At 42.2% G+C, this 144,179-nt stretch overlaps 6 protein-coding genes across 6 annotated transcripts in view; 2 read left to right on the forward strand and 4 right to left on the reverse strand.

Moving 5' to 3' along the window:
- Window positions 1–41,116: 41,116 nt before the first annotated feature.
- fmnl1b (formin-like 1b) lies at window positions 41,117–93,029 on the reverse strand. Its single transcript, XM_080456098.1, has 27 exons — window positions 92,982–93,029; window positions 88,963–90,126; window positions 77,028–77,111; window positions 75,749–75,832; window positions 75,396–75,469; window positions 74,374–74,457; window positions 73,784–73,927; window positions 62,301–62,388; window positions 61,643–61,719; window positions 61,120–61,213; window positions 55,824–55,898; window positions 54,852–54,962; window positions 54,145–54,294; window positions 53,433–53,534; window positions 52,832–53,075; window positions 51,521–51,784; window positions 50,894–51,018; window positions 49,929–50,131; window positions 48,128–48,362; window positions 47,709–47,777; window positions 46,732–46,812; window positions 46,002–46,131; window positions 45,384–45,547; window positions 44,705–44,806; window positions 44,389–44,487; window positions 43,830–43,953; window positions 41,117–42,600 (listed from the first exon to the last, which is right to left on the reverse strand). Exons 2-27 carry the CDS (start codon window positions 89,119–89,121, stop codon window positions 42,500–42,502), a joined length of 3,267 nt encoding a protein of 1,088 aa, XP_080312224.1. The 5' UTR covers window positions 89,122–90,126; window positions 92,982–93,029; the 3' UTR covers window positions 41,117–42,499.
- Window positions 93,030–95,777: 2,748 nt separating this feature from the next.
- LOC308104319 (C-X-C chemokine receptor type 6-like) lies at window positions 95,778–98,051 on the reverse strand. Its single transcript, XM_080454728.1, has 2 exons — window positions 97,958–98,051; window positions 95,778–97,260 (listed from the first exon to the last, which is right to left on the reverse strand). The coding sequence occupies exon 2, from the start codon at window positions 97,256–97,258 to the stop codon at window positions 96,134–96,136; it is 1,125 nt and encodes a 374-aa protein (XP_080310854.1). The 5' UTR covers window positions 97,259–97,260; window positions 97,958–98,051; the 3' UTR covers window positions 95,778–96,133.
- A 3,975-nt stretch (window positions 98,052–102,026) lies between these two features.
- Window positions 102,027–106,772, reverse strand: ccr10 (chemokine (C-C motif) receptor 10). Its single transcript, XM_080455062.1, has 2 exons — window positions 106,652–106,772; window positions 102,027–104,235 (listed from the first exon to the last, which is right to left on the reverse strand). Exons 1-2 carry the CDS (start codon window positions 106,674–106,676, stop codon window positions 103,010–103,012), a joined length of 1,251 nt encoding a protein of 416 aa, XP_080311188.1. The 5' UTR covers window positions 106,677–106,772; the 3' UTR covers window positions 102,027–103,009.
- Window positions 106,773–116,229: 9,457 nt separating this feature from the next.
- On the forward strand, window positions 116,230–123,163 carry LOC308104655 (uncharacterized protein). The gene is made up of 8 exons (XM_080455117.1): window positions 116,230–116,358; window positions 116,671–116,790; window positions 116,924–117,025; window positions 117,362–117,478; window positions 117,724–117,849; window positions 118,386–118,539; window positions 120,905–121,139; window positions 121,714–123,163. The coding sequence occupies exons 1-8, from the start codon at window positions 116,322–116,324 to the stop codon at window positions 121,825–121,827; spliced, it is 1,005 nt and encodes a 334-aa protein (XP_080311243.1). The 5' UTR covers window positions 116,230–116,321; the 3' UTR covers window positions 121,828–123,163.
- An 8,049-nt stretch (window positions 123,164–131,212) lies between these two features.
- LOC308104446 (UDP-glucuronosyltransferase 2A3-like) lies at window positions 131,213–135,603 on the reverse strand. Its single transcript, XM_080454856.1, has 2 exons — window positions 135,469–135,603; window positions 131,213–134,059 (listed from the first exon to the last, which is right to left on the reverse strand). Exon 2 carries the CDS (start codon window positions 134,048–134,050, stop codon window positions 132,443–132,445), a length of 1,608 nt encoding a protein of 535 aa, XP_080310982.1. The 5' UTR covers window positions 134,051–134,059; window positions 135,469–135,603; the 3' UTR covers window positions 131,213–132,442.
- A 3,523-nt stretch (window positions 135,604–139,126) lies between these two features.
- LOC308105369 (endonuclease domain-containing 1 protein-like) overlaps window positions 139,127–144,179 on the forward strand; it is an 8,079-nt gene continuing 3,026 nt past the window's right edge. Inside the window, exons 1-2 of the mRNA XM_080456047.1 lie at window positions 139,127–139,535; window positions 143,353–144,179. The exon at window positions 143,353–144,179 is cut by the window's right edge and continues 3,026 nt beyond it. Coding sequence (XP_080312173.1) covers window positions 139,242–139,535; window positions 143,353–143,973 — 915 coding nt within the window. The 5' untranslated portion in view covers window positions 139,127–139,241 and the 3' untranslated portion in view covers window positions 143,974–144,179. The remainder of the gene's footprint in view (window positions 139,536–143,352) is intronic.

Below are 144,179 nucleotides of genomic sequence, written 5' to 3' on the forward strand. Positions count from 1 at the left end.
GAACTTGCATCCAAAACTCGCATCCAAAAATCTCGTGAGAGTGATGCACCCTAAACCAGATGTAAACTTGAACTCTGAGATCATAATTATCTATTCATTGGAAGGGGGGGGGGAGAACAGACTGAGCCCGATCCCACCATGACCTACAGTTCATCACTGCTGCTCTACAATGGACACCCTGTGATGTACAGTATATTACCAGCAAACTACATTTATCACACATCACTTACTTTGAGCACATTTTCTGAATTTAATCCAGCCTTAAACCCTATCCCATAAACACAAGCTACAGTACCTAAACATAGTAGGCAGATAAGACTCCTTTTTACTCTAGCTAAGGAATTGATGAAAGATTATAGCCATTTACGCAACATAAAGTAAAATGTTAGAATATCTTGATATAACGTTTTTTTGTAATAATGTATAATGTTTTTAGTTTTTTTTAAATTATGCTGTTTGCAGAATCTGACAGCCTACACATACATTTGAAGTTCTGCAGCACAGCGGAGCAGGTGGGTACACCAATACTGATATATATACAATATATACATAAACAAAATTGATAAAAAATTCACTGATTCACATGACAATAGAACTTTGTTGGAGGCGTGCAACAGTTAATCGAACGGTATACGTAAGAGTGGGCACCTAAACCTTGTGGGCACCTCAATGTTAAATCGGCTATTTTTTTGTAAATGAAAAAAATACAGAACTTGGAAAATGATCTGAAGTAATGTAAACTATACAGTATTTGAACATGCATGGCACACCATTAAGAGACCTAAATTTACCCTTCAACTACTTTTTATACGTTTATGCCCCTACTGACTGGCTGATCAGAGGTTTTGTAGCAATTTGTTGCAAGTGTAGAAGTATTAGGCCTTAAATGTTCAAGCATGTTCATATCATGTATACTTACTTAATTACTTCAGATTATTTTCCAAATTCTTTATATTTTCACATTTTGCAAAGAATAGCCAATTTAACAATGAGGTGCCCACAATGATTAGGTGCCCACTCTTCAGCACAGTATTGCAACCTTTGTGAGGTCTGATCTTGGGTGGACAGTCACTGGCCAATCTCCACCAGGTGCCAGCGTTGAGTGGCTGTCCACCAGGATACAGGCAACATCTGTCGTAAATGTGTACAAGCCTCCACCATCTACACTGACCGTGTCGGCCCTACCGCTTGTCCAGGCACCTGCCATCTATGCAGGGGACTTTAACTGCCAGCACACTGACTGGGGATACTCCCACACGACACCAGACGGAGAGACGCTGTGTGAGTGGGCCTCCAACGCTAATGCTCAGCTCCTGTTCGACCCCAAAGAGCCACCAAGTTTCCAATTCCGGAGAGACAGGTCATCGATAGGTTCCCCCGGTCACACCACCGACCGTCTATCATCAAAGTCCCCTCACTGGTGCAGCCGGTAGGGGGTAAACCTGTCCGTAGGTGGAACTTCCGGGAGGCCAACTGGCAGGCATTCACCGCAGAGACAGAGAGAACATCGGCCTGCCTCCCGGACCCAGACAATGCTGATGTGGACTCAGCATATGCAGTGCTCCTACGTGCAGCAAAGAAAACAATCCCTCGCGGCTACAACCCGCGCTAGGAGGAAGAGTGCAACCACCTCCTGCGTGCAAATCAGCAGGCTGGCTCAAGGGAGGATGTGGACGCGACTGCAACGGCACTACTCCACAAGCTGGACGCCACCTGAAGGGCCAGAAACCGTTGAGTCAATCAATTTCACCCAGTCTAGCCGTAAGGCGTGGCAGATTATCAACCAGCTCACTGGCAGGAAAACAACACCCCCCAAGTGCTCTGTGACAGCAGATGCCATTGCAGCCCAGCTCCTGAAGAACAGCCAATTCCAAGGTGCAGACAAGAACTTCGCCCGCTTTACACAGCGCAAGGTATCTTCCCTCCTCTCTAGGGCACCCAGTGTCGATGCTGCTGACATCTCTGGAGAATTTATATCAGCTTAGGGCGGCCATCGGCAACCATTAGGCAAGGCAAGTCCCCGGGGCATGATAACATCCACCCGGAGTTCGTGACCCACCAGAGTGAGACATCTGCCTGGCTCTGCTCCTTTTTCTCATCCTGCTTCCAGAGGTCCAAACTCCTGGGCTCCGTCGGGCGTCTCGCGGCTCTCGCCACTCCATGAGGTCCGCAGGGCGCTTACGTCACACTGGGGCGTCAGCAGGTTCTCTTCAGGTGTACTGAAGTACGTTGAGCCTACAGAGATGAGTGGGACAGTAGCGTCAGTCTAGGATCATTTGCAGTATTATGTTGAACCTCCAATTCAGTGGTTCTGAAAGTGGGGTACGGGGACCCACAGGGGGTTCCCCAGCTAAATGTGTTAATATAGAATAGAAAGATGTTCAACCACTATACATTGGCTATTTGAAAATAGCTGATCTACAAGGTCAAAAAGGTACAAAAACTTGTAGATTGGCTATTTTCAAAATAAATCTTGAAAAGATGTGAAACATTTTGAATATTTTTGAAACATTTTAACAACGCAAATCTTGTACGGGAGTCCCAGGTACACAAATATTTTCAGATGGGGTCTGTGGCCAAATACATATTCATGTGAGGATCCTTGACATTAAAAGTTTGAGAACCACTGCTATAATTCCACCAAATTTAGTTCTTTATGGATACTCACTCTTGGACTCGCTTCCCTTCCTCAGGAAAGCCGGGCTGAAGTCTTAGTCTTCGGTGGGGCGGAAACTGGTGGTGCTCTCCTGAGTGGCATAGAAATGACAAATGAAAGATGAAGGATTTTATGAAGTACAATGGATCCAGACATTACACTTTTCTTAGTAGTGTTTGTTGTGTGAAAAGAGCCCTGCAGATGTTAAACAAGTGCAATATCATGTTAATTCTGTAAATTTCGCCGTTCCATGAGGTCTGGAGGGCGCTTATATCACACTGGGGCGTCAGCAGATTCTCTTCAGACGTACTGAAGTACAGTAGGTCAGTCTAGGATCATTTGCAGCATTATGTTGAACCTCTAATTCAGTGGTTCTCAAAAGCGTCCTTAAGGGGCTTCCAGGGGATTCCCAGCAAAACGTGTTAATATAGCATTAAAATCTTTAAATATAATACATTGGCTATTTGAAAATAGCCGATCTGCAATCACAACGTGCCGCGATGTGAAACGTTGTGAGCTTGTAGATTGTCTATCATTTTTTTTATCTTCAAAAGATGTGAAAAATGTGGAATAGCCGTTAGAGTTTTTTATAGATACTCACTCTTGGACTCTTGTTGAAATCTCGTTGGCGCTGAAACTGCTGCTGGCACTGAAACTGCTGCTGCTGCCACTGCTCATCCAGCTCAGACCAAAGGGGAGCAGAATGGGCAATCTCCTGAATGGCATAGAAATGACAAATGAAAGATGAAGGATTCTACTCTAATCTCTGGGTCTACAATAGATCCAGAGATTACACTTGTGTTAGTTGTGTAAAAAAGAGCCCTGCAGATGTTATACAAGTGCAATATGTTCATTCGGTGCATTTTTCAGTTAGTACCTGGTGGCTCACACAGCTGGTGCATGCCCTGTGAAGGACAAGGATCCGAGTTCGAATCCAAGTTGCAAGTCTCTTTCTCCATCCTAGGGGCCTCTCGTCTTTCAACATGGCTGGAACCTTCTCCATAAGGAATTGCGGTAACACACCTATCAGCACAAGGGAAGTCATTGATTAGTTGATCGGCACATATTAATCAAACTAACTGTTAGTAATCAAAAGTGTATCAAAGGGATGTATTATGTAAGCAATTCTAATATGCACTACAACTTTACCAAATGCTTGTCTTTCTATAGAATGAAAATGTGTTTTTGTGGGTAAACATTTAACATTCCAGTACAGAGCCAGCCTCTGCCTAATGACTAAAAGTCTAACATCACCCTCTGGTGGAGACAATTAGTTTATTTTATACAAATAACAGGTGATAATCATTCAATTACAACCATGGCCAATAAGCTGTGGCCTTACTGTCCTTGCCATAATAGCATTATACATTCAATAATATTTGACAAAAATAGCATCTACAGCTTGTAGATCGGATATTTGTAGTGATGAGATTTGGTCACTTAAGTTTTTTTACTTAAGTAAAAGTATCAATACTGCAATGTAGAAGTACTCTGTTACAAGTAAATGTCTGGAATTCAAAGTTTTCAAATAATTGTAAAAGTACAATATTTGCCTCTGAGATGTAGTGGAGTAGAAGTAAAAGTACAGAAAATTGGAAATTCTCCAGTAAAGTAAAAAATCACACCCTGTGTGAAGTGGGCGGTGTCTTGCTAGCTAATCACAATACTGAATGGAGTCAACCAATCATGTACAAAATATAAATACATTTATTGAAACACTCTTTATGATGGACGAAACCATAACTTGAAAAAACCAATTAATGTTTTTTTCAAGTTATGGTTTCTTATATAGGGCTATGCACATGTGTCATGTGACACTGGCCAATCACAGTCCTGAATAGACTGTGATTGGCCAATCACAGCGCAGGATAATTGTACAAATTTCCAAACCTCACTTATAGGGGCGGTTTCACAGCGCAGGATAATTGTACAAATTTCCAAACCTCACTTAGGGGCGGTTTCACCGCCCAAAAAAACCCCCCTCAAAATTGTACTTAAGTACAGTACTTGAGTAAATGTACTTCAGTTACTTTACACCACTGGATTTGGTGTAGAGGGGAAAATATGGGGACCAAGTACAGATCCCTGGGGGACCCCGGTCAATGAAGTATAAAGGGTTTAAGTGGTTACCTGTCATTTTGTTGTCAAAATGTATGGCATAGATTAGAAATGAACTGTGGTGTCTAGAGTCTTACCGAAGTCCTGAGCGTTCTCAATGAAGCATTGAATGACTGCTCTCTGCAGCTTCAGGCGTTTCTCTGTGGCGTCCATGTTCTTAGTTCCCTCTCCAGATGGAAGGAAGTTTGGGGTGAAGACCACAGACAGGTTACTGCTGTCCATCTTGTTCTTTGCACTCCTAGGGTAGAAACAAACAGCAATCATAGAGTACAATTACAATCAGAATCTTTTTATTGGCCAGGGAATTAGACTTGGTGCATTGATCTCACATAGTAGAAAACACATAATAAGCATAAATCTGGAAGAACAGTACAGTATAAAAAGTGTATATATATTTTTTAAATTTACATTTGTCTTTATTTGATCTGCCCTCCTTCTTTAAGAACAGAAAACAGGTCAGACAAATGAAACATTATCAAATAAAGATTATGGAGCTGGAAATAAAATAATTCATTAACCACTTAAATCCCAGCATCAGTATTGTGGGGAAAGCTTTCCCCACAATACCAGAAAACAGAAAAGACACTACAGTAGTAGTGAGCCCTGAGGGAATATGGGGTTTAAGTGGTTAATCTAAAAAGCTGGTGAACACACTTACCTCTTGGACACCTTGTGGAGGAAGTCAAAAACGTAGCGCAGCACGCTGTGGTTTCTGTCAGGCAGAATGCAGGACAGCAGCAGTGTGGCGGCGGTGCGTTCCTCCTCGTTGTTCAGCTGCTGGGCCTTCAGGAAGGCATCATGCAACTCGTCGGGCAGGACCGGTTCCGGCAGCTCCCTGAAAAACTCCTTCACCAGGCAGGCCACATTGTAGGGATCTGCTGTGGACAGACACTCCTCGCCCGCATCCAACTTGACCTGATATAAAAAATGCAAACAAGTTGTGTTTAGACTTCATTTATACTTCAACAGTGTCAGGAGGGCTCTCACGATCATGCATCTTACTTGTCGGTTAATTGTCATTTAAATAATTACAATTAATGATTTAATTGTGTTTTTGGCATTGAACATTGGTACATATAAAAAGTAATTGCATTTCTGTTTGCCTTTTAGGCTTCGTGAGCAAAGATTCCACAGGGCAGATATGAAAAATAACTTAAATATACAAAGAAATGACAAACATATTTAATAACTTTATACTTTCAAAAGTATATAAAAATAATGCAGAAATAGCCGATCTACAAGCTAAAGCGATACATTGTGTGCTTGTAGATCAGCTTTTTAAATTCTTTTTTTATTGTGTAAATGATTATGATGATAATGCAAAAACAATTATCGCAATTAGGCGATTATGTAAATGAAATGAAAGCAAGGTCAACTAGAGCCAAAAACTCACCCTGAGTGCTTTCCGACGAGCAATGGAACCTGTCTTTCTGAACAGGCCCTCTTTGTCTGCGTGCTCCAGCAGCATTGAACATGCATCCACCACAAACCTGAGAAAGCAGAAATGAAATTAGCAAAGAAATAAACACCTTTTGAACGGGAACATGACATTAACTGACATTATTTGCTTATTTGTTTTCTCCACTTAGGCACTTACCTTGGTACACTCCCATGTTCAGTATCATACTGAGGTAGACTCTCCAGCCGTACACCGAAAACCTTCACCTAACAAATAACAAAAACAAAAAATATATTAGAACAGCATTTTAGATTTCACAAAACAAATGGAGAAATTATTATCAATCAAATAGATTGAATGTGCCTTATAAGACTCAAGCACAAACATGTGATCTTTAATCTGGGATGGGATGAGTGAGTGTGCTTGGAGTTCTAAAGATACAAGAGATTTTATTCGTCACATGTATTGCTCATACAAGACTCAGTGAGAAAATGACACATTCAAGTAAATGACAATGCATGTTAGTAAGGTTTGTTTATCCATAGACTCACCGTGTTGGTAGATGGTGACTTTGATGTTTGTTTGGTTTTGTAGAACCCCTTGTTGATCTTTATGCCGTATGCGGCTCTCAGCTGCTGCACAGCCATCAACCGCTGCAGGCTGGTCATGCTGTTGATATTGATGTTTTTATTAACAAAAATGCATATAGATGACCATATATTATTTGTACATATCTGTCAAAAGCAGTGGTTGTCAAACTTTTTTAATTTCAAAGAGCCTCAGTTTGGTGTGCACTGTGCATGAGTCGACCAAGATAACGCTGAGTATGTACAAATGGATTTGTTACAGATCTGTCAACCCCCTCAATGACCCCTGGGGGTCCCCGAACCCCACTTTGAGAACCACTGGTCAAAAGGATAAAACACAAAAAAGCTGGAGAGCTTATTTACCTGGCATCCACGTCCTTCTTCAGGCCGGTGGAGTTCTGAGGTACTGGCAAGTCGTCCAACTCTCCGATCCCACTGTCTTCTGACAGGAAGTCGTCCAACTCCCCGATCCTACGGCCTTCTGACATGGTACCTGAGAGGGGGGGGGGGGAGAGAGAGACAGAGACAGAGAGAGAGAGAGAGAGAGAGAGAGAGAGAGAGAGAGAGAGAGAGAGAGAGAGAGAGAGAGAGAGAGAGAGAGAGCAATAAACATGTAGTTCAAACAAGATGATAAAAGCCAATGGTGGAAAAAGTACTCACATTTTTTACTTAAGTAAAAGTATCATTACTGCAATGTAGAAGTACTGTTACAAGTAAAAGTCCAGAATTCAAAATGTACTTGAGTAAAAGTATAGTAAGTATTGGTATCGAAATGTACTCAAAGTACCAAAAGTAGAAAGTACTCATTATGCAGAATGTCCCATCTCACAAGTTTTCAAATGTATAATTAATAATATCTAAAAAAAAATGAAAATAGCAGATCTACAAGCTCACAATGCATCGCGACGCATTGTGAGCTTGTAGATCGGCTATTTTCAAATGGCCAAAGTGGTTAATGTATGTTTTGTAATAATCAAAATCTACAAAGTAACTAGTAACCAAAGTCTTAAAATAATTGTAAAAGTACAATATTTGCCTGTAGTGGATTAGAAGTAAAAGTATTTACTTTACTGGAAATACCCCAGTAAAGTAAAAAAAAAATACCTCGAAATTGTACTTAAGTATATAGTACTTGAGTAAATGTACTTAGTTACTTTAGTTTACACCAGTGGTTCTCAAACTTTTTCACATCAAGGACCCCCAAATTGATAAATATTTGGCCGCGGACCCCCATCTGAAAATGTGTTGTGCCAGGGACCCCCAGAAGCAAGGATTTGTGTTAAAAATGTTCAAGGTTTTTGAAAAATAGCAGATCTGCAAGCTCATAGTGCGGCACTCGGTGCCGCGCTATGTAAAAAAGTAGCTATGTTAGCTACTTTTGCTGAGGACCCCCTGGAACCCCCCCCAAGGAACCCCTTGGGGTCCCGGCCGGACCCCACTTTGAGAACCAATGCTTTACACCACTGACAAAAACGTGTGCGTGTGTGTGTGTGTGTGTGTGTGTGTGTGTGTGTGTGTGTGTGTGTGTGTGTAACTCCTCTCCTCCACGGCCGTTGAACCTCTTCATACCCCGCAGTACGACGGTGTCGCTTGTCAAAATAGAACAGATCTACAAGCTAACAACAAGCTAACGTTGACAGATCTGTTCTGTTTTGACATGATGTGACGACATATGGTGATTAATGTGAGCGATGACGATGACAACCGGCCTTCCCTCATATTCGCTAATCTGTTGTAACGTTTTTTTTAAACTTTTTTTTTTATCAACAACACAACTACGTCTATGTTTGACAAGCTATGATGACAACGGTAAAAGCATTGGTTCTCAAAGTGGGGTCCGGGGACCCCCAGGGGCCCTGGGGGGGGGGGGGGGGGTCACATCCAGCTAGGGGGTCCCCAGTAAAAGTAGCTAACATAGCATCACAATCATTTGAACCACTTTAACCTTTCATACGTTGGCTATTCAAAAATAGCAGATATACAAGCTCATATATAGGCGCAGCACCGAGTGCTATTTTTCAAAAATCTTGAACATTTTTAACACAAATCTTTGCTTCTGGGGGTCCCTGGCACAACACATTTTCAGATGGGATCCGCGGCCAAATATTTATTAATTTGGGGGTCCTTGACGTGAAAACGTTTGAGAACCACTGTTCTAAAGACGTTACCTCAAGCTATATGAGATAAAACATTTTAAATGCTAACTCATTTCAACCTATTAGGTTCAACCTACTAACGGTCACCGGCATCCACAATAACTTGTTGTAGCTTCTAATTTAGAAGCTCTTTAGAAGTTCTACAGACATATTAACTAATAAACGCTCCAATCAAACACACAATAAGGCATTTAAAAATAAATAAATAGCAAAACAACGACATTTTCCCCTAACCCCAACGGCCCGAGCATCATCAAACTTGACTCACCTAGTTGGATGTTGAAGAAGCTGGTAAAAAAAAAAGCAAGAAAATAGAAGAAAAACCGTCAAAACTGTAGATTCTGTGGCCGTTGATGATGATAAATCCTCTGGTTTAGCAGACTAGCAAGTCCTTTGATGATGCTGATGTGAATCAGTCAGTGTTAACGACAGCTAGTTGAGATACGTCTGGTCCAAATCAATGTTGCAGGGCATCTGACGATGTTCCCGCTGTTGAAGCATTTAAACCTGAAGTCCTGCACGAGTGAGCGATACCTTCTCGTTCATTGGTCAGATTTGGTTTACTCTCTGCGCAGCCGCAGTTTGTTCAACGCCAGGTGGCTGCTGGCAGTGATGATGACGTCACATCATCAACACAACGATTTGCGTTGATAAAACACTTCAAACGTCACGGAAAACATGTTTCCCCACCTCAGGAATAAAAGCCTTATTAATATTACCCTTACCCATCACATTTTGTTCAAGCCCGTCACTGACAGAATGTAATATATATATATAATAATATAATACTATAATAATAACATATTATATTTATTATATTATTTCACTTTTACGTCAACTCCACTACATTTCGGAGGAAAAAATATTATACCACCACATGCGACGCATTGTCAGCTTAATTGTAGATCCGCTATTTTCTGCTATATTTTATACATAAAAAAACTTGTGAAATGGGACATTCTGCACAATGAGTACTTTTAATTTTGGTACTTTAAGTACATTTTAATAACGATTGAATCCCGGACTTTTACTTGTAACAGAGTATTTCTACATTGCAGTATTGATACTTTTACTTAAGTAAAACAAATCCACCACTGTCATTGTGTAATGTAACAAATTGGTTTCATGTGTTTATTTTTTTATTGCAATTATTATTATTTTGTTTTAATTTTCGTAGGTGTGCAAAAGACTTGCTTTGTTTTAATTAAGTGACACATATCAAAATATACTTAAAGTAGGAAAAGTAAAAGTACTTTGCAGAATGTCCGGTTTTACAAGGTATCATAATGTATAACAATTATTACAATCTTTTTGCGATGCCACGCATTGTGAGCTTGTAGATCTGCTATTTTTAAATGGGCTGAAGTGTATGTTTTGTAATAATAATCAAAATCTACAAAGTTACTAGTAAATAAAGTTTTCAAATAATTGTAGTGGAGTAAAAGCACAATATTTGCCTCTGAGATGTAGTGGAGTAAAAGTACTGAAAATGTGAAATACTCCAGTAAAGTAAAAGTACCTTTTTACTTAAGTACAGTACTTTACACCGCATTGCCCTCTGCCACCAACACCACCACAAGGTTAGTTATAAAATGTTCATTTGTTTTGTACAGTGGTGGAAAAAGTACTACATGTCTTTACCTAAGTAAAAGTATCAATACTGCAATGTCACTCTGTTACAAGTAAAACTTCCGCTAATCAAAATTTACCTTTAAGTTAACTATAGGCCTAATAACCCTGCAACACCTCCTCTTCCTCCTACAGTGGTGAACATGAAGGCACCAGAGACAGCACAACAGTCATGGAACGTCCTTCCATCACCAGGACCAACATTTGTTCCACAACCTGTTTACCAGACCAACCAACCTGAGCTTCTTCTGCCACAACGTAAGTTTTCAAATGTTAATTTGTTTTTATTTTTATTTCATTTTGACTTCATGTTTTCCATTTCAGTTTTAATATTTTTTTAAGCTGATTTGCTAGTTTAGTTTTTAGTTTTTCAAAAGGCTTAGTTTGAGTTGCGGTTTTTATTAGTTTGAGTGTTACGTTTATGTTTTGTATTACAATATATGGGGTACTAGTCAGTCACATTCAAAAAGCTCAGAAAAATGTGAAAATAGCAGATCTACAAGCTCACAACGTATCGCATTGTGCCACGTTGTGAGCTTGTAGATTGCCTATTTTCGCAATGTTTTAAGAAGAAGAATATTGGACAAAAACTAAAACTAACTAAGGATATTTTATGTATTTAGTTAGTTTTGTAAACAAGCTTTACAGTGTCAGTTAGCTAATGTTTTTGTGTAAAGCCTCATGTTTTGGGGTTCTAGTTGTTATTTTGACCGTTTTAGTTAACCCTACAACTCCACCTCTTCCTCTTCCTCCTACAGTGATGAAGGCCCCAGAGACAGCACAGTCTCAACAGTCATGGAACGTCCTTCCATCATCAGGACCAACATCTGTTCCACAAACGGTTTACCAGACCATCCAACCTAGGCTTCCACCCACTTACATCGCTCTTGACGTCAACACTATTGGTGGCATGCAACTACTGCGTGTGATACCACCCAACAACCAGATGACGCTGCCAGCAGAACCTGTTGCCACAGCAGACATGTCTGCCTATGGACAGTGCAACCCCGGCGCAAGCGCTCAGAAGTCCACCACGCGCAGGTCCCGACAGCCTGCCATGGACGCCTCATGCAAGAGGGAACTGCGTTTACAAAAGAACAAGGAACATGCCAAAATATCACGGCAAAAGAAAAAGGACTTTATGGATTCCCTCAAGAATCGTGTTGAGCAGCTGGAGGCCGAGAACAAGCAGCTGAGTGCCAGGGTGCAGTACCTGGAGGTCATCTGCTCTCTGTGTGGGTGTGATGACCCGTGAATGTTTATAGACTGGCCATGCTCAGAGACATGGCTTATTTACCCATGCACTCAGTAATTCAATCATTTATTGTAAATATACTCTTTTATGTAATTCTGTAAATAATAATAAATATTGATTATTATGAACATGTTAACTGTGTAAATATAGTTTATTATTAACATGTTAACTGTGATTTTAACACTATACACAAACATGCTTTGGATCTGGTCTATAAAAAACTAAGGAAACAGACACAACTCATTTTATCTTTTTAACTAAAACAACCACAGCAGTAGCTCTTAAAGCCCTTTCTATACTCAAGGGATCAAAAAAGGCCTCATCACACATACATGGTGGTTAAAGGTCCAATTATGAATATCTACTGGGGATGAAAATATGTTTCAGTGATATGAATTTCACTGATCAAGTCTTACAGAAACAGCAACTTTCATACAATACAATTGACAGGAGAAAATACAGATCTGTGTGTATCCATAAATATCACAAGGTACAGTATTATGAGCTAGTGTCCATAATTTGGCCAAACACTATGAGGTACAGAGTAGTAAGGGGAAGATTCTGATCTAATTTACACTATCAAAACAAAAAGTGGATGTTAAATGTATTGGGATGGAATAGAGAAATGTGAATTATATAAATATTGGGGGGGGGGATTTAAATGTATAGTAACAGATGATACACAAACATTTGAGTTAGCAATTAACTGGAACATGATGTCTAATTGGACTGTAAAACTTTGCAATTACCCAGGACAGTATTTCTTTTTTAAGTATAACATTTGAACCAAAGTTTGTCTTTGAGTGTCTGTAGCTCTGGTTAAACTATACTTAAAGTAGTTATCTGGCCATCAACCTTTTATCAACATGCCATGATGTTTCCAAATGACTCCCCATATGATATATACCACTGGCAAAGTTTTTAACACTGATCATATAAGAATCTTTTAAACATCTACTAAAGTGTTAAATTTGATTGTTCCCGGTGTAAACAAATGTAAGAAGAAAAAAATATCTAACAGCAAATAAAACCTCAGAGGTTAACCTCTGTGGTATGAAGAATACAACATTATTTTAACCAATCTGCATGCTATACAGTAGTATGTATATGTTAATACAATATAACTAACACCCTGGTTTTGGGTAGGACACCTACAGTACTTCCATCTTGGCTGTAGTTTGGACATTGTTGATATTACGTCTCTCCGTCAGCACCAGGGAGACAATTACATAAAACGTACGGGTTGTAGCTTTAAGAACACTTTTAAATGGATTGTTTGTTAGTGTCTCATATTAGAGTCCTTTAATAAAATCTGAACATCATTATGTCTACGTCGACATACATTCAAAGCCCACATTTTCTCAATAGTGTACTCAAATATTAGTTGATAACACCACGCTTCTTGATTTGGAGACCATCTCGGGGTTAATGGGGTTACCCTGGGTATTGAGTCCTACTTGACATCATGCCACTGAGCAGGTCACGAATCTGGGTGCTATCATGGTCTACAGATGATTCAGTCTGACTCTGGCCCCTGGCAGAAGGTTGTGGAGAAGCTCCCTGGACAGACACGAAACAACTGATTAGTAACATGTATTCTAAAGTCCCATTCACTTTTCAAGAGATATGGTGGTGTATGTGGTTCGGTTCAGTGTGGTTTAATTGTTATGTCTCTTGGTGCTGGTCATTTATCCTCTCCTCTCTCTCTCTCTCTCTCTCTCTTTCTACCCACACAAGTGTTTTTTTTTTTCTCACTGTCTTGTTACAAAAGTTGTAAAATATAGATAGTGCCCAACTCCAATATGGAGTTTTTGCTCAAACTACTGACGACAGCACCCTCTAGAGATGGTGAGGGAGGTTTGTGTCAAATGACAGGAGCCAGCCTCACACATACAGTATGGAGTGTCTGCAGACTTGGAGCAGGCAGACACGAGACCGGAAATAACCATATCATCTACACATTAATAATCCTGTGTTTATAGACATTGACTGAGTGGTTTTGTATACTTAGTGTTACATATAAATGCTATATTGGGGTGGTTTGCAAATAAAAAAATGTTATATTAATATAGTAATGGAAAAGGCAGGGAGGAGCTAATCACCGTTCATCATCCACATCATATTTTTCTCAAACAACCCCACAGATTTGTTCCCCATCTTACTGTAACAGAGATAACGATGATGCATATGGTCATCATATTATCATATTTCTGTCAGGACAAATCATAAATAGAAAAAGACAATCATGAAGGATAAGATATATTTATTGAATATAAAATTAGCAATATATTTATTATGGTTTGGCGATGAATTGGATCTGCTTTTAGGTACTCTGATAAAGCGCATTTCCCAACCATAGGGACTCAGAATCCCCCGTACATAACAGCAGATCCAAAAACAACAGGTGGTAGCATGGGGTGGTGGAGGGTGAGCAGCAATTTTAGCAACAGCAATGAACAGCAGCGCAGCAGCAGTAACGGTGTGTGTGCAGCAAAAGCAAGCAGAATGAGAAGTGCAACCTTCCAGCTTAAATAGAGCGGTCTGAGAATGAAATGAGTGTGAGTGGATGAGTGGATGTGTACGTGGATTCTGATGTGGTCCAATAGTAGGCCATCCTCACTGCACTGAGTTCCCTGACAGAACTTGCTCTGCGCATGTCTGTGACAGGCGCGACGCTCATTGATTGTTTTTTTGCATAGGTGGTATAATGTTATGAGAAATTATTTTATTGATTTGGGGATTGCACTTATTAGAGTTTCAGGAAATGCATCCAAACAATTGATGATATATATTAACTATTTAGGTTGCTTGTTTACACAGATATAATGAACACATTGTCTATTTTTATCAAACAATCGACAAAGAGGGAGAGAGGGGGGGGGGGGGGCACTGAGGATTTTACAGAGTAGATTAGGGTCCCAGAGATAAAACAACATTGTTTAAAATGGGGGTCTGTGACCTAATGCACATCAAACTGGGGGTCCTTGAAATGAAAAGGTTTGATAAACACTGCACCAAGGTCTAAGATTGGGACTCCATCCACCTGCAGTGGTTGGAGGTGGTCTCTCTGGAGACATGGAGACCCTGGTGTCTGGTTAGGACACCTACTGGTTGACAGGTAGCACTGCCTGAGGGCTGAGGCTCACTGGGATTCTTGAAAGAATGGTAGAAATTTGGAGACCAGGGTTCAAATCCCGGGTAGGACATGAACCCTACGCATTGCAGCTTTAATCATGTACTGGTTTGGAGAAAAAAAACATGTAATTTTCACTGTGAATGGGTGATCATTTGTCATTTGTTCATGCTCTGTCTGGGATGTCTATAAAATGTGCATCATGCAGTGCGACCCATTAACAACACATTCACTGCCAGAGTTCTTTTAGAACAGACTGCCCCACTGCCAGGCATTTTGCCCATTCTGACTCATCTTTGAGGGCCCCCAGATATGTTGTGCTATGACTATGAACACATGGAATATCTCAAAACAAAGACTTTCATCTGGAAAAAAAGTGAGTTGATAGCATGTTCCGTTTTTTAGCTAGAGGTAATTGAATACAGCTTGGTTTTCACCAAAAACAGACCTTTTGCCAATAAATGCTTGTGGATCGGGTGTTTTCACACGGTCTGTGCGCGCGCGCGCGTGTGTGTGTGTGTGTGTGTGTGTGTGTGTGTGTGTGTGTGTGTGTGTGTGTGTGTGTGTGTGTGTGTGTGTGTGCGCGCGCGCTTGTATGTTGCGGCGGGTGGGCGCGCACGCGCTTGTCTATTGCGGCAGGCGGGCGCGCGCACCCACGCACACGCACACACACACACACACACACACACACACACACACACACACACACACACACACACACACAGACAGACAGACAGACAGACGCGAGCGAGCGAGTACCTTCAGTAGTCTTCTCCAATCCGCATGGCACACGACAATAAAACTCCATGCACGGACTCATAACGACGCGCAACTTCACGATCGGTGGACCGCCTATCCTGCCTGTGGTGTGTAACAACCGGTCGTCGCCCGCGCGCGCGTGCACACGCGTGCACGAGCGGGGACACGCTTGTCTTGGCTGCCGATCTGGGTAAACTAACTTTATAGTCCATGGGCCAGACGAGATGTCGGTACCCGAAAGGTGGCAAAGGTTACTTATCATTTTTGAGAAGCTATGTCTGTAGATAACATTTTGGTATAACCCTTCCTGAGTCACAGCTAAATTGGTGTTATCAGCTGCTGCAGTTACCCTCCCCCATTGAAAAAAGCCATTTTAGATGCAGGTGCATATCTTGGTATTGGCTCCTGTTGAGTACATATTTCAATATTTTTCACTATAGTGTTTGGTATCATTTTTAAGGGGACACTTTAAGCTTTCATTCAAGCCCCTTTGTGTATATGTAGGACAAGTACAGTGGTTACTGGAGCTCTTCAAACTTCGAATAAAACATTTTTTACACAATATTTGCCTAAATCATATATTTTCTTTTAGTCCTGTGCCATCAAGAAACATCAGTGGCACAAAACACAAAATCTGGAATGCTGACATGACCCTAAGGATTCAGGAAATGTATAATTTATCCATATTATTTCATTCTGAGGGACAGATTTTCAGCCTTATATTAAACAAGCAGTTTTAATGCGAAACTAATCGGACTATAGTCAGTTACAACACAGACTCGTTTTAAGTATTTGTTCAATAGTAGCATTTTATAATAAAGCAGTTCATGAGTCACAGTAGTAGTCAGATCAACATGAAAGTATGTGCATGAAATTATGTGTCATTTTATCTACATATACTGTATATCAGCAGTAACAACAGTGTAGTAACATCAACAGTATATAGATATAGTCTATAATGTGCAACATTGGGTTGATCGCACTATTCAAGAGACTTCAGTCCCTTGTGCCAACCCACTTTATTTTTTGTTCCGTTTTTTCTTTGTATGGCTTATTCTTTATTAGCTTTTTTCTCTTTTTTCCTTATGTCCTTGTTCATGGTTTAGCTGCCGGGTAGATGTTTTTTACAAGCCTAGGGCCATGTCACACATTAAAACTGGTCATCAATTTCTTCATCTGACTCCCCAAGTTCAAATTCTGGTTGTGGATCATCTGCCTGTTTTTGGTTGCTGCAGGTCTGCAACCTGCACATGTCGGTGCAGGTCAGTCCATTTGACAGGCACGTGCAATCTGGCAGTTTGCACGAACGCACACACTTGCAGGACAACGGCTCCAAGACCACATCTGGTGCAGATGGGGAACGCATCCAGTGAATGGCCAGCTTGCCATCATTGTCAGTCCATCCATGGAGAATAGGGCTTGGCACAACAGGAGATGCTTGTAGACAGCAGTTCTAGATTTCTGCCTGGTAGTTTGCCCGTTCAATAACACGTTTCTTCGCAGGTCATGTACAGGACTTTGCCTTGTGGTGTACTCTGGGAGTTTCCACTCGACTAGAAATTTCACTCGACCGGAAATTTGATTAGGCTTCTCTTAATTTTCGCCACTGCCTTACATAGTGTCCACCAACAAGGTGCTTGTGCTCGAGTGTTGTGTCTGCACCCCGGTTGACTCGTTCTGCATCCTTGATGGAAGTCCTGCGGTAGACATCGAATACAGCATCAATACGTTCACTTTGTGCGCCTTCCTGGAGGACCCGGTTCAAAACTGACTTTGCCCCTTGTTTAAATGTTACGTTTTCACCATTCAGTTTTTGAACTAGGCTCATTCCGTTGATGATGCAAGTAGATGGAGTTGGGACTTGGGATGTGTTTTGCTGTAGACACATTCTTTTCCAGTTCTCTGGCAAGTGCATCCTTGTTGGTTTTCCGTGAAGTCCCATCAGCATTTGCCAGTGCCCATGGCAATGGGCCAAGTGGGTGAGCAAGAACATCCTTCATATTGACCTTCCTACTTTCAGCCACCAGGATCATGTGACTGAACAGGTTCCTATCAGCCTTTAGAACAACATTCTGACCACTCTTTCCATGAGATCTTTTTGTGTAGATATTGGAGAATGTTTTTAGGCTTTGCTTGGTCATCTTGTCATGGAATTTAACAGTTGGTGGGCCTTGTTTGTCTGAATACCTGGTAGGCCTCTTCGCCTATCTCAGGAGCTCTCAAGAGATCCCTGGTCACATCAGGCGGAGCAATGGAGCCAGTGGAGAGGCCAACCAGATCAATGCCATTTGGAGCCACAGGATTGAGCCTGTTATTCTCCATAAGGTCAATGAAAGCCTTGATATCCTCATCATCTCTTTTGATCCTTGGACCCTGTAGATCTGGATGCATGGGACAGCTTGGAACTGCCTTGACCTATCGAGTCTCTCAGATGTCTGAGGAACACGGTTCTGTACTCGGCTGTAAGGTAATATTCAGTCACAGTTCCTGGCTTCAAGCTGAATCTCTTTGTCCCTCCAGCTGTCTGGGTGTCTTTGTTCACCGTTTCTTCTATGGCTTGGTCAACAGGGATTCGGGCAAAGGGATTGGTGGAGCCCATTTGAACTGAGAAACCCCCTTCCATGAATTAACAGGTGCAACTAACCCATGCCTAAAAGTTATTTAATCATATTTACTCTATTACCCCTTTTAAAATGTTTGTGACAGGACTTTAACACTTTTTAATTGTTTGCTGTTCTGTTTTCATGGGACTTAGTTATTTGTAATTTATGAATTACCATATTTATACCTGGATGAGTTAGAAATACATTAATTTATATTATAAATTATATAAATAAATTCAATCAAATTAAATGATATCACTGTGTCACACATTCATGTGTCAAAATGAAATGTGACCTTTGGTCTGTTTAGCTTCTTAAAATTGTTTGATAATATAAGGCTGAAAATCACCCCCGCAGAATGACATATTATAGGCAAATTATACATTTCCTGAATCCTTAGGGTCATGTCAGTATTCCAGGTTTTGTGTTTTGTGCCACTGATGTTTATTGGTGGCACAGGACTAAAAGAAAATATATGATTTAGGCAGATATTGTGTATGTTGTATTCGAAGTTTGAATAGCTCCAGTAACCACTGTACTTGTCCTACATATACACAAAAGGGCTTGAATGAAAGCTTAAAGTTAAAAAAATATCCCCTTAAAAATGATACCAAACACTACAGTGAAAAATATTGAGATATGTACTCAACAGGAGCCAATACCAAGATATGCACCTGCATCTAAAATGGCTTTTTTCAATGGGGGAGGGTAACTACAGCAGCTGATAACACCAATTTAGCTGTGACTCAGGAAGGGTTATCATACCAAAATGTTATCTACAGACATAGAGCTTCTCAAAAATGATAAGTAACCTTTGCCACCTTTCGGGTACCGACGTCTCGTCTGGCCCATGGACTAATAATGTGTTTTTATATCTTATGATGTTGTGTAATGTGTGTTATTTCAGGAGATTAAGGAACAAAAGGAAAGAGCTGATGAGCAGGAGGCACTTCGGTTGGCAGAACAGGAGCAGGCTCTCGAGATACAGAGAGAGTTGGAGGCAGAGAAGAATAAAGCCTGGTATCAAAGCGGTGTGGATGCAATCGTAGGTTTATGGAATGGGAAATGGAAACCAACCAAACTCAAAAGGTTATTCAATTGGTTCAAGTCTGACGAGGATGATGATGACAAGGATGATGATGTCAATACTGATTGATTTTGATTGTGGGTGTTGTATCTTTCTTTCTATGTGTGTGAGAGGATTGAAATGTCACACAGTGATACAGAATTAGGAAGCAGCTGAGCAAGAGATAAGACCAGTCTGAATGCTATGCAATATACAAGAGCTTTCCATTTTGGTCAATTTATCATATTAAACGGTTTATTATGAATTAATCAAGTAGTTGGATAATCATGATGTATTATTACTATGCAGTCATCAATTCAATGTTGGGGGAAAATCAATCATCTGGGACTGGGAGTGATTTAAAATGTAATCTTTTACAAATGTAATCTGTAAAATTGTATTTGTGGAACTTGGAGGAGCCAGAGTTGATGCACATTGATATGATTGGACCAACCTAGAATGTTAGGGCAGACAAATCCTGGAAATAGAGAAGTGAGGGGATTCTTCATCAGGATTCCACAACATCCATCCAAGATATTACTGCAATCTCTCAAGACTTATCGAGACAGTGTCAAGGTCAGCTAATGGAGATTATAGTAAAATGCTGTAAGTCTGCTCTGGTTCCCTCATAGCAATACGTTGTTTTTTATTTTGTTTCGTTTTTTACCATACTGAAGATGGATTTTTTTTTTTTATTCTTTACTTCTTTTATTAATTTGGTTTGATTATTGCTATATATTCAATGCATAAGCACCTGCTATATACCTACAATAAAAGCATATCTAAAAAAAATTGTATTGCCTTTGTCAACATTATTCTCATGTAGGTTCTTCATATCTCTAGTGGATAAATGTTACTCCTGTTGAACAGTAAAATATGTGTTTCTATCAGTGTTAGGGGTAAAGCGTTACCTTGTTAAAGTAGATTACTTTTTCGTGTTACAAGTAACAAAAGGTTTTGGTTTTGCAATTCAAATAATCAGTTACTTATGTTTTCAAATAAGCAATAATTTTTCTTTCAAATATATATTTATGTTCCTTTTGTTGAGGCAAATAAAACATAAAATCCTGACGCATTCGCGCTGTTTCCCTGTACTGTAGGTATATCAGTGCACATTATGAGATTGTAGATCGGCTATTTTTGCCTCTTTGAGTTTATTTTACTCACTAGGGTATAACGGTTCATAAAATTCAATGGTTCAATGCAGTTCAGAGGTGTCATGGTTCAGCTAATTTTTTGATACAACCAAAAAGTAGAAATGCAAGAGATATTTTGTTACTTTTGCTTTATCGGACTTGGGAGAGCCGACAGCAGCTAATGTATATGTTAGCCCATCTACAGTATTTAGGAAGAGCTCATTGTAACAGCCACTGGGATACGCAATAATACGTTTTAAACAGACACAAACAATGTGATGGTGGCTCCCTCTGCTGGGACAGACCTGTGTACTGTAGGTATGAATATCTATTATTATCAATATCTATAATCATTTGCCATTACAGTTGCTTGAGCTTTAACCCAGTCTGCAGATGTTTTTTAATCTTTTGGCTTGATAAGGATAATTCCTTTTAACAGGACGTTCATGAAAGTCCTTGCGGGCTTGTTTCCAATGAGGGCCAGTGAGCAATTAGGGGTTAAGAGTCTTGCTCAGGGACAAATTTCATTTCATCGACACATATGCTGGCGTGGCCTGGAATCGTACCTGGGGCAACCAGGGCCTCTGGCTCCCTAGGCGGGCTCACTAACCACTCAGCTATGGCCGCCACCCTTCATCCTGCGAGTGGTGGAAACTAACTGAGTACATTTACTTAAGTACTGTACTTAAGTAAAATTTGGAGGTATTTGTACTTTATTTGAGTATTTTCAATTTCCAATACTTTTACTTCTACTCCACTACATCTCAGAGGCAATGATATTATGAAACATACATTAACCACTTTAGCCCTATTTTATACATAGGCTACTATCCTCCAGTGCTTTCCCCTAAATCTTCTCACCTAAATGGGCCCCTCAATGCAACAATCACAAGACTCCTAAATATCTGCTATGGCTAAACAACAACATATTTGTATTATATTGTTAGCAAATAATTTAGATGCCAGGAAGCTACCAATCCCTGACCACCAATAGTCAATATAATATGTCAATACTAATGTCAATGCAACAACAGTAAAATAGATGTCAACAGCAACTTCAACATAATATGTAATCTTATGTAACATTAAACAGCTACAAGAGACTAGTACAGCTATTATGTTTGTGCTGGGATATAACGGTACCACAATAAACCACAGAAAGAAACTGCTTGTATAGTAGCCTATAAAGGAATAATAGTGATAATTAGTGAAACATTAAATACATTAGTTTATTTAGTTAAATGTGTTCATTAGTAAATAGTGACTAATGGAATAATGCAACCAAGCTTTGACAGTAAGAAGTAGTTGTTATTATTACAGATATATATATAGAAGAGCCATGTACTGTGGTAGATTATCACCTGGTGTTCATGTTATGTTAACAAGCTAAAGTCTGTAGTACATTTCTCACTTGCCCTTGTATTCATATTGCCTATTTGAATGAGTATCTCCCCTTTATTGCACAATAACCAAATATCCTTCTCAGAAATAGTGAAATGTTTGCATTTTGGTCAGTGATTCCCAACTCACATATAGAGAGTGTACACAACCAAAAGGACCTAACTATTGATCTTATTATTAATATCTATCATTAATATGAATGGTTCCTAATTATTAATCGTTTAGTAGTCCTCAAGGACCCATGAGCCATTGTTCTATGTAACTTAGTTGCTAACAGCAGCAATGTTTTTTTTTTTACCTTATGCCGGGGGCTGTGAATACTGAAACATTTGGCTGCATGGACCTTTCTTTTCTTGTCTCTCTCCCTTTCAGCTCCACCTAAACTGGAAATGTGTTTTTTCTCCATTGATATTGATCACGTAACCTGCTAAGCCTCACATACTCCTCCTCTTCCTCACAGATCACTTCTGTTTACAACATAGCTGGCTCTGGGGGCAGGCAGAGAGTGAAACAAACCATTCTGACATTTTGAGCAATCGCTATTCATGACAACTAACAAGTGCCTGTTCTTTCTCTGACAGCGGGCGCGTTCTCTCATGAAAACAAATCATTTTGAATGATTTCTATTTTATGTTTGAGAGACAGGCCGCCTCCAGGCCACACAGGCAGGCATGCTATTGGGAATTGTCCCGAATCTCCTGACAGCCAGTCCAGGCCTGGTTAAATACACTACTGTAGGTAAGAGGTGAATGTCACTCAATGCACAATGCACTTAAGAAGTGAATGTCACTCAATGACAGAATATTTAGCTCATACTAACTTCATGAGACACCAGTTGGTTCGGTGTCTATAGAGTGAGGGGGCGTGGGGCCCAAACTAAATCACGTTTAGAGCCCCCAAAAGTCCAGGACCGGCCCTGCTGAGGACCACCTTCAGTCCCAGACTCATTGTCCAAGAGAGAGTTAACTTTGTCAGTCCTTTGTGCATATCAAGCTCCACAATCAAGCCCCCATATTGTCTGTTCTTCTCATGGATATCCAGTATGCACATGGATGGACTACTACCATCCCCCTGAATGACACAAACACCAAAGTCCTCAACAAACAACAATGTACAAAAGCTCTCACCAGTACCTGCTCCAGAGATCATGTCACACCAGTCCTCTACGTCAGTGTTTCTGAACCTGGGGGGTGAAAAGACCACAGGGGGGGTGAGGCCTTGTCTTTTTGGAGGTAGTCCAACATTTTCAACATGATGTCATAACTTACTTTTTATAGGGACACTACTTTCAACTTGGCATACCTATTTTAGGCGTGTCATTATGTCGTCAAATATAATGACACGCCTACAGTTTTTCAAAAAAGTTTCAAAAATAGCAAAAATCAACAAACCCACGACACGTTTTCAGCTTGCAGATCGTCTATTTTTTGATAGTCGTCATACGAGAAGTACATGGGGCTAAAGTGGTTAGGATGTCTGAAAAACACAAGTGTATCTGCTGCATGAGTGGGTGTGTGCACCCATGCGGGGGGGTCTCCGATTTTGTCATAGTAAGAAGTCTCCAAGGAAAATAGGCTGCGAACCACTTCTTTACGCTTACATCCTTCAGTGGCTGTCAAACACAGAATAGACTTCAACATTCTACTCAGCACCTACAAGGGCCTCAACAACCCCCCCCCCCCCATCCTCTGCCTATACCTCCCATTCCCTCTGGTCTGGCCAACCTCCTGGTGGTCCAAATGCTGAACCAGGGATGACAAGGCCTTCTCATTTGCCCCCCCCCCCCCCCCTCTGTCTAAACCACATCAAAGCGGCCCCCCTCCCTCTCTCATTTAGAAACCGCTCTCAAAACCCATCTCTTCAGACTCTCCTTCCTCATGCAGCTGATTCTGTTTTTCACCTCTATTTTTACTGTTTTTAGTCCTCTTCTCTCCTATTTCTTTTGATTATTTCGACACATTCTTTATTTAAGTAAGTTACTTGTTTTGCTTTGTAAAGCGTTAGGGTTAGGGTTAGTATCTAGAAATACCTATATATTTTCATTATTTTCACAGTTGATAGACTCTACTATCCATATACTCACCATTGAAGGCGGCTGACACTATATGCACACACACTAATGACCTGATTTATTTCTACATTTTAAGGACCTTTACCAAGTGTCTTAATGCGTAGCTAGCTTGTGAGCTTGTAGATGGGCACCTGTGACCCTTTAAGTAACACCCAGTGCTGTTCAAACTAGAGCCCGCCACCCAGTGTCCAAAAGTAATTATGCCAACTAACAAATAATATACTACCATCAAAATGGCTCCTACAGACACAATCAAAATTCATTACAGATTGATAAGAGTACTAAAACTAATGAACTGAGTTAAGGACCATTGCTCTGAACTGACCAAATGATGGCATGGAGCTGATTTTTAAAGACTTTTGAAGCTCATTCCAAGACGTTGGGCCACTGACAGAGAAAGCTGCCTTTCCCAGCTCTGTCTGAGCATTAGGAACCGAACCTTGAGCATTAAAGAATCACTGGAGCGGGTCTGGTAGTAGGCGCTATTGTTCTGTTCCAGCATGGAACAAATATAAGCAGGGAGCATTCCAGCAATGGCTTCAAATAAAAACAGGTACCAGTGTTTATCCCGCCTCTCAGTCAGAGAGGATAAACCTGGGTTCTCATAAAGTGCACAGTGGTGGGTACCATAATTATCACCAGTAATCCACCGTGTACTGGGGAACACATGATTTATTTCTATAAAGGAAATCAAAACATTTCTCAGTTTAGAGACGAGATGTAGCTCAAAATCAGATGGGGGTCAGCGGCCAAATGAATTTGGGGGTCCTTGACATGAAAAGGTTTGAGAACCACTGGAGTAGCAGACCACCTGCACCTTGTGTCAACCACCTAGACTTGGAATTGTCGTACCGGACTTTCCCCAGTAGATGTCACCCATGCACTGCAGACAAACGTGTGTCTGGGACGGTTGCTTTCTGGGTTAGCAGCAGCAGCTGCCGCCTGTTGGTGATCTGCTGGCGGGGCATGTGCGTGCGTGCGTGCGTGCGTGCGTGCGTGCGTGCGTGCGTGCGTGCGTGCGTGCGTGCGTGCGTGTGCGTGTGCGTGTGTGTGTCAGTGTTGCCAAAGACTTGGCCCAAGTCTGCTTATTATAAGCGACTTAGGGCTAGTTTTTCTGCAAAGTTGCTTGTAAATATTGGTTAGTTGCGGGTTGCGTTTTTTTTTTTTTTTGCTTGTTTCTAGTGTTAGTTTATTTGGGTTTCATGTGAAGGACCCCCAGATGAATATGTATTTGTCCGCGGAACACCATTTGAAAGGGAGGCACACGTATTGTTAGCTTGTAGATCTGTTCTTTTTTTAATAATACACTAGTAATTATAATAATAAAAGTTTAAAAAAAAAAACTTTCCCAAATATATCTATCTATCTATCTATCTAACTGCCTGTCTATTTTATTTTATACATACACAGACACACACAATACACAGACACTCGCACCCACACATTGAACTGCACTCAAGGTATTTGTGTTTGTCATGTCTTATGTTTGATTATTATGTTTAACTTGATTATTTTTGTTTAACTACTTGTTTATTATTTTTTAGGTGAGAACCTTTATAAGCCCTTTATGGGTTTCCTTTTCTCACCTGCACTTATTTCTGTGTTGTTTTAATGATGTTACTTTTGTTCTGTTTTTATTGTGCGAATAAATAAATCAAATAATAATGTACTGAAACAAGCCATGAAATCTCAATCATGTCCCTTTAAATGACAGATTGCTATGTTGATCTACTCTACTCGCCCCAGTCTCCACTAGGTGGCAGCAGAGCCTTTTTCATAGGAGGGCTTTTAGTACACAGTAGAAACGTGTCAATGATAGTGGTTCTCAAAGTGGGGTCCAGGGGTCCCCCCTCCCTCCGGGGGTTGTTAGGGCCGGTGCTAGGCAATTTGGCGCCCTAGGCAATATTTTTTCTGCCCCCCCCCCCCCCCCCCCCCCTGCCACAGCGCCACCTAGAGCCTGCAAGTATGGGTCATGGGTCATGGGTGAATGTAAATGCACATTGTAAAGGACTTTGGATAAAGGCTAAACATGTGCACATGTTATAATGTCTTCTCTTTTTTTTCTCCTTTATTTAACCAGTAAAAAACACATTGAGACTGAAGGTTCTTTTACGAGTGTGAACTGGCCAAGAGAAGAGGCATATAAATGTTGCACAGCTCTGCCAGTAACAATACATACAGGACAATAACAGACATATAAGGCTCCAGACATCCCAAAACAAACTGGTCAGGACTCAGGCCACTGCTTGGCCTCACTCCTACAACTCATCTAACCCCTGCTCATTTTGCTAGGGTGGGATGGCTCAGGGTAGAGGACAGAGTACACAGCAACTTGCAATGGGCCTGGTCTACAACACATTGTTCAATAACATAACATAACATAACATAACATAACATAACATAACATAACATAACATAACATAACATAACATAACAACATCCTTTCCCTACTATATTTGTATTTTCATAACTGTGTATTAAATTAATGAGTAGCTACACACACCTTTACATGTTATGCAGTAGACTGAGTTTATTCAGGCAGGGTTTTTTCATGGTCACAATAAGATACAAGCAAACCCATTTTAAGTTGCAGGATTTTTTGTAATCCTTGAACGACGCACAATGAACATTGTGCTCAATAGACACGAGAACACCGAATATAGAAGTCACTTGATATCAAAAGAAACCCAGCTGGAATGTTACTGAAAAAAATGAAATATTTGCACCCCTAAAATAACCAGCAAAGGGAGTGGAAACCACGAGCATAGTACAAGATTCTGACTAAAATCTTCACTATCACGACTATCATTTACTGTGGCTGCTCATAACAGACTCCATGTTCACTCTTCATTGTGCTTTTTGGGCAAGTTTTTATCTAAAGCTGAGACGTTACATAATGTCTTGGGGGAAAACGTTTCACAGGAAGAACACATTAAATGAACATCAAAGCTGCTTTTGACCTCAAAGGTGGCCCCAATTCCTCTGATATTAATATGACTTTAGCTACATTTGTATTCTTGACGTGTTGACTGCTTGTAGCTGATTCTTTAGCTCCTTTGGAGGCTTACGTTTCTCACCAATGGCCTCGACTGTGTCAGTGTATTCCGTTGTGCCTTTCCACTCTAAAGCTTGATGAAAGAGCACAGCTCCAGCACATATGTGTCAGTATATCTCACCCCACACTCCTCTCGCCAACCGGAAGGCTAGCCCTGTTTTGAAATCATTTTATTTGTATATATACAAAGTATTGTCTACATTTAAGTGGAAGTTAGGTGGAAACCTTGTATGCAGAGAATCTTTACCTTTCAGGAAATAGAGAACCTGTGCTCCAGTTGACCCAATGGACTTATTTAGTCACAAGCTCTTGCACTTTTCATTCATTAAATATTGATACCCACGCAGTTAGCCACTTTAGGGAAGTTCTGTTGGTGCTTTGTGTACGAACTGTCTTCAATACAATATAATAGTTATTTATCTCCCCTGGCCCTGTGCAATTTTCCTTTTAAGCCTGAAAGGCAAACAGATCCTTTTTTATTCATGTGTTCCATTGTTGATTTTTTTTAATGTCATGATCCTTACAGCCTACCTCCAAGGCCCTAAAAATAATTTGGTCATGCATTATTCCATATGGGCTGACTGCTGACCAGTGGTGTAAAGTAACTAAGTACATTTACTCAAGTCCTGTACGTGAGTAAAATTTTTAAGACATTTTACTTTACTGGAGGATTTCCAATTGTCTATACTTTTACTTCTACTCCACTACATCTCAGAGGCAAATATTGTACTTTTACTCCACTACAATTATTTGAAAACTTTAGTTACTAGTTACTTTCTAGATCTAGATTATTACATTATAAGACATACATGAACCACTTTAGCCCTATTTTATACCTTGGCTATTTGAAAATAAACGATCTACAAGCTCAGAACTCGTCGTATCGCGACGCGTTGTGAGCTTGTTGATCGGCTATTTTCAAACATTTTAGTACTTTCACTTTTGGTACTTTAAGTACATTTTGATGCCAATACTTTTGTTCTTTTACTCAAGTAAATTCTGAATTCCAGACTTTTACTTATAACGGAGTATTTCTACATTGCAGTATTGATACTTTTACTTAAGTAAAACATTTGAGTACTTTTTCCACCACTGCTCTTGAACGCCAGGGAGGAGGACCCCACAAATACTTTTTAAAATATCAACAAATGAGACCCAGGCAGGGCTATTCACACATTGTGGCCTTGAACCGGAGCCAGGGTTCCTGAAATGATGTCTGACTGCTCCCACACACTGGCAGAGGGCCTGCAGTATGGACTGCATAAACTCCAGTTGTTCTCAGATAGTTATGGCCACTGCAGAGAGGTCCAAAAAATACTTTGCTATTACATACTTGAACCCTTTCCTCCCTCACTTGACTGGTAACACACAGAACAGAATGTCCTCTCCATTTACCTGTAAACAGAGAGAGAGAGAGAGAGAGAGAGAGAGAGAGAGAGAGAGAGAGAGAGAGAGAGAGAGAGAGAGAGAGAGAGAGAGAGAGAGAGAGAGAGAGACAGACAGACAGACAGACAGACAGACAGACAGACAGACAGACAGACAGACAGACAGACAGACCACACAGACAGACAGACCGACAGAGAGACCACCCACACAGACAGACAGACAGACAGACAGACAGACAGACAGACAGACAGACAGACAGACAGACAGACAGACAGACAGACAGACAGACAGACAGACAGACAGACAACACAGATATTGTGAAACATACATTAACCAGTTTAGCCCTATTTTATACCTAGGCTATTTGAAAGCTATTTGAGCTTTTAGCATGGTTTTAAAAGGAAGGTTGTTCCACGACTTCGGTGCCAACAATTCATCATGATTTGAGTGCGTGGGGATCTCATTTTAAATAAACCATTGTGCTTTTATGGGCGACACAGAGTTCCGGAGATGACGTGAACCCAGAGGATACAAATCAAACGACCATGATACGTGAATACCGCTTATCTGTATGTTTATGTACCTTCGTTCTAGAACACCACATCATATGCCCTTGTACTGAACTCGAGAGAGAGCGAGAGCGAGAGAGAGAGAGAGAATGCTGAACTGAAAATATTTTGTGCCAGGGACCACCAGAAGACTTGAAACACACTTTCAAGATTTTTCAAAAAGGATAAAAAATAGCAGATGTACAAGCTTGCAGCATGGCACAAAGTGACACACTGTGAGCTTGCACATCTGCTATTTTTGAGAACCACCCTCAGCGATAATACCTGCTCAACAGAGATGGACCCAGAAACTCAGAAGAAACTCAGAAGTCTTTGAATCTTGAAGCTATGTCATTTTTGCGATGGCTACACAAAAAATAGCAGATATACAAGCTGTGAGCTTGTACATCTGCTATTTTTCTACATTACTCACTTCACTTTAGAAAAATCTTGAAAGAGAGAGCTACTGATTTAGAGGGCATTTGTAGAATTGGCCTCAGGTCTTAAAGGGGAATACCACTTATTTTGAACATTGAACTACCGTAATTTTCGCACTATAAGCCGCACCTGAATATAAGCCGCAGCAGCTAAATTGAATGATTTGTACATATATAAGCCGCACTGGACTATAAGCCGCGGGTGTAAAATCCATAGAGTTATGGGGTCCCCTAGTGGCCGTTAGCTGTAAAAATCCATAGATAAGCCGCACCGTTATATAAGCCGCAGGGTCGAAAAATGGGGAAAAAGTCGCGGCTTATAGTCCGAAATTTACGGTATGTCTTTAATACACCTTAGAACTGTTGTGTTCTACGCAAGGTGTACTTTTGGCTGAGGGGCCGGAGCCAAAAGTACACCTTGCGTATGTCACTGATCACATGACCTCAATCAATTATCCAGTTCTAGGCAACTGAATGCACTGAGGTTATAGGCTCTATGCACAGCAGCTATATTGGAAAGAAATTGGGCCTCTTCTTAATTCCTTCACAGGTGTTACCAATGATACTAATGAAGGCTCTCTTCCATTCTGGTCAAACAGAGTCAGGGTGCTGATATTGTGCACGTTGGCTCACTGGAAACACTTGAGGGGGTTCCAAATGGTCCCTTGCGGGTGTGTAACTCTGAGAGTATACAAATGGAACCAAATGGACCCGTAATATATATATATATATATATATATATATATATGTATGTATATATTTCTAATTGGTCCACAATATTGTCTATTCATGAAACCACCTGCTGTCAGCATTGGGCAAAAACATGTTTATAGGTGGGAATATGTGACCATTCCTCTCTATTACAAAAATAGACTAATTGGACCCAGAAATGTTGTTTTTCTATTTACTTTTAATATTGAAATGTAATCTATAGGCCTATTGTATGAAAATAAACGTTGTTGCTAAGAGTTGAGTGTTGAACAAACGGCACAATGTCATAAATGAGTGTCCTATAGTCTCACTCTGCAGCGCTCCCACAGCCGTAGCGTCGGATATTACCCGATGTTTGCTTTCTAAGCTTGATCTAGCCTTTGATTGCCTTTCAATGAAACCATATTTGATAGACATAGGTATCACCTACATGTTACTGATTATAGGGAATGTTATATTATTGTAATCCGTTATTTTATTTTTTTGCTTGGACACTTTACCGATGTTGGCTTCATAAGCTGTAGCCTTTGATTTCCTTTGAATAAAACCATATTTGATCAAGGAATTGACACTCTCACTTCTGCTGATCATAGGAAAACTAGAATCACAGATTTTCGTTGAGAATTAGCAGAGAGAGAGAGCCTGATCTGAATGTTGCCATTCTGCGCCGTTGTGCACCCGGCCCGACAGCTACTGTATCCATTGCAACCAGAACCAACTGTACACCAACAAGGACAACACGATAATAATAATTATTAGTATTATAATAATAGCATCAATTCATTCACCATAATAAAGAATAGGATAAACGCACAGGCTATTATATTGCATAATCCAAGTAAATCCACGCTTTATTAACTCATTGAGTGCCATAATTAATGTATTAATTAAGTCAGCCAGTGCCAGTGTTTTTGAGCAATTTTACTAACCTTTCAAGAGGCACAGAATATTTCGTTCCAGGACGAAAATACGGAGGAGTGTCTCTGCTTCCATCGGGGGGGAAAAGCGTGTCACTGCGACCCTCCGTTCTTTAGTTATTGGCTGTTGAATATAGTTTGTTCTTGCCAAAAATGCAGAAAAAAAACAAGAAAGCAGAGAACATTTTATTTTTCTAAATCCTTTAACATTAGATCAGACGGGGCTGGGTTTGTTGTGATCACATTACTTCAGGATCTACTCTTCTCCAGAAGTCATAGGATCACTCACAGGATGGGGAACAGCGCCATCTAGCGTAAAGACTGAAAACACGGTTTGGATGTGTTACACGTCTTTGGCACTCTGGGCTTTGGAAGAATGTTACACGTACACGCGAATGGCACTGAATGAGTTAAGACGTTTGAACGACATAAGGATCTCGAGCGCACGCCTTATTAAGACGTTTGAACGACATAAGGATCTCGAGCGCACACTTTATTAAGACGTTTGAACGACATAAGGATCTCGAGCGCACGCCTTATTAAGACGTTTGAACGACATAAGGATCTCGAGCGCACTCCTTATTAAGACGTTTGAACGACATAAGGATCTCGAGCGTGCGCCTTATTAAGACGTTTGAACGACACAAGGATCTTGAGCGCACGCCTAATAAGACGTGGCCACGCCATATATGACATTCGCACGACATAAAAAAAAATCTGCACTATGTCACTTTAGGGGCTCCGTAGAAAACAGACCGTTTTCCGAATTTCTTTTATCAAATATAATTAAAATTCAAATGGCTGAAAAATACACGGACCCATGTGAGTCCAGTTTGTACTTTTAGTGTGGAAATACTCGTCTCCATTTCACTTTTCAGAGAACCGATTTCGGCTCTCAGCGCTGTTGTAACGTCAGCAATCCTTTCATCGATTTTAGCACAGATATCCGCTTTAACTGAGTGTAACTCGGAGCGTAAAGCTTTCAGAGCGTCCAGCACCGCATTTGTAGACGGGTCAGTGGAGCCCGTGTCCCCGGTCCCTTTCCCAGGCGAAGACGAGGGCCCGCTCTGGCCTTCCTCATCAGTACCGGCTTGTGCGTTGCATTCTTTTTGTTGTTTCTTTCGTGCCGTCATCTTCACTAAGGGTGAGACTTGGCAGCTCTGCTTTTGTCTTCAGCATCCCTATTCTCCTCAGAGCCTTGTCCACACTGGCGATCAGCTCTTCATGAAAATGCCACAGCCTGGTGTCAATGTGCAGCTGCCCTTTGCAGTCCGGGTCGTCACTGGGCAGTTTGGTATAAAGCTTCGAGCAACCCCGGACATGAATAATCCGAGCCATATCTGGAAGGACAACAAAAGTATTCCCGAGGTATTTTACCGGAAAGTGCACTGATATCTCCTCCACCATCCTCGGCTGAACTATCATCTTGGACTTGCCCTTATTTGTTTGGTTTAGTCTATAGATGTGCTCCAGAATATTTATTCCTGGCACGCCTTGCCACTGGGGAGGGTGGAAGGTTTCAACATGGTCAGTTGGAAATAAGTCCATTCGAAACCTGAACACCCCTGCCTTTGGTTCCTGCTTTTTGAGCTGGCTCATCAGAGCCGTCAGGTTGTCGTGATGGTACGGTACGATAATTTCGTCAATGTCATGCAATAAGACATAGCGAGAGCGCTCCATATTTCTGTACATGCAGTCATGGAGTGTGGCCATCTGGCCATAGTAGTGCAGGTCTCCCACTCCGTGCTCTTCATATATCCATCCCCTCGATGGAGTGAGGTGTGTGTCAATAGGCCAGGGAACCATCTCTACGAAACCCTCCTCGCTGTAACTGTGCAACAAGCGGTCGAGATCTGGACCACAGCTGGTGTTGTAAACCATCACTCTGTCCACGCCCAGCAGTCTGTACATCTCAAGGGCCTGTGTGAACTGAAGCACGTTGTTATAGTCTCCATACAGGGTAGAGAGGCAGACTGTGAAGTCAAACTGAGGCATTATTGCCTGCTCTGTCCCACCCGTCTTCTGATTGAGTATAGGCAGGAAGCTCTGCTTCCCTGCTTCCTTCCTGCTGTCTGGCTGAATTGAGAGGGCTATGTGAGTTGGATTTTTGCAAGTTGACGGAACCCGACACAAGACAAACTTGGTCTCAAAGGGAAAACCAAAACCCATGTTTCCGTGAAGGCTAGCCAGAGTGCTCTGGTCAGACAAGTCGCCACCACAGCAGAAAACACAGTGGAGCGGCACCATGGAGTCTGTCCTGACTATAGCAATGATGCGCACATCCCACCCCTTCACCCTGTTGTCCATATAGGCTGAAACCAATAGGTGCTCGCTGTTAATGAGAGGGGTGATGCTCTGGGTAGAGCAGAGGCATGTTTCAGAAACATTGTTAGTAGTACTAACATTAGTACTACTAATGTTAGTACTACTAACATTGTTAGTAGTACTAACATCCCCCCCCCCCACGGTCCTGGGTGTACGTAGTTTGAAGACAGCCATGTTGATAATGATGATGATGCTGATGACGCCAACAATAGCAGAAAGGAGGATGAACGTCCGTCTTATCATGGTGCCAGATGGAGAAATAATCAATACAGCAGTGGTTCTACCGTTCTAGGTATATAGTTCCAGGTGGAAAGTCTTAAAGCTCAGATGTTCTCTTTGGTGTAGCTCAATCCTCCAAATGATTTGTGAATCCACATTCCTTATATACACTGGTATGATGTAATCATGTCGTGTCATCCTTTTATTCTCCTGTCATCATGTCATGATGAGTGATGAGTCATGCATGACATCTGAAAATATGGCAAAGAGAAATAAGCTCTTAATTCATTAAGACCTTTATGGACCCCTGCAGGGCGTTTCCCATCATAGCAATGTCAATGATGTTTGGTGTTATACCTTTTTTTCACAATGAGTTGTATATTATTGTATGTCTACAGCATATGCTCATGCCTCCCTGGATAATATAGAGATTATGTATGGGCCATGGCTTTGGTATGGGCTAGCCACTTCTGATCATATACCAATTACTATGATGATTAATGTTGAGAATGTACCCCAGTTTAAAGGCCCCAGAGAGGCCTTTAAACTCTGATCTGGTCTGAGGCAGGTAGGCCTGGACAGTGGGTTTTGCTTGAGCCTAAAAAACAAACAAATTAATGCTAAACTTTAACATGCTCTTTGTTTTATTAAGACAAAGGGGAACACAATGACACAAAAAAAAAACACTTCCGGTCCTCACACAGCAGCGCTCACGTATCAACGCTCACGCACCAAGTCTCGTCTGCGACCACACAGCTGGGTGCTCCTCCGTTGCGCGGCCGGTGTCTCGCCGCGAGATATCGCGAGATACTAGCGCTAGCGTGTTGACGAATCCCAAGCCAGCTGTCCCCAAAACCACGCCCCCAATCACGGTCATTGGCTGAGATGCACGTTGAGAGTGCATTTTGGGGTTATTATGATTTGAACGTGTTTATGTTTATGCTCGAGCGCTCCCTGCAGGTTAAGATGAACGTTACCTAGTTTGAGACTTCAGTTCTAGTTTGTCTTCATCCAGGAAGGTCGCAGTGTAGAAGAGAGAGATCAACTGGAGCATTTCGATCAGTTATAATAACTTTATAACCGCCTGATCTGACTGATACAGTTTCAAAGCTTTCAGTTGACAACTTTTGGTATCGTAAGCTTTTAATTTGCACTATCAAGCCTCAGTCAAGCTACATTATACTAACGTCCGACTGTAAAATGGTACGTTTACTGAAGCAGCAGCATCATTGGACGCCACCAACATCACAAGGTTAGTATCATTAAAAAAAACGTATTTTATTAAGCAGGTTTGCTAGTTTGGCTAAGCTTTTATTTTTTTCTAAAGGCTTCGTTTTAGCTAGCCCTGTTTGGAACCTCACTGGAGCTGTCACTGCAGTGCAGAGTGAGGTTCCAAACGGGGCTACGTTTTAACTGAGTTTTAAGTGGTAGTTATAAGGGGTACCAACCATAGTCATGATTCAAAAATCTCAAAAACAGCAGATCTACAAGCTATGTGAGCTTGTAGATCTTGACACGTTGTGAGCTTGTAGATTTGTATTTTTGTATAAAAGGAAAATCTAAATCTTGGATACTGACTAACACTGAGGACATTTTCTCTATTATTTGTGTTAGTTTTTGTTAATTTAACACAATACAGTTTCAGTTAGTTATCACTATTTTCTTTTCAGTTAACTATACTGTTTTAGTTATAACCTCTTCCTCTTCCTCCTACAGTGGTAGAAATGAAGGCCCCAGAGACAGCACAGTCTCATGGTGGAACGTTCTTCCATCATCAGGACCATCATCTGGTTACCAGACCAACCAACCTGGGATTCTTCTGCCACCAACACCACCACAAGGTTAGTTATAAAATGTTCATTTGTTTTGTGCAGTGGTGGGAAAAGTACTACATTTCTTTACCTAAGTAAAAGTATCAATACTGCAATGTCACTCTAAAAGTTCCGCTAATCAAAATGTACCTTTACGTTAACTATAGGCCTAATAACCCTGCAACACCACCTCTTCTTCTTCCTCCTACAGTGGTGAACATGAAGGCACCAGAGACAGCACAACAGTCATGGAACGTCCTTCCATCACCAGGACCAACATCTGTTCCACAACCTGTTTACCAGACCAACCAACCTGAGCTTCTTCTGCCACAACGTAAGTTTTAAAATGTTCATTTGTTGTTATTTTTTATTTCATTTTGATTTCATGTTTTCCATTTCAGTTCTAATTCTTTTTTTAAGCTGATTTGCTAGTTTAGTTTTTAGTTTTTCAAAAGGCTTAGTTTGAGTTGCCTTTTTATTAGTTTGAGTGTTAGTTTAGGTTACAATAATGGGGTACTACTACTAGTCAGTCAGATTCAAAAAGCTCAGAAAAATGTGAAAATAGCAGATCTACAAGCTCACAACCCGTCGCATTGTGCCACGTTGCCACGCTTGTAGATTGCCTATTTTCGCAATGTTTTAAAGGGTCTACACCATGAAAATCACTTTTTTCTTGTTTTTTTGGGGTCCCCAGTGTCTCTTATACCCAAAAAAATGTTTTTTTTTTAAATTCAGTCATTCCTTCTCATTTCATGGATTTCCAGAATGGGCGTGTCTGAACAGGCGATCTCAGAATGGAAATGTTTATGATGTACAACAAGCTGCTGAAGGACAAATATGTACGTATGCTGTTCGTGGACTACAGCTCAGCATTCAACACCATTGTCCCAGCAATACTTGACAAAAAGCTCAGAGACCTAGGGCTACACCCAAGCATGTGCGACTGGATACAGGACTTCTTGTCCAACCGACATCAGGTGGTGAGAATGGGCAGCATCACATCCGACCCCCTGACCCTCAACACCGGAGCACCCCAGGGATGCGTGCTGAGCCCTCTCCTCTACTCCCTGTACACGTATGACTGCACAGCCACACATGTCTCCAACACCATCATAAAGTACGCGGACGACACGACAGTGATAGGCCGAATCGTCAACAACGACGAGTCTGACTATAGAGAGGAGATCAACTCACTGGCACGCTGGTGCAGGGAGAACAACCTCTCTCTTAACGTCGACAAGACCAAAGAACTGATCGTGGACTTCAGGAGGCCGCGGAGAGACCATGCGCCCATCCTCATCGACGGTGCTGCAGTGGAAAGGGTCAGCGAGTTCAAGTTCCTCGGAGTACACATCGAGGAGGACCTCAAATGGGAGACGCACACCACACACGTGAGGAAAAAGGCTCAGCAGCGACTGTACTGGCTCCGCCGCCTGAAGAAGCTCGGAGTAGGACGTCGCATCCTCAGGCTGTATTACAACAGTTCGGTTGAAGGCATCCTAACAGGCTGTGTCACGGCCTGGTACGGGAACTGCACTGCCCGAGAAAAGATCAGCCTACAGCGAGTAGTGCGATCGGCAGAGCGGATAATGGGAATCGAGCTCTCAGCGCTCCAGGAACTGTACAAAAAGCGGTGCGTGGTCAAAGCCAAGCGCATCATCAAGGACAAGCACCACCCAAGTCACAGACTGTTCAAACCCCTACAACGACCGCGACCGGGCAAGGGGCTCTACCGCAGTATCAAGAGTTCCACCACCAGGTACTGGTGTAGTTTTAATCCGGCTGCTGTCAGGATGCTGAATGAGGCATAAGCCTTGCTCAGCAGCCTGACAGCAGGCGGTGCAAAACCTTTCTGGCTCTTCCTGAACACACCTGTGGATTATACCAGGGACAATGACTTGGACTTAGCTCCCCCTCGGACACACCTGTGGACTACACCAGGTACAAATGACTTTTTTGCTGCACTCCCTCATGGAGCTACTTGCGGATTATACTAGGGTCAGTCCACCCTAGGTGGACACGCACTGACCTTTTGCACCTTAATCCCATGTATAACGCACTGACTTTTTTGTCTTTTTTATTGTGCTTTTTTTTTCTCTAAGCACCTTAACGTCCATATGTATATCATGCACAGTATAAGTATAACATGCACAGTATACATACATTGCTGCTATGCTCAGGCACCTTAGTTTTTTATTATCTCAGGTACTTTGTAAATATGTAGATAACTTGTCTGGCCTTCTGTTGCTCTCTTGTTTTGATCTCCTTCCCACTTGCCCCCCACCCCTCTTCTTCTCCCCCCCCCCCCCCCTCTTCTTTCTATGGAAATTAACGTTGCGATGGGAACGATGTACAAAAACGAATTTCACCCACTTCTTTACCTTGTAAACCTGTGATGTGACAATAAAACTGATTCTGATTCTGATTCTGATGTCATAAACATTAATGATGGCAAACCCAATGTTAAATGAAAAGTGCCCGAATTGCTCCGAAACTTTTTCTACCCCCCCTAAGTGGGGGTCTACGAACAAATACTTCGGGCTCGGATTTTGGCTCCGCCCCCCGGAAGTGGGTGAAACAGGCACCTCAAACACTTGGTGGAATTGTTCAAAAATGTTCAAAGTGTTTTTTTTTCGATTTTGTATTTTTCTTAGATGCTTCTTTTTATGCAGAATTTTTCCTTTTTTTTTTTTTTTTAAATATATTTTTTAAATATTTCTTTTTATTAACAGACAGAATTGCTCAGTAGCCCCCCCCCCCCCTGCACAAGAGGACGTTTTGGTATTGCAGCTGAAAGTGCTGTATAAGCCAGAGACAATTGACTTGGGATGAGTATATCTGAGTGATGATTTAGGCTCAAACCTTTTGAAAAAGGTTTGAGGGACATACACCATATGATATTAAATATCAAATATTTTTTTTAAATTCATGGTGTAGCTCCTTTAAGAAGAAGAATATTGGACAAAAACTAAAACTAACTAAGGATATTTTATGTATTTAGTTAGTTTTGTAAACACGCTTTACAGTGTCAGTTAGCTAATGTTTTTGTGTAAAGCCTCATGTTTTGGGGTTCTAGTTGTTATTTTGACCGTTTTAGTTAACCCTACAACTCCACCTCTTCCTCTTACAGTGATGAAGGCCCCAGAGACGGCACAGTCTCAACAGTCATGGAACGTCCATCCATCATCAGGACCAACATCTGTTCCACAAACGGTTTACCAGACCATCCAACCTAGGCTTCCACCCACTTACGTCACTCTTGACGTCAACACTATTGGTGGCATGCGACTACTGCGTGTGATACCACCCAACAACGAGATGACGCTGCCAGCAGAACCTGTTGCCACAGCAGAGATGTCTGCCTATGGACAGTGCAACCCCGGCGCAAGCGCTCAGAAGTCCACCACGCGCAGGTCCCGACAGCCTGCCATGGACGCCTCATGCAAGAGGGAACTGCGCTTACAAAAGAACAAGGAACATGCCAAACTATCACGCCAAAAGAAAAAGGACTTTGTAGATTCCCTCAAGAATCGCGTTGAGCAGCTGGAGGCCGAGAACAAGCATCTGAGTGCCAGGGTGCAGTACCTGGAGGTCATCTGCTCTCTGTGTGGGTGTGATGACCCGTGAATGTTTATAGACTGGCCATGCTCAGAGACATGGCTTATTTACCCATGCACTCAGTAATTCAATCATTTATTGTAAATATACTCTATGTAATTCTGTAAATAATAATAAATATTGATTATTATGAACATGTTAACTGTGTAAATATAGTTTATTATTAACATGTTAACTGTGATTTTAACACTATACACAAACATGCTTTGGATCTGGTCTATACAAAACTAAGGAAACAGACACAACTAATTTTATCTTTTTAATTCAGCAGTTCCCCTGCATTTCAAATTAACAAACAACCACAGCAGTAGCTCTTAAAGCCCTTTCTATACTCAAGGGATCAAAAAAGGCCTCATCACACATACATGGTGGTAAAGGTCCAATTATGATTATTAAATGGGTGGAAAAAAACACCTCCAACAACTATCACCGAAGGTACAGAAACAGCTACTTTCATACAATATATTGGCAGGAGAAAATACAGATGTCATCTGTGTGTATCCATAAATATCACAAGGTACAGTATTAGTACAGAGCTAGTGCCCATAATTTGGCCAAACACTATGAGGTACAGAGTTGTAAGGGGAAGATTCTGATCTAATTTACACTATCAAAACAAAAAGTGGATGTTAAATGTATTGGGATGGAATAGAGAGATGTGAATTATATAAATATTGGGGGTGGTGGGGAGTTAAATGTATAGTAACAGATGATACACAAACATTTGAGTTAGTAATTAAGGGGAACATGATGTCTAATTGGACTGTAAAACTTTGCAATTACCCAGGACAGTATTTCAAAAAAGTCTAACATTTGAACCAATGTTTGTCTTTGAGTGTCTGTATCTCTGGTTAAACTATACTTAAAGTAGTTATCTGGCAAATTCCATCAACCTTTTATCAACATGCCATGAGGTCTCCAAATGACTTGTAGATCGGCTATTTTCAAATAGTCTAGGTATAAAATAGGGCAATAGTGGTTAATGTATGTTTTATAATATAATAATTGATAATTGCAAAGTAACAAATAACTAAAGTTTTCAAATAATTGTAATGGAGTTAAAGTACAACATTTGCCTCTGAGATATAGTGGAGTAGAAGTAAAAGTATTGCAAATTGGAAATACTCCAGTAAAAATACCTTAAAATTGTACTTAAGTACAATACTTGAGTACATGTACTTAGTTACTTTACACCACTGTCTATGTTGAATACAAGGCAGGCACTTGGACCCTAATAATCCAGGTAAATTGAGTCTGGAGTTGAATCAGGAAATGTAATGTCATGATTGTGCAACCGGTTGTACCAAATTATATTTGAAGTTTAAAGCAGTGTGATATTATACATATATATAATTCCTGCATTGTAGTTTCCAAACTTGGAAAGGAGCTGCTCTCCTCTTGGAGGGGGGTTTCTCTGGAGTAGTCAGAGGACGTTTCTGACAACTCTTAGCAGGAGTGGAGTAGGAGAAGGAGTCTAGCAGCTTCTCTTCCTCTGCTTGCATTAACTGAACATATACATTATGAGAAAGGCCTCCATTACCAGGTGCAACAGGTAAGCACTAAGCACTGTGTTTAGAATAAATGATACAGTATTAAGTTTTGGATTTTTGGAGAATACTAACCATAATAAAACAATTTTGTAAATGTAGAGTAGTGTAGAATGGACAGCGTGAGAAGAGAGGATAAATAGAGGACAAGGAGAGGATGAGGGGAGGAAGAGGAGAGGGTGAATCATAGTCTCCGTTGCTGCCAACCCCCACTGTTGGCCTGGGGAGGGTGTAGACAACCATATAACTCATTTGATACTAGGCCTGTCCCCGACTAAGGATTTGTTTAGTCGAATCTAATTGGCGACGAATTGCCAATAGTCGATGCAAAAAAAAAATATATATATATCTTTATTTTTTTTCCTCGACTAGATTCGACTAAGAGACACGCAGTCGACTCGGACCCGCCGCGACTAACCAGTCGACTATTCGACTTAGTCGAGGTCAGGCCTATGTGATACACATACAAAGTATTATTTAGTGCCATATTATCAGCTGCACAGCTATATTATATTATGTGGCAGCCCTCTCTTCTCAATTTTACAAAACACAAAAACATGAGGCCATTAATGATTTAAAAAAAGTTTTTATTTGTTCAATCCCCAAAAGCAGAAGCAAAGACTAGGGTTCATACACATCCATATTAAAAATAATTTAAATATAATACATATCTTGTTCTGGCTTCCTCCTGAACATTTCTTATTCTCTGGGACTTACAGCCGGACAGATGGGCGAAGATACATTAATTAAAAGCAGTTGGAACAGATGCAATGTAAAATACAACTAATAAACAAAACACTTGTGGCGTCGTCCCCCCCCCCACCCCCTAATCAATCAGCATGATTCATATGAGTGGCCTACTACATTATTTTTGAGTGTATTTCAAGTTGTATTTTTAGATGACGTAACCATTAAAATATGTTACGACTGTGTGAATAGCACAATTAGAATGAGCTACGAATAAAATACATAATTAATCTCTCTTTATGTTAGACCGTTGCTCAACCTTCCATCCAGTGTCTATGATCAGTTGCATTACAATGATATACATTATTAAAATCAACCAAGGTTGCAGTTCACTGCTCTAGATGCAGTTAAAGCAACAGTCCAAGTAGTGAACAGTAGGGGTTTGACCAACCATATTGTAGATATGGTTACTGTGTCTGAACCACAAATGCATAAGCTTAGGGGTGAATTTAGCGCGTTAGCACTCTCTATAACTGAAGTACAGTAAATTGTTGTGTTTCATTTTGGGGTGTGTGCGTACACAAACAGTACAGGTATGCAGGGTTTGATTTGCTGGGGGAGGGGGGGCCTTTTGGGAAATGTAGACGTTCTGATATTTATGTTTGATAATATCACAATTTAACAATTTAATAAAAAAATAATGTAATCCACATTAACCCTGGAATCCCTATTTTGGGAAAAATCAAAATCTGTAAAATAAATTTGTCAAAAACTGTAAAATATTTCTATTTCCAAAAAATATATAAAAAGTTAAAATAGCAGATCTACAAGCTCACAACACGTGGTGATGCCACACGTTGCAAGCTTGAGCTTACCCCCTCCCCTCCATTTCTTTTACGAATCCCACCCTGCAGGTATGGGTGAGTGTATGCGAGAATGTATTTTTGGGAGAGAGCATGCGTGTGAGGGTATCCACATGCTTGTACACATTTACTCTGCCTTAAGGTTAATCTATATACGACTGTGTTCTATGCCAAAATGATGTATTTTCAATTAAAACGTGTCAACGTGTTTGTTTATGCATAACCCTTTAATGGTGCACATCTGATCATTCCCATATTTGCTAAACGGTAAAGCACAAAGCCATGCCCACCCCAACCCATGCCCTTTGGACAGGCCTGGGAAGATGAAATCTTTTCGACAAATGGCTGACAACCCAGTCTTCAGAGTCCAAGTGGCGTTTGTTCATGGTGGCATTTGTGGAGGGTTTCAGAGGGAAATGTCTGAGGAGACATGAAGCTGTTGTCCTTGTTTCCACTTGGAGCTGCGTCTGCCACCATCTGCCCTCCTGTAAGGCTGGTTTCTTAGATCTACAGAGCAGAAAGACTGTAAGGATGGTTCCATAGATCTACAGAACATAAAGACTGTAAGGATGGTTCCATAGATCTACAGAACATAAAGACTGTAAGGATGGTTCCATAGATCTACAGAACATAAAGACTGTAAGGATGGTTCCATAGATCTACAGAGCAGAAAGACTGTAAGGATGGTTCCATAGATCTACAGAACATAAGGACTGTAAGGCTACTTACCAGGAGGAGCACTGTTTATTGATTGTGTATTTAAAATAAATAAATAATTTGTTTGTTGTGAGTGGGAAAACTAGGTTGCAACAAGGCAATACAAATGTATTGTAAATGTCCATAAATATATACAGAAACCATCAGAACACATTAAATGTGAACAAAGCAGTAAATAGTTGTTCAGCAAGTCTACTCTCTAATGAAAAACAATGACAAAAACATTACAGGCTGTAATGACAAAGTGAAGCCCAATTTACACTTCATCATTGGCTGAAGATTACTGCTTTTTAAATGGATGAAAATCAGTTAGTTTCAGCGAGCAGCATGATCGTAGGGCAAAGTATAAATTAGCCATGATTAAGAGAGAGATGGTGAGCAAAAGGAAATGTACAGTAGACCTACGTGTTAACAAAGGAACTAGGAGAGGCTGTCGTCACTGAAGCCAGCATCACAGAAAAGACGTGAGGAACGCTTGCCAGAGCGTGCCGTGAAGGGCACAGACTTAAGAGCTTGGAGACGCCAGAGATAAACAGATACAGAGAGAGAGAGAGAGATTATGAGGGAAAAGCAGGCAGGAAGAAATTGGGGAAAGATTGACAAAAAAGTTAAGGAGTAAAGATCTAACTACAAATACAAAAGTATACAGGGGAGAGCGTTCATGAAAAATGCATGGGGATTACCAGCAAAAAATGAGAAGGAAAACAGTTGAAGGTAGGGAGAAGCAGGAGATTGGAGGATTTAGTAGCATAAGCACGTGGGACCAGTTGCATAATGATAAGAGTACGAATTTTAGTCAGACTCGCTATAGAGAGATAACGAATTAAAAAACGTTTATACAACCAGGGCTTTGACCAGTGACTGTGGAGCATGTCTTATAAGCATTACTGAATGATTCCAATGGTATGTTACATTCACTTATGAATCCCACAAATTATATTAGAGTGATGGGACCTTTCTAGTGACGAACAGTTTGACCTGTGTGGCCCTGTGCCTCTTTGCATGGTACAGTATGATACCTGTGATGATGTCCTCTATGGCTCCATCCTTGCCCTCCCTGACCAGAGGACTCATCTGTTTCCTTTTCAATTCTGCTATCAGATCCATCTGGGGGAGCCTTGGCATAGTGGAGGCCTGAGAATTCTAAGGTCAGTGACAAGAGATCTTTCAGTGAACTGGACTCAGTGTGTAATACTAACATCATCATGAACTTTTGAAGCTCAGGAAAAAAAACAAAAAAACACACACACACACACACACACACACACAATATCATATACATATATATAGTTATAGTGTGTGTGTGTGTGTGTGTGTGTGTGTGTGTGTGTGTGTGTGTGTGTGTGTGTGTGTGTGTGTGTGCGTGCAGATATATGAATGTTGAAGACACGTAAATGTGCCCAGTTACATAGCATGCTTCACATAGTCTCCTTTCAGACATGTTTTGTTGCCAGAATGCGAGTGCAACCTTTCTATTTCTTAGTTTGTTTACACACTTTGAAGGGGTGAACTAGCTCTATTATCTTACACGTATGTAGCTCACACTGTACTGTATCTGAAGAGAAGCTATGGCAATACCTTATTTCCTGTAGATACTTCAGGCTTGGGCGGAGTGGATGGAGCTTCCCTGTTCACAAAGTCCTGCTTTTTCCTCTGTTCATTCTCCTGTTCAGCTTGCTGTCACAGAGGACAATAATTTATATTGTGACATAAATGAATAAGTGCTGTAATGGCATTACTTGGCATTGTACTTTATAAATGACTAATGGTGACTATGAAACTAGCAGCAGTTTGAAATTGACAGGTTGTTTTGGCAGCGAAATCTTAAATTTTTATTTGACTGTCAACCATCAAATCATTCAATCCATCAAGGAGTACATCAATGTCATCTGACCTTATATGCCTTTATGAAGCGGACAAAGACAGGGAAAAACACGGAGGGAGGCGTGGCTTTGGGGTTCTCTCCAAAATACTCCACAGCGGAGTCGTATGCATCCTGTAGGGCAGACCAAAAGAGCAATCACACTTTCATGTCAACATACACAAATAATGATCTCCGCAGGAAATCTGTGTGCGTGCGTGCGTGTGTGTGCGTCTGTCCACAGTTAATCTTGCATACAACTAAGTCGATTAGCGTCAGATTTATTGTGCCCGTCCAAGCTGAATAAATGGTTGGCAAGTGGTTAATGTCTGAATTTAGTTCATTAATGGCAGTGGCTCAGGCCAGCGGCCGCTTGGGTTCGTTACTGTCGAAGTGTCCTTGAGCAAGACACTGAACACTCAACTGCTCATGATGAGCAGGTTGGTGCCTTGCATGGTTTCTTCCGCCGTCGGTGTCTGAATGCGTGCATGAATGGGTGAATGTAATGCACATTGTTAAGCGCTTTGGATAAAGACACTATAAAAATGCACCATTTACCATTAGTAATAAACAGGTATTGCTGTTAAGACTACAGATGACAAACAGTGTATGTAACACACTAATGCATTGCATTTAGCAATGTGCATGCATGCATACAATATGGTTTTTATTTACTATTATTTTTCCAAACAGCACTGCTTATAGGGCTGACCTGGGCAGTCTTGCCATCGGCTGCTACAGATCCCAGCAGTGCATTGTTGTTGGTGAGGAACCTTTGGAGTACGGGGTTGTCTTGCTCTATGGAGAACTCTTTCTGGGTCACCTCCATGCCTCTCTCCAGGGCATGCACATCCTGCAGAATGCTGTCCAAGGATACTATAGGGGGAAGAAAAGGTTAATGTAAGCATAATTGGCATTCGGAAGTATTCACAGTGCCGAGGCTCAGCTTAAAATGAACATACATATAAATTGTGTTCATATACCATTACGTTTTTCCTTCTACACCAAATCGCTTCGCAGAAAATGGATGTATCAATCTACAAGCTCACACTGTGTCTTTGTTTTAGTCAATAAAGAAAACAATCAATCGATCAATCAGTCAATCCACGCTACAATGCTAGAATACCAAAATTATACAAATCAGATGGTAAAGGTCAGAGATGTCAGGTCGTCCTTGTAAATATGAATTTATTCTTTAAGTAATCTGCCTGGTTAATACAGGTTAAATAAGAAGAATAAAGAGAAAAGGCTTAAATGCCTTGACATAGTAAGTATTAACTGGCAGGTTACAAAACAGTGAAGCCGGCCAGAAGGAGCAGAGGCCTCGCACCCAGAGCAGCCTTGTCCATGAAGTGTAGTTCTGTGTAGAAGGACTGGATCTGGGGGTACTTCTCCTGGATGACGCCGACAATGAAGTGCAGCAGGGTCCGCTTGCGGTCTGTCGATTTGGTGTCCAACAGCTGGGACAGAGAGAGAACAGCAATGGTGTGGTCGTACAACATTAAATAAGGCAAGATACGCCGCTATAAGAAGAATAGGTACAAGAGGGTAGATTATTTTACATTTAACTGATGACAAGTGGCGTTGTAAATTCTGAACGTGAAATTTCATATGGGTAGACAAATGACATCTGTGGTTGTGGTATAGGGCACAGCAGTGGTGGCCATTTTGTGGTGCCACCAATTGAAAACCCATTCATTTCCCCCATAGAGATTTCCGAAAATATTTATATAAATTATTTTAAGCCTGGAACAAAGCCATCCAGGCTCCTGGTGAATCAATCAAAATATTGTTAAACTGCAACAAAAAAAAAGTGTATATATTAATATAGTATATAATAGAATTAAAAAAGTATTCAAATAGTTGTAGACACAGACTCAGGAGCCTGGGTGGCTTGGTTCCAGGCTTAAAATAATTTATATAAATATTTTCGGAAATCTAAATGGGAAAACGTAATGGGTTTTCTATCTGTGGCACCACAAAATGGCCGCCACTGCTATGCCCTACTGTAATTTAGAGGCTACTGGGGGGCTTTAATGTGACATATTTTTTTCACTTACCAAGTCTAGACTTTGCAACCTGAAGCCATAGGCTGCCCCTCGCTTGCTGCTGTTCATGTAGTTTCCAAATGCCAAGATGATCTGTATCAGAAGAAGAAGTCACAATTCTTGTCAAGGACACTACATACAGTACATGCTGGGATTTCATACTTTTGCAGGTGCTACTGTGGCATATTGTATTAAACTGCAGTTAGCTGCATAGTATCGTGCAGCACACCCCTCCTTTTTCAGTAAATATACCTTTTGCTGCGACTGGAGCTTTTACTGACATGTATGACACTCCGTATCGTATTGTATGTATTGTACTGATGAATTGAATACAATGGACCACAATGGAAACATGCCCCTGGGGCTTTTTGTGTCCTTTTAGCATAACTTTTGACTGTACTACATGTACTGTTAGTGATCTTGTTAATTAAGTATTCAATCAATCTAAGGGTATGAACTCGTTCTCATGCTATTCATCAAAAATGTGGAATGCCCTACCAAAAGGAGTAAAGGAGTGTAAAACCCTACTCACTTTCAAAACTGCCCTAAAGATACACCTTCAGGAGGCTGCAATTCGAAAATGGCCCCTGTCTAAGTCTTAACCTACCCCCCCTACCCCCCCCCCCCTCCTTAAATTTTCCTCTTTTGTATATATATATATTTTTTTTTCTCTCTCTCGTCATACCAGTAACCTGAAAGCTGATTGTATGACATTCTGTATAGTAGTGTGTATATCTGCCTGCCTCTTATATTTCATCATGATTTGTGTGCATGGGGTTCTCATCTTAAACAAGCGTAATGCTTAATGAGGGTTTCCAGTTTAGTAGACCTTGTATTGTGAATTTGTACTTCCATGTACTGTTATGTACTGTCATGTACTATTCTCATGTCTTTCTAAATAAACTACATCAATCAATCAATCAATCAAAGCCAATGTTATACCTATACATCTGTGTTACTGTGTATAATGTATTGAAATATGACTTCACCTCTAAGATCTTCCTCAGCTTTCTGGATGATTTAATTGACATTGAGGCAGCAATGATGGCATCAAGTTGCTGTCAGGACAATGAAGAACATAGTTACTCGTTTGTTAAACACGTAGATACAGTATGAATACAAACAGTCCAAAAATGTGCATGGCATAGAATAGTATAGAATATAATGTCTATTGTCCATCCATGTAAATGTGCCTTTGTCTTTCTATGACAGAAGTAAAAATGGAACAGGTACAAGAAGACATACAGACATACATACAGTGTCTTCTACTGTAACGACAATATAACTGAACCTACAGTGCAAACGCAAATTCATATGAACAAAGAACAAGATTCCTGTCAGGAAACTGGCTGATTCAGAAGTAAACAAGGTCTTTGAAGCGGTCTACTGAAGCCCCTAGGGAACTCACAGGCTGTATTAGCTGAATAACGTCAGGGAAGTTGCCCATGAAGGTGAGAGTGCTGATGCGCTGGGACAGCCGTGGGATCTTCCCAAAGCGCACCATGAAGTGGTCCTCCATGCTGAGCTCCTCGGGGGGCCGGCCCTCACTCTCGTAGTTGTGGATGAGCTTCAGCTCATACTCTGATGGGATGAAACGCTCCAACAGCTCCAGGAAGTCCAGGCTCAGAGCTTCCTGGTTGTATCTAGTATACGGAGGGCAAAAGGGCACAGTGTAGGGACCATTATGGATGTATCTACAGTAGAATTATAGAGAGGAACAGGGCACAGTGTAGGGACCATTATGGATGTATCTACAGTAGAATTATAGAGAGGAACAGGGCACAGTGTAGGGACCATTATGGATGTATCTACAGTAGAATTATAGAGAGGAACAGGGCACAGTGTAGGGACCATTATGGATGTATCTACAGTAGCATATGGAGAGGAACAGGGCACAGTGTAGTGTAGGACATTTAAAAACGACCATAGTCGAACAAAGTGCTGCACAGGTTAAAAGCAATCCAACAAAACAATACAATTATCAGCTCAGCTGTGATTAAAAGCCAAGGCGAAAAAGTGAGGCTTAAGCAAGGACTTAAAAGCCTCGATGGATTGGACGGATCTAATGTGAAGGGGAATGTTATTCCAGAGCCTAGGGGCAGCCACCGCAAAAGCACGGTCACCCCTGGTTTTCAGTCGGGATTTTGGCAAAATCAGTAATGGGAGGTCAGCTGACCTTAAAGCTATAACTGGGTTATAGTGTTGGAGAATTTCAGTCAGATAAAGGGGAGCCAGCTCATTGACGGATTTTAAAACAAATAACAAAATTTCAACATTTTAAAATAAATTCTAAATTTGACAATGGAGGGCCAGGACTGGGGAGATGTGATGACACTGTTAGGACCCAGAATGGAGCCTTGGGGTACTCCAGAGGTGAGAGGGGCTGCAGAGGATGATAATTCACCCAGCTGGACGGAGAAACTTCTTTCCGACAAATAGGACCTAAACCAGCTACGGCAGTACCCGTAATGCCAACATGATGCTCAAGACGCATCCTGTGATCTACAAACGTCGAAGGCAGCTGAGAGATCAAGCAGGACCAAACTGGCCGGGCTACCAGAGTCAACAGTTAAAATCAAATTGTTGATTGAGTAAAAACGCATGCAGCTGAACATAAACTACTTTCTCTAAAACTTTTGCGGTAATTGGGAAATGGCCATGAAATTGGAGAGAATGGATGGATCTAATATTTCTTTTTAATTAAAGGATGCACCACGGCATGTTTAAAAGCAGCCAGGATGCATCCTGAGATAAGGCATGAGTTGATCAGTGTTAATACACTTGGGCCAACTGGAGAAAAAAAAAATCTTTGAGAAGACGGGAGGGGATGCAATCTATGGGGCAGTTTGTAGACCAGAGATGAGTGACTACGTCAGAGAGTGAGGGGAGGGATACTGGCTGAAATTGATCAAAGACAGCAGCAGGGCATGGAGAAGATAAGGGATTCTGGAACAGTAAATATATGCACTGACCTAAGATCAGTGAAGGGCAACAGGTCTCAGCGTAGGGGCCATTTTGTGACCTGAAGGTCACAAACGGCTTATGTTGAACTTGAAGTCCGGACTCCGGACCCATTATACAAAATAGAATGTTGTTTATTGTCCACAACCCTAACTCTTGACTATCTGGTTTGTCATTGTTTAAGAACTTTGCTCTTTTACACATTTTCAATCACATGTAGAATGAAAATCAGAGAAAACAGTACATACGTCTCTATGGCAGTGCAAATGTCAGAGGCAGCCATTCCTGCTTTGCGTAGTGTAATGGCCAGGTTTTTGGCCCGGTTGGGATCTAGTAGGGACACCTTACTGGGTGTCTTGTAGGCTGCCTTCATCTTGATAGTACCCAGCTCTGTAGGGGCTGTCTGGGCCTTAGTCTTGAACTGCTCTTCAAAGGAATCCATGTTCAGTTCCTGGCGGGGAAGATATGATAGAAAGAATGAAAGGAAATGTCTTATACATTTCATAATATTAATAATATCTATCATTAAATTGCAAAAACCTGTGTCTGTCTGTCTGTCTGTAACTATTGGGTGATGACCCGGGGTGACCCGGGCGTGTGCAGTGCCAAGTGGGAATCGTCAGACAGATGATTGTCCAGAACCCAAAAACTATGGATGTTTGTATCTGTCTGTCCGCGGGCCTGTGGAGGATGCACTGAATCTCTGTGTCTTTGGGAGGGTGTAGGCATGGGCTTCCCTGATTGGCCAACGCAACCCAAATTTTGATGTAGTTTATTCATAGTCTTTTTAATTACATTTCATTTAGTTTTAGTTATATTTTAGTCATCTGAAAAGTTTAGTTTTAGTCGACTAAATATCATATGATTTTAGTCGACTAAAGCTACAGTTGATTTTGTCGACAGAAATGTATGGCGCTGCGACGCGATGTGAGCTTGTAGATCTGCTATTTTCAGAGCGCAACCAAACATAAAATGACTTGTCTTTTAGTCCTACTGGATCTCTTCTCCACTAGTCCCTCCCTAACATTTTATTCTAGTTTTTATTTGTTGACGAAATTGGCAATATATTTAGTCTTAGCTTTAGTCATCATAGCTTAGCGCGGACGGACGGACTATGCAAAACATAGTCTCGGCCTTCGGCCTGGCGGAGACAAAAAGCTGATCTAGAGGCGGTGACACAGTGAGCAGTACAGTGTTGGTACCATGCTCTCACCTCTAGCACATGCTCATCATCCAGTTCATGGAAAATGGTCCCGGCCACCTGGTGGGGTTTCAGGGCCTGCCAGTTGAACAGTGGCATGCGGTATTTAGTCTGAATGGTCCTCTTCTTCCTGGGGCCTGAGAGAGAACAACTCACCATCACACACTGAAACGACATGGTGCAGTTTCTTGTAGGGCTGCAACTAACCATTATCTTCACAATAGATTAATCAGATTATTCGATTATATTCTATGCCATTAATTTAGATAATACAATGACAGTAAAATTAGGTAATGAAGTACAAAATGATGGGAAAGTTATCTGAACCCAATCAGACATCTTACAATTGCTTAAGCTCACCCATCAGTCAAAAGACATTTTGATTTTTCATTTTATAATATACCATTAAGACAAACATTTACATTTTGGTTAATTTACATATATATTTATATCACATAATTAAAAATGATCAGTAATACAGCATTTCTATGACTAAAATAAAAATGATGCATTTTCTAATGGTTGACTAATTATTGAATAAGATCAATATTTGATAATATTATTTCTCACCCCTAGTTTCTTGATCAAATAAAGTATAAAGGAAATAACAAAACAGTCTCAGCTCCATAAACTCCTCACCCAAGTGCCCGCTGGGTGCACCTCCTACCGGTAAGGGTACACCACCTCCTGGGGCCAGCAGTGATGGTGGAGGGGGTGGAGGAGGTGGTGGAGGGGGAGGAGGAGGAGGAGGAGGAGGTGGTGGTGGTGGTGGTCCCGTCGAGCCTGGGGGAAGAGGCGGAGGAGGTGGTGGGGGAGGAGGTGGAGGACCTTCTACAGAATCTTCTGGTGAGAGGGGATCAGGTTCTGTGGAGGTGGCATTCTCACGGCTATCAACTGCATCACCTAATAGATGGGGAAGGAAAAGAAAGGTAAAAGAAAATGTTATATACATATGGATGTGACAATAAACCTTTATTTGGTCTATGATACCGGTCCGAGTCATTTAATACAGAGTAGAGAGTTGATTCTGTGACCCGATCTGATCCAGAAATTAAAACATACGAGTGCATAGTCTAAGCTGCTTCAGTCTCCATTGGAGCCTTTTCAAAGTGTTTTCATGACATTATTATACTGTAGCAGAACCAAGACATGCAATTCTGATCATTTCTAATGGTTTGGCACATTATGCAATATATACAGGCCTTATAGTGCTTAGTCAAACGCAAGTAAAGTTTTACTTTGTCTGATACGTTTGTCTGTTGTACTACTGTAGCCACTTTAGCAGGTACGTAAACCACATTCAATCAGTTCAAAAAGTTACTTTAGCTCCTAAGAAAATAAAACTGGCATTCTAAATGAATTAGCCAAAGAGGCTTGTGGATTGGAAGTACCTTGTCTTTCAGATTCTATTAGTTATTCTTGAATTATTCGATTATATTCTATGCCATTAATTTAGATAATACAATGACAGTAAAATTAGGTAATGAAGTACAAAATGATGGGAAAGTTATCTGAACCCAATCAGACATCTTACAATGCTGTTAAAGGGATACTTCACTTTCGGGCCGGGGACACATTTAAAAAAAATATTAAAAATAAATGAAAAAAGTTATGGAAAATTCATGGCCCCCTCACGACACGCAGTGTCCTACTAATGTGTGAGGGGGCCATGAATTTTCCATAACTTTTTTCATTTATTTTTAATATTTCTTTTAAATGTGTCCCCGGCCCGAAAGTGAAGTATCCCTTTAAGCTCTCTCACACAATTTGGTAATCATGTGACAGTGGATGACTTTCACAACTGGAAAAAAACTGTTATTTCAGGCAAAGACAGGAAGCTGAGGACAGAGAGGGGAACAATATGCAGCATACTGTACGTAGGTCTCTGGCCAGAATCGTGCTTCCCAAAAACATGAAGACTCCACATCAGACTTCAGTAGGATGGCTTACCTGTCTGTGGGATGAGTTGGATAACTGGGACCACTTGGATGTCCAGGCTTCCAGAGGGTCTGCGTTCCATTCGGACCAGACCCTGCTCCACCAAGCCTTGAACTTTGGCCTCCAGCTCTCTCAGTGCTTGGGCTGAACGATCCCTGTCCATCTCTCTCTCTCTCTCCCTCTCGCGCTCTATCTCTCTCTCCCGTTCCCGCTGCTGCAACACAGCTACTTGGGAGCAGGACTCTCGTAGACTCTCCTGCAACAGAAATAACACGGCAATATACCGTGTATGATACGATGGTTATAATTTGGCTTAATACACTTTATCATCAATAAATCAGAACAAGGATATGAAACTGTATATAATTTCTCTAGCTCTATATTTGACCTATTGTGCGAGTTACTGAAAGGCCAAGGTCAAGGAGGTCAATTATTAACACATTATGTTAAGTCTGAACTATTCATCTATTCACCACTGAAGGATGTGGTAAGTGATTTACATCACTTTACATCATTATTGACATTTGGCACTTCACGGCCCAACTGCAGTATGCACACCTCTACTGTAGGTTGCCCTTGTTCTATGGCATATGTATATTTGGGTGTACTGTACCTTTAATAGCTCCACGTCTTTGGTGGTCTGAAAGAGTTTCTTCTCCAGTTCTGATACTTTTTCCACAGCCTCTCTTTCACTCTCCTGGAGTCTGATGTTGAGCTGCCACACACGCACGCGTACACACACACAGATAATAAACAGGTGTAATCAGACATGTTGAACACCATGAAGTAGAAAGATGTCAGGTTGACCAAGTACAAGCTGAAGATGGAAACAACAAAAGAAGGATGGACATTATTTTAAAATAAAATAATAGGCCTACTGCATATGGTGTAATATTTAAAATATATTATTATTAAATGAATAATAATAATAAAATAAATAAACCAAGCAGGTATTGCCTGTTGGAATTCAATGTGAAAAGGAACCCCCAAAATATAAGCCCATTACACATTATGAACATCAACCACTTAAAGGGATAGTTCACCCAAAAGATTACTTATTTTCTACCAATTTGTGTCGCATTCCTAAGCCAATATTTTGATGACCAGTGGAGTCTCCGGTAGGAGACTCAATGGAGACTCTTTGAGTCTTGAGACCTTGAGACTTTAAAAAAATATATCTTTAAGAAGTGTATAACATAAACTCTCATTAATTGTAATCGAGGCAAAAGTTTGAAATGATCATATCGCCCAGCCCTATACAATATATTAACCCATTCAATCCGGGAAAGCATCTGTGTCATTTTTTCATTTGTGTCAACACTCACCTGTGCGTTGTGTTCCTGCAGCTCTTCCATGTGCTCCAGCAGAGTATTCTTGGCCTCTGCATCCTCCAGCAGCACCCCAACATCAAACAGGTTGTCCAAATAGGCCTGGATCTGCACCAGCAGTCGGTCGCTCTCTGTGAACTTTAACCTCTACACAGGGGAGGAGGCCACAAATAACCATCCACTCTCATACAGACAAGCATAATTGCTGTTTGTAGTTGCATCAATAAAGGTGCTAAAGAGCACAAATTCTGATTTATTTGTATTTTATAGATTTATAGATGATTGTGAATCCGATATTTTTTTCACACGGTTGAGAAAATCTTAAATAATTTCACTGCTGGCAATGTTGCTACCATCTGTGTTATGCAGTATCTGCAGGTGACAATAAATAAGTAAAATCGATCTAAAGGTCCTTACACACCGGGGCGATTTTTTTCATGCGAATAATAAGTTTTTTTAAAAAACCTTATAAAGTCAATGCAAGCTTCCACATCAGTTTCGCGGAGCAAAAAAAGCGTCTTTTAATTATTCGGAACGAGTCCGAATTTTGCGTATATTCGCATATTCGCCGGTGTGTAACCGCCTTTAGGCCTCATTTACATTTATTGCTCTTTGACCTAAATAATTAACAAATATATGAAAATAATATCTGCAGTTTGACTAATTATTATGGGTCATGGTCTTCAGTGTTCAGAAAAACTTGCCTCTAGGTACTCATCGAGGCCATGGCAGGTGAACTCATACTGAAGGTGGACTCTGAAGTTCATGTTTTCCACCGAATGGACCACAATGTTGATGAACTGCATGCACGCCACCTGGTGGGCAAAGGTTGTAAGTACCTACATACTGTACATTTCATGGGGAACATGAAACAGCATTGAAGAATAGAAATCTCTTGTAGAAAGACTTTTTCTCTCTTACAGAGATTGCAAGCAAAAACACAGAAAACCTATAATTATCAAACATAAATAGACAATCTTCCTGTTAATGGCTTTATGATAACATTTAGCGTTTGTGTATAGTCTTTAACATCTTACCAAAGCTACATCAATAATTGAATAACAACAAAGATGTTGGAATTTTGTTCGTAAATCAATCTTTTCTCATGGGATAATTTCCAGCTGGACATTTCAAATCAATCTGTACTTTAAGATTGATCAAAATGAAAATATACCTTTGACAAAAAACAACCACACATTATAGTGTGTTGGGTTACCTATCTCAAACAAGTCATGTCAAGTCTTCCCTGATCTATTTTCTATTTGCCATGACATTAAAGGCCAAAACCACAAGTTCAATAAGGCATTCTTCCATCCATGTCTCACCAGTATGTTTACTTGAAACTGAAACTCTGTTTACGAGTATTATAGTGCAGCTGAGCATCTCACTAGTGCGAGCCGAGATCGTTTTTGAAGTGGTACGGTACAACAACTGTCTATGTGCTGTTCAAAATGATATGGCATATCGTACGACTTCAAATGACCTGTGGCACTTACAACCTTTTATCAGAATCAGAATCATGCAGAAAGTATACTTATATTTGATATTTTAAGTCCACATTGTGAGTATCCAAACAAAGGGGCTGGGGCTAAAAGCCCCCTTTGGATCTGACCTATGCACACAACTGGACATCAGTTATATATATCTTTAAAAAAAATCTGTCACAGTAACTTTACCATGAAGTCAATATTGTTGTCCTCATTGCAGAAGTACTCCATAAGTTTTTCAAAGCGGCTCCTCTCTCCACAAACCTGGGAAACAATGCAAAAGGTCACGATTAATATAATTATCAGAACTGAGGCATCTGGCAAAGAGAAAACAATGTTCCATCATCTTAAAGAAATTTCTGCTTAAATAGCATAGCAGAGTACAGAGAAAGGAACAAGATGGTTATGTAGATAGGATGACATGCAGAAACAGACCATGATCTGATCAGATTGAGCATTTGATAGAATCATCCTGTATCTATTTGGTGTCGAGTGCGCGCGCACACACACACACACACACACACACACACACACACACACACACACACACACACACACACACACACACACACACACACACACACACACACACACACACACACACACACACACACACACACACACACACACACACACACACACACACACACACACACACACACACACACACCCCCCTTAGCACCTAGTGCAAATATCTCAGTCTTTTGTCTTTTTCATAATACTGAGGTTATCTGGTGAAAGTGAGATCTACAACTGCGTATTATCAGCATAAGAATGGCAGAACACATTGTGTCTCTGTATGATGGTACCAAGTGGGAGCATACAGTATAGTAGATTGAACAGCAATGCACCAAGAACTGACCCTTGTGTGACCCCACAGAAACGGTTGTCTTCATCAGATTTGAAAACCAGATAAGAGCAGGAAGTACTTCACTCTAACCTAGTTACTTTGTTTATACAAACCTAAGGGACTAACTAAAGGAAGTGGGTGAGGTCGCATCTAGTGGTGCGGAAGTCCCACCCTGTACTATCCGCTGCCCCGTGTTTCTATGTGACACCACCCTGCCAGCCACAGCTTTCCCTTGTTGATGTACCGCAACTGTTTTCGTGGTTTTCTGAACCCTCCAAAGCAGATGGGGGAGGGGGGGGGCATTTTCTTAACCACGTATGCCCAACAGCAGATCTACAACGCGGCATGATGCTTGCGTCTGCAAGATTGAAAGATTGTTGGAAAATGTTGATAATTTACCCAAAATAGGGACACCCTGTTAACGAGGTCAACATATTTTTGTCTCCGCCAGGCCGAAAGGCATGGCGAGAGAGTATGTTTTACCCCCTGTCCGTCCGTCCGTCCGTGTGTCCGTCCGTGTGTGTGTGTGTGTGTCCGTCCTTCTGTCTGCGACCAGCTAATCTCCGCCACTGTTGGCCCAGTCGCTGTGAAACTGTGCACACACACTCCCTGGATACCACAGCAGAACCTCTGCCCCACATTTTTCAGATCAGCCCGTCATAGCGCCACCATGAGGCCGACTTTTGCAAAACAATTTTTTTGCTATTACTCCTACAGATTTTGTCCAAAAAACATGCAAATCGGTACACAGTATCTCCATAGCCATGTGATCAACACGGATCTGTCCGATTTCCCATATTCCATCCTCATTGGCTAAGGTTGGCTTCCAAAGTTTGCAGGATTGGTCCGTTTTGAACAAAATGCCTCAAATCATGAACGCAGCGTGCGATTTCCGTGAAAATTTGCACGCACATTCCCACTAGGCCGCGGAAGAAATGCCCCCCTTTTCACATTGCCCTGTTATAGCGCCACCAGCAGGTCTACTTTAGCAAAACAAATTTTTGCAACAAAATGCCTCAAATCATGAACGCATGCACATTCCCACTAAGCCGAGGAAGAAATGGCACCCTTTTCACATTGGCCTATTATAGCGCCACCAGGAGGCCACAATAACGTACCTGACCTGGCGGAGACCTGTGCTCCGAGGAGCACTTTTTCTAGTTTTTTATTACATTGTTAATATATTATATTTAATATAAGGAATCCATCCAATTCCATAGTCCAGATGACATGCCATGTCTTTCAGATTAAAAAAAAAAATAGTGATATTATCAAACATAAAAATATGTCACAGTCTCCAGTTTCCAAAAGGAAATGCATTTATTTAATTCAGTCTGACCAGAAGCAGGGACAATAAAAAAAAAAAACCCAGAGGGGGGCATATCAGATCCCCCCAATCCCCCCAGCAAATCAAACCCTGCTCCTTGTCATGTCCGTAAGAGCAAAGTTACCGAAACCTTCATTTGAAGGTGTGGATATGAGACTAACTTCACTGTGTCCACATGGGGGCAGCATGTACACACGTAGCCTCTCTCAAATATATAATTCCACCATACTGTCACAATGTTTTAGCTTAAAGTTTTTTAAATGACAGTGCTGAGCAAAAGCGTTTTCTTTTAAGCGGTCCATTTTTGTGCTCTAAGGATATGAGACGTGACAAGTCAGTCATACCTCAGTAACTTGACATGTATGCAGACTAATTAAAAGCTAGTGTACAGTATGTAGACAGTGATCAGGATTAATTGGCCTCTGTGATCTGCAAGTTCAGCATAGAGTTCAGAGGTAAACAGGAACAAATGTCACTTAAAGCTAGTGCTGTGTGTTGTGTAAAGTACATACTGTATGTTGTCTAGTGTGTTCTTGTATTAGCTCAACAAAACCTCAGTCTTGGAGCATGCCGGCAGCTGACTCAATATCAAATCAACCACATAATTGCAGTTTGATTCCGACAGGTCTAAAATAAGGCTACAGTGATAAGCACATTGGTTTGGGTAAAATCTAAAACATTATTTTTTAAAGCACATCAAAGAGAGGGATTACAGATTAGTGTGTGTGTGTGCACAGGAGGAGAGAGACATTTGTCTCAAATTGTGACAACACACGCCTCCAGTCTGAACCATTAGCATCAGTCCGTGCTGTGCCTTAACCACCACCCCCTCGCCCACTCATGTCCTCTAAATAATGCATCATGCCAGGCCACCCCTCCCTGCGGAGCCCAAAACAATGCCCACGCTCCGCTGCCAAGGGTCACACGAGCCAGCCCTTGGCGCGGTGCCTGTCCACCTCTACTTTACTCCTCCGCCATGTGCTCTCTGTTTATCTCTCCATCTCTACCTCCTCTTTCTCTCTCTCTCACCCACACACATTGCGGACGTCGTCAGTGTACCAAAACAAGTGCCACTTGCTGTGTTACTAGAGATGCCATTGTGGTAACCGATAGGCCTCTTCTCAACCTGGCACTGACCAGCCTCACCAGATGATTTGGTGGATTGAAAATGACAGGTTCTGACATTGCGGTTGAAATCAATCTGTTAATCTATTCAGCTCAACGACCACAGATTCTCATGTTATTTACCATCACAATGATTGATCAGGTAAACGGTGAATTTTCCTTCTGACCATACAAATTAGTCTCCAGCATACATGGAAAATAGGTGGTGCAAAAGCCTCAAATGTGACTCTACAGTAAGTGAAACGCCATCACATACAGTAGTTGATCATGTCAATCATTAACTGCATTTATAGTTTTCTTGAAAAGTGTGGACAGGTGTAGTCACTTGTAGATGTAAATATTTCAGAACCTCGTGTATATCGTTGAGATGATGCCTATCGCTGACTGTGTCATATTACAGGCCCTTTAAAAGAAGTAAATGTACCCACAACTGCTGCAGAGTGAGCCTTACTAAGACCAGACAGAGTAGATCCAAAATGCAGAGTTACATTATATTTAATACATGGAATCCTTCCAATTCCATAGTCCAGATGACATGTCATCTCTTTCAGCAGATACAACCCAAATGGAACTATGGTGTGTTCATAACAGTTTGTTATTTTGGGAACATTTTCAAAATAATTTGCTAAATCAATTTAATTTCTTTTTAAAATTGTGAAAATAGCAGTTGGTCAAAACAATGTAAATTCTCAAATTCAGATTAGTCAATTTAGAAAAACTATACAAAATACTGATCATTGGCACTACAAATGCATTAAAGGTAGTGGAAGTGATTTTTTGGGGTTCTCTGTTAAAAAAAAGTCTATATTCTGATAGTAATCATTGCTGTATAGAATGTTTGTTCAGTAACACGGGTCTCCACATCTCTCCAGTTCTTTAATAAACAGAAAATGCATTTTCAGGTGGGTTGCCAATTTCAGCCAATCAGGAGAGAGTACCCATTTATCAGCTTCAATTTTAGTGTTCCAGTTCCATTTTTGTCTGCTCACTTCTTTGTGTCATCACTTCCAATTTCACTTGTGTATCCTGTAGCCTGCATGCGTTCTCTATCCACATTGGTATCCTGACCTGAAAATGCATTTTCTGTTTACTAAAGAGCTTGAGAGACAGGGAAACCCAAGTTACTGAACAAACACAATAGCAAGGATTGCTATCAGAATATAGATATTGAAACACTTTAAAAAAGAAAATCTTCAAGAAATGTTTTCTGAACTACTCTGAGAGAATTCTAAATCTTCAGTGGCCATATGATGTACGTTAACTTTGTGCCCTGTTCACAGTGACCAACCAACACCAGATACTGCTAAGGGGCCTGTTGCAGGGTAGGGTCCTCGCATCCTCCACCATTGCTAATAATAGCCTATCCTAGGTCGATGCAAGACTCCATTCTGTCTTGCTTGTTGTAACCACAAGAGGTGATCTGCTGGCAACAGTTGCTGCCTTTTCAGACAGCGGAGAGAGAACGCAACAAGTGTTTCACATATCAATGTCTCATCACTCCATTTAGGCTGTTTGTGGAACAGCTGGGCTTGACAGCTGACATGAGGGTGGGGGGTATGGGAGTGAGCCTAACCTGCTTTTCAACGCGGTGTGAGAATAACTAGCATACCAGTCCCTAACATTCAATTGTAGGAATCAAAATCTACCCTATGTTTAGTTAGGGATAACTAATACTAGAAAAATATTCGTCATATCATTCATTATAAATAACTTTTGGTCAACTACAATACAGGGATTTCATTGTCAAAACTTTGACAATGAAATCATACAAATGTAAAGCAATGTAGAACTTTAGTGGAAGCTACAGTAGCTGGCCAAGATATACTGTAAGTCCAAATACTGTCAATCATCTTCTGATGCTTCTGTGCCGTGCTGAAACAGGTCTCAAAATCACTCTTTTAGCTCATAAGCACACAAACAAAGCACATTCTGCCATTAAGAAAACAATGACATTGTGACGTAGTGGATCTGCTATTTTCGCTGAATGTTAGCCCCCAGAATAGGGGGCATTCTGCCATTAAAAACACAATGACATGGTGACGTTGTAGATCTGCTATTTTCGCCGAATATTTGCCCCCAGAATAGGGATGTTCATGCAGTTCTAATATTAGGGAAGATTAATACATTCGCATTCAGAAAAGAGAGTGGCTCTGAGTCTCCATCATCTTGGAGGGCCATCTGACCTCTTTGAAGTTGTCGAAGGCAGAGAGGATGATGTCATGGCCTCCTCTCACTAGACAAACAGCAGCTAGCAGCTCCAGCACCAGAGCCTTGGTCCTGGGGATGGAGGTAGGAACATTGTTAAGTTGGTTTATGTGGAGTTACTTTTCAGGAAATGGGAAAAAAATACCTGTGTTCCAATGGAGCCAATGTAGTTGTTATTTAGACACAAGCTCTTGTTAATACTTTTCATTGGTTCAATATTGTATATAAAACCCACAGACACACTTAGCAGATCTACAAATCTTGGCAGATCTACAAGTTCACAACTTGTATATCTGCTATTTTTGCTACATTTGTGTGACACTGTAGTATGACGAAATAGGGCATTAATTAACACAAAAACATAACACATTTAAATATGTAGATACAAGGTTTCTGCTGACAGCAACAATGTTATGTAACATATTACAAATTAACATTACTTTGAACACAGCACCTAGGGGGATGTGTGAGAGATCAAATACAACACACCACAAGCCTTACCGAGGATTCCTATTGTTGAGGCTAAGAGTGATCTCGTTGACACAGCAGGGGTGGGTCATCACCAAGTTGAAGCCAGACTGGCGTACACACACACACACACACACACACACACACACACACACACACACACACACACACACACACACACACACACACACACACACACACACACACACACACACACACACACACACACACACACACACACACACACACACACACACACACACACACACACACACACACACACGTCGCTATCATTACAAAACCCTATACAGTATAGAGGCCCTGATAGTTCCATCTATCATCAAAGTAGATCAATCAACCAATTGGTTTAATGGTACGTATGCAAGAAAACTATTATTATCATTATTAATATTATTATTCTTTTATGAATGTCATTGAAAAGAAATTGTTGCAAAAAAAATCATTTTAACGTAATAGGCATTTGGAATTATGGGTCCAAAGACAACATATCAATGTGGACCCCAAAACAATAAGATCTATAAACCATGGGATCTCTGAGGGCCCCTGTCAACCCAGGGCCCTTATCCTAGGAGGTGTCAGGGCATACAAGCAACAAAGGTTTATGGACAAAAGGATTATGGACTATTCTGTGCATAGAGAGGCTTGATCATTCATGGAAAGAACCTGGTACCTGGTAGTTCATGATGGCACGTAAGCACATGATGCAGAGGTGAACATCATCTCGCTGGCTGGCAACACGTGAGGTCCTCAGGGCTTTCCTGTGGTGGAGAGAGTTCAATTCCTTCCATTATCGCTGTGTCTCTCACCACAGAGCTACTGCAGTGATAGCACATAACGTGGTAGTCGGCATAGTGTAATTTTGAGCTGCCATTGGATCACATATTATTGTAAAATGTTTCCTGGAAAAGGAATAGCATGAAATGGTTCAGAATGGTTCACAACCAAGCGTATAATAAATACCTTGGGAAATCCATATCTTAAAATTATTTTAATCAAAAATTACAATATGGTGATGCACAGGGAAGTAAGAAATGTTTTGGCCTAAGCCTTCATCAGCGTACAGTATGTCATAATGCACAGTATGTCAGAATAACAATTATTTTCATTGGCAGGTATGTTTGAACATACAAGGAATGTATTTTTGGTGAGGTTGGTGCATTACACTGAAAGCAATACTATAGAAACATTTACTCATTATTTACAGAAATGTTCTCAAAGTATCAAGATAAGCCAAAATAAGCTAGAAACTATATAAATACGATATTCAATAGTACACTGTAGTGTAAACAATAGATCATAGAGGCTGGTAAAGTAGCAAAGGTGAGAAAAGAGTTCTTAATCAACCCATGACCATTCAAAACAAGTTCATGAATGAATGAATTCAATGCATATGAGAGAGAGGGGGAGACGATGAGAAATAACAAGGTAAGAGAACAAGAGAAATAGAGTTGAAGAGTTGACACAGAGGCAGATGGGTGAAAGGCCTTCGCGGGGCCGAGGGCGATGGCTGAGACATCATCACAATCACACCCCCGTTGGGACTTGGGAGGCATCAGTGACAGTGTGTCCTCAACAAAATGGAACCGCCCAGTCGTCGCACGACGAGCATGGACTGTCTGTCAAATTGAGCATTGCAGACATTTCTGACATTCATACACTCATACGTTCAAACCTCACACGGATGCAAGGATCACGTTGCCAAACTGCAGGTCCCCTGATAACATACATACTGTAAGTACAGTACATAGTAATTATCCTGACAAGAATGCAGTTGTTCCAGATGAGAAAGATAAGACTTCTGAGACAGTTTGTTGTCGTAGTTTGTGTGCATGTGGTTTGTATGCATGTTTATATGCCCGCTGTGTGTCAACATCATTGCAAATACACGGACATTATGACGACTAGGACACAGCAAATGTAATACACCACAGGAAAAATTACACAGCCTGGCTATCTTCTGTTCAAGCAATGTGCTAAATGTAATTAGACGTTTATTATTACCCATCACAGTTTATGAAATACTCACAGCGCTGATTATGAAGAAAAACTCAGGGTTACGGATGTAACCCCGGTTTCTTTAGAATTCTGAGTAACATACTCACTATGGGATATCAGCGCCCCCTGGCGTGATGCAGAGCTACATACCATAAACTCCCGGGCCATTCATTGGCTGAGAAGGGTATGTCACGTGTCCGGTAAACCGGAAGAGGTATAAAACCTCTTGCGTGACGTGGCTCATCCTCTTTAACACGCTTCCTGCATGCAGATGCACACAAACAGGGGTGTTAGGTGAGTATGTTACTCCGAATTCTAAAGAAACCGGGGTTACATCCGTAACCCTGAGTTTCTTGTCTAATTCTCCGTAACATACTCACTATGGGATGCATAAACCCCCCTGGGGCTTATAGCCATACCGAATCTCAGGTCCGCACGCCCCCTAGCCATAAGGCCCCGTCCCCCTGGACGTGACCTTCGGCCTCACGGGCGCCCCAGCCCTCCGGGCCAGGGTGCGGTATATGATGTTAATAAAAGGACCCTGACAGACCAAGTCTGCCTTATTCAACTAATGGACAGACACAAGTCTGTCCCCTAAGTGAAAACAAGGAAACAGGGCCCTCCTCCCCTGGGAACCTACCACAGGTGGTCCCGAGGGGACTTAATAATAATAATAAACTTTATTTGTATAGCACCTTTCATGACATGAAATGCAGCTCAAAGTGCTTTACAGAGCAAGAATACAATTACAGTTAGAACCAATTTAACAATAAAGCAAACAAAGATAAAATAAAATAAAATAAAAGCAAAGGCAAAAGCAAAGGCATAAAACAACATTAAAATAGGGAATACAGTGAGGAATTAAAAATCAACCAAAGAATCAGCTAAAAGCAAGAGTGAAGTAATAGGTCTTGAGCTGTGCTTTAAAGCTATCGACAGAGGCTGCCTGTCTTAGGTGTAATGGGAGTTTATTCCACACTGTCGGTCCGTAAAAGCAGAATGCTGCTTCACCGTATTTTTTATATGTCATTGTAGGCACCTCGAGCAGGTCAGCACTTGAAGACCTGAGGGCCCGGTTTGGAACATATCTCTCTAGGCAGTCAGAGAGGTAGGTAGGTGCCAGACCATTTAGAGCTTTATAAACTATTAAAAGAATTTTAAAATCAATCCTAAAAACAACCGGGAGCCAGTGTAGTGAAGCAAGAACTGGAGTGATATGTTCTCTCATCCTGGTTTTAGTTAAAATTCTGGCTGCCGCATTTTGAACAAGTTGTAATCTGTCAGTTGTTTTCTTTGGCAGGCCAGAGTAGAGTGCGTTGCAGTAATCAAGCCGAGAGAAAACAAAAGCGTGGATCAGCGTCTTTGCATCGTCTAACGACAGATAGTCTCTAATTCGCGCAATATTTCTAAGATGAAAGAAAGCAATCTTGGTGACATGATTAATGTGTGTATTGAAATTCAATTCAGAATCGATAATCACCCCCAGGTTCTTTACTGTGGTGTTACTTTCTACAGCCAGGTTACCAAGTCTACTTGTTATTGATTCTCTCTGCTCACTGGAGCCAATTATGAGAACTTCTGTTTTATCCTCATTTACCTCATTTAGCTCAGCTTAAGAGAAGGAAGGTAGGGGACACAACACCGTTCCTTAAGTGAAACAAGGAAACAGGGGCCCTCCTCCCCTGGAGACCTACCACAGGTGGTCCCGAGGGGACTTCAAGAGAAGGAAGATAGGGAAGAGAAAAAAGGCAGGTTAAAAACAAAACCAGCCTAGCTCCCCCCATTCTAACTAGAGACAGCCGCCACCCCTAGGACAGCATGCGCCACTGACGCTGCTGCCACGTCCAGGCTATAGAAAGCCGCAAACGTTGAAGGTGACGACCAGTTTGCGGCCGCACACACTTCCTGGACCGAAACCCCCCTGGAGAGGGCCCAGGAAGCAGCCACGCCCCTAGTAGAATGAGCCTTCAGTCCTTCTGGAACTGGAACGCCACCACTGACGTAGGCCAGCTTAATGGCATCCAAAATCCATCTAGAAAGCGTCGCCTTAGCCACTGCCTTCCTCTGATCACCCGGGCCGAAGGAGACAAACAGCTGCGACGACGATCGGCCGGCCACCGTCTTCTGGCAGTAGAGCCTCAAAGCCCTTACCGGGCAAAGACAGTGTAGCCGCCTATCCTCCGCTGAAGCGAAAGGCGGCGGATGAAAAGCTACCAGCTCAACCGGCGTCTGGGTGACCACCCCGTTCTTGGGGACAAACGCCAAGTTTGGCTTAAGCAAAACCCTACTGTCGTCACCCACGAACCTCATACACTCCGAACTCACCGAGAGCGCATGTATGTCGCTGACCCGTTTGGCTGTAGTCAGGGCAACCAAAAGAACCGTTTTGAGGCTGACGATCCTCAGATCCGCTGACTCCAAAGGCTCGAACGGTGGGAGGCAAAGCGCCCCCAGCACCACCGTCAGTTCCCAAGCCGGGAACAGAGCCCTAGAGACCGGCCTGGCCCGCCTGGCGCCGTTCATGAACCCCCGCACCATCGGGTGTTGGCCAACCGTCATGCCATCGAAACTTTCGTGACACGCGGAAATGGCCGCCTGATACACCTTAATCGTCGAGAAAGCCAGACCCTGCCTCAATTTTTCCTGTAGGAACATGAGGACGCTGCGTACCGGGGCCCGAAAGGCCTCAACCGGCGGTGACTGACTCAGACACCATGCCACGAACAGGTTCCACCTGTCGTCGTACGCGGACCTCGTGGAAAGGGCCCTTGCCCCCTGGATGGTGGCCACCACGTCAGGGGGCAGGCCATACGAAGTCAAGGTCTGCCTCTCACGGGCCAAACCCACAGGTCTAGGTCCTGAGGTCTCTCGTGGAAGATGTCGACCCCTCCCTGCCGTAGTAGGTCCCTGTACAGCGGGAGGGGCCAAGGCTCGGCGTAGAGGAGAGGTGTTATCTCCGACCTCCACACGCCCCATGCCGGAGCCACTAGCAGCACTGACCGACCCTGAAGTCTCACCCTCTCCAGTGTTGAGGGGATCAGGTCCAGTGGCGGGAACGCATACAGCAGTTCGTCCGGCCAGTCGTGGGCTAGTGCGTCCATGCCCAGTGAACGGTCCCCCACCCTCACCGAGAAAAAGCGAGAACACTTCGCGTTCTCCTCGGAGGCAAACAAATCGACCTGCGCCCGGCCAAACCTGGCCCAGATCAGGTCCGCCACCGACGGCTTGAGGGACCAGTCCTCGTACCGGGGTTCGCCCCTGGACAGTAAGTCCGCTCCGCTGTTCAGGAGACCCGGCACATGTGAAGCTCGAATCGACGCGAGATGCGAATCGCACCAACGCGTCAGTCTGCACGCCAGGCTGTCCAACACTTGGGAGCGCAAGCCCCCCTGCCTGTTGATATAGCACATGGTCGTGGTGTTGTCCGTCCTGATAGCGACGTCCCACACCCCTCTGGCCGAGCGGCCTTCGTGGACGGCCCCCCATCCCGTCAGGCTGGCGTCCGTGGTGATAACCATCCGTGACGTCACAACCCCCACACTGACCCCCTCGGTCAGAAAGGGCGCCTGTGACCATGGTCTGAGAGCCTCCACGCACCGTGGAGGCACCACCACTTTCCGCGAACCCATAGTGGATGGGATCCCTAGCGCCAACATCCACCGCTGGAAAGGTCTCATGTAGAGTCTGCCTAGGCGGACCAGGTGTATGGCTGAGGCCATGAGACCCGCCGCCCGCATACACAGTCTGTAACTGACTGGACGCCCCACGTGGAAAGATCTCACACACGCCAAAAAGCTGTCTACCCTGTCCTGGGATAGGCGCGCCATGAGCGTGTTCGAATCCAGCAGGATCCCTAAGAAGGTGGTCCGCTGAGACGGAACCAGTACGCTCTTTTTGGCGTTGATCATGAAACCTAGGGACGTCAGGTGAGCGACTGCCACGCGCGTGTGTCGCATCACCTCCTCTCTCGAGCCTGCCGCCAGGAGCCAGTCGTCTATGTAAGTGGACAACCGGATCCCCTGCCTCCTCAGTGGAGCCACGGCTGCGTCCGTGCATTTCACGAACACCCTGGGGCTGAGAGACATTCCAAACGGGAGGACATTGTACTCGTACACCCTCCCCTCGAACCCGAAGCGCAGGAACTTCCTGTGCGGTGGGTAGATTGGAATGTGAAAATAAGCATCCTTGAGATCGATACTCGTCCACCAGTCCCCAAGACGCACGGTGCGTAAAAGCGCAGCGGTTGTCAGCATTCGAAAATGGAAAACCGTGAGGTATTTGTTGAGACCCTTCAGGTTCAGAATGGGTCGCACCCCCCCCCCCTTCTTTGCCACCAGAAAATATTTCGAATAGAAACCCAGTCGGTTCTGGTTCGGAAGTAATTCCGTGACAGCGCCTTTGCTCAAAAGGGAGGCAACCTCCTCCCTCAGAGTACTGGCCGCTGGACCTGTGGCCTTGGAAAACAACACTTTGTCTGTCATTGGGGGTTTTCTGGAAAATTGTAACCTGTAACCCTTCTGTATTGTGCGTAATACCCAAGGATTTGGCTTGCAAATCTTCCATTCCTCCACACACCGAGCGAGTGGGTTGGCCGGTGACGTCATCGGCCGCTCGGAGAGTGGGAGCGTCGCTATGGGGACGGTTGCCATGGGGAGCAGTGACGCTGCTGCTACTGCCGCCGGCGGTGCTAACCCTGAGGTGACTGACGTCAACATCCGGTTTGTCCGCCCGCGCCGGCTGCCTGTTTCCATGGAAACCGACGGCGCTGTCACCCGGACAAACGGGGCCGCCCGAACTAAGCCTACCTTGGCCGTCGCCCCCCCGTCGGAGCCCAAAGGCTCCGCACGTAGCGTCGACAAAACCCTCCTCCCCGTAGGGGATGTTTTGTCGCTCGGAAACGGTGAATGTGGCCTGTAATTCGAGAGGCGGTGTGGAAAAGGGGCCAAGTGTCCCTCCAAGATGGCGGGGACCGAGGTCCGCCTTTTCTGAGCCAAGTACTTCCGGTTCACAGTGACGTGCTGCTGCAACCTGGGAGACGGAAGCCTGTGAGGCGACAAAACCCTCCTCCCCGTAAGGGATGCGTTGTCGCCCGTTACAAGCGAACGTGGCCCGCCCATCGTGACGCGTTGCGAGAGAGGGGGCATCTGTCCCTCCAAAATGGCGGAGACAGAGGCCCGCTCTGTCTGACTCAAAGACTTCCGGTCCACAGTGGCGTTTCGCTGCATCCCGTGAGACGGAAGCCTGTGAGGCGAAAGGCAAAACCGACGTGACCCTGTTCCACTGGCGCTTTGGCGCCCTCTTGTGGACAAAGGCGGCGTCGGTTTGTTTAATACCTTTCCGATTACCTTCATATGACCCAAAACATGCACAGATGTTGTCCGAACAATGCCTGGAACACCGGGGTTCGGGTGTTCCCGGCCTTGTGGGCTCATGGAATGATGGTATTGACTTAATGCATTTACAGAGTGTATCCCAGCAGTGTCTGGAGCCCCGGCAAACGGGGGCCCCAGGCACTTTGGGCTTATGGGAAGATGACATAGATTTAATGCATGCACATGGGGACCCCCAGCAATACCTGGAGCCCCGGAAATCGGGGGCTCCAGGCCTTGTTGGCCCATACAGTGAGGGCGCTGGAACAGAGGGGCCCGCGAGACGGGGACCCCTCTGCTCCAAGGCCCTATGCCATGTGAAAGAACGAGACTGTTTGTAACATTCGGTACATTTATTTTCTTTTGCAGAGAAAAAGGAGGTACATACAGGGCACTTTTCACTGAAACATTGCGCTGTACTACTAAAACGTCCACATTCTGCACACATAAATCGTCCACACTCTGAACACAACAAAGTTTCTTGGCACTCGTGGAGCCGTCCTCGACTCTGTCCAACGAGGCCTGAAAAGCCACGGTCCTCTTCCCCAACACGAACGGCGGAACAGCGGGCTGAGCCGGTCTGTGCACCGGCGAGACAATGTCACTTACCCCGCCCGCCACGAGGCTTCCCTCCTGTGTTGCGACGTGGAGGTCGGCTGGAGCTTCCTACGGTGTTTGTGTTGGTAGAGGCGGGTGGCTGGCGGGGGGAAGCTCTGCCACGATTGCCCGCGTTGCTCTGCGGTCTGTCCCGCGAGCTCGCCTGGGCTGAAGAGGAGCGGGAAGTGTTGGACCCTCGGCGAGAGGAGGAGGAACGACCTCTGCCCGCGGGCCTCTCGTTGCGGGGTCTCGCAGACGGAGGAGGGGCTGGCTCCAAAACCCCCGCCGCGGCCTCCCTCTGGGCCTTCCGTGAGTCGGTGGAGACTCGGAGGAACTCCGACGCTCCAGCGAAGAGGTTGTCTGGCTTCAGCGGGAGCGCCATGACGCTTTTCTTTGCGTCCACCACCTCGTGACGGAAGATGGCCAGATCGAGCCAACGAGCCCTCTCAATCGCCGCGCTGTCCGCCATGGACTTCCCCACCCAGGCTGTGGCGTGACGAGTGACCTTAATGGTCAGTTGTTGAAGGGCCTCCAGCTCCTCAGCGTCGTCGCCCCACGCCTCTCTTAGCTCGGCTAGCCGCTTAGCTGTCGAGCCCTGGAGAATGGCGACCATGTTCAGCGCGCGCGCCGCCAGCGCTGCTGACTTGTACGCCTTCTTCACCGCCACGGATATCGCCTTTTCCTTGGGGACGGTGAAGTGCGGGTCGGGAGTAAGGGCCACTGGATGACGCTGGTCCATGATGCCCTGGGCCAGGACGGGGTCCATGGGGGGACAGGCGATGAGCCCCAACTTCGGCGCGTCCACCACCTCGAGGGGGAAACCCAGCCGATGCGGCTCGGAATGGACCTCCCAGGTGGACATGAGGGCGTTGGCGAAGCCCAGCGCGGCCGGGACTTTCCTGGACCTCTGCGCGCGCTGATCCTGGGGAGCCAAGCCCTGGTACTCGTCATCTTGCCCGGTGGAGGATGCACGCTCCTCCATCGGGCGAACGAGCCCACATCTGAGCAAGGCTCTATCGATGATAGCCGAGACCGGCTCGTCGCGCCTTGCGGGATCGGATTCCAGCTCCTGGGCGTCCGGCCAGCTGGGCCCCAGCTGACCGCCAGAAGCCCCGAGGTCGTCGTCCTGACGAGGGCTGGAGGCGGCTGCTCCGGTAGCCCCCTGGAACGACAGTATCTCACCCTCCTCCGCCCCCTCGTCCATGCTGTGGGTGCTGCCGTCGTCGGAGACGTCGCTGAACGAAGGCGAAGCCCCGCTGTCACGGTACTCCTGCTGCGGCCTCGGAGAGAGCGGCTGGGAAGAGGGGGATGAAGCGCCGCTAGCTAGCTGCACCCGGGTGGTTCCCCCGGTCACAGCTGCGGCGGCCGGTGGAGTGCTGCGCGGCACGGAGGGTGTAGCAGACTGGAGCTGCTGCGACGGCGCACTCTGGTGTTGCTGCGAGCGGTTGCTGCTGGGACCGCCCGCAGCTGGAGGGCCCATTGTGGGATGAGGGCGCACGTGGTGGGCGCTACCACCCACGTTACCTGGGCCGGTGTCCATGCGGGCTGGATCCGCTACGGCGCTGCCGCCTGGGGCCAGTTCGTCGGCCCTGTCTAGACGGCGCTCGAGGCGACGCCTGGAGAACCGGGCGCAGTCGTCGCAACCTCCCGGTGCACCACGGAAGTGCTTCGCCTCGAAGGCATGCCGTCGCCCGAGGCAGGAGATGCAAAACCCGTGAGGGTCGTCCGCGGCGATCAGCAAGCGGCACCGTGGCGTCAGCCCGCACGAACGTGGAGCCTCCATGGAGCTAACCTATTAGCCTTTAGCCGGCCGGCTAAACACGAGGAAAGCAAAAGGAGGAAAACTTGATTTCAGATAGAAAGAAAAGATAAGAGAGCCGCGGGAGCGGAAAGAATAATAAACTTTTTTTTTTTGCAGTAGAGGAAAACCCGTGGGTCAGTACAAGTACCACCCGAGTGGGCTAAAGCTGGTTTCGGTCTAATTCACAAAGTTTGTAAAGTTTGGTCTTTGAGGTATGTCTTGTAGCTGTAGCATCTGCCATGCAGAGAAGCGAAAGAGGATGAGCCACGTCACGCAAGAGGTTTTATACCTCTTCCGGTTTACCGGACACGTGACATACCCTTCTCAGCCAATGAATGGCCCGGGAGTTTATGGTATGTAGCTCTGCATCACGCCAGGGGGCGCTGATATCCCATAGTGAGTATGTTACGGAGAATTAGACAAGAAACCAGAAAGCCTTTCAGATTTTTCTAACAAACATACAATTTCCGGACCGTGCAGCGCACCGTACTGAATTTTAACCACTCAAAGAGATTCTACAAGCTTACAATGCACCGGGAAGTCATATGTGACCTTATAGATCTGCTGTTTTTGCTCATTTTGAATCAAAAATTAAAAATCTAAATATGAACTATACAACACCAAAATCCCAGATAGATGAGGTTTTCATGTGGCTAAATTAGTTCATCTCTATACGACTGACATTTTAATTTAAGTGGAATGCCACAAGAGAACTATAGGAATGTCAATGTAGTTATTTGCTCTGCAGCAGAATGCATTCCTCTTCCTCTTTAAGAATACAATTCTGATGATTATGAAGAGAGGGCACTGTTCCTTTATCCCTTTGTCCATTGTAATTGTTGTATAATGAATCTGTGATATAGTTTATGACACAATGCACAATATATTGTGGATTATCATATTAATACATTTAATTTAATTCACATGCGCAGGTACGCACACCCATTGATATGATCAATTATTTCTGTCAATATATGGACCTAATAAGAATGATTTTGTCGGACCCAAAATGTATGCTAATTAATCGGGCCGGGCCGAGCCTCGGGTTCCGACTTTTTTATTTATTTATTATTATCTATTACCCTCAACAAAGAAATGTCAACTGCCCCTAGCGGCCTAACGGTAAGGCCAACGGAAATGCCAGTGGATGTGTTGGATGCAGCTCAAAGTGAACTTAACTCAGGTATCTAGTTTGTTGCCGTCCAACCTTCCTAGCCCATGTTATTAAAGAAACACTAATCTCTGGAACGGAATGTCCAATCTGCTCAGTTCAAAGCTTGTTGGATGCGTGACTTTGAGGACATTAAGCACATAATGACACCTTTTAGTTTTTTGGGGGGTTTTCGGGCCTAAAAGTATGATAATTGTTCCGGACGGGCTGAGCGTTGTACGTGTGTGTGTGTGTGTGTGTGTGTGTGTGTGTGTGTGTGTGTGTGTGTGTGTGTGTGTGTGTGTGTGTGTGTGTGTGTGTGTGTGTGTGTGTGTGTGTGTGTGTGTGTGTGTGTGTGTGTGTGTGTGTGTGTGTGTGTGTGTGTGTGTGTGTGTGTGTGTGTGTGTGTGTGTGTGTAAGCATGTGTTTGCATGTGTGTAAATGTATCTGCATAAACAGCATGAGAGTATGAGCAAGCTGCCAATGCACACACTCAGTGTGCTGTACATCAGGCATTTGTGTGACCTGCTTTATGTAAATACAGTGAAACTGCCAGCCATTCACAGTGACACAAGAGATTCAACGCAACACATGAAAGACAACACGCACAGTGCACAAATCTAGCCATGATCAGTGGTGGACAAAGTACTCAACCCCAGTAGGCTACTTGACCAGGAGTATACAGAAGATACTCCTCGTCAAATATTACTCAACTACAAGTGAAAGTTGCTCCGTCAAATGTGTACTTGAGTTAAAGTAATGGAATACTTGCTTTTAAAAAGACTTTAAGTATTCAAAAGTACATATATATATATATATATATATATACATATATATATATATATATATATATATATATATATATATATATATATATATATATATATATACTGTATATATATATATACTATATATTCCCCCAAAATTACCCAAAGTTTTCAAAAAGTATCAAATATAGTGAAAATAACAGCTCAACAAGCTCATGATGATGCATTGTGAGCTTGTAGATCTGCTATTTTCGTTTGAAATAGGACTGAAGTGGTTCATTCATAATGTACTTTTTCCCCTTCCTAGAAATGTAGTGGAGTCAATAGTACCATATTTGTCTTTGAAATTTAGGAAAGCACAGACACAACATTTACTTGAGTACAGTACTCAAGTAAATGTACTTTGTTACTGTCCACTGCTGAATGCAACATATGAAAGCCAACAGGCAAAGCACTCAAAACTGGGATTCTCACCTGACCCCGAAGCCTTTGCCAGATTTGGAGGCACTGTGGGTAGGCGAGTTGCTGGCACTCCTGCTCAAGTCTTCCAGTGATCTCTCTACAGGTTTACCTTTATCTGTGGGCACGGCACCATTGTCTAAGCTGTCCATGTCATACCTGCAGTGAAAAAGAAAATTCATGAAAAGAAAAGTCTGCATTCATACTGCATGAACTGTCATGGAGCTTAATTTTCAGTTGACTGGCAATTAAAAGATCCTTGTCTGAGCTCAACACATTTTCAGGCCATTTGGCATGCTATCTCTCTGTAACCCACTGTTAAGCAGGGAAGGTCAGAGGTCAGTCGGAGTGGCTTATTGTCAGTATTGTCCATAGAACGAGGGTGTCTATCTGCTTTACAATGCGCTACACCTCTGGAGGTTGAGCACAACACCTACCATCAGCTCCCGGGACTTAGTTTCCCAAGCCGGGTTTTAAGTCAATGTTGTTCATCTGCTAAAGAGTTCTAGTGCTCTCTGTACTGTAAGTGAAATGCTATCTACTACTTGTAGTTTGGTGAAATGTTTTCAACTGTGATTTAAAAAAGAAGAACATATGGAACTCACATGACAGCACACTGAGCGAAAGACAGGTAATCCACAAGAACATCCAGACCTCGGTTCTCCTCACTTAGGAACTCCTGGGCCCAGCTGTGAGAGGAAAATGCAGATGATAAAATTACAGTTATTGTACAGCATTAATTACCTCATCATATACAACCTAAGACTAAAGACAAAGCCACAATGTTATCCATTAGATTTACCTGCTTCCATTAAAAGTACTCACTTTTAAGTAATCACATAATAATAACTTTTATTTGTTTACCACTGTTCAACACCAAGTTACAAAGTGCTTCACAATCAGGGAAGAACATTTATCATCTAAAATAATTACAATAAATGCAATTGAATAAACAGAAGGTTTCAGCCACAACAATGAAACGACTGAAACGGTGGCAATGAGATCTATTAAGACAGACAAAGGACTAGTATCCTCCATGTTTAAAGTCTGATCATCTGGGGGTTTCTTTTCTCACAGTTTTGCTGGTACAGCAGCCTCTGACTGCAACTCAGGTGACTGTGGACAGTGGATGGCACACTGGTAAACATCAATGATTTTGTTCTTCTTGATTAATTTGATCAATTCTATACTGTACATCATTGATTTAGGATCAGATGGTTCATCAGAATAAGAATTAAACAGATTTGATCAATTAGAATTAGATAACCTGATAGTGAAATAGCTTACAAAGCTGAATAGGGCAGATATTTGGTTACAGTACATCTTTCCAGGATCTGCTGGAAGGGAAGGACAATCAAATCTGTTTTATAACACTTTAACGCTCTCAAGGCCTCAAACCTCAAGCTGAACAACTTTGCTTTGAACAACAGCAACAATTCTCTATCCAGTGTTGACACAGAAAGATATATTTTATTGTCAGAATTAAGAGTTTTAGGCCTCCTTTGCCCAATATACTCATACTTTGCTTTAGCTACTGTAAGATTTGAGCTTCTGAAATGCATTTCTTTCTGGAAAACAAAGTAAAAAAGGATTATGAGAGAGGCTGGAGAAGGTCCTCACTCCTCACCCAATGTGATTTGTCCTCAGGGAGATCTCCAGTTCTCTCAGGACCTGGGTGGATTCCTGGACACGCCTCTTAAACTGACAACACAAACAAACAAGATCATAAAACAGAGCAATGTTTTTAATTATTATTTTTCAAAACACAGAGCGGACTGTGGAATTTTCACCCAGGACACAGGCAGCTATATGGACTATGGGCAATTACCTAGTTTCATTCCCTAAATGACGATAAAAGAAAGCATGCTCCATCACGATTTATAATTGAAATACGAATGCAGTTATACTTGTTTGGCTCAACAAAAACCCAAGCTGTATTTGGGACCTGAATGTCAGACTATTGAGCAATGAGCAGTGTACCTTCCTGCTGACCCCTCCATGGTCCAGATAACTTTTCAACTTGTCCAGATAGGCAGAGGGTGGATTCTTCACTTGGAACCGTTCCTGCATACAGAGGTGCACACGCACGCACGACACACAGACGGCACACACACAAACAAACACATACCTTTAATTATGTTTGAATAGAGCCCAGCTGGGACTTTTACACAGACATACGTAATGACACTTATCCACGCACAATTCATTTTAACTAGCATCCACAGAGACACATTCTTTTGAAGTACATCAGAGCCCATGATGTCACTCATTTAACTGGACCACGATTTTTGACGACCTCACGGAAAGCATTAGCATCACCGTTCAACTAGGACGTTATACGACGTATCGTGTGTCACTCTCCCACCAAGACATTATGGGCCTCACCACAGTTGCCACAGCAACCTGCAATATTGATGGGCTGTGTGTGAGAGAGCATGGGGGGTATAGGCACAATACTGTGTTAGTATGTCAACTGGAGGTTTCACTTGTCTTCCGTTACAGTGGAGAGTAAGGATACTACCTTTTGATCCACAGTAACTGTACTGTGGGTTTCAGCACATCAACCACCAAGGGCTCCGTGTCATGTTCTGCAGTGGTTCTATAACTTTTTGTCAAGGACCCCAAAGTTATTATGTATTTGGCTGCCGACCCTCATCTGAAAAAATGTGGTGCCAGGGACCCCCATACAACATTTGGGTTGTTCAAATGTTATAAAAACATTCCAAACTTTTGAAAGATAGTAGATCTACAAGCTTACAACGTGTCATATCGCGTTGTTAGCTTGTATATCGGATATTTAGCCAATGTGCAGTACAGTATATAGGGTTAAAAGTGGTTCAACTGATTTGTGGACCCCCTGAAACCCCCTCAAGGACCCCTAGGGGTCCCCAGACCCCACTTTTAGAACCACTGCTGTACTGTATGTTGTACTTGGTTGCACATCTGAGCTTGTAGATCAGCAATTGTCTGTGTGCAACACTGCCGTGCGAGTGAGTATGAATCAGGGTTAACAACCACTGAGGGTTTTTACAAAAACAGAACCACTGTGAAGATATAAAGTGACATTATTATGGTAGTACAGTATGACTGTACAGTATGTCATCCAAGAGACCAAGATGTCTTGGGCATCCACTTCTTCTCTTTAGTAACCAGACAGAGCTTCATTCATGGTGACAGATGCTGGTATACGTGGCCAGCTGTTGGCTGGGTTGGACGGAAAACGTCTTTCAGAGTTATAAGAAAAGGCTGCATAACCCACCTGATCACAGACCAGGTCCCATTTCTTCTCACTGTCGTACTGACTGAGGATCTTTACTTTGTCTGGAGGCAGATTCATAGTGTTCTGAAACAGAGAGAGAGAGAGAGGAGGGGGGGGGTGGAGAGAGGCGAGTGAGTTAAGCCAGTGGTTCTCAAACTTTTTCATGTCAAGGACCTCCAAAATGTATTTGGCCACGGACCCCATGTCAAAATATTTGGTTATATTATATTCAAAGATTTGCACAAATTTCCAAAATCTTTCAAAAAATAGCAGATCTACAATGATCTTGTGCTATTTTTTAATAGCCAAAGTATAAAAGGTAAAAATTATTGGGATGCTATATTAACACATTTTGCTGGGGACCCCCTGGAACCCCCCCAACAGACAGACAGACAGCTTTCATATGATAGTTTCATGATAGATCGAGAGAGGGGAGTTGAAAGTCTCCACTGCATGACTCCAAGCTTCTGATGCAGATTTTTGACAATTTCTGTCAGAGAACACTAGTATTTGACAGCAACAATGACAACACAGAGCCGCTGAACTGGCTCTTTTCATGACAAGGAAACCTTCACATAATGGCTCCTCCTCAGCCTGTGTTCAAAAGTAGATTTCACACAATATTTTTGAGCGCTCGACAGGTACTGTACATCAGTAATACATACTGTTTACACTACTGCTGACGTAAGGTCTGTTTGCGAGTTCTGCTGATACTTGCCATGTTGCCATGCGTTACCTGAAACCCCAGACAGACCGGAGAACAATAAAGATACAAACACACTCATCCCCCAACAATGCCGCCGGTCACTCTATCATTATGTAGCTTCTCTCAATAATGCATGGCTCCGTCGTCGATGATTTCATTACGTGCCAGTCAAGGCAGTCAGTGGCTCTGTGACACAGAGGTGAGTGGTGATGCATTCTGGTAGCATTACAGGCTATTATAGCAGACACAGATGGCTACTGTTGCTCCCCGGCTGGTTGCCATAACATAGTTTGTACCCGATGAGGCAAAAAATATGAGAGCATTTCTCAGAAGAAGGCTTAAGTACTCACAAGGCAGGGGACTAGTTGACATTTTGGGCCCCATGATATCACCGGGTCCTTGAGATTTACTAAAGAATACGATCTATAAACTGGGGCCCTTAGTTAGCAATAATGGTTGATGTTAATTGTTTGAAACAGTAGCGCACTGCTTATAAGCAGTGTACTAAATTGCCTCAGATTTAAACCGTTGTTGCCTCATCAAATCAATACCCTTCTCCAAAATTGGACGCCTAGTCTTATCTCATGTTTTGGAAAGTGGAAAGTGATTAATTATAGGCCTAAAACAAGCTTGTGTCTCAACTAATCAGTGCTCACACAATATCCTTGCACAAAGCCAGTCTCAATGCAATGGTTTCATATCCAGAGCTTGACTTAGGTTGTTCAACTTGTTTGTCATTCATTTTCTCTGTATACGCGCACAAACGCACACGCACACGCACACACACACTTTTTCTTGCTCTAAAGCAGAAATGTCCTTAGAAACTAACACACACTACAGTGTCATAACTTTCACATGGATAGCCACAGCTCTCTGTTCCTTGCCATTCCCTGCAAACCAACAAACGACATCTGTGTCGACACTAAGCCTTTAACACCAAAATCAGTCGATGCATCAGACTGCATAATGCTGACATTGTACAGGCTACTGTTGGTTGATTGCTGGGAGTTAAGGTTTCACTTGGTTTATTTTGAACTTTTAAAACAAACACACAGCTGTAACCATGCTCCCGTCACCCAGGTGCATACCACTGTATGATTTATGGACAGGAACAGTAACTGAAACCTCAGCCCAACCTTTGACATGTTATTGTGTAAACACAACGTTTTAGACTTTATCTCCAAATCGGGGGTTATGTCATGACCTTATTTGCATGGGGAAAAGGCCTTGAATTGACCCTTGCTGCTTAAGTAGCAATTGTGAAAGTTTAGAACGAAAGGTGTCACCCAGACATGGGCTGACTGACACACACACGCACACAAATACACTCATAGTGTCCTACATAATGACAGCAGGGCCTGAAGCGTCAGCCGGCTGTCCCGTCTGAACCACACACACACACACACACACACACACACACACACACACACACACACACACACACACACACACACACACACACACACACACACACACACACACACACACACACACACACACACACACACACACACACACACACACACACACACACACACACACACACACACACACACACACACACACACACACACACACACACACACGTCGTGAAACTAGGCTAGTCGACGGGAGACTGACACTCAAGGACAAAACATAGTTATCTCTCCACTTTGCTTGCTCCTCCTTCTTGCCTCATCCTCCTCTCTCTATCACTTTATTCCCTTCCCACTCCTCCTCCTTCTTGCCTCATCCTCCTCTCTCCATCACTTTATCCTCCTCCTCCTCCTCCTCCTCCTCCGCCTTGCCCACCCTATTCCATATCCCCCGCTGCTGTCTAAGTTACTGTAACCGAGTACAGATGTCCTGGCTCGCAGCAGATGCCACAAGGTCAGTCAAAGTGTGGAGTCATCAATGCTGGGATGGTGAGCCTGCCTCTCAGGAACGTTGCAGGCTTCAGGGGCTGCTTAGTGGTGCTTTATTGTAAGCTTTTAACGCAGAGCCTCCCCAAGGAGCTCACGGCGAAATCTTGCATTCCACAATTTAGCCGAGATAATCTGTGAGTTTGAGTCTTGTTGTATGATATTGGTCAGGTCAGGTCGCCTGTTAGTTGATTGTTATGGATACACAGTATACAGCAGTGTTGGCTGTAGTAACTAAGTACATTTAATTGAGTACTGTACTTAAGTACAATTTGGGGGTATTTTTACTAAACACTTTTACTAAAAATATTGTACATTTTACTCCACTTCAATTATTTGAAAACGTTAGTTACTTTGTAGATTTGGATTATTATTACAAAACATACATTCACCACTTTCAGCCCTACATAATTTGGCTATTTGAAATATTCCATATTGAGTATTTTAACTTTTGGTACTTGATGCACCCATCTATAGGCTAACACATTAGAATGGATGGCTGAAGGAGCATTGTTTCAGAACACCAAAAATAGCTCCCAATACGCTGCACTGTGACATATCGTGAGCATGTACAGTAGACCTGCTATTTTAGGTGCTCGACACCGGTGCACAACTAATTATAATATGTCAGGCTTATACATTGTCTCCCCCCCCCCCCCCACCCGATATCTACTGCATTATCTAACCCGAACATTCAACTTTAATGTTCTTCAATGACTGTAATATTATTAGCTCTGTGCTGAATAACAGGACTAACAGTGGCTAGCACGTGACGTAGTAAATCAATGGCCCTCTCCAGATAGCAATGGCTTTGATAAATCAGCCTTGATAAATGAGGCTGGTGAATCGATAGGGACTGGTTGGAAATAGCTGACTGGGCCCGTATCGCTGGCCTAGCGGTCCAGGCACTTAGGCTCTGGTGTAGCCTGACGGCGCGTCGCGGGTTCGAGTCCCGTTCCCGACGGCCTTTGCTGAGTGTCTCTCCCAGCCTCTCTCTCCCTCTTTCCTGTCAATCTTCACATAATAACTATCAATAAAGGCAGAAAAGCCAAAAAAAAAATGGCTGACTGGACCATCTTGCAACAGAGGATAAACCGGATCTGTTTAGAGCGAATACTGCTGTGTTACAAAGCGCTGGTTTATTAATGACTATTAGTTTTGAGTTGATCAGTTTGTTAGTTGTCTGTTCATTCAGTGCTCTGTTGCACTTGCGTAGCGTTTATGGTGTATAAGTTAATTTTCCCACTGTGTGAGTTCAAGTAACACTACGGATGTCACTCTTTCTAATCCTCCTATAACCTAGGTGCAAACCAGAAACAGAATTAGTTATGAGGATTTTTTCCAAATGGGAGTTGAACTTTGATGCTGATCAGTATCAAATGCTATACACAATGCTATCTCACTGTGAGAAAAGGTACCATTAAAAAAGGCACTTTTGCAATCAAGCCCAGGCCTTTGTTAGCACTAAGAAATCTCTGGTATAAGGAATAAGGAAAGGAACACAACACTAATTCCTACAGTAATTAGATCCTATCGATTTAACCTCTCTCACTATCGCACACGCACACACACACACTTTGCACCTTTGCCTGTACTGTACAATTATTACACCTACCAAAAGGTGAAAAGTAATTAAAGCTGTGATATGGAACTTTTTTTACTGAATAATAAAGGTAGTATGACAAGACACTATAACTAGAACATCTGCAGTGCTTGGGGTGGTCTGGTGGTGTGTGTATATATATAAGAGAGAGAGAGCGAGAGCGAGAGCGAGAGAGAGAATACTGTACATACATGCATTATGATTGCCTTTAGCACAATTCTGCCATTGTCACAGTAAAGTGGGACACCCACACTAACATTACATATTCATAAAGTACTAGTGTACCTAGGCTTAGCCTGAATTCAGGTTCCAAATCACAGCTACACCAGAGGCTTTGTCAGAAATCTAACAAACCATGGAATGCTTTGTAAAAATGGTTAAAAGGCTATCATGGTTTTACTAAAGCCTAGTTGTCTATCCTCAAAGCACAGCACTAGTCTAGGGACAGAAGCTTTGAGCTTTGAAGTCCAACTGATGATGATCTCTATGGGCAGAACAGGGCTGTGTCTGATGAAAAATACCAGATTTTCTGGCAGTTAAAAAAAATATGGTGGGAGCAGCACAAGAGGAGAGAAGTGGAATATGGGGTATGAGAGGTACGGTAAGTGTGTACTATATGCATGTTGAAATGAAGATAAATGTGAAGCGGAGCAGGCCTGTTTACAGAAGCTTGGGGTCACGTTGGGTACTGGAACAGAATCAGAAGATGTACGGTGGAAATGCCTGTTGTTCACAAAATGCAAAGCAATTAACTTCACCGAAAATAAAATAGGACAGTCACAGTACATAATAAAAGAGAAGAAAAAAGGTGTATAGGTAAAAACAAGGTTTTAAACTTTCTTTTAAAGATATCCACTGATTCAACAATATTCTGAAATAACTTACCAAAACATTAATTGTATTTATTGCTATTAAATAGCTATTGCATTCTCTTACTTGACAATAATGATGAAATGAGAAATGCTAATGGAGGTGATGGTTAAAATGGTCTATTATTAATGTACAGCAGTCATCGCCCAAAATATCAGGTACCACATGTGAATGTGTGTAGCAAGCTGACACATGGGTGTGAAGCTACGAACTACATAAAGGAATTAGAATTAGGTCTCGCAGGCAAAATAAAATCCAGTGTAGCACTAGCAAGGCTTTCATTATTATGAAATCTCTTCCAATGCAGTCTGAGGGCTGCACCATTTCAACATCCACATATCTACCAGAAGGAAATCCAATATAGAACTTATCTTAATAGGTATTGTTCTAGTCACTTATACAATCCAAGTAGGAGGCAGGAAGTTGTGTGGTTAAAAAGTATTATAAGAATATTATACTATGTACAGTATGTGCGCCTAGAACAATATCAGAACACACAAAAATAGCAGATGTACAAGCTCACTGTGAGCTTGTAGATCTGCTATTTTTGAGAACCACTGTTCTAAATCTCTTTTTTAAACGTATGTTGCTATATAAATATATATATAGCTAAAATCTAAAATGACACAGATGCTTTCCCGGTTTTAATGGGTTGACCCATGGATAAGACTGTGGTGGCAATGGACAGTTTCCAGGTGTGTGAATGCAGTATTACGGCACTGTCTCACGCTCCTCCTTTAAATAAAGCATCGTATATTCCCAGGCATTGTGTCTTACGCATTGCGACCGATTAAATAATCATGCTTAGAAATGAAAGAGAAGGAGTTGTATATGAAGTATCCAGTAGACGAAAAGGAGGTCTCAAGAAAAAGAGAGTGTTCAGCTAACAGTAACAGTACCCTGTGCATCTCCATTACAACACTTTCACTTTCAGACGTTGGACACATATGGAACAAAACTTGTCTCATGTCTCAGACACCTCATGGCCCGGACCGCTGGGCCTAGCGGTCCAGGCACTTAGGCTCAGTGTAGCCAGACAGCGCGTCGCAGGTTCGAGTCCCGAGCCCGACGGCCTTTGCTGCGTGTCATTCCCTGTGTCTCTCTCCCCGTTTCCTGTCTCTCTTCACTAATACTATCCAATAAAAGGCAGAAAAAGCCCAAATAATATAGCCAAAAAAATATATAAATAATAAACCTCTAACAAGCTAAATTCTAATTAGTCCTCAAGTCAAGTGTCTCCTTGTCTCTAATCCTGGCCTGCAGAAAGACGTTGGCTTAAGGAAGTGGAGTGCTGTATGGTGTGGTTGACTGCCATACCTGTACCAAACTTTAACAACATGTTTTATGGTTCTTTGGTCTTATTTGGGTCAAGAATTATTTTTATTTTTTACAAAGCAGATTTGGTTAGAGCTTGTCACACATTTGCATAATTGGTGTCAGTTCTTGAAGTGGATCAAATAAAACTTGCTTTCACCTTGATTCACCTGGAAGAACGTGCCCCCATCTATTTGTACATACAAAGTATAATCAAAATAGAGTTAAAATGAAGTAAATCAAAAGCACCTCATTCAAAATGACCCATCTCAAGCTGTTGAGAGGGTACACAATAACAAACAGGTGTTTGGACACTCTCTCGCTCCCTGTTTCTCTCTCTTTTCAATTCTCATATTCTCTCACACAATTACACCCCAATCCACCACCACTTTCCCCAGTTGGGAGAATTATGCAAAGTGTTATGCAAAATACAGAGGGAAGACGCTCAATATGAATTTGAATAAAAGGGGTTATTCTAGTTCAGCCAAGCCTTTGTACTATAGCTTTCATTAGCAGAATTATAGTTTGTGAAGAATCTTTCATGGTTTAGATATGGACTTATGTTAAAGATATTGATATGATATCAGAGCTGTGTTATTCAGTGAATGTCAATGACAACGTTAGTACATCTGCTTCAAAGGATCACACATAAGCACAGCAGCTAAGCCCTATAGACTTCGTCATACGACAAATAGCGTAAATAGCAGATCAATAAGCTCACCACTCATCGCAATGAAGCGTCTGCTAATTTCGCTATTCAAATGCAGACCCAACACACAGCATATCAAGGTACCTGCCAAAATAAGGGTCACAAATAAACTGAAAGGTGTTCTTCATGCCTCACTGTTAAAGGCATTTTTAACATTATTTCTACTTCTGCTAATGTTCCATTCACAGCCATAAAACTCAGCTGCCTTGTGTCTCCACAACTACGCCAAAAAGCTACACAAAAGTTCAGCCAGTTATGTCACTGGAGAAATCTTTGAATTTGTTCACTGTGGATTTATGGAAAAATCGTCTGTGTGACTTCAGAAAATATGAATCCGGTTGATGTAATGATAGTCATAGACCATAGCTTGGCATGCAAAATGAATCGTAGCAATTGAACACTGACACAATGATAATCATCAACAATGAAATTAAATGCATGTGTGAGTGTTTCTCTTTACGTTGATATGCATCTTTTCCAGGCATGGTTTAGGTGCATGCCAACCTATCCAAAGTGCCATTCCATTCCATCCTAATAAGAGCAGACAATACCAGCAAGACAATGCCAGTCATGAGGGCTGAATGGTTCATTGATGGAGTGACTATTCATTCACTGTGAGTACTGTGTGCTGTGTCCAACACGATGATGTTAGTCCCATGTTTGATGCCGAAACCCAATGCCACGCTGTACCGAGAGCAAATTCCACCACAGCGTTGGCTGTGTGGACATTCAAGTATATGAATCTGATTAAATTGGACTAATTCATCATCTGCCATGACCTTCTCAATCACCAGGCCACAACATAAAATGTACATTCAATGATTCTGGACCTGTATGCATGCACCCTGCCTTTTTCACCCCACCTTTCTCATACCACCGATCTAATCTAAATTTTTTTGGCCTTTCTGACCTCCGTATGACAATAGTTTTACACAAGAAGTCACTCCTCAAATCAACGTCCCGGTCAGAAACTTCGAGAGATTGCAGACTTAACTGCAGGAAAAGACAGACAGACACAATCTGAAATCATATACGGTAGCCCACAATAACTCACAAAGCCACACTATGAAAGCAGATGCCAAATGAGACAAATAGATTCTCTGTCAAATAATAAAGGATGTTTAAAACCCTCCACACAGCCTCATTTCATGTCATCATCACATCAGCTCTACAGAGGTGCATACAGCATCTACAGTAGCAGCCAACTGGTTTGTATGCAGGTTGAGTAGCATCTCCCCTTGGCTCAAAGGAGATTTGCTATGCAGAGTCAGCAGAAGAGGTGCAGAGGATGGGGGGAGATGATCTGTGTTTGGTTCAATGCCATGGTGATATAGTGACAGTGTAAATGGTTCTAGGGCTGATAAGAGAGGATATGCTGCACATTGGTTTTGAGAATGGGAATGGAGGGCTAATCAGTTGTCTGGGTGGCGAACAGCCTTTTTGCATGTAGTATAAGCACAAGGGGGCGGGGCCGTGGGTGGTGGGTGGGGAGAGAGCCTGGCGACGCGAGCTATGTTAGTGCACTGAGTGGCAGTTCGGGCAAACGCAGTCCCCACAACATCATTTACGATTTTTCAAACAACCGCAGACTACCTTTTTCGCCGATAAAGTATAGTTTTGGACCATGACGGAGGCGCGCCGACTCAGCAGACCTTGAGGCCGAGGAGTCGCGCCCGAGCGCCTCCAGGCGCGAGTGCCCGCGACGACCGGCCGATGGTCTGCTAGTCTACTAAGCGCCGTCCGAGTTATGTACCGATAGGCACAGAATCGTAAATGATGTTGTGGGGACTGCGTTTGCCCCAACTGCCACTCAGTGCACAACATAGCTCGCGTCGCCAGGCTCTCTCCCCACCTGCCACCCGCGGCCAAGCCCCCCTTGCGCTTAAACTACATGCAAAAAGGCTGTTCGCGTCTGGGTGGGGAGACAATGGCCCAGGAGCTATACGTCAGGGACTTTTTAAATCTTCCTCACCTGTCAGGCCCAACCCATTTGAATAGGCCATTAGAACTGACATGATACAAAATTAGTATCACTATGCACTGCACATCTAGGCTAAATGTTGATTTAACCATGAACCATGATTAAATGAACACTACGGGCATTGCTGTGTACTGGTGACACTCGTAATGGGGTAGAAGTTCATTTACATTTTCACTTGCTGTTGTGTGTGCATGCGAGCGGACACATCTTGGATTGCTTGCAGACTCCAGCTGGCACGGTGTGCGTTCCAAGCCCCTGACCTCATCCAAAACTAGCGTGACTACAATAGCACCATCATCAAGAGCATCCTGACATGCTGCATAAACTGTGTACCACCCTCAATTGAGGAGCACTACAGAGGGCGCTGCGGGCAGCCCAGCACATCATTGGAGGTGAGCTTCGGTCCCTCCAGGACATATGCACCAAGTGTTGCGTGGCCAAGGCAAAACAGATTATTTAGGACGCTAACCACCCCAGCCACAATCTGTTCACACTGCCGCCGGGCAGGCGATACCGAAGTATCAAATGGCACACAAACAGTCTAAGGGACAGTTTCCACAGGCAGGCCTTATCAGGCACTGAGCCCTACCACACGTCTGTATATATCTACCCATATAATTACCTGCTGTACTTTTTACCGTTTTATCTATTTTCTTGCTTCTCCATGCACTATTTTGCACCCACAGGTACATTGATGTGTTCTGTCTGCCCTTACGTTGATAATATACACACATGCATATCCCAACAGTATACATTCTTATGTAGGCTATTTTCTTTTTTATAATAAGCACAATAGACTAAGGAAGATTATTTAACATAGTAAATATAGCTCCGCCGCATTCTTGTGGCTGTATAGGCAATAGACTCTGTCCATAACTGTGGTCCTGGGTTTCCAGAAGGTAGCATGCCCTTGCCCATTTCCTGTCCTGGGTCGTTTTCCATTTTTGTTTGATTGGCAGATTTTAATTGGAAACACATACAAAACTGTCCTTTGTGTTTACAGAGAAGAGAAGAGAAGAGAAGAGAAGAGAAGAGAAGAGAAGAGAAGAGAAGAGAAGAGAAGAGAAGAGAAGAGAAGAGAAGAGAAGAGAAGAGAAGAGAGTTATCAGACAGGAACTGTTAAGTATTTGCAATGTTCTGAGTTTGAGTGAGTTTGAGAGTGACAGAAAGGTGAGGGGAAACACTCCCCTCACCTTTCTGTAACTGTTGCAGAGCTTGTCATTAGGCTATATTCACTACTTTTGTGTGACACTGTGATACAACTAAGTATAAAATGCTTCATATATGAAAAAAACATTAAGAGTTGAAATATGCAATCAATGGCAGAGGATGGATTCCCCCCCATACCATTCCCTACAGCAAATCAAACCCTGCTTATCACACTCCACCATGAGATGGGAGATGAGTTGAGAATAAAACTAAGGAATGTTTTAATGCTACTGAAGAGACTTCATAGTTGTGTGACCGCATATCAAACATAGTGAGCGAGCGCAGCCGCAAACACTCACATGCTGTCAACACTCAAGCACAAGCTCGACAGTCATCGTCCAGGACCATGCTGAAACAGAGGACAACTAAACATGCAGGGATGGCGGTAACAAGAAAATCAAGTTAGGGTCGAGGAATGCCGGGGCCCGTACTGAATTCTGTCATCGTAGAATTGTTGTTGAGGGGCAGGAGAAGAATGAGGAAGACTAGCTGAACTTTCTAAACAATGTATCTACGAAGATACATCTGTTTAACATTTGAGAGACAGTTTTTCCGCAAAACATTACTCACATGGCAATTGATATACAGCTCTGTACCTGCTAGCTCCTCAGTGAAAACACAACATTCTCTTGACTAATGACCATGTCCAGTGAAGCAGTTAGGGGTTAATGCCTTGCTCAAGGTAATTCAACAGCAGTTGCTGAGAGAAGGGAAGACGCATGACTCGTCATACCTACTTTTTCCCAAGCCTCCCTGGGGATTCAAATTGGTGGCCACCTGGTTACACAAGCACTTCTCACTTCTCCAATTTCTTTACGCTTTTGCCACCTCTACAAATATGCAACTTTTCCAGAAGTCAATAAAATACCTTCAATTCTTTACAAAAAATAACACACTCGTACAACACACTGCACAACAGGCCTGTTCTACACTGTGTATTCAAATCAAACCAGTCTGATTCTTAGTTGTAAAGATATTGCATGTGGATGTGGATGTTTTACCACAGTTTCTCCTATGATGCAGTATAAGCCTTAGCATAAAGGATGTTTTAGGTATCTTTAGTTTCCACAGTCATGCCGGGCACCTGGCTCATCAATGATCCTATCCTGAGGATCAGGACATTATCTATCATTATCTGCATTCTTTGTCTGTGTAGTTTGTCACAGAGTGTTTGTCAAGACTTGGTGTGGTTTGGTATCTCTCCTTTGGTGGATGTTTGTGTCTTGCTTGAATTATACTTAGTTGCCTACAGGTGTCGCACACTGGCATGAGACTAAGCATAAATCAGGCAAAAGGGTAGCCTGACTTAGTGACTTGCTCCACACTGTGACGTGAGCTGATTTGTGTTGCGTGAAGGGTTTTGTGAATGTACGTACACGTGACACATACTGTTGCATATTCATATACTGTATTTATGCACAATATACACATGCATGAACATTCTGTGCAGGTGCTTGCTTATGTGTATATTGTATTTGTGTGTGTGCAAGTGTGTGTTTGTGTGTGTGTGTGTGTGTGTGTGTGTGTGTGTGTGTGTGTGTGTGTGTGTGTGTGTGTGTGTGTGTGTGTGTGTGTGTGTGTGTGTGTGTGTGTGTGTGTGTGTGTGTGTGTGTGTGTGTGTGTGTGCAAAAACTCAACTCACCAGCACGGCACTGAAACGCTCCTCCAGCTCCTCTTCTGGGGGCATGGGGAGCTTGGGCCCCGCAGACTGTTTTTGGGGTCCCATGGAGCCTAGCTGGGCAGCCGCTGTCTTCCCCTCCTTCCCGGGAGGCACTTCAGGGCCTCCTGCTGCGTTCCCCATGACCGTCTCCCTGATGGACCCTAGTGATCCACAAGTACTTCCACACAGCACCCAAAAGCTGCACTGTAAATCCACGCTTAGTTTAAGACACTTCTAGAAACCTTGCGGTGTGCCTCTGTAATCCAACAAAGTATGTCTACTTATGTAAACTGAAAGGCAAGGGTCTATGTGGTGCTGACCTGTGATATTTGGCTATTTCCATGACCACAGGCCATGGACCTTCAGGCTAAGGTTGTGCAAAGTAAAGTATTCACTATTTCTTCATCTTCTCAAAAGGACAACGCACTGGTATGAAATTCACCCCGCAGTCACACAAAAAAAGTGGTTATATCTGTTTTAGGTCTTGCTGCCGTATAAACCCATGAGAGACCAGAAGGTTCAGGGGAGTCATAAGAGACAGAGTGACAGACAGAGTGACAGCTGAACACAGAGAAAGAAAAAGAGGCTGTAAAAAATAACTCGGAGACAGAGAGAAAACAGAAGGAGTACAAAACAAAAACATTGACAACAGGTAATGCTTCCGAGTTTCCCAGCACACTTGAGGAGAAAACTCTTGAGACAGTGTCGCCTAGTAGTCCCACAGCTGCAGTGGCCATTGGTGAAGAGACTTGTGCCGGCTTGCAGGTAATCTATGGAAGTCCTCCCCCTGCTGAAACGTACGCTGGATGCTGGGAGTCACTGGTCCTTTGGCTGCCATTGCCAGAGCATGAGAAACACAACAGATGAGTATTGTGGGCAGACATCCAGTGATCAGCTTCTCTCTGTGTATCCAAAACAGAGACAGAGGCAGAGGTGGCAGCGACAGCATTAGTTCTACCAGCAGCTAGTGTTGGACAGGACTGAACAGGGGGAGATGGGTGCTCTCTGGGTCCTAATGCCTCCATGTACGTGTACACCCAACCTGTTCAACTGCTACTGGTGAAGTGCAGTGCAATCTCCCTTTGGCCGAGAGGGATTCCCCTTCGGTTGGGCGGCAGATGTTTGGTTTCCCCTGCAGGAGGAGACCTGTGGATTCAAATCCAGGTATAGTTACTGTACCGATAAGGAGAGAAAGAAGAGATGGCACCTGATGAGGAAGCATCCTTTCCCAGTAAACTACAATAATTGTTTGTCCTAATACAAGGGTTCCCAAACTTTTCAGGCTGCGACCACCCAAAATAATCATATTTGAACTGGGGACCCCCCACCCTGACAAGTACTTGGAATTGTTGTAGGCATTACATTTAGTTTGACTCGGTTCCACAGATAAATATTGTGAAAATAGACGATCTACAAGCTCCCTGTATACCCTGTATACACTTATACTGTATGCTGGTTTGTTTACAGTTGAGTGAGAAAACAATGTTGTAAGCAAATCATCTGGGGACCCCCCAAAATCATTTGGGGACCCCCTGGGGGTCCCGACCCCAAGTTTGGGAACCACTGTCCTAATAGACATATTGCAGAGATAGACAAAAGGAATAAAGCACTGGAGCATCTTAGACAATTAAATGCCTTTTTATTCACACGGTGCTATTATACAGGTTTCGATACCAAGTGCATCTTCATCAGAATCATGATGAAGTGCTACATGATGAAGTGCTATAAAACTCTTAACCGACTATGATTTAACTGAATGCAAAATGTAAATTCCTGCCACTGATAAGTGAAGATAGCCTTCCTTTCCACTGTAATTAAAACCATGCCTATTTCACAAATACACTGTTTGAGGGTTAATGTCATTCTGCTCATTTTCAGTAGGCACTTCTAAATAAAGTAAACAAAAAGCTTCAGGCTGGAGTTTCAAATAACTCAATAATTCAAATAACAGCCACAGTGCTGCAACTCGTACAGCCAGATCACGCCGTGCCAAAGTCCCTTTATTTCCAAGTAAGCTCGAAAATCCCCACAACAACAGCCCACATACCCTCAAACTGTCCTCATAATGAGGTGAGCTTATGCACGGCGGCTGAAAAACAGGATCAGACCCTTAATCAGAGTCATAAGTTGTGTGGTAGCTACACATAGATGACTGACAGCCTTGTGTGGAGTCAGTGGTGGAAAGTAACTAAGGACATTTACTCAAGTACTGTACTTAAGTACGATTTTGAGGTATTTTTACTTTGAGTATTTCCTTTTTTTTATATTTCATACTCCACTCTATCTCAGAGGCAAATATTGTGCTTTTTACTCCACTACAATTATTTGACAGCTTTAGTTACGAGTTACTTTGCAGATTTAGAATATTATTACAAAACATACATTAAGCACTTAAAGGAGGAGTTCACCCAAAAAAAATCTTATTTTCTATCAATTACACACGTCACGAAGCCTTGATTTCATGGATTTATTTTTGTTTTTGTGGCATTCCTAAGACAATAATTTGATGACCGTGTGTATTTCCGGTAGGAGACACAAATAAGCTACTTTGTGTCTCCTACCGGATACATTAGCCGGTAGGAGACGGGAATCAAATTATTAGCCTAGGAATGCGACAAAAACAAAAAAGAATCCATGGATTCAAGGCTTCATAGGGTGTGCAATTGATAGAAAATAAGTCATTTTTTGGGTGAACTACTCCTTTAAGCCCTGGCCTATACTTAGGCTATTTGAAGTTGTGAGCTCGTAGATCTACAATTTTTGGAAAAGGTTTAACAACATTTGAACAATTTGAGTAGGCCTACTTTTAACTTTGGTGGCCTACTGTATATTTTGATGCTAATACTTTTGTACTTTTACTCAGGTATTTTTTTTTATAATACAGGACCTTTACTTGTAACAGAGTATTTCTACATTGTGGTATTGCTACTTTTACATGAAGAAATCTGAGTACTTCTTCCACCACTGTTTGTATAGGGCAAAGGCTCTACTAAGCCACTAGCAACAGAATGAACAGGCAGTGGTGTTAAGTAACTAAGTACATTTACTCAAGTACTGTATTTAAGTACAATTTTGAGGTATTTTTACTTAACAGGAATATTTCCAATTTTCAGTACATTTACCCCACTACATCTCAGAGGCAAATATTATACTTTTACTCCACTCCAATTGTTTGAAAACTTTAGTAACTAGTAACTTTGTAGATTTTGATTATTATTACAAAACATACATTACCCACTTCAGCCCTATATTGTTTGTAGTAGGGCAAAGGCTCATACTAGCAAGCCACTATAGTGCACAGAATGAACAGGGTGCTGTTACTGAAGGTGGATTATACCTGGATGCAGCTGGTCAATAAATAATGAGTGTTATGTTGATACCCCAGGTCTGGACACACCGGGTGCATTTCTCCTTTCCGACATGTCGCCTTTCCGACGTTGACGAACCCTATACCTAACCCTAACCCTAACCATAACCGCACGCGGAAGCCACTAGTCGGAGTGGTGAGATGTCGGAATGGAAGGAGCACCCCGGACACACCTGGTCAGCAGGACCAATAATAAATGCAAGCTGCCCAGTAATGTAGCTCACACATCTTTAGTGAGGTAACTTATCAACCATAAGTTGGTAAAAAGATATTTGCAGTGGTGGGAAACGTTTTTTACTTAAGTAAAAGTATCAATACTGCAATGTAGAAAAGACTGTTACAAGTAAAAGTCCGGAATTCAAGTACAGTATGAGTAAATGTACTTAGTTGCTTTCCGCCACTGCCTATATTTGTCTTTTTGACATCCAGGCGACATAAAAAATTGCAACACATATAAGCGTGGATGGACACACGCACTCACACTAAATAAGTTAATTCATTGATTGACTGGTTTTAATGTCATAAACATGTCGTCAGAAAGTCATGACAGACAAGATGTTGTGAATGTGGTATTTGACAACTGCAGACACTGAGCAAAGTTATGTTAAAGTAAGTAGGAGATGCTATAACTTACCCCTCTTTACTCGTCATCATTCATCGCCTCTGTTGTTCAATACAGAACTGTATATATTGGGTCATCATAGTCATAGATGTTCATGAGTCCTTTATGCGTTATCTCCCGTCTAAGCACAAAGCACATGGCATGGGGGAATCCTAGCCATCACACGACGGTCGTCGTCTGTCACGACCGTCACGGATGAACTTCAACCTGCTGTTTGCGCTTTTCCCCCTTTTGGCCCGTACATCTAAATACATAAACGTTCAAATTTCAAGTGCTTAACCCATGGCCACGGATGTTACAATTCTGTACGGGTCTGCAGAAGTACCCGTATCTTCCGTATTGTTCAATAAAAAACATTTTAATCCGATCGGTGGCCATTTTCTTATAGAGTTATAGCGTATCAGAGTGCAGTTCACCTCCCAACCAATAGGGTCGCGTAGTTGAAAGCGTGGAGGAAATAGGGAGAAAATCCAAAGAGAAAATCGCACCGATCGGATTAAAATGCTTTTTATTGAACAATACGGAAGATACGGGTACTTCTGCGAGCCCGAACATAATTGTAACATTTGTGGCCATGGGGTAAGCACTTTATATTTGGCCTATCGGGCCGTAAATAGAGAAAGTACAAACGCCAGGTTGAAGTTCGTTTCAGGGCAAGAGGGAATCCTAGCCTAGCTCTGAATATCACATCACATTTAGTTCACGAATCATGCTAATTTGGAGTCAAAATAAATTAATGTTGAAAGCCAAGATGTAAACTACTAATTCTTGTGGTATCATTGACTGACAGACTTTTTGTTCTTCATTGGTTTTAATAAAGCAGGATACAAACCGCCATCTACACAGCCCATAGACACAGGCCCAACAAAATGCAAATGTAATTACAGTATCTGCATTAGTGTGCCATCTAGCGGTCAAAGGCGTTATAGTACCAGTACAGAACACAACATAACATTGCATTCCACTTGGTCCTGAATGCAATCAGTAAAACAAACCATCACCAGAAAAAGGACAGCAGTGTAACAGCAGTGTATGTTTTTATATTCTCTTGCGACTTGGCCAGTGTTCCCCAAACACTTTTTAATGGGTCCAGCTTTTTAAGTTCTTAAAAAAAAGGGATGTCTGTGTTTTTTATTTTTTTACTTTGTTTATTGGGGGTTTCACAGCAGGATTCAGCATTAAATGCAAATGATCAGGTGCATAAAAAAGCTCCTTAGTGCAACCAATAAAATACTAAAGCTCAATAATCACATTGAATTATCACCCCAAGACATAAAGGACAAGTACAAATAAAATAAAAAATATATATACATATACAAATTATATAAAGCAAACACAGACCGAACAAGACAAAAACAAAAACAAAACTAGAACAGACACATCAGTCAAACAATACATATCAATGTCACGTTTAAAATCCGCTATACAGCACAATACCCCCGCCACAGCAAACCCATCGTATCAATGCTCCACCAGACCTCACGTATCCGTATCCCCGATCAGAGATGGATCCAAATTCCGGACAAATTGATAGAATGGACCCCATACCTTCCCAAACTTACTGGAGGAGCCATTTAATGAGAACCTTATCTTTTCCAGTTTTAGACAATACAAGATGTCTCTTATCCAATGAGTGTGAGAGGGGGTATGTCTGTGTTTTTAAACCCTTAGTGATAGCTGTATTTGCATAGGAACAACAGCCCCCCCCCTCCCTGTTTCCTGCCAATCTCTGTACTCCTACTATAGCCTACTATAAAGTTATTTAGATGCACGTTGTTTAGACAGATAGGCCTACTGGGTTTGATGTTACCTGGTAACACCTTGTTACCTGGTAGTTTCTTTGAAGCACTACTTGTTCTCTTTGCACTTTACTTATGTGACTATTTACACTGTCATTTGTTGACTAGAATTGATCCGTACTCTGATTTTGTACTTTTATGTCGCTCTGGATAAGACCTTCTGCTAAATTATACCTAAAATGTTGTATACGTGTAATGTTAATGTTCAGCAGATCTGTGCCATGCACACTATAGCTGTACTGTAACATCCAAACAGTATAGATATTGTGATTGGAAACACAAAGTTCCGTTTTTTGTATTCACTGTGGCTTGAAAATCTAGTAGCGCCGATCAGAGCACTATGCCACGCGAAGCTTGGATCCGGATCATCAGGGTTGGTCACATCTTTTGCCACCCACCCACCATCCAATTTTAATATCTAAACATTTTTTTCTGCTACCAGGGGTATATGGTACAAAACATAATCCAGTTGCCATTTTCAAGTCCCTGCTCTATGGTATGTAGCTACAGTACATTACATGTAATGCTATCAACACCACATTCAATCTTTGTGGGTGTGTAGCCTACAGACCACAAAGTGATGTGAGTAGCCTATTGTTTTATTCAAACTCAAATATACTCAAATATGTTATTCATAATTTCTTTGGTAGATCAAATAGTTTAAAAAAATCACACCCAGTGTGAAGTGGGCAGTGCCAGTGTGGTCACAGTGGTCATCACAGTGATGGAAGTCACTGTGATGATAAGATAAGGACCAACCATTGTACACCCCTAACTTAAAAAAAAACATAAATGTGTTTTTTTTAAGTGCATAGTCCTATTTATAGGGCTATGCACATGTGTCATGTTTCACTAGCCAATCACAGTCCTGAATAGACTGTGATTGGCCAATCACGGTGCAGGGTTAAGGGGGTACACTGGTGGCCAATCACAGCGCAGGGTTGGGGGGGTGCAATCGAATGTCGATGTCCAAACCTCACATATAGGGGCGGTTTCACCGCCCAAAATTGAAACCGTATTTATACAAATGGAAGACTATACATAAAAGCAGCAATAAAACATTCATGAAATGTTGACAAACTAAATATACAACTATAAAAACATTGAATATGAAAAAGTTAACAGTTGCAACAAATAGTCAATCAAATATTTGATCTATAGCCTACTGTACATCAATTTTACACCTTCAACACTCAGAAATGATTCCCAAGCCATTATATCCTAACCCTTATGCTGAGGTATTGAGTACATTTTCACATACGTGCAATTTATCCTCTGCATTTAACCCTTTCTAACTTTCAGGAGCAGTGGGCAACTACTGAACAGCACCCAGGGAGCATTTGGGATTGTCTCTTGCTCAACGAGTCACGACCGTTCAACACTAAGCAAAGAGGAGCCGGGGATTGAACCAGGATCCCTCTGGTTCTCAAATGACTGCATAGGCAGACTACAACTCTCTTCTCGCCGCCCCAGAAGGAGTGCACACGGGCAGCTGGCATTGTGGAAAAGCTTACGGACGCCACCTTGGAATCGTACGCCATAGGCATAAAGGATGGGGTTGAGACAGCAGCGGGTGTAGGCTAAGGTGCAGGTCATGTACTCCCACACAGGGCCACAGAATGGGCCTGCCATCTTGCGTGCCAGCACCACGGTGTAGGGCAGCTGGAAGACCAGGAATACCAACAACAGCAACATCATCAACTGTACGCTATTACGGCGGTGCGAGCCACTGCCAAATCCGTGTCCCTTACAGAGGACTAAACCAATCGCGGAGTAGCATACGATCATAACTAAGAAGGACAGGCTGAAGACAATGATGAGGGCTCCATAGGTGGCAATTTTGATCCGTCGTGGCCATTCTGACCCGCCATTTTGATACATTGTGTCCCACATTTTGAATCCACAATATGCATCAATGCCTGAACCTGACACACCAGAGAACAGGATCTCAGGGAGACTGAGGATCAGGGCGATCAGCCACACCCCAAAAAAGACGAGTTTGCCAGCCTTTAGCATCTGGTTATGGAGCCGGTCTGCCTTCTTGGTTACCACCATGTAGCGGTCAATGCTAATGCAAGCTAGTAGCAGCAGCCCACTGTAAGTGTTGATGGCGTAACAGGCACGCGTAGCCTTGCAGAGGGGATCGGTGAAGATCCAGCCCAGGTGAGTGTCGATGGCTTGGAGCGGGAGCGTGAGGAGCAGCAGGAGGTCGGCCAGCGCCAGGTGGAAGCGGAACACATCAGTCATTGAGCGATCTGAAAGATGGCGGTAGAGAGCAAACGTGGCGATCACCACCAGGGAGTTTCCCATTACGCCCAGCGGGAAGACCAGGAAGAAGATGCACGACTGGCAGACCTTGATGGCCAGCTCATAGTCGCCGGCTTCACACCACTCAGTCAGAGTGGAGTTGAAGAGCAAAGAGAAGTTGTCATAATCATCAGTTGCATTGTCATAGTAGTCAAATCCATCGTTTTTGGGGGTGGTATTCATAGCTGGTGGAAAAATTAAGGAAAATAATCAGTAATCACCCTATTTCAACATAATAAAATTCAATTCAGTTCAATGTTGTTGACAAAACAGTTTTATATAGAATCTCTTAAAAAATAATGTCAAAATGAATTTAGGTCATGACTCCTCAACCCAATTTCTACAAGCTCAGAATCTGGGGATCTGATGTGACGTCACACAAACCACCCTCTTAGATCCTTACCCACTTTAGGTGTCATAGCAGCAACAATGAAACACAGGAGAGGTACAGTAAGTAAAGGGTCAAGAACCAAACCAAAATAAATTTATTTTTGTGATTCTGCCTCGAGACACCTGTTCTGGGTCTCTGAATGAGTGAACACGTGTACAGTCTATCAATATATCTTATACAGTCTAATGCCAGTGAATATACTAATGAATATGCGTCTCTCATTTCTATATACATCATGGTCTCCTGACTCCTGATGCAATGTTGTCAGGAAGTGGTTACTGTCAACTAGTATGCGACTGCTGATTCTTCATAAATCATGAGGTACGTATGACTAATATTTATGCAAGGAAGAATAACATCTCATAAAGCTCTATGAGATGGTATATGGTATATATATATGGAATATGGTATTATCAAACTGACCGTTTACAAATAATTTGATAAAAATTCTATAAGCTGTTGACATGGTCTTATCAAATATATCTACTAACCTTTAAATAATTTGTGATGGAAAGCCAAAAGAGTCTCCTGATGGAAGGGCAGATGAGGCCAGCTGTAGGTGCAGAGAGGGTGCTGGGTGGCTCTAGTAGGGTAGCTCTAGAGAAGAGGGCTCTGGTGTTGCCTTTTCTAGAACTGATGATGTTAATAGTAGGAGGAGTTAGCAGCAGAGAGGGTTTTCTTGAACTGAAAGGTGTTAATAAACTACTTAACAAGTAATTGGTTAGTAATTACTTGATTAATTGCTTGTTCAGGTTCTATTAACTATTTGTAGGCATAGTTGTAAATCATTAACCAACGATGAACAAACATTTAATAACTCATTAGTTGTAAATCATTAACCAACGATGAACAAACATTTAATAACTCATTAACTAAGTTTGTGAATGAGCCATTAACTGTTTATAAAGGATAGTTATTCTAAAGTACTTATGATTTTTTCCAAGTGATAATGAAAAGAACTGACATTTGCAGATTTTCAGTTTCTTCTGTTGTACATGATGCACACACAAACGGCTGTCTTTGAGCACACATATAAAGATGGAGAATACATAGCACATATAGTTTCATGTTGCACCTACTCATGTCTAAATATCTTTCAAGCAAACATGCCAAAGATTCATAAAAATTCACCACCTATAAAAATTTTGGTGATATCCAAGTGCATGAAACCAAATGCAGGCAACATAGGCGAAGTAAGTTCCAAGACTTTAATAGCAGCCAAACCAAAGGGAAAAGGCTTACATGGACAGGCAGAGGCAGGCAGAGGTCAAAACCATATAAGCAGTCCAATACAGGTAAACACATCCAAAGCAGGCAGAATAATCAAAGTCCAAAAACAAGCAGAAGGTAAAAGCCAAGGAACACTAGGAATAAAACACTGAATCAATAACAAGAGCCCAGACAACACACAAGTAACATCGGTTACGAACTGGCAGTGAACGAATAGAAAGAGTCCAGTTTAACAGGCAGTGGCTTGATTGGGGAAGTTGTCATTGCCTCAGGTGAGTAACTGTTGGACTGATGAGGCAGTTGGAGACAGGTGTGTAAATGGGACTGGGAGTGGCCAGTATGGAAAGACAGAAAGAAACAGGCAGAGAGACAGTCAGACACAAAGATAGAAATAGGAGAGACATATCTTGACATTAAGACTTAATATGATACAAGATACGTCATTTCTTCTTTATCAAAATAGAGAATACTGAGAATACACAAGTTCAGCGTAGATTAGTGTATTGTTCTTGTGAAAGCAGAGAATAGCATGAGAAACTAGAAAAAGTGCTCCTCGGAGCACAGGTCTCCGCCAGGCCAGGTAGAATCGGCCACCTGGTGGCGCTATAACAGGCCCATGTGAAAACTTAGAAAAATTTGGGGCAGAGGTTTGGAATTGGCATCCAGGAAGTGTGTGTGCAAAGTTTAGCTGCGATCAGGCCAACAGTGCCGGAGATTAGCTGTTCACAGACAGAAGGACGGACGGACAGGGTGCAAAACATACTCTCTCGCCATGCCTTCGGCCTGGCGGAGACAAAAAAATTGTTACCCCAACCCTAATCTTCATAATGTGAACTGGTGATGTGTACTTGGACACCTACAATGTAGCTCGCTTGCATTGGGGAAGACTAATGGTGCCCCCAAGACAACTGCTGATAACCACGTGAACAATACAAAAATAACAAACAGCTGACGAACAAAATGACAAAGCTTTTTTACTGAGGAAGCATTGCTTACATCTACTGGATTTCCCCAGTAAATAAAGTCACTTGATCTGACCAGTTTTGGTTTTGGTTCCACACCACTAGAACCAAAACATTTGGTTTTGGTTCCTCAACCAAAATTGAAGAAAGAACAATAACAACAAATAATGTAACCTACAGGCTTCTGTACAAACCATGCATCAAGCCCCCATTTGTGATGACCACTTGTTAAAAAAAAGTCACAGCAAATGAGGAGAGAACACAATGGTAAAGAACAGTAAAAACAGTTTAGTCAAGACTATAATATAAATAATCAGAAAATAAAGCATAACTAGAGAAGGGCTCTCTTCAGTTCCACAGCCTTGGCCGTTTTAAAGACCTGTACCTATAGGACCTAGGTGCACACCATGAACTCATCAGATGTACCTGTCTTAAAGAAACAGAGGATGCAAAAGAGACATGCCAGGCAACCTGCAGATCAGGTAGACAGGCCTGGGGCCATCTTCATGTTGGATATTCAACTGACTGACTGATCTGCCTGTCAGCTGCGACTATAATGACTACCTAAAGACTACCACAACTCTGGCAGATCTCAGACTGTCTAATATGTCTACCCTTTTAGATGGTATTGCGTGAAAAGTAGGACTTAAGTTACTACTACCACTGTTATATAGAATGCAAAGGGATAATACAAAAAAGGACTAGAAAGGTGCGCTCAAGGGAGTGCCTTAACTCTTTTTGTGTGTGGTAATGTTTTGGGGTTGTGCAGTAACAGTCACATTTTATTAGAAATTCTATGTTGAAATGTGCTGCCCACCAGAGCATCACATTGAGAAAAACTATGGTAAAATAATCCTGCACAGGACATAAATGAGAATTTGTCCAAAATTGCTCAGAGTCTGGTGGTATTGTTGTCCTTGGTTTTCCACTCCCATACACTTTCTCCAGAATCTTGCTCTGGTCTAGCTGAAACTTCTCTTCAGAGTCTGACCATTTTCTGCTGAAAGACTCTGGTATATCAGACAGCCACCATGATGTTGTTGCGTCTGAGCTACTGTAGCCCTTTAGATATGCAGCTGTAATCACTCCTGTCTAGGCGTGTGTCCATGAGCAAAATTATTAGAGAATGGGTGGCAGTGACACATTGGTGTAGACAAGGCTTTCCCCTCCATGTGCATTTTCTTTGTAAGCAATATGTAGCCTAGATACATCTTTATGTGGGTAATGTATATGATCTTCTAGACTCTAGAGGGTGTCCTTCAAACCAACACATTTTAAATTGGTCTACTAAGGATTATTCTCGACAGTGATACTGTTATTCGTGAGTGAAAAGGAGAAATGACTAATCAAGGGGCATGACTGTCATATGGTCTGTGTGATACAATTACGTGTGAATGGAAAAGAGGAGAATTGAAAGAGGATGGAAGTTCTGTTTTTAAGGCATCAGCCACCTAGAACAGCATGTCTGTATTTATCATCATGGTTCAAGCAATTGTTTAATATAAAGAATACCCTAAGACATTTCATTCTTATGATCCGTTTATTGAATATCATCAACTGAAATCGATGATGAGTGTTTAATGTCATTTAATTAATGCCCAAGGGCTAGTGAAGTAAAGTTGTTAAGATAAGATGCACATGGATTCTTCTATAGATTCCTCCAGATTCACACTCTAAGTAATGTTACCTGCCATCGGATGCTTCTCATTTAAAGGTTTGTGTGTGTCTGTCAATGATAATGATTTAATCCAGCTGTGATATCTGGCATAACATGAACCAAATTAGTTCACACATAATTGTGGCATTCATTATTGTTTAAAAAGTGAATGTAACATTACATAAATATTATTTTAATAAAGAAAATTCTGAATTCGCAAACGGAGATAGCCTACTGTACTATCATGTGAATAGTGCATTGTGGGTACTTTAAATTAATATAGTTTATGTTATGGAATGTGTGTTAAATATGTAATGTTAATGTTCAACAGATCTGTGCCATGTACATTGAATGACTGTGACACCCAAGGACACAAACTTTGACAAACACAAACTTCAGTTTTTGTATTTTAAATCATGTACAAGCATATTTTGCCATCACCTTGATGGTGCAAAGATATAATCCAGTTCCCATGTTCAAGTCCCTGCTCTATTGTATGTACATTACATTACATGTTTAAATTGTATTGCTATCAACAGCACATATCTCTGGGGCTGTGTACTGACCACAAAGTCACTTATTTGGTGTTTCAAAAAGTAGTCTTGACATGTTTTTATGAAGCAAGTTTAATTCATATGGAAAACAATATACATAAAACAGATATTTAAGCGTCTTTGAGTACTTAGAAAAGCGCTATATACATTCCAGATATTATTATTATTATTAGATATGACTTTAACTAAATAGAATCTGAGCATTTGAGTTTAGATGACTCAATGTTCATAGCTTGCATGTCCCGTTCCTTATGCTTCGTTAATTTGATGGTGTTCTATTTTATCCACGAGGGGGCGCTTGGAAACATGTTTGGTACAGAGAGGTGGCAGGCGGTGGACTTTTGTGGACCATAGATATATCTATGATGTGGACACCATAGAATAAAGAGAGCACGCTGTCTACAGAGTTTAAATATCACTTTACCGTTAACCGTTGAGGGATTTATTCAAGAACTTTACAGGAAAAATTAGCAACAAAAATGTACCCTGATATGACATCATCAACCATCAGAAACTTTCCCAGCTTTTTCATCCTCCTAACCTCCTAACCGAAACTTACTGTGTGTGTGTGTGTGTGTGTGTGTGTGTGTGTGTGTGTGTGTGTGTGTGTGTGTGTGTGTGTGTGTGTGTGTGTGTGTACTTCACATATTCATTAAGAAATATACTGTATAGGCCTACAGTATAGCTTCATATCGATCACTAACAAGAATGTATAAGTTATTGCTGAGACTTGATAAAAACAGGAGTGGTGAAAGATGAACAGCAGGAGCTTCGCAAGCTGAAGGAGGTGGCAAAAGATCAGTGAATGTCATTCTGTGTTGAAGTCAGACTAACTAATGTATGCACATTACATTGGAAATGATCCCCTTTGGCACAGCACCTTGAGTTCTAGGCCAAGATACAGTACTCTTCATAGAGCAATGAAGCTCTGTTTAGATAGGATTGTAGGGAGACAGGTATCTGATATCAGAGAGGGGGGAGGACATTCAACACACTGCAGGGAGAACCAAACTTGACATATTGCAGTTATGTGGTCGACACAATATCTGTGCAGTGCACCCTGAGTAAAAGACCTTCATTTCAACATCTGAGCATGTTATTCAGGTGTTCAACATGTGTTATAGATGATTCCATGGAAATTCATTTGATTCTTTGGAACAAAAACGACTTGGGTTGCTCGACTGCATCGTTCCCTACTCGGGACTGATCCAAGTCGGGATGAGATTTGCTGATGGGCTCCCCCCTGTTGCTAGAGGGGCCGTGGAGAGAGGTTGTGGGTGAGAAAGCTGAGACTGAGGTCACAGCGGGGGATGAGGGAGACATGGATGTACAGCTCTCTGGTTGCGGCCCCAGGGGGAATCCACATAGGCAGCCGGCATTGTGAAGAAACTTTAGGATGTCGTTGCGGAAGCGTACGCCGACTAGGGCGTAGAGGATGGGGTTGAGACAGCAGCGGGTGTAGGCTAAGGTGCAGGTGATGTACTCCCACACGGGGCCACAGAAGTGGCCTGCCATCTTGCGTGCCAGCACCACGGTGTAGGGCAGCTGGAAGACCAGGAATACCAACACCAGCAACATCATCAACTTCAGGGTGCGCTGGTGCTGCCACACCTTGCCACGCCCGTGTTTGCGTCCCTTGCAGAGGACTAGACCAATCGCAGAGTAGCATAACATCATGACTAAGAAACTCAGGGAGAAGATGAAGATGAGGGCTCCATAGGTGGCCATTTTTACCTGTCCACCCTTTTGCAGTCCACAATATGCATCACCATCAATACCTGAACCTGAAACACCAGAGAACAAGATCTCAGGCAGACTGAGGAACAGAGCGATCAGCCATACCGCCAAACAGACGAGTTTGCCAGCTGTTAGCATCTGGTTATTGTGCCGGAGTGCCTTCTGGGCCCGCGTTACCACCACGTAGCGGTCAATGCTAATGCAAGCTAGTAGCAGCAGCCCACTGTAAGTGTTGATGGCGTAAAAGGCGCGCGTAGCCTTGCAGAGGGGATCGGTGAAGATCCAGCCCAGGTGAGTGTCGATGGCTTGGAGCGGGAGCGTGAGGAGCAGCAGGAGGTCAGCCAGCGCCAGGTGGAAGAGGAACACATCGGTCATTGAGCGAACTGAGAGACGGCGGCGGTAGAGAGCAAACGTGGCGATCACCAGGGAGTTTCCCACCACACCCAGCGGGAAGACCAGGAAGAAAATGCACGACTGGAAGATCTTGATGGCCAGCTCATACTCGCCGGCTTCACACCACTCAGAGTGGTCAGTCAGAGTGGAGTTGAAGAGCCAAGTGGAGTTGTCATAATCATCAGTTGCATTGTCATAGTAGACATATTCGTCGTATTCGTTGGTGTCAGTCATAGCTGGTGGGAAAATAAAGGAAGAATAATCAGTTAATACCAAGGGAGCTGAAGTTGTGTAACTAATCGACCCAAACGTAACAGCAATACAATTCAATTCAGGTCAATTTAATTGACAAACCAGTTTTATAGAAAATCTATCAACCAGTATTGGTAGACAATTTCTATGAGTTCAGAATCCAGGAATCCAATGTCACACAATCTCATTGTCTAACCAATCAGGAGAGAGAACTCCACACAGATCATTTATCAGCTTCAATGTTATCGTATTCCAGTTCCCATCACTTCTGTTGATTTATGTGTGAAAATAAAATAAAATAAAATAAATCATTCAATAACAAGACATGTCTAATGATTGTGTTGCTTCATGTTGATCTCAGACTTCACATGGACAGTCTTTGACATCAGTCATCTATGAAGTATCTATGATGACGTATGACTGCTTGTTTGGCAAAGTTTCAGCCCGATCCGAGTCCGACAGCCTTTGACTTCCATTTCAGTATATAATTACATTTCTTGAAATTAATATTTCAGGAAATCTATGTAGGAGAAAGACACATTTCTAGATGGCTTGCCTTGTACAGACCCATGCATAAACATTGTCTTACTTTTGAACAATCTGTCCCCCTCAGTTCTGAAATTATGACTACGCCCGTGGGTGCACCGTAACCACCCAAAAAAAACACTGAAGAACCACTTTCTTTCTATAGATTGAGCTTAGATTCTGGCACTCGACTTGAGTCTGGGTCTCTGAATGAGTGAACATGGGGACAGATAAATATACTGTGAATGTAAAATTAACATTATTTATGATTATAGGAAGGTATTTCCAATGAATATATGAATGAATACACTTTTATTCAATATTGATGACTCAAAGAATAAAGAGGTGAGAAAATATAATCATAAGTACAGTATTATGAATGGCAGTATGGCACGCAAGAGACAGTACAGTAACACACTGCATATCATGTAGGAGGCAAAGTGAGGCATTGTCACGAACCCTACCATTTATGTTGGGTCAATTTGAGTAATCTGCAGTGATATTCTAGTCATAGTGTGCCAGCTTGCGTGACAGGCATCAGCCCGTTGGCATGGGGGTAAACCATAGGTTGTCTTAAGGTATAGAAATGAGTCAGAGTCGCGTGCTAACAGCCTTTAAAGCTGGTTTACAACACCACCACTTTATCTCATTTCATCTGGGATCCTCACCTGTAACAATGCTGAAGTTACTGTCTGTAACAAAACATATTTTTTATCTCATACACGTTGGGGGTTTACACACAGCGTCCTATACATCTACCAGAGGAGACTGAAACTGATAGATATTCTTGAGAGGTAAGAAGAGAAACTGAGAACAGGAAGGCATTTTGTGGCATTGTTTGGCATTTCTTTCAGATTTGTGATATACTGTAAATAGGGCATAGTTGCGTTTAATCTTTCCCCCCCCCAACAGACAGTATATGTCGTATAAGATTTTTCTTATACTCCAAATATTTCCAGTGGCTGAATTTGCGTGACCATGCAGCAATGGCTATATCACAAATATTATGTTATTGTTGTGGTTTTAGTCAAAGCAGAAGTGAAGCTCAGATGCCAGGCTGTAAACATTTGAGCTCAGTCTGGAATTTTTGCTTGAAAACTTTTTGCTTCAAGGGTCTTGAGATTGACAAGAGCCTTGTCTTTTTGACTCTCACTAACAATTGTTGAAACCTATAATGGAAAAAAAGTAGCTATAATTATTTGAAACCCTCGCATCAATATTAATCATAAGATTTATAAAGGAACTGCAATCACATGAAGGTTGAGCGTGACCACTGCCGGAAAACATTGCATCAGGAGACCATGACGTGCATAATAATTTAAAAGTGATGAGTGATACATTACATTTCATTATTAATTAATTTGTTAATTCATCTATTAAATGTGTGTGTTATATGTATTTGAAATAGTTGTGCTTTTATACAGTCTTGACAATTTTGCTAATAATGCAAATAATTTGGAGATTATAATAACTGCATCTGTGTTTCTACAGATGCAATAAGGATGTATTGTATTTTGAAAATATGATTGTGATTCTTATAACTAAACTGCATGTGGTCCTTGCATATAGAATATGTGTAGAAGTCATCTCATCTAAATATACAAAAATATATCAATGTTTTGAAGAAATTCTCCAATGAAATTGAACATTTTGGTGTATACTTTAGACATAATATTCAGTATATATCAGTGAAACAAGCGATAAATTGTAAACACACAACAAGGAAATGCTTGCATATGCCTCTCTATAGGGTAAACAGAAGTCAGTTTATCAGACAAATCTAATCACTGATTTAATTAATTATAATTATATGTTCAAAAAATATAATAGTGACATTGTTTATTTTTTATTCATTCCCCCTCCAAGTCACTTTACCTGCACTGCTTGGAGTGAAGTTCATGTCCCAAGGCCGTTGGCTGTGATTCTGATAGTGCCTGGTAGTGCTAGCAGAATTTGCTTTACATCTTAACCTCAGCCAGTAGCCTATCACAGTGCTTCTGTGTTTTTCTGACCTTATCGTGCCCTGTGTTTGTTGTTTGTGTCACTGGGAGAAAACCCACACCATCAGCATGAAAATGTGTTTTTTTTACATTACCATGGTAGAGTCACTGCGACTGATTAATTCAGATTTTCCGAATATTTTGCTCATAATGGTCCAACATTCTGCTGTTGGATTGATGCACACGTCTCACGAGTTGTGGATAATTTATTTTAAATTTTAAATGTAAGCAATCTGATTATGTAACATGTGACTAAGCACTCAATACACTCATAGTTATATGAGAACTAATGGAGGAGGAACACATTTTTGGGGGGGAAGATCAGCAAAGACTGTTTGAGTTTGATCCAATTGCCCACATTTTGTAAAGTCGCATCAATGTTTGGAATTATTTCTGTTAAAAATCCAATAAAAGCCACCCAAGATAGGAGATTGATGAGACTTTGAATTCAAGTTTAAATTCATTTTACTGTAATACATGGTGGCTAAATCGAAAACAATGCAGAGTGCATGCATGCACAGTGCATTTGGCTGTAAGGTCAGTCCAAAGGTCATATAGAGTTAGGAAGTCATTCTGTTGGGTGTCGGCTGGCAGCTGGGATTGTAACCGACACGCAACCTTCCTCTGAGGTTGAGGTTAAATGGTCGTTCGCAGTGTATGGGTGGAACCCATTCGTTTAAGGTACTGCCAACAGCTACAACATGATCGGACCGCCTGTGTGTTTGTGTGTGTGTGTGTGTGTGTGTGTGTGTGTGTGTGTGTGTGTGCGCGTGTGCGTGTGCGTGTGCGTGTGCCTGTGCCTGTGCGTGTGCCTGTGCGTGTACCTGTGCGTGTGAGTGCGTGTGTTGAGGAGATGCTGTTTATTGGATTTGAACAGAAATGGCTCCAAATATTGATAGAACTTTACAAAATGTGAACGATTGAATAATATTTTCTTTTTAGTCCGTAACATGAACATCTGACGATTAAGTGCTAATTTCTTGTCAATGAGTGACTCCCCCAAAGGGCACGGTGGCGCAGTCTGTAGCGCTGTCGCCTCACAGCTAGAAGGTCCTGGGTTTGATTCCCGCAGGGGACGCTGTGGGCGCTGGGGGCGTGTTCTCTCCTCCGCGTCATCAGTGCCCACACCCTAGGTGGGGTTGGCGAAAGGGCCTTTCTGTGTGGAGTTTGCATGTTCTCCCCGTGTCTCCTAGGGTAGTTAATACCCTCACAAAAAACATGCAGTAATCCTGGTCACTATACTGCCTCCCCCTGGCCAGCCGGGGCACCTGATGGAGGGGAAAGGAACTGGTTGGAATAACGTGTTCCTTCCACGCGCTACGTCCAACCAGAGAAACTCTCCCCTGTCAGGTGATAAGAAGGTCAGACGGCTCTCATGCATTGAAGGAGGCATGAGCTCGGCCCTGGCCTCCCTAGGTTGGCAGAGGGAAGGTAGTGCCCAGGATTACACGCTTAGGCATTGGCACTAGGGTGAAAAAATAGGGGTTACAAAATCGTGGGATAAAAATTTAAGAAAAAAAAATGAGTGGCTCCCTGTGTAGCATGCAGTGCGGGCACCTGCTTGATTGCCTTCATAGGAGAATTGCCCTTTTTATTGTGTAATGGTTCAAAGAATTCACAGTTCGGTTCAATTAGATACAGAGGTGGTTCTGTAAAACCAGAGAAATGTCCTTAATTGATTTTGCTTTATTGAGCTTGGGAGAGCCTCAGCTGATAACACGTTATTTGTTTAGAAGGAGGACCGGCTAAGATTGCCACTAAATGAGAAATGCTGGTCCACATTAACGCCTGTCCACCTTCAAGCATACTGGGTAACTTTTATGTATTTTACAGTTTATACAGTTTCTTGTTAAAAATAATAAAGTTGCGTTCCAAAATATAGTCAGGCTCTATGATCCTGCAGCATTCCTTTTTGAGCACTAGGTTCTGTATAGACAATCGCTGTAATCACTGGGATGCCGCCAGTGTCGTAGTTAAAAAGACTTCTTAAAATGTATAATACACAGTGTGACTTTAAGGCCTTATTTCATGAGCTTGTTAGCTCCGTTACACCAATTTGGGAATATTGTGCTTTCAACCAGCTACAAACAGAGCCCACGGATATCACTCGGGCGATTTGCAAGCTTTGCAAGAGAGTTGTACCGGTAATTGGTAAAGGAGTCGGACAAATAAACCAAACTGTACACAGCGCAGTGCTGCCATGACTGGTGTGTTCACTGGCTAACTTACTCTCCCTCACGTCACACATTCACTCACTCTCTCTTGACCACACACAGATGTTCCAACTTGCCTGATGTTGTTTGGGCTGCCTTGTTGAATGCAGAGCGCTATAGTTCTAAGTTGATAAAACAACAACAACAACAACAGTATCGTTCGGTACGTAGTTCATACCGAACTGAATACCTCATATCGAAGGGTTCAACATCATATAGACTACTGTTACACCCCTACTAGTATAAGCAGAAGGAAATTGATTTTGCATTTGCATGACACATCATGTAAGGTGTGAAGTCTGGTTTAGAATTTAGGAAATCATGTATGTCACGTGCCAAAAATGTGAAGGTCTAGGCTTTAGTGTTGTGGTTCTAGTCTAGCACCTTTGCACAGCAGTGCATCACATTTTGCCTGCATGGGGATCCTGGGTGCCCTGTCATCAATAAACCATGCAATGTTTGTGTCCAACATATCTTTTTGTATGGCTTTTTCACCTGAGTAATCCGAAGAGCACTTTTATAATAAGCTTTCAAAGATAGCTCAACAACTTTAGAAGGCAGCCTATATTGTCTCATCAATGTCTGTTGACCATTGAAAGATTTGAGACTGGAACGAGAAAAAGTGCTCCTCGGAGCACAGGTCTCCGCCAGGTCAGGTACGTTATTCTGGCCTCCTGGTGGCGCTATAATAGGCCAATGTGAAAAGGGTGGTCTTTCACGGCAATCAGACACTGCATTCATGATTTGAGGCATTTTGTTCCAAAAATGTGCTTTGCTAAATTAGACCTGCTGGTGGCGCTATAACAGACCAATGTGAAAAGGGTGGCATTTCTTCCTCGGCCTAGTGGGAATGTGCGTGTGAAAATTCACGGAAATCGCAAGCTGCGTGCATAGTTTGAGGCTTTTTGTTCAAAACGGACCAATCCCACACACGGACACACACACGGACGGACAGGGGCGAAAACATACTATCTCGCCATGCCTTTCGGCCTGGCGGAGACAATTATTCCATTGTTTTTTCTTTTAAGCACCCAAGTGGCCGCATGAGCCACTGCCACTGTATGTTTCCGTTTAGAATCTGATTGCTTGTATTTAATATTTAACATAAATAAATGATTTAGAGCCCTTGAGAAGCTGGCAACAATTCGACAGGAGAGTTTTAGAGAGAGAATTATGAGCAAAAAATGGGGAAATCTGAATTCACTCACCACCTAATGCCCCAATTAAAATTTGCAATGGCAATGTGTGTGTGTGTGTGTGTGTGTGTGTGTGTGTGTGTGTGTGTGTGTGTGTGTGTGTGTGTGTGTGTGTGTGTGTGTGTGTGTGTGTGTGTGTGTGTGTGTGTGTGTGTGTGTGTGTGTGTGAGCACAAGTGCATGCGCGCATGTGCATGCGCGCGTGTGTGGTTTAGCACAGTATTTTCACAAACTGGTTTCACACTGGGATTTTTTTAAACCATTTATTTACCACGGATAGGTTCGCTAAGCACCAATGCTCTTTTTCAGCAACGCCCTGCATCACACTCACACCTGCCCAGGCAGTATAACCACAGTCCTATACTATTGGCCACTGAGCAGCTCCACCGGAGCAGCTGGGGGTGATGCAGGGTGCAGGGTGATGACTGTGAAGTGAACCCAATACAACAGAAACATCCCTCAACCTGAGATTGCTAATTTGATTGTGACCGTGTGATCTTGAAATCCATTTCTGGTTCCAGGCCAATGGTTGAGAAACGCTTGTCTAGCCAAGTAACCATGATGCAAAAGAGAAAATGTATTTATCTAACCTTTTCTTTCTCTTTTCTTTCCCATTTTCTGTTATTTTATTGTTTTTTCTTAATTTCTGTTCATCTTTGCACTTTAACATTGCTGACTGACTCAAAATGAATAAATAAGCACTAGAAAAATGTGCTCCTCGGAGCACAGATCTCCGCAAGGCCAGGTAGTAGAAGTAAATCTTAGCCAATCAGGATGAAATATGAAAAATCGGATAGGTCATCCTGATGACATGACTATAGAGATAATGTGTACCAAATTGCGTGATGTTTGGACAAAATCTGTAGTAGTAGTATTATCTATATATATATTATATATAAATCGGCCTCCTGGTGGCGCTATAAAAGGCAGATGTGAAAATGCAGGGCAGAGGTTTTTCCCTGGCCTCTAGGAAGTATGCATGCAAAGTTTCACACCGATTGGTCCATTTATAAGTAAAAACGCGAATCGGCCTGTTATAGCGCCACCATGAGGCTGATTTGAGAAATGTAGGGTGGCATTCCAGCCTTGGCCTAGTGGGAATGTGCGTGCACGGGCCACTCCTGCTCATTTTGGAAGCCAATCTTAGCCAATCAGGATGGAATATGAAAAAGTCTTGATCACATCACTATAGAGATAATTATTGTGTACCGATTTACGTGATGTTTTGACGGAATCTGTAGGAGTAATATATATTTTTCAAAGTTCTGGCCTGGGCCGCAGCGTGGCGGTCGAGGCACCCTAGGCTGCAATGCCAGCAAGACAGCGTGTCGCGGGTTCGAATCCCGTTCCCGACGACCTTTGCTGCGTGTCACTCCCTGTCTCTCTCCCCATTTCCTGTCGGTCTACTGTCCTATAGAGGCATAAAAGCCCCCCCCCCCCCCAAAAAAAATGAAGGAGAAATTGCTAAATTTGGTGTCCGTCTCCTGGTGGCGCTATAACAGGCTGAAAGGAAGAGTTTGGGGCAGAAGTTCTGCTCTGGCCTCCAGGGAGTGCGTGTCGTGTGTACAATTTCACGTCGATCAGTCCAACGGTGCCGGAGATTAGCTGTAGACAGACAGGATGGACGGACACACGGACGGACAGGGGGCAAAACACCTCGGCCACACCTTCGGCCTGGCGGAGACAATTGGTAACTTCTTTATCATGCACCGGAACCTAATTGTGTAACATGCGCATATACTAGTTTACCCTTTTTGCAGTGCTGCAAGAAGAAGACATTATGAATATTTTGCAAACTGCAGGCACAACCAGATCCACTGAGACTTTGACCTAGTCTAGTGGCTCCATAACCCCATTGCACCAAATCACTCTGATGCCAATCCTTCTGCTTGCCAAGAGTGACATTTCTGGCCACGACTCTTGAGCAAATCTAAACTTTATTAAACTCTGTCACGAGACCGTAAGAGCGATGAGCAACACTTGTTCTGTGCAGTTCACACCTTGGCTGAAGTGTGAACTTCACATTGTGACAGACCTCCTTGTGGTTTATTCTGTCTTGCTTCACCCTGCTACCCCTCCCACCCCACCCCACCCCCACCCCTTCTTGTTTGCAATTGTGGTTATTGCCTGGGGCTCCTGGTTGATGGGAACCTGGTGACCTACCTTTAAACTTAGTATGCTGGTAAATGATATGTTAATTAAAAAGATAATAATAATTATTATTATTGTTATTATTATTATTATTGTTGTAATACTCTTTGTAATTTGTTAACTGCATGCTTGTATTATTGTGTGCAGATAATAAACTAAACTGAATTAACTGAAGCATTCCACCAAATCAATTAATTGTTTGTTTATTTAAAACAGCACTATCCTTTTTTTTTATTCATAAAATGCAATTTTGTCCAATCTGTATGGTAGAGTATGTTAATACAATATAACTTATACAATTGGGGTGGTTGCATTTTGTCTCCCTCTCTCTCTCTTCTATTGAGACATTTAGATCCTGTGTCTTGGTGAGACATGACCGTGACATGACATGACACGATCCTGTTTCTGGTTTGACACAAATTATGACCTGAAGGTCAATTTATCCCTGGGCCCTGAGCAAACGAGCAAGCGAGCAAGCAGGCAGGCAGGCAGGCTCTATTAGCTCAATGGTAAAAATGTCAGAACTTGCGCAGGAGACCCTGGTTCAAATCCGGGGTAGAAGAGGAAAGTTACATAAATGATGCAGCTTTAAGCAGCAACATACTTTGTCAATATACTGTAAATTATTTGGTGTGAATGATGCATATCACCTTAAGTAAATAATGATATAATAAATCATTACCGTCTTCATGAATAAACAGAACAATAGAAACTGTAGAGGGTATATATTTTGATAACAAAGTGAGTATCAAAGTTGACTATTTGACAATTACATATTCTTTGCTTGCTTATAGAGCTCAGCCTCAGTCCCATCCCAAATACACTATTAATGCCATACTCCGACAAAAAAAACTAATTCTACTTCCTCTAAACACAGCATCATGTTATGATGCAAAAGCAGCTTGCCACGCAGTCCTAACTGCCTCTCCAGAATGACCATTTCTTTCCCAGAAACATTCCTAAACAATGTCTTTCAACATTTAGAAGTCCGTCTGAATGCCAGGGTAGCTCTTCCTGTCTACACAAACCTCGATGTAGACAGTAGCCATCACAAAAGATCTGACATCCTGGCACGGTACAGGCCGCAGAGAGCAGGAAGCTTACTCACTTTTTAACTCTGGGGTTGAGTGTGTGCACGTGTGTATTTGCGTGTGCGTGTGTGTGTGTACGTGTGTGTGTGTTGAGTGAGCAAATGTGGACTTTTTGAATATGCGATTATTGCAATGTAAGGAATTAACCACTTTTGCCAAAAATGTGTGTGTGTGACTGTGTGTCAGTCAGCTGATCACTCTGTGTCCCACTCGATTCTAAAAAATACAGCGATTGATGAAGATATTCTCATCTTCGCGGTGAAAGCACGTCTCCAAGTGTTGCCAACTAAACTGAATCTGTCCATCTGGTATCCCAATAAGCATGACTCTTATCTAGTCTACACACAATGGACAGCATCAGGTCATAGAGTCTATGTCCCATATATTAAACGGTTGTAATGTTTACAAAGGACTATACATAGCCAGGCATGACAGATTTGTTGACATTATCACCAAAGATGTGTCATCCATGTTTGATTCCTCTCTTGTGTATTACAAAAATGTGTGTGTGAAACCAGAAATCTTTCAATGCAATGACCCCCATGTATTTCCAAATATAACAGCAAATACACCAGACGTCATTGTGATTGATGAGAACTGCAGAGAGGGTTTCCTATTGGAAGTTGGCTGTGCTTTTGATTCAAGTTTAGAGGAAGCTTTCCTTTTTCCATATTTGGCATCTTGGATCATGTTCACAGGTTGGTGGTCAGGGGCTTGAGGGTAAGGCAAAGCAGCTTGCAAAATACTGTTCAATCTCCTCCATTATAGGCAGTCGATCTATTTAGAGGAGATGGTGCTTCCTGTACCCATACAATTTTCCGGTGTTGGTAACATGGCAGAATGACAGAAGTGTACTGTATGACCTATGATGACTGTGAATACGTTCATGTACGTTGTTTACAATTCTTAACATTCTGACTGAGCACTGAGACACATGTTATTTCGAGTGTGTATAGGACATCAGAAGAAAGACAAATATTATATGTATTGTATTAATGTGGACTCAAATAAAGAAATTATTCCAGTCCATATTTATTTTTATTTTTAGGTCCACAATAGAAACAAGTCCCGATTACTTTTTTTGTGTCTTTTAGCCCCAGTTTTTTACTGTACTGTAATTGTTTTTTACAGATAAAGTATTCAATCAATCAATGACTCAATCAAACAAACAATATTTACAAAATAAACACACAAAAATTGAGATTCCCTGAAGAAATGTGCAAGCTAATATCACAACGCCTTGTTAGCTCATCATCTGTTCTTTTTGGCAAGTGGCACCACTGTCGGGTGGAAACGTCATACCAAAAACCAAAACTGTTGCTTTTCAGGATTCAAAAAAAAAAAATAGCAAAACTAGCAGATCTACATGCTCAAAATGCGCCACTTCGCGCTGTGTTTCGAGCCAATTGTGGGTCTGCTACTGTTGATGCTTTTGTGTGACACTGTAGTATGACTATGACCACACGTAGGGCATTAATTTACGAAAAACAAAACACATTAAATTAAAATATGGAGATAAGAGCTTTCTGCCCGACCACAGAGTATACATTTGGCTTAAAAGAGCTGCGTGCGCTCACTGTGGGCTCATGTGTGTTGTTTATGTGTGTCTGCTATCTCTGGTGGCTGGTGTGCGTTCCGCTTCCTGGTTCCAGCGGCGGAACCTTGTCTCAACTCGGGGCTGCCGTCTTCACAATCGTTGGGGGTGGAGGGAAATCCCACGAGGCCTCGCTTTGCCGGCTATCTGACAGAGGGCAGGAAACTGCTCCTATACGCCCCCATTACCACCAACACACACACACACACACACACACGCACACACACACACACACACACACACACACACACACACACACACACACACACACACACACACACACACACACACACACACACACACACACACACACACACAGATGCAGTTTTGACGCAATTGTGTGTACATGCAAACACTCGCAACCACACCTACTCATGTGCCCACAACACACACATACACGCATGAACACGCACACGCATGAACACGCACACACACACACACACACACACACACACACACACACACACACACACACACACACACACACACACACACACACACACACACACACACACACACGCTCACCCACCATAAATACGGGCAGAGATATGATATCAGCGTATTATAATGCAGTCTGCACACTTTGTTTATCTCAATGAGCTAAAGGAGAATGTGAGAACATAATAGCATTCCCCTCATTTGCTTCATAGTCATATAGATGAGTGTGTTCCATTCACTGATGGACAAAGTTGTAATGTCACAATATTGAACCTATTGCATAACAATACTGTACGTGCAAGGACATATTAGAGATTAATATCACCGAGATTACATCACTACTTTACATGTATGTGTCAAACCAAATTAAATGTGCCATTCCGCCTGGCTCTCTCAACCTCTCTGTCATCCGTTCTTTTTGTTCTATCTCCATAAGTCACTCTATCCCCGACTCTCTTTCTCTCTGACTGATTCATATCTGTTATGCCTACCTCGTTAGGCCCTTTATTTACATCTCTTCATCAAGAACACCAGCATCATCAGAAAGCACACACGCACGCACACGCACACACACACACACACACACACACACACACACACACACACACACACACACACACACACACACACACACACACACACACACACACACACACACACACACACACACACACACACACACACACACACACACACACACTCACACACACACATCTTGTCGGCCGTGCCAACAAAAACGGGGGCTGGACTTGTTCCTTAACCCAATTGGCTCTGAGGGGCTGGTGAAGACAGTCATCCAGGCTGACACACGGGTCAGTGACTGGCCTCAGAGGTTAGAACTGTTCCCCTCGCCACTGGACACCATGTTATTGTACCTGCTCTTCCCAGCTTTCATCTTCGGTATGTATCCCCGCGCTCCATCAATACAGACACACACACTCTTCTCTTCTTTATTTACAGGATAAGTGTTTGAGGTGCAGGCTTCCTGTGGAAGTTCATGAAAGGCGTTTTTTTGGACATGATTTCCAACTGAGCCTATTGTGTTCCCTGGTTTGTGGAGGATGCTGCTGCTATAGCCCAATTACAGGACAATGGGCCGGTGCCATTCTACTGGTAGAAGGAACAGTCTGCGCCACTCTGGAATACCGGTCTAATCGTTTGGTAAATGTAAAAGTTTGAATAAATGCGGCTCTGTTTCATCCCCACATGCAGGAGTTGTGGGATTAGCAGAAGACAACACGACCGATGGATTACGTGAAGAGATTATCCAACTTGAAGGGACACTGGGGCTTCTTGGCAACCAAACGTTCAATATATCCCTAAAGGATGAAGGTAAGATGAGTTTATTTCTATTCTGCTTAAAATAGCTTCATTTTTAATCAAAACCACATTATATAAGCCATTATATTACTTTTCTTTTTTCAATATATCCTCTCTGTATGAGTGTCCTTTCCTGTGCCCTCAGGTCATCAACGTTTAGCATCTAATAAAGATCAGCTGACTGAACTGGAGGAGAAACTGGGACTGCCAACCAATCAGACATTGAACATCACCACAGAAGGTGATGGTGAGATGACATTTTAAATGTAAACCTTTATCAAAATCACAAATGTTGTAGTTATGAGGTTGTGAATGGCAGCAGAGGACAGTATGCATTGTGTATTTTCACTTTATTTATATAGATTTTTCAAACATGTATCAGACAAAAACATTAACATAAGTCAAGGTACAAGTTATGTTCTGAAAAAGAAAGAAAGAAAGAAAGAAAGAAAGAAAGAAAGAAAGCAATATCTGAAAGGGACTGAAAATGAAACCAACACTTACATCCGAAACAGACAATTCCCAAAAAACAATCATCATCATCATCATGATAATAACAAGTCACTCTCTGGATAAATTGCAGGGGCCATAAAATCAAGCAATGAGACATCCAGTTTCTACAAAGATCAGCTGATTGAACCGGAAGAGAAATTGGTACTGCCAGCCAATCAGACATTGAACATCACCACAGAAGATAAGGGTGAGATGATATTTTAAAAGTAAACCTTGAAGTATCAAGGAAAAAAAAGTTGTAGTTATGAGGTTCTGAGTGCCAGCAGTGGCAGAGACAGTATGCTTTGTACATATTTTAAAACTTTATTTCTATATGTTTTTGTAGTTCAGACGTTCTGAATGGCAGCAGACAGTATGCATTGTGTGTCTTTTTAGAGAATCTGTGATTAATGAAAAGTCATGGTCTAACATCTGGATAAATTATGTTTGCAGGTGCCATACAATCAAGCCATGATCCATCCACAGCCACAAACATTTACAAAGATCAACTGACTGAACTGGAGGAGAAGCTGGGGCTGCCAACCAACCAGACAATGAATATCACCACAGAAGATGATGGTGAGATGATACTTTAAAATCAATTCTTCATGGTGGAAGAAAATGAATGAAAACTACTATGCATTATGTGGCTGAGTCATCCATCCATACGTGAAATTTAGAATATCAAGTTCTGGGGTAGTTTGTTCATGATCTTACTCTCTGACAACTATGGCATGGCCAGACTAATATCACTGCGTAGATATTAGTCTGGAATCTCTGTGTGATACCTTCATTTTCAAGGGCCGGAGAAAAAAAAAACCCTGGTGATAAACCCGCCCCACATTTGCATACTGGGTCCTGATTGGTGCCCCACAACTTCGGGGGCAGCGAAAGCCAATCACAACCGAGCAGGGCCAGACGAATCTTCTGAGGGCATTTTTTTTTTTTTGCACTTGCAACTTCACAATAAAATCCTCAGTGTTATTTGAACTCTTGAAATTTTTTCACTGATGAATACCTTTTCAAACTCCAAGGAAAGTGTCATAGTCACAGAACAGCCCTTCTTCTTATTATACGGCAAACGTAAAACATTACATGTATATGTTTCGTTCCAGAGAGATTTCAGGATCAGGAGCAGTATCATCGACCCACACACTGTGATGACACACTGTTGGTGGAATACAGCCATTCGGTTTGTGGTGACCCGTTCCATCTGTCCATGGTGTCTGTCAGCAAACAACACTGGTGTGATTTGGATTACATCATTGGGTGAGTTATTACTCTTGTGTGTGTGTGTGTGTGTGTGTGTGTGTGTGTGTGTGTGTGTGTGTGTGTGTGTGTGTGTGTGTGTGTGTGTGTGTGTGTGTGTCTGTGTGTGTGTGTGTGTGTGTGTGTGTGTGTGTGTGTGTGTGTGTGTGTGTGTGTGTGTGTGTGTGTGCGCACGCGCGAGCGAGTGTGCATGTGTGTCAGTGTTTCTGGTATGGAAAGTTTATTGTCACATCATAGAGAGTACAGGTTGTTTCTGTCGGGTACGAACCTTTTATGTCGATATTTCATCTTTTTGTTTTGTTGTGTAAATGAATGTCCTATTTTATACTTTGTTGTATGACAGTGTCAGCGGAAGAAATGAAAATAGCAGATGTACAAGCACACAACACATGTGGGTTAATAGATGCGGAAATAGCAAATAGCGATTTGAAAGTAAATAGCTAGGCCTAAACATCAGCCATATTTCATAGTTTTAAACATTTTCAAAAATAGCAAAATTAGCCAATCTACAAGTTCACAAGGTCCCGATAGCTTTATTGTTCAATATTTTAGGGTTAAAAAACGAGTACAATTATTTGTTCTCAGACATTGCAGCAGCAATAAAAACGTGTAGCTTGTGGTCTGCAATTAAAAAAAAAAAAAGGCCTATTATAACATGCCCAAAATAGGGCAGGTTGAAAGTTGTTAAATGAATGTTATGGTGAACAAATTATATTAATTCCTTCACATCATCAAGCGTATTGTAATGATTTTGAGTGTGTTTTCATTCTAAATAGTGGCTATCTTATTTGGTGATTATATCGATCATTCACTGCTGTTTCAGCCTTCCTTCTGTCTATAAGTGAGTTGTGAGCTGCTTCCTGTTTGAAATTGAACAGCAAGAATAGGCTTTAATGAAGCAGACATTGTCAAAGGGTGGGCCTGAGGAAGGGGCCATCGGTAACACTCAGCCTACGCCTGTATTCCATTGGCAGAAGCACAAACACTTAGCCTACGCAGTAATAATTTACTTAACACTTGATGATGGATACTTCCCAGACACTTTAAGGAACATAGACAATGCAGTGAGACAATACTAAAAGCTTTTGTAATGCTCTCTCTCTCTCTCTCTCTCTCTCTCTCTCTCTCTCTCTCTCTCTCTCTCTCTCTCTCTCTCTCTCTCTCTCTCTCTTTCAACACACACACACACACACACACACACACACACACACACACACACACACACACACACACACACACGCACTCACGCACGCACTCACGCACGCACGCACGCACGCACACACACACACACACACACACACACACACACACACACACACACACACACACACACACACACACACACACACACACACACACACACACACACACACGCACGCACGCACACACTTCAGCTATTTCCTGCAATGCACTCAGCATTAAAAATACATTGGCATGTGTAATTTTTTTGTTGCTCTTTCAATGTCAATTAAGGACACAGAACAAAGAGTTGAATGATTGTTTAGATTGTAACATGTAAAGCTACACTATGCAAGATTTAAAGCTAAATGGATTTATGGATCTTAATCCTGTAAAGGATTAAAATACTACTTACTACAATGCGGTTCAGGGACCTGGTATGACCAAGTATCAGAACAGTTACAGTACCTCTTGCTGCTACTTGGGGGCGCCAACATGGATGAAGTGTGAAAACTAAGAGTCCCCCCAGTGCAGCTGTAATACAATAAAATATGATACAGAAACGATGCATGCATATATGTGTTCTTGAAAATGATCGGATCTTGATAAACCTGATCAAATTGGTTCATTAGCGCGAGACCCACAAGTTTGCTTGAGAGATGAAAACACTGCTAGTGTAGGCTGCAGAAATGACAGGAAAAACTGCTAGTGTTAGGCCTAAATGAAAAGTAATAAGTTCTTGAGTAATGAGTTCTTGAGTAATGTAATGAGTTACTTTTGGCAGGGAGTAGCTAATGAGTAAAGTAATAATATGTAATAAGTAATGAGTAATATATTACTATTTTTTTGTAACGAACGAAACACTGGTTCATTGGCTTTTCTTGAACATTTAAAAAAGTTTGTGGATATTCATGATCTGTGATCTACACTATTTAATTGGTCAGGGGTAATGAATTGGTTTCAGCTTGGAGCTGGTTCAGGTTAAACACTGAGTTTAGGCATGGATTTGGTGTGGTTTCATTAATCATAGTTAAGCTATAAGCACTGTTAGTATGTGGTGACCAGATGTCCCGGTTTGTCTGGGGGATATCTCTATTGCACCTTTACTATCCACTGCCTTTTAAAAAGCAGACTGCTGTAATCAACATTCACCCCCCCCCCCCTTACATCTTTTCACCCACCACAGGGAGTATAACGACATGACATCCTGCATGGAGCTGCTCTCTAACATGTTGGGCTGCTATTACCCGAACCCTAGCGTTCAAGACTTCTTCCTCTACATCCACTCCGAGTACTTCTACGACTGCTCCGAGGAGGAGCTGCTGTTACACGATGCCCCTCACAGTGTGGTGGTCGTGCTCACTCTGCTCCCAGTCAGTCTCATTCCCATCCTGGTGTTCCTGGTGGTCTGGAAAAGCAAGGTCCGGGACTAAATTGACAATTGCCGAATCTCAGGGTTTATTCTTCAAATTAGGAAATTCTACAAAACTCAGTGCAGCCCAAAAATATACTACATTGTTATATGATATAGATATGATATGAAAACCATAATTAGGCTGTAGTTAAATGAATAAGTAGGCCTATATTTGCCAGTAGTGGTCCTCTCAATAGAAGAGATATATTGTATTAACATACTCTCTCCACCACATATTGGTTAAAATAAAGTTTGATTAAAACCCATACAAAAAGTTGCAGCTTTAAATGATATGCTACATTACAGAGTGATATATAATAGGCACAATTTAGATGATCTATCCATAGATTTACATGTAAGTAGAATACAATGTAGGCATATAGTTTTGATAGTAAACTTACTGTAAGCTAATTCCACACCCTCATTCATGCCAAGCTACTGAGACTGATGTCAAGATGCATTCTGGAACACATAGCCTAGTTAAAGGACGACTTCATCCATTTTCAACCTATATTCATATAATTGGTCCTCAGACTCCTCACTAATGCTCATTATAATATGGTACCATTTTTGTCTACTAGGTCTGTGTCTCAGAGGAGGGATGTGGACAGTTCAGAAACCTGCCTACCAGTGACATCATCGATGGGGAATCCGAGCTAATAGAAACTATAGGCTTACTATTCCTGGAAAGTTAGTATGCTATAATGGAAGCCATTGTTCTCACATTAATAAAAACCTAAATTGAATTTTTGTAATCTTGTTTGAAAAAATAATTCTGCCTAATGATGATGTCACTGGTAGGTGGGTTTCTGAAGTGTCCACAGCCCTCCTATGAGACATAGACCGAGTAGAAAATAATGGTACCATTTTAACATGAGCATTAGTGAGGACCAATTATATTTAATAGGTTGAAAATAGGTGAAGACGTCCTTTAAGCTTACATTTATACAGCTTTACGCTGGTGTGGTTTGCTGAAAATAACAGATTTTCAGCAAGCCACACCATCTCACTACGCAGTATAAATCAGGCTATAGGCTAGGTTTTAAAGAGGTGCCATTGGTGTCAGGCTATACGATATTGGGGACTCTGAGCCATCAGCCATGTTCTATGCTACACAAGCTTACACTGACCATTCACGTGTAAAAACATGCTGATTTTGAATATGTTTTTATTGAGATCATTATTGTGTGCTCTTTTTGCTGCTAATTGAGATTGTCTTTGTATTATTGTGTGCACAAATTATATACACATACAATAAGTAGTTATGTACACAATATATTTAATATAAATAGTCTAGAATGTTTTATAATTTTGTGGAATTTGTATTATTTATTGGGGCGGAAATATTAGTCAAACAATCCTATTTTGATTTTTTACTTTCATACTTTTGTGGCCCACTTTCTATGCTTTTTCCATTTACAATTTCTCATTGTAAACTGCACAAAGAAGACCTGAAACACACATGAACTACATACTGAATACATTTAAGCGGCATTGTTTTATGTATACTTGGATTATTCCTGCTGTGTTGAATTGTATTTTCTATCACTATTTGTGTGTGTGTGTGTGTGTGTGTGTGTGTGTGTGTGTGTGTGTGTGTGTGTGTGTGTGTGTGTGTGTGTGTGTGTGTGTGTGTGTGTGTGTGTGTGTGTGTGTGTGTGTGTGTGTGTGTGCGCGTGTGTGTGTGTGTGCCCGCATGAGAAAAAGATGAAAGACAAAGGAAGGGAGGGATTGTCTGTAACAAAGCCGTCTGATTTCCTTAGAAGATCCTGCTGGGCAGTGAATTATGCCTGAGATAAGGTCATTAGCACAGAATCCCACTGGTGCTATCTATATTGTCCTCTGTATGCAGCAGTGCATGTCTTTATATGCACACACACTTGGGTCATTGGAGTATGTAGACCTGTGTAGGTCAGCCCAAGGTATAAACCCCTTCCAATACTCATTCAACCAAGCGCTATTATATTTTTGTTTTGTTTTGTTTTTGCTGAGACACTGTGCTATTAAAGGGACACTTACCATGGTTTTCAACATTATTCTTGTGTATTTGTTGTGGGGCTAATGTTACATTAGCAGCCATAAAACTGACCTGTCTTCTGTGAGTCTCTGAAATGCCACCAAAGTCAGATTCAAATATTTTATTTGCCACATGCATTGCGTATATATTGTCACGCTGACACCCAGGGATGAAAAGTAGGACTCAAAATGCAAAGAACACTAGAGGTTGCTGGCGAAAACTTAGTCTTTACGGAAAGTGAACAAACACAAGTACACCTCTGCTCTCACAGAGGGAAAACAATGGTTCTTCTGAACACACTTAAACACAAGACAATAATCCAGCAACATGACATACATTGGCAGTCCTTTAAATACCAGAACACTAATAACTGGGTTGCCAGATGGAATCAGTCTTTCAATCAACGTCCGAACAGTGAGGGGAGGGGGCGAGTAGAACAAAGTGATGAAAGGGCAAGGGCAGAGTCACATCAGGGCAAAGACAGTGGCACACTGGACAGAACAGGGCATAACTGACAGGGAAGGGGGACACACAGGGCCCTGCCAAAGGCCATGATCGTGACACATTTGCAGTGATGGCCACAGACCGTATGGGTGTGCCACAGTGCCAGACATATGCTTGACCGTAAAATCACTCATGGGAATAGTAGGAACACAGAGAAAGGCTATAAACAGGCATAGAGGGGAATTTTCTCTGACAATATGGGCTGTATTGTAAATGTCATTGTTTCAATTATATTATAATAATGAACCATGGATTGGAGTGCAGACCAACAGGGTTGAAGTTATGCTGTCACTGCTACAGTTATCACCAACTCAAATTCTATAGCAGCCTAAAACCTTCTAAAAGATGTATCACACTGGATTCTGCATGATCTAATTTACAGATAAAAGTTAATGTTCTCTTCATTACATATAACAAGTTAATTATTTGATTAGAGTGTAAAAACAACGTATTAATGCATGGGAGCCTATAAACACCTCGACAGGTCGTTTATTTTATGTTTTTTATGGCAAAAGCCACATCACAAGAGCACAGCACTGTCCGTTTACTAAAGTTCAACTAATTGCGCTTGCCATATGATATCTCTCCCACATAATAAGAAGCCAAGTGCAGATGAAGGGGCCTTACATTTCAGACAGGGAGCTTTCTGTGAAAGAGAATACCGAGACCTTATTATTAATCACATTCAACAGAGAGATTAAGAGAGCCTGACAGCTACAACAATGCTGGCCTGTGTTTACTTTCGCTGTTATACAGAAACTTGGTGTTGGCTTCTGCACGATTGTTTAAGATAGTGGGACTAAATACAACAATGGTGAGCCATGTTTCCTTTCACACAGTTTATAAGGATGTTTGTTTAGAGAGGAGCAGAGCCCCTGTGGTGACTGTCACTGGAGAAAAACAGCATTCTGTCCTATCTCACCCCCCCCCTGTTCCACACAAGACTTCTGTCACTAGATAATATCCTGCTCACAGCCGTGTCTTGCTGTTTTCCTGGCTACAGCAATATCCAGACGGACTTCTTTTGAGGATACCAGAGTGGATGGTATTTGATGGATTGTAAAGATAATATTTTATTGGTTAGTATACGGAGGTTCTCAAAGTGGGGCCAGGGGGTCTCCAGCAAAATTAGATAATATAGCATCACAATCAGTTTAATCACTTTAACCCTATTTTACACATGGGCTATTCCAAAATAGCTCATCTACAAGCTCACGATACAACATGTGAGCTTGTAGATCTACTCTTTTTTATTCTTGAAAAAATAAATAAATTTGTTGGTTGTAGGAAACTTTAAAAAAGGATATTTTTCTCATGGCCCATAAAATGGGTCCCGATCCATTGATTGTTGAACCACAGTGAGTTCTAATATGTACTTTCCATCAATGAGACTTTTCATTAACTTGAGAGCCTCAATGTGTCCTTCCATTTCCTCTGAATGGTTACCACTGGCTCTTTAGCTGACCCTTGCGTAGTGATCAGGCATAGGGCTCGGCTATGTCTTTATGTCTAGTCTAGTTAGTATCTTGCAAAGCCCTGCACACTGCAAAGCGCAGAAGGCAAGGAGAAATGAACATGATGCCCCCTGCTGGTTCTATCTAGTCATTGGACAACAGGAGTTATTGCTTGGGGACAGAACTGGCTTATGAGAGTTCAGAAACCCAGTCATGAATCATGATGACACAGAATGGTATCAAGTTGAACCTTAACTGACAATTCAGTGATTTCAGTGTTTAATATTACATACAACATTACGCCATACATAGTCATTGGAACAGAATTATTTGTATTTGCAGATTTTTTTTTGCATATAAGAAAACCAGGGATCAAACAAGAAAAGGGGGGTTGTCTCTCACTTATACAGATACAACTACAAGCAATGTGGCATGTTCTGCATACAACTAGACAATACTAGAGATGAAATGAGAAAGAAAACAAAAGAATACAAATAAGATATGGTTAGAATAAATCATGTTAAAAAGTACATAAGACACACATTTAACCATCTTTAAGAACCTCTGCTAATAGTAAGTTTCCTCTGTATAGTTAACGTATTACACTGAATAACAGCAGTGAGGAAATATTACAAAATGTAAAGCTATAAACTGAATCCAATTATATACAGTAGGCTACATGTACAATATAGATGCTGGTACTGCAATATAGCTCAATAGACTGATGACAAAATGCTGTTATTAAAACAATTTAATATCCAAGTCTCTTGGAAATGTACTATATGGTGAGGCTCAAAAAACAGCTTTCCTTAATGTGTCACAATCTACGACATGGCAATACTGATTGCTGATATCTTTCAAGACATTAAATGGTATTGTTAAGCAAGAGATAAGGTGACATCAAACAGATTGGCCCATCAGTGACCCTCCACTGTATTGGATGTAAAGCAATGGGGGGGAGGGGGGGGTGGGGGGTCAGAGCACTATAAAAGGACAAACAGTCAAACAGAGGCCACTTGCATTTCTTCAGAGACACTCCATTTGCCTCTTTGTATGTTTGGTTCTGCCACTGTAGCATCCCTCTTAACAGAATATCATCAATAAGCAATATCAGGATTGTGTGTATACCTCAGACAACAAGCCTGAATCATCAGATCAACTGCGTGTGGTAAGTCCTGACTTTATATTAATTGTATTTTTTTTTGTTTCTTTGTTTCTTTGTTTTGTCAGACAGACCTGACATCAGCACCATCAGCATGCACTACGCTGTAAAATCCTGAGTGTAATAATTTAACTCTGAGAGTGTACAAGTGGAACCAAATGGACCTGTAAAGTCCCATTTGAACACTCTCAGAGTTACAAAAGGATAGATTAACACTGAGTAATTGAACGTGTGCCTTCTAAAATACAGATTATTTTCTTGTGTTTAATCTCCACTACAAGGGTCTAATGTCTGACAAAGTCATTCTTAACCAAAGGCCCCTGCATGCTACCAATGAAGCCAATGAATTATAGAAGTGTGTGTGTGGTAGAGCAGAGCTTCAGTATGGTGATACTGATGCAACACAACAGGAAAACCACAGACTGACGCTCTTCATCAGCAACACTCTCACACAAGCTGTCTGGTTGGTTTCTGTCTCACACTTCTGGGAATACACCATGAACAATAAGTGTGTGGTTTTGACTTTAAACAAGTGAGAAGTGTTTTTCTGAGATTTATCAAGCTCAGATACAAATACAAAACCTCACATCTGTGGCCCTAAAGAGTCAGACACAATTGTCCTTTAAAACAAAGATGAAAAGAAAATATACTGTATTCTGTGTTGAACAACAAACAACTTAGCATTGTGGGGGGTGGTGGTGGTGGTGGTGGATTTAAAGCTGGTCACTTGCTTCTCTGTATTTAAAGGCTCTCCCATATGTCTCAGACATATACTATTTGCAGGTAGAATGGTGGGGCAGCATTGGATTCCATGGAGAGATAACCCAACAATCATGGTACCACTCATGGTACCACTCAAGCAGAAGGAGCCGCAAATCTGTGAGTGATATGGTGATATTATCTTTATTGATTAATTTAATTAATCCTAATTGGGGTCTGGGGATTTATCTTTACTTTGATTAAGTACAGAATATAATTATCTATGTGTGTCTCTGACAATGGTTAATGGACCACAATGGAAACAAAACTTTGGCTTTTTTGTGTCTGATCCATTTGGCGTTATTACATTGTGTGTACTGCTGTACATTAAATGTAAATGATGTCAATAAAATATTCCATCAATCAATTCATCAATCTGGAAGATAAATTAAATACATAAACTTTAAATAAGACAATGAATAAGGTTTAAAAAGGTGTTTGTTTTTGCTTTCAGTTCCAGCCTGTCCCAGCACCAAAAAACGGGATATCCGTCCTCATCTCTATGTGGTAATTGGCCTCTGTGCAGCACTCTGCCTTGTGTTGCTTGGGATCTCCACAGCTCTTGCTATCTTGTGTAAGTTCTGGCTTTTGCTGTATTCATAGATTTTAGTCCAAACATTAAACATCTGATTAAACAACCCCTACAATTGATGAAATGGCATGACATGAAAACATATTTAAAGAGGTGGCCCAACAGCTTGAAAATAAACATTTATATCATCTAGACATCTATATTTCACAGATATGAATCCACACTTAATGTGTTTTCTCTGGAAAACATATTGTGTGTGTGTGTGTGTGTGTGTGTGTGTGAGTGTGTGTGTGTGTGTGTGTGTGTGTGTGTGTGTGTGTGTGTGCGTGTGTGCGTGCGTGCGTGCGTGTGTGTGTGCGTGCGTGCGTGCGTGTGTGTGTGTGTAATATAGGCTATTTCCTCCTGCTATATTGTCCACCTGTTTAATTTGTATAGAATAGCGTAGTCTATCTTTTGATTCATTGTCTTAAATCTTCATTGTCTTAAATCTTCATTGTCTTAAATCTTCAGATGCCCGTGAATCAGACAGCAAGCCGGAATGGAAGGGTCTCATCTTTGACAACCAGAACATCAGCGACCATTACCTAACTGTTACTGAGGCCAATGATGAATTAAAGAGAGACAACTTCAACTTGAGGGAGCACAACGCCTGGCTGGGCAGGCAGTCCCGTCTCCTCAATCAAAGCTTCGCCAAACTCAACTTGACAGGTCGCGTTTTGACCTTGGAAAACCTCCAGCTACGGGAGCAAATAGTTAACCTGACTTCAACAAACTCACAGCTGGATCAGCACCACGACCGGCTGGAGCAGAACAGCAGAGAGCTGGAGGCAGATCATTTCAATCTCTCTCAAGCTGTTGAGCGGCTCAACCACTCCCACACCCAGCTGGAGGAGGAGAGACAGAACCTCTCTGAGACCAACGCCCTTCTGAGACACGATCGGGTCCAAGCCACCGAGGAAGCCAGCAAGCTGCGAGAGGTCAACAACCATCTCCGCGAAGCAGTCCGGGATCTGAATGAAAAGATCGAGGCAGATGCTGTCCTGGAGATCGATTGCGAAGAAACGTCCAGGAACAGCACGCGTCTTCAGGGGACAGTTGAGGAGCTCCAGGAGGAGAACCGGAGGCTGAGTGCTGTGCTGGAGCGAGAGAGGCAGGCCGCTTCAGAACAGGAGACCCGCACCAGAGAGCAGATGCTGGTGGACACGCGTCAAATGAACGAGGCCTTTAACGCTTTCAACGTCTACTGCCCTGTGGTGGATCAGAAGACGAATGGTATGTCATCCCTTTTCTATGTTAACTGATCAACAACAAAGGGGTCACACTATCTGTGTAACCAAACTGACCATAATGTGTTCTGGCCCAGATTGATGGTAGCAGACAGTTTTGACCCCAAGTCTAACTGGCACATTAATATGAATATGGATCTTTTGGTTCTTTTCAGGCACTTTTGCCATTATACAAAACAAAATATCAATCCGCAGAAAAATCTATGGCAGGTTAACAATATCAGAACCCAGAATTATTTTTAAACAAAAATCTACCTATTCATTTAAATCTAAGCAGGACACGTAACCACTATCATCTTCCATGTCATTCTGTGTTGTGGATTTCACATCTTGATAACATCACAGATCAAGACTTAGCTCTCTGACTTGGAGAGAAAACTGATCATGTTCATGAATGCAGTCCTAGACCTAAACTGTATTCTCTCTTCTTCACAGAGAGGCTTTGCAAGAAATGTCACAGCAGCTGGACACTGTTCCAGACCAAATGCTACTACTTCTCCTCTCGTCTGCTCACTTGGGAGGCCAGCAGAGCCTGGTGTCAGGCACAAGGGGGCGACCTGCTCATAGTTAACAGTACAGAGGAGCAGGTATGGGACAAAATAATAAACATTAACCACATAAACCCTAGTGTCACCTGTTTAAGTATATCAACTTACAATTAATCAATATTTAGATACAAAATTGTAATTGATATTGCTGTTATCTTGTACTTATGAAGTGAAATTACGTGTGTCACTTGAAACAGTTATCAGCTGAAATTCATATTTTGTCTCCCCGGTTTTCTCTTTCAGACTTTTATGTTCGCCACTAGCCAGGCCACAGGTGGGGCTAGCGACAGGGTGTGGATAGGTATGACGGACTCACAGAAAGAGGGACAATGGCACTGGGTGGATGGCAGCCAAGTGTCTTCAGATCTACAGTAAGTCAAGTGCATTATTGACTTTGTTGAACTATGCCAGTGATGGCTAAGCCCCATTCATACTTTGCTGTATGACGGCGTTGTTGTGAGCTTGTAGATCAGCTATTTTCAGCACGTGACACCATCATATGACAAAGTATAAATGAACAGATTGCAGTTCTCCATTTCAGTTTCAACTATGAACACATTTGGCACAGTAAGTGCTGTTGCCTCTCATCTAACCTTGACGGAATACTTTGCCGAATACTGAATACCCATTACTTGTAAGATTTTTTCATTTGTCGAGATTCAATACCTAAATAAATAATTCATGAAAGTGGAAAAAACATAAGCACTTTCACAACAAAAGTATGCAGTGTAAATAAGGAATTGGGTACTGTGAAATAAAAATAAAGTCACATAAAATAAAATCTAAAATAGTTCACCACCTTGATTCTCATTGGTCCCCAAATGAAAATATGAAAGTTTTTTTTATGAGCCACAGACAGGGTCAAAATGATTTCTAAATGAGTTAATTCATAATGTATTAGTCATAACATTTCCTGCAAAACAATGCACATCCACATGGCATATTTGTTTGGTATTGTAACTTTAATCTCCTTCATAACATATTTTATTTAACATGTTGCATTACACTGATTCATTTAAGTTTTGAGAATTATACATCTCTAGTAGTGTTTAGTGTTACACTATCATCAGGTTTAGTGGCCAATTGTATGACAAATGTCATACAATGTTATATCACAATTACAACACCCTCCAACTTGCTTTCACACACATGCACGCACGCACACACACACCACGCACGTATACATAGCCTAACTATATAACTATGTGCAGCTTCATTGTTTATCACCGGGCGGGATGTGTTATATCACTGCTTCCCCTGAATTAATTAAAAGCATTTCCTTTTGGGAATGGTCTGATATGTTTGATATTTATGTTTGATAGTACAATTTTACAATTTCATAAACAATGTAAGCCACATTAACCCTGGCGTCCCCATTGTGGACAAATGTGTCAAAATGTTTAAAACAACAAAAAAACTAAAAAATCCAAAATACCAAATCAGCTGTTTTCGCTATTTGTCTAAGAAGTATGTAGGGGTTAGTTAACTGGTTAAGTAAATGTAACCCTTCTGTTTTATATTTGTATAAAACATTTAGCAAATCAAACCCAAAATGTCTTCAGTCAAAACGGTCTCTTGCGTATAGTGATGGAATGCCTACGTTCCTCTCACTGTCTCCCTAGGTACTGGCTAAATAGACCTGGTCTGGGGACAGAGCCGGATAACTGGACACAGGATAATCCTGCAGGAGAGGACTGTGGACATATAGATACCAAAGAAAGTGAATTCAACTCGTGGATGGATGGCTCCTGTGACACTGCCTATAGATGGATCTGTGAAAAGAGTGTTTTGTATTAACTATTCTATCATCACTGTAAATATTTAAAGGTAGAGTAAGTGATATTTGTTTTGGTTAAAACAAAACGTTTTTTGCAAAAAAAAATTAAGCTCTATATTCTGATAGTACTCATTTCTATAGTGTTTGTCTAATAACAGGGGTCTACCCGTTTCTCCAGCTCTTTGATAAACAGAACATACATGTTCAGGTGGGTTGCCAATTTTCATTTATGAGGTTCAATTTTGGTGTTCCAGATCCAAAAGCTCACGTCTTTGTGTCATCACTTCCAATTTCACTTGGTTATCATGTATCCTGTATGAGTTCTCCCTCCTGATTGGATAAAATTGGTCTGCCGACCTGAAAATGCATTTTTCTGTTTACTAAAGGGCTGGAGAGACAGGGAGACAGACCCCTGTTACTGAACAAACACTATAGCAACATCAGAATATAGAGCTATAACACTTATTGCAAACAAACAAACTTGCTGCACCTTTAACCGATGTGTCTTTTTTCCACCATTAAACAGAGCTGTGTAATGTAATGTAGGAAATGATGATGTGTTGAATGAGACATTACTGTATATATCAAAATAAAAATAAAAAGATATTCAGCCTCAGTATTGGATGTTTTGCAATATCCTCCCCTAAGGCAACAGAGGGAAGATGGCGATGATGATGATAAAATATTATACATACTTGCCTTTAGCTTTTCATGTGCATCAATTATGAATTCAAGTACTTACAATATACTTCATTTAAACCATCACAGTTGTATAATGCAATACAATAATAATAATAATTTGCAAACACTATCATGCCTTAACACCTGGTATCACAAACTCGCTGTCGGGCAGAAACCTCATGTCCAAAACTGTTGGATATTATGATTCAATGTAGTTATTATTTAGTCACAAGCTCTTGTAAATACTTTTCCTTGGTTCAATATTTATAAAACCTGCTGACAAAATTAACCACTTTAACTTGGTTTCACTAAAAGAGAAAAGAAAAAAAGAAAGAATAGCTGATGTACAAGCTCACAGTGCGACGCGCTGTGAGCTTGTAGATCAGCCATTTTTTGTAGATGAGCCATTTTTGTGTGACACTGTAGTATGACGCAGTAGGGCATTAATTTATGAAAAAACATGCCAACATCAACAATATATCTTTGTGTGATATGTTATTTGAGTCCTGTGTGGGCGTATACATTTCTGTGTGTTTTAACAAAGTAACTGTCAGTTTCAATCATTCAAAGCCATCTGTAGAGTCAATTGGCTAATCCAGCTTGGACTTTCTTTTCACACACAGTCTGAGGCACACAAAGCGTATTGATCCCAGTGCAATAGCACTCAGGGCCAGGACGACAGCAACTAAGAAGGCTATAACATCCAGAGAATGATATGAGTACCACGGCATCTTATAGGACTCGGTGCGCAGGTGGGCGGCTCCTTTGTGCCTCATGACAAATTCCGTCCAGTAGACGGCCGTGTCCAGTGGATGACTCGGCTTGTCATGGTGGAGAACAGATAGATGCTCCATGCTGTTCCTATAGGATGGATTGTGAAGAACTTCTTGCACCGCTTCCAGAAAGTTCTGTCTGGTCAGTTTAGTTACATCCAGCACCTTGGCGGCTCCCCGGATCTCCAATCTCAGAAGGTTCTCAAACTGGTCAAAAAGAAGAGGTACCCCTATAACTGGCACTCCATGGTAGATTGACTCGTAGACGCCATTAGTCCCACCGTGGGCCACAAAGGCTTTGACTTTCGGGTGACCCAAGAGGTCATTCTGGGGCAGCCATTTTACAATCAGGGTGTTGTTGCCCAAATTGTCTGGCCGCTCACCTGGGTGCCTCCAAATGACCTTCTGTGGGAGCTGCGCGAAGGCAGCGGCGACTTCTGATGTAATCTCCAGAGGAAGGCCTTTAACCAAACTTCCAAGAGACATCAGGATGACTCCGTGCTCGCCTGAGCTTTGGACAAACTCCTCCAGCTCTGTAGGTAAAGGCTTTGAGGGGCTACACTGAAAACCAGCTACATATATGATATTTGGCATGGTAGGCCTGGGGAACTCAAACACAAAGTCCACCCTCATTAGCCAAAGATCTGTCCCCTGCAAGATGTGGTAGAAGGTCACGTCTGGCTCAAAGTACTTCTCTACCAGCCTGTCGTAATGCGGACTCACGATTAAAGTATCAATGCCCATGTTAAGTAAATAGAACAACACGTTCTTGATCCTTTCACTAAAGGTCATCTTGTCTGAGACTGCATATCCAGACATGGGGGTGTAAGACAAGGGCGAAGGAGCCACGACAAAGTGTCCCTCTCCACTGGTGATCCATCTCACGTTGAAAACAGTGGGCAGCTTCAGTGCGTGGGCCACCAGAGCCCCTATAGGCAACCCCGGGTCCAAAAGAACAACATCATACTGAGCGTCACGGAGGTCCTGCATGAGGGCCTCGTTCTCCAAAATCTCTACCACAACATCGCTGGCCTCTCTGTGCATTTTGGACAGTGACGATAGCATTTCCCAGTAGAAGGACACAAAGGCCATTACAGATGCACCCCCCTTCTTGATGGCTAGCATTTTGGCCAGGAAGGTTACGAAGAAGTCCTGCTCCTCTATGGTCATTTTCTCCTGCAGGGGGACGGTGATGGCGCTGTAGTGTTCTGCTCCGTCTTTGACGTACCAGCTAGTAGACGTGCGGACCACAGTGATTTGGTGACCCTTGGCGTAGAGACCCTTCAGCAGCAGGTTCATATTGACCCAGTGGCTACCCTCCAATGAGAACACCAGGACCTTTCCACCTTCAGAGCCAGGACTAAACAGGAGGGCTACGCTCACCACCAGAAATAGAGGAGTAGCTCCTGGAAGGAGGATCCTCATGTTTCACCTCTGAGGGAAAAAAGAACACATCCCAGTTTGCTGTTAGTCAATTGAAACTAGTGAAATATACAACACAGTAGTTCACTATTCAAAGTCATAAAGTCACATTAAAGTTACACATTAAAGTCATAACCTTTTCAATTAAACAACAAATATTTTTTCACTGGTATATTTTTCACAATAACCATTTCACATAAATGTGTTTTTTGATGACTTCTCACCATTAAACAACATTTTTATTCTTCAGTGTATGGCCCGACACATTATGTATTTTAAAGTTATAAATAAAGTTTCTGCCAACATCTTCTTGCATTCCAAAATATCCTCAGGTGCTAGGACACTGCAGCATTCCTTTTTGAGTGGTACTTCTGTATAGAGTAGACAAAGCTACAAGAGGTGTCACCAAAAAGACTACTTAAATGAATGTCACACAGAATGCTATCGATGAACCCCCTGTGAGGTTTCCAGATCACTTCATGTTCACTCACTTGGACACATGGTGTCAGTGTGAACAGATAAGGGGACAGTCGGACAGAAGTGAACAGTGAACCTTATCATTTCTATATTTCATACAGTCAGTGCTTTCTACCCACTTGAAATGGAGCCAGCCTACTTTTTTTAATTTATTTCTTGGCTATCTTGGCCTGTTGATAAATACTATGACACACACACACGCGTGCGCACACGGTGTGCCGTGCTGAAGTACATTAACACCACAGGTTTTCATTGCAGTATCAACTCATTTGGAATGATCAGTAATCACACAACTAATCACTTGCTGTAGCTGTAGAATCTAGCCGAATGTGTGTTTAACTGTGCTCAATTGTACACACTTTTTTAAAATAATAACCATGATGACCGCTACTTTTAGCCATCACCTCTATTACTGGTCAATCCTTTACTGAATGCTTGCTTGTCATGTTCTGATACGTACCTGATACTTGAGCATGAAAATATGTGAAAGTAAAGTATACTAATGTTATGTTTATGCTATGTTTAAGGTTCAGTGTTCCATAACAGGGAAACTTCAACAACTTGGAATGCTGCGACAAAGGCTTATCTCCAATAACAACATAGACAGTAATCTCACATTACCAACCACTACCAGCACAGTATACTGTATGCATCTGAAAAACTGATATATACATATACATATTAGCATATTCCCAACTCATAAGGTTTCAAAAATGAGCAAAAAGGCATCTAGCACACACAGCACACAAAAGTAAAACGCAAATGCAATTATGCTTTTGGAATGGTCAAGTTAAAGAATGACAGACTATATCCTGCAGGTTTCTTGCAGTGAGCAAAACAGACTCACATTCTGTCAATGCTCATGTGTTAACAACAGTATTATCCTAGCCTTTGGAGTTGTTTTAGGTAGTTATAGGTACAAAAGGACAAGTAATATAACCTACCGTAAATCCCTGAGACAGGAGCAGTGTACTTTGAAAGGATTATTGACTGCCAGCTGCTAGTTGAGAAAAGGATTCAAGCTCCAGACCATTGTGTTGTGTTGCATAACGTGGGAAAGGTCGAGTCGGGGGAAGAGGATATTCTGAATGGATTGCAGATGTGTGCGTGTAAAGCACAGACCAAACTTTGGGGTGGGTCTTGTCTGCAGGGCCTGCCCTCTTTCATGGCACACACACACACACACACACACACACACACACACACACACACACACACACACACACACACACACACACACACACACACACACACACACACACACACACACACACACACACACACACACACACACAAACACACCTCTCTTAGACAACAAGGCTCCCCCTTCTGAGGGAAGGCAGGCCTTAAGGGGCTGGCTTGCCATGTCATGCACATACCATATGTCCATAAACAATCTCCTGAAATGTGTCTAAAACAGACATAAAAACTAAATAGAGCTGTCAGAGGTTTCACTCACTTGGACAAGTGGTGTTAGTGTGCACTGACAAAGGGACTGAAGTGACCTTTTTACATTTATTTTTATTTTTCACTTTTTCACTCTCTCCACATATATTTAACCGTTACACTATCATCAGGTTTAGTGACCAATTGTATGACAAATGTCATACAATGTAATAGCTCCCACAGACAGAAACATTTGCCCGTACCCCCACTGACAGGGCTGTCACAATTACAACACCCTCCAACTCGCTTATTGACGCGCACGCACGCGCACACGCACACACACACACACACACACACACACACACACACACACACACACACACACACACACACACACACACACACACACACACACACACACACACACACACACACACACACACCCTACCACCACCACCACCACCACCCAAGGCTGCACCTTTTCCATGAAGATACATGTGGAGCCTTGTAACATTTCAGCTCTGTAATGCAGTGAATGTTCAGAATGGTCAGATTTCAAGTATTTAATTAATGTAACAGGTAGGACCTTTACGGCATAGTGCCCCCTCCCTTGCTGGCTGGTAGAAATTTAATATCTGCCAATGGCCCATGGCCTGATTGCATTGCATGACTTTAGGCATGATGAATTAGATTAAAGTAGGTGTCTCCTTCGAGTAGGGTTGGATGATATATGGGCAAATATCATGATATTGACCAAATACCTCAGTAACGATATTGTTACAATATAGTGGGGATGACTACTGGTGCTTTTTTACTGCAGCCTTTAAAACCCAGCAAATGTACATCACAATATTACAAAATCTGGGGCGCTGATGTCCAAGTGGTTCAGGTGCGTTCCACATGGGCTTTGATGCTGACAGCGTTTCCCGGGTTCGATTCGGCTCGTTTCCTATTTCTCTCTACTGTACCATCGAATAAAGGCAGAAAAGTGTGAAAAAACAACAATATTACGATCTGAAATCCGAGACGATATCTATATAATATCGTCAGCCTATACCCAGTCCTACTTTCGACTAGCAGTCTATCACTGTTTCTCTCGCGGGAGTTAACAATGCTTATGTCTGTCTACGTTCATTATTTACAAATATATATTATATTCAGTTCACATCATCAGTAATTGGATCCTGGACTTCCTGACAGAGAGGAGTCAAACAGTCAAAGTCGGCAACAACACATCTAAACCCCTTGAAGTGAACACAGGATCTCCTCAGGGCTGCGTTCTGAGTCCCTTATTGCTCACTACTTACACACGACTGCACGGCCAGGTTCAAAAGCAACCACATATGGCCCGACCGCTGGCCTTACGGTCCGGGCGACAGCATGTCGTGGGTTCGAATCCCGATCCCGATGACCTTTGCTGCGTGTCACTCCCCATCTCTCTCTCCCCATTTCCTGTCTATCTACTATCAATAAAGGCAGAAAGGCTAGAAAATATATCTTTAAAAGCAACCACATATAATAAAGTTTGCGGATGACACCGCCGTGGTCGGCCTCATCACTGATGAGGAAGAAGCTGCCTACAGAAAGGAGGTGAGCAGCTGGCAGTTTGGTGCAAAACACACAATCTCACCCTCAATTTAGAAAAAAATCAAAGAAATTATTGTCGACTTCAGGAAGAGGATCAGGCCACAACACCATCCAATGACCATCGATGGCTCAGCTGGGAGTACTGCTGACAGACAACCTGGCCCTGAGCAGCAACACCACTGCCATTACAAAGAAAGCCCAACAGCGCCTCTACCCCCTCCGTCAGCTGGAGAGAGTTGACGTTCCCATTCCAGCCCTGACCATGTTTTACAGAGGTACCATCGAGGGCCTTCTCACCTACTGTTTCACCTCCTGGTACGGTAACAGCACAGCTGAGGAGAGAAAACAACTGAACAGGACCGAACCGGAAAGATCTTTGTTACCTCGCTGCCATCCCTGGCAGACCAACAACGATGCATGAGGAGAGCGACTAATAGCACCAAGGACATCACCCACACCACCTCTCACAGCCTGATCTCCCTTCTGCTGTCGGGGAAACGATACAGGAGCATCAGTGCCAGGACGGAAAGGATGCAAAACAGTTTCTTTCCCCTGGCAATCAGACTTTTGAACTCCAATCTCCCAACTAGATAATATATGAACTTGGTAGGTATGCATGCCTATGCATTAGATGAAATGAACTCTATAGATTAATTTCATTCTTTTTATACTGTTTTTATCTGGTTATGCTTGTATATTATGACATGACTTCTTCTAGTTTTTTGGATTTGTTTATTTAGATTGATAGAGCATTTTTTGGAACTATTAGTATTCATTTTATTCTTTTATGATTTTTTGCTGTCTTTAACTAGGAGAAACATAATTTGGTATTTTTTTTCCAAAGCTGCAAATGACAAATAAAGCAATCTTGAATCTTGACCTGTGGTTTCTGAGGCTACAAGCTTTAGCTTAAAAAGAATGCAAGCACAACTCAACTCCCAGTTCTTACTCTCTTATCGGGTACACAGCTCATAATAAATTCTTATAAGCCCAAAGTTCACCAGCACTTGCATAATGCCTTTTTTGGTGCTTTTTATTTTGTTTGGCATGGGCAGCATAAGGACACGTTTCAGCAGAGCCTTCCTCAGCATAATAAAAAATCCAACACGGGTGTGTCACTTATAAAGGGACCTTTATAAGTAACCTTTATACACGGTCAGTTTTTTTCCTTTCAAAACAAAAGCTAATACCGTACATACTGCTAGTCAGTTTTGTTTTCTTGAAAAATAATAAACCTTGTCCTAAAGGAGTTCGTTCACCACACACATGCACGTGTAAGCCAGTCAACCCTATCACTTTCTATTTTCTGATTAAACAGCAACATTCTTTTGAGTCTGGTCTCAGAATCATTGCTGAAAGGGTTACCTCCAGGCTGTCTCTAGATTACATTGCATATTAACTTGACACTCATGTATGTCTGTAGGCTTTAGCAGATTTGACTAAACTGAACTGCCATAGTAACGGCATGCACATTTTAGAGTTAACCACAGAAAGTGCTTCTTCCTCTTTCACCAAGAGTTTATGTGATAAGGAAGCAGCTCCCAGTACAACGTTGCACTCCCCCGGGTGACACACAGTGTGTGTGTGTGTGTGTGTGTGTGTGTGTGTGTGTGTGTGTGTGTGTGTGTGTGTGTGTGTGTGTGTGTGTGTGTGTGTGTGTGTGTGTGTGTGTGTGTGTGAGATCCTACATCAGAGAAGGGAACTGCATAGCTACTACAAACATCATTGATCACCCTGCCAGGCAATGAGGCGACATATTATGGCATATTTCCATGCTCAGGTCTTGCTCTTATCTTTTACTAGATTATGGTCCCTGTGTAGAGCTGATGTCGGGGATTTCACTCCATGCCTACAGACTTTCTACAACTCATGGCCTCCGAAAGGCTTGACAGGGACCCCAATCTGCCAGCGTTACAACAATCTGTACCACTTTGCTACACTGTACAGACGCCCACGTCGCTCACCTTGGTTCTCAGCCTACGTGTTTTCTCCACCGACAGGAAAGAGGCCTTCGGCAGTTTGGAAATTTGAGCCGCAGGTAAGGATCAGTAGCATTATTTTAACTTTTTCTATTTATTTTTAGTATTATTATTATTTTTTGTTTCTATATGATTTCAAACACCTGGAACAATATAATATCATATAATATGCATCCTAGTTACTTTGTAGCACTTAATTGTTTTCTTGGCACATGACTATGTACCCTGTTGTTTATTGACTAGGTTACTCCAATCTTGCACTTTGTTGTTCTGGATAAGAGAGTCTGCTATACATGTAATTGTTGAATATTTATTTTAGTTAAATATGGAAATGTGCTATATGTAGCCTATAATGATTATGCCTTTACACAGTTTTGTAAATGTAACATTAGTTTTAGTTTTAAGAAACTGAACATAAACTTGGCTACTCTGTGCTTGACACCAAAGCAATAGGCTAGAAGAAGTCAAGAGAAATATGTACATAAGCTACTTAACTGCGCATTTCTATTAGACTTGGTTTAGACTTATAATATCTTGTTTAATGTTTTGACTTGAGAAAAAGAATGAGAACTGTGGTAGAAGTAATCCAGCAGCTTATCTCAAAAGACAGTCTTAAGACAGTCATCTCTAGATCACAGATAAAGCCTGATTTATACTAAGCTGCACTCTGGCGTTGCGTGTCGTGAATAGAAGATATACAAGCTTGTAGATCTGCTATTTACTGAGCACGACACCGGCACGCTATGGCTTAAGTGGGGTTGCGGAAAGTGAAAGTATCTCTCTTATCCCTAAACAACTCTTATCTAGGTGTCCTTGGGGAAGACAAACACGTGATGTGATGGACTTGCTCAGTGTCTGGGTAAATGGGTGTACTGGGTAGCTCACACGTGTGAAAGGATGATGTATTAATGTGAAGAAGTGCCTGGCTGAAGGACTTTCACATTCTTCAATACTCTTAGCTCAATGGTCCTTTGTGTTGACCATGATAACAGCTGTCAGTTTATGATCTAGCAATACATTTATATTTTTTGTTAGACCATGTCTGTGTCATAACATCTTGTGACCAACCTAATGAGTTGGATCCCTGCTCAAGAAACTGATCTGAACTGTTACACTTTCACATCAGAATAGAAAAATAGACCACATTCTTCCAGATGTGGGATGTTATACAATATAGCCAAATGTATTTTCATGATTTTAGTTAAAGCCCATGGTGGCCTGTCTCATTGACTGGCAGAATTAATTTATATAATGCATCTACAGTATCTACTGTACTTACCAAATTTTGCATTAGGCAAACATTTAAGTCAGATCCTTTGCAAATAAAAGAAGAGGAAATGACCCCCTCTGTTACTTACTTGTGGTTTCATTATGCTTCATCAGCAAAACACTGTGTTGTAGGTTAGGTTACATTTGTGTTAACTCCAAAGTGTATTTATGAAGACTTGAAGTGTTCTATAACATGGCTGGCATGTTCCTCAAACACAGCAAATCTCACCTCAGTCACTAAAATGGTGGTATATGCAAATATATTTTCATCATCTAATTCATATTGAACATGAATATCTTCTTGAAAATCTCATACAAAAAATGGATGATTAATAATAATTTGGCCCCAACTCCTCATTTTTGTCACTGTATATTTGCACATACATGACATTTGTCCTCTGACTGCATTTAGCTATTGTCATAAAGTGACAATGAGAAGGAGTGTGAATAGGCACCAAGTCAGTAAAAATAGTGAAAAGGTTTTTATTCTGACCCAGGCCAGAACAATGCAAATTGCAAAAACACACATCTGAAGAAAACACAACTCAGAAATCCTACAAACTTAAATTAATAGAGAGACAAAGTATCAACCTCTGGCCCTGGCAGCTTATATGTCCCAATTGAGCTGTTTTACTCTACAGACGCCACCCTTCCATTTCTAATCAACCAACCACAGTACAAAAGCAATCCACCCAAGATGCTCTCCATGTTCTCTAATCAATCAGCTAACAGGATTAACAGGCACCCCTCAATCAGATCTTCAGTCACCAATCACCCAACTACACAGCTATAGGCGGCCGTTCCCCCATAACAGCATCTTCCTGTGCAGATAAACAAAAAGATATTATGATATTGTGATTCCAGTCACAACAGAATCTGTGTCTGAGAATCGACAAGTATTAACAAGCATAACATACCTTACATTCCAAAACTAGAAAAAGTACTCCTCGGAGCACAGGTCTCCGCCAGGTCAGGTAGGTTATTGTGGCCTCCTGGTGGCGCTATAATAGGCCAATGTTTAAAGGGTACCATTTGTTCTTAGGCCTTGCACGGCAATCGGACACTGCATTCATGGTTTGAGGCATTTTGTGCAACTTTTTTTTGTGCTAAATTAGACCTGCTGGTGGCGCTATAACAGGCCAATGTTAAAAGGGTTGCATTTGTTCCTCAACATAGTGTGAATGTGCGTGCAAAGTTTGACCGCAATCGGACGGTGCGTTCATGATTTGCGTAATTTTGTTCAAAACAAGCCACTACTGCAAACTTTAGATGTCAATCTTAGCCAATGAGGATGGAACATGAAAAATCAAACACATCCGTCTTGATCACATGACTAAGGAGATCATGTGTACCGATTTGCGATTTGGATAAAATCGGAAGGAGTAATATAAATAAATGTGTTTTACATAAGTCGGCCTCCTGGTGGCGCTATAAAAGGCAGATGGGAAAAATGCAGGGCAAAGGTTTTTCCTTGACCTCTAGGGAGTGCGCATACAAAGTTTTACACAGATCGGTGCAGTTATAGGTAAAAACATGAATCGGCCTGTTATAGCGCCACCATGAGGCTGATTTGAAAATTTTCAAGTGGTATTTCTTCCTCATTGCATGCTGTGTTCATGATTTGAGGCATTTTGTTGAAAATGGAGCACTCCTGCAAACTTTGGAAGCCATTTTTAGCCAATCAGGATGTAATATGAAAAATCTGAAAGACAAGTTTTGTTTAATGACGATAGAGATACTGTGTACCGATTTGCGAGATTTTTGGACAAAATCTGTAGGAGTACTGTCAAAAAATATGTTTTGCACAAATCGGCCTCCTGGTGGCGCTATAAAAGGCCCATGTGAAACATTTGGGGCAGAAGTTCGGAATTGGCATCCAGGGAGTGTGTGTGCACAGTTTCGCTGCGATCAAGCCAACGGTGGCGGAGATTAGCTGGTGACAGACGGACACACGGACGGACGGACGGACACACGGACGGACGGACGGACGGACGGAGGGTAAAACATACTCTCTCGCCATGCCTTTCGGCCTGGCGGAGACAATGAATGTGTTCTGCTGAATTTAAACATATGGGGGAAATGAGTCTACAAGAGGCTGCAGCGGGCGCTATACAGCGCTCAGGGAAGAGTTAGGAGTTGTGTGTCTAGCTCAGGCACACTTCAACATTGCCGTAAACATAAGATTTTAAGTTTTGAGAACTTTATTGATTTTCATTATGTAAAGCTTGCGTATAAATATTTAAATGGACTTTCCGCTCATCATTTATGCAAATACTACAGAGCTGCAGCAGATCCACCAGAGCTGCTTCAAGTGGCACGTGTTCATTCTGCCAAACAGCATTTTCTGTGAAAGGAGCAAATTCCTGCAACTTGCTGACTGATCTGATTACTTAAAACAAAATTCACATTTTTTAAGAGACTTTCTATGGATGGGTGTTGCAAATTAGCATTTGCTATAAGCACCACTATTACAGTGCACATTACATTTTCAGTGTTTTTATATACACTGAATCTATCCTTATAAAACTTAGCAACTTAGCAACAATAATAATAATAACAACCAACTAGGCTGATTTTCATCCTGCCATGTTTGCCTCCAATGCACAGCTTGCCAACCCATCAGCTGATGGCACCATGATACCCTTCCCTCCGGGTCCTGTGGACCAGAACGTGGTGGAGAGCCAGGCGGTAGAGCTGGACTACATCAATTCATCTTTCACCCGTGGACACCTCAACCCCAGCCTTCATCACTCTAGCCACGAGGACCGCGTGTCCACCTTCACCTTGACCAACACGGTGCCTCAGAAGGCCGGATCCAACAGCGGGCCCTGGGATACTCTGGAGCAGACCGTCAACAAAACCCTGGCGGCCTACTGCCTCGGAAAAGCCTACATAGTGACTGGGATACTTCCCTACCAGAAAGATGAGCCCTGGCTCAAAGATCATCGAGTTGCAGTACCGGAGTATCTTTGGTCGGCCTACTGCTGCACAAACTTCAGCAATAATCTTCCAACAGAATTGAAGGAGACCTTCCCTACGTATGCAGCTATCGGCCGCAACGACCGCAATAGCACGGAGGAGATTGTGCCCGTCAATAACACAGCTCATAAGCAGTTCTGGGGATATGATGTGAGAAGAATGCCTCTTGCTACACTTGAGATGTATTTGCTTGACAGGTTTAAGGCTGCGGTTAGTGTTTTTTATGAACAGTGTTCTGGGTTGGAGTGATCAAGGACAAATATTCCATCCATCCATCTCCTGCTACGTGACCCGACTTATCCGGAGTCGGGGTCACAGAGGTAACAGTTCCAGCAGAGAATCCCAGTCTTCCCTTTCCCGGGCCACATTAGCTACTTCTAACTGGGGGATCCCGAGGCATTCCAAGGCCAGCGTATGGAGGTATTTACCCTCCCCCATCTGCCCTGTGGCCTCCT

This window comes from Gymnoscopelus braueri, assembly GCF_963280865.1.
Source record: "Gymnoscopelus braueri genome assembly, chromosome: 17".
Lineage (NCBI taxonomy): Eukaryota > Metazoa > Chordata > Actinopteri > Myctophiformes > Myctophidae > Gymnoscopelus > Gymnoscopelus braueri.

Excerpts from the sequence above, each read along its gene's own strand:
- ccr10 (XM_080455062.1), bottom strand. The coding sequence starts at position 106,676 with ATGAACTTCACTCCAAGCAGTGCAG. Across the intron at positions 104,236-106,651 it reads CTTCACTCCAAGCAGTGCAG|CTATGACTGACACCAACGAA; the intron begins GTAAAGTGACTT and ends TTTTCCCACCAG.
- LOC308104655 (XM_080455117.1), top strand. The coding sequence starts at position 116,322 with ATGTTATTGTACCTGCTCTTCCCAGCTTTCATCTTCG. Across the intron at positions 117,479-117,723 it reads CATCACCACAGAAGATAAGG|GTGCCATACAATCAAGCCAT; the intron begins GTGAGATGATAT and ends TTATGTTTGCAG. Across the intron at positions 118,540-120,904 it reads GATTTGGATTACATCATTGG|GGAGTATAACGACATGACAT; the intron begins GTGAGTTATTAC and ends CACCCACCACAG.
- LOC308104446 (XM_080454856.1), bottom strand. The coding sequence starts at position 134,050 with ATGAGGATCCTCCTTCCAGGAGCTACTCCTCTATTTCTGGTGGTGAGC.
- fmnl1b (XM_080456098.1), bottom strand. The coding sequence starts at position 89,121 with ATGGGGAACGCAGCAGGAGGCCCTGAAGTGCCTCCCGGGAAGGAGGGG. Across the intron at positions 61,720-62,300 it reads GTGCCATCATGAACTACCAG|TCTGGCTTCAACTTGGTGAT; the intron begins GTACCAGGTTCT and ends TGTGTACGCCAG. Across the intron at positions 53,076-53,432 it reads AAGACGTGGAGCTATTAAAG|GAGAGTCTACGAGAGTCCTG; the intron begins GTACAGTACACC and ends TTTCTGTTGCAG.
- LOC308104319 (XM_080454728.1), bottom strand. The coding sequence starts at position 97,258 with ATGAATACCACCCCCAAAAACGATGGATTTGACTACTATGACAATGCA.